A 112,642-nucleotide genomic window follows, 5' to 3' on the forward strand; every position below is an offset into this window, starting at 1 on the left:
GCTGTTCATCAGCTGATCAAAACTTGAAGACCATAGCTCAATAAAACCTCACACCTCCCCTACATTAATGAAAAAAAGGACTCAGCTAAATGAAGCTCCACCGTTCTTGGTGATCACTTCTTCATGGAGGATCATCCTCTGTCTGAACTGACGTCCATTTCTGTAAACGTCCCTCTCCATCCATCCCCAAATGTTGTCAGAGTGATTTAGATCAGAGGAACATCAGGATGGTCCAAAGAGTGAGCTGATTCCTCTGGAAGAAGTCCTTTGTCAGGCACCCATTGTGACCTGCAGCGTTGTCCTGTTGAAAAACCCAGTCATTCCCACACAGACCAGGGCCCTCAGTCATGAAGGAGGCCCCCTGCAACATCTCCACAGAGCCAGCCACCGTTTGACGCCCCTGACCAACCTGAAGCTCCATTGGTCCATTGAAGGAAAAAGCCCCAGATCATGATGGCGCCCCCTCCACTGTGCCGCCGTGAAAACATCTCCAGTGGGATCTCCTGGTCATGTCAGTAACGTTGAAGCCATCAGGACGTCAAGGTTCGTTTTTTCTGCTCAGAGAATCAAACTGTCTTCACCTTTCAGTGTCCCATGTTTGCTGCTCTCTGAAAAAGTCTAAACGGCTTAACGGAGTTAAATGAGACGAGGCCTTTGAAGATGTTTTTTGTTCTTAGAGCTCTTTTTCACAGATCTTGTCAGATAGCCAATCCGAGTTAGGGTAGTGTTGGTGGCATTTTTGCTGTCTCTTTAAGGCTCCCTGCTCCAGAACCCCCTGCCATCCGGTTGGAAACTCCCTCTGGAGGCCTGCCCGTCCAATGTGTCGTGAACCGGTTGGAAATCCTGATCTGATCATCACTTTTTAGCACAGAGCATTTTGATCAGTCAACAGACAAGTTCAATGATTTCTACAACAAATTAATCTGTAGAGGTTTAAAAATCTGAACACCTTCAGTCTGAAAATCCAGTATTTTTTACTCTATATCAATGCTTAAAATATAGAAAAGCAGAATACACACTTTTTAATCATTTACCTCAAACACAAATAAAAGATCCCCAGTCAACAAAGAAAACCCAAACATCAGGCCTAAGATCCACAATTTGTATGAAAGTCATCCAAGATTTAAAGGCAATTCTTTCAGCGGGTTTTGTGCAGCAGAACTTATGATGCTGAAAAATAAGAGTGTATAAAATAGTAAGAAGAAATGCTGTACAAAGAACAAACAGGAGTTCATGTCTGTGCTGCCTGCGGGCTAGTGTATGTGCAGAGGAACACGCTTGACAATTATTTTCAGGGGAAAGTGTCACAGTGTGAGAGAAGTCCTCTGAACATCAAAGTCCGTCTCTCTGAAGACATGTTAGATAACTTCAAAGTCCTTTGACGGCTTCGCCAAGAGGTGCTTCCCTTTGTTTGGTGCTTCCAGTTTGTTTTCTTCTCCACAGCCGACTAGATGATAAAGACTGTGAGTTCACGTTGCATCATGAACCTGTTCGCTGTAATTAAGAATCCAAGGACATGATGGACATTGAACACGATTTTGGGAACAGAAGGATTGTGACAGAGAGGTAACTAAGCAAGACAGACACTTTTCATCATCATGAGTCAGATTGAGATCATGAAAAGAAACATAAAAAACCATCCTGAAATGATTTATCCTTCCTATTAGTCCTAAAGTAATATTTTTATTCAGTGATTTCAGTCGCTGCTCCCCAACAAAAAAAAGAATCTCTTTCAGATCATGGTTTCTATCAGAGTCCTTGGCTGTCTCAGTGAAAACACACTGCTATTGATGGTTGCCTCTTGCATTTAGCAGCTCATCTCCTGTGGGTCAGAAGTGGTCATAGCAATCAACATATCTGACAACATCTGACCAAACAGTCTAAGGTTGTTCTTCCCCAGGACAAAGACTGGGACGGCGTTAATCAGGTGTGTGTGAATCAATTAAAAGGCATTCAGAATCTATTGATTTATTGAAAAGTGGGAACAGGGTGAAAGACCTTAAGAGGTCACAGGCCCCAGTCCAGCACAATGCTATGTGGCTATTGTTGTAGCACGACCATTTATAACTGTGTAAAATGATCCGCAAATGTAGCCTTTGCTACACTTCTGTCCATAAACAGAATATTGTATGGAAACTGTCTCTGTGACATCACACATCTGTTTGTACAACAGAGTTTCATAACCTGTTGTTGATGGAGACCATATTGAAAAACCTTAACTCAACATAACTTTGTTAATTGGGATGAGGTGTTCAGTCAAGTTAGCCATGACCTTATAGGCTAAAAGCTTGTAATTTTTATAACTTAAAAAGTATCAAGTTATTTAATAGTTAACTCCAATACAGTGTGTGATGACAGAGAAATTAGCTATTCAGACCAGGCTTTACAACCAAACTAATGGGGTTAAATCATAGGGACTTTGATCATTTATCACACAGTCTATGGCAAAAGCCAGTAGTTGGTTAGCGTAGCTTAGCATGGAGTACAAAAACAACAACAAAAAAGATAGAGAGAAAGAAAGAAATTTAGTCTATGAGATAGTATAATAATATCTCACACTAACTACTCCAAACTCCCAAATAATCTGTTTTACATTCTTCCTCGATGAATGGCTTATTTAAATTGGTGTGTATGTGGTTTCTGGAGTTTCTGCAGCCAGCCTCTAGTGGACACCCGAAGAATTGCATTTTTTAACACTTTGCCACCAGCTTTGTTTCTCAAGGCTGGAGGTCACTGCTTTGTCTGAGAGTCGAACACAAATGTGGGGGGAAAAAAATAGACAAAAGAAAACTTGTGCATGGTGATGGCTCAGGCAGCAAGTCAACGTCCCACTTTGCTCGCTCTGTACCTCAGCAGCCATGGGGATATTAATGTGGCAGCTTCATTTTCAGGTGGATTAAACTGTTAGCTCAGACGCTTTACTGGTGACACGTAACATACACATTTATTTTGTGATACATAGCTGAAGAGGTGTAACTTCTTCATAATTACAGAGAATTTTGTCGTGCAAGCAAAATAGAACGTCTGCACCTCTGAGTATGAGATTAAGCCATAAAAACTATCGCTTAAATAAGTCTTTTTTTAAGCATTTGTGGATCTCACACACTGTGGAACTGCATCAAAAGTCATGTGAAGACAAAAAACCAACTGAGAGGGTCACCTCAGCTGTAAGCAACGTCTGTGGATTTTATGACTTGTAGCAAGAACAATTTAATCTTTAAGGAATTAATAAGTGACTGTAGATTAAGGTACATTTTTCTGAGTTGTTTGTTGATTCATGTATGCACTTGTAATTCTTTTACATAATTTTCAGATATTTTCTCATTGTTGTTGGGAATGCATTCAAGCATTTTTGGATCAATTCATGCATATTTGTGGATGTGGGTGTACTCGACATTTTATTACATCTCCCAATGACAGTTTCACATCTGTCTTCACACGAAACCCGATGTACGACCAGCTGCTGCATTATCGTGTGAAATCATCTCTTGACTCTTATTTCCCACGGCATCACATCAGCAACAAGAGGCCGCCGCCTCCAACTCCTCTTAATTAGCACAGGAACAGCCAACAGCATACAACATATATCACATTATGAAGCTCATCTACCTGCAACACACACGCAGGGTCTCCTGTGACATCATTATATGAGTTATATTGTGGCATTAATTGGAATTACCGTCCCTGAAGATCAGTGTCTGTAGATGTTATATTATATCTCTTAGATGTTGAGCCTAAAGGCACTGAAGGAGTCGAGTAAAGTCACGGTATGTGGTGTACACTATGAGCCAGATCAATGGAGAGGAATGAGAGCATTAGTGAAAATGAAAGAGATTTCTCCACCCACAGAAATAATTGTGCTGTTTTTCTCTCTAATACTCCCCAACAAAGTCAACTGATAGCTCCCATTTTGCTTACATATTTAATACTATATATGTTAAATGGACTTGTACTTATATATAGGGCTGTTCTTTCAGCACATTTACTCTGCTATTCCCATTCACCCATCCTCACATCATTGAAACATTTGTGTGTGATTAAGAATAAATTACGCTCAGTCTCATGTGATGCATTTCCTCTGAAATAAAGCGCACACATTCATCTCAAATTTACATACTGGGACATATTGCATCACATTCCTTTAACTCCAGCCATTTGCATTTTTCTGCCTTTAATTCCACACTAAATATCCTCTGTAAACTACTCTAAATACTAAATCTTAAATGTGGGCTGGTTTTCTTCACAGCTTTATGTTCCACCTCCAGATTTCCCCAGAAATGCTCTTTACTTATAAGTTTTAATTGTATCTAAACAACATAACTCAAACTAATTAGTGTGAAAACTGCTGGCTGTTTTGTGATGTGTGTTAGCTGAGGTCTTGAAGAAGTCTGCAGACACTACCCAAGGTTTTAAAAAGTCCTCCTGCTCCTCTAAACTCAGGGATAACGAGTAACTATAGTGTTAATGTTATTTAAAGGTTGTCTTGAATAGAAGCTTAAACTGAACATTCAGAGATAAAACAGCAAGACAGCACCCTCAGTAATCCACACGGCAAAATGTTATTTAGAGTTTAAACACTCATTGTTGACTTCCCTGTTACTGCAGTTTCAAGTATTTGTGAGGTTAGTACAGAGGCTCCTTAACTACTCAGTAGTGGTCATTATCAACCCCTTGCCATGAGAACACACTAATAGGCCAGTCCAAAGACTGAAAAAATACAAAAAAAAAAAAAAAGGTTAAGATGCTTAATTGAGCTGTTCAGTATAAAATACGTCAATCTGTGGTCACATATTGCCGTGTTTCGTAAGTGACTCTACCTCCACTCATATCATCATTATCCTGGTTCATAATCTTCAACAAAGAAATATATATATATTAAAAAAAAAACAGATTAAACATTTTTTGTTTTAAAGTTTTCCTTTTTAAAAAAAAAAAAAAAAAAAAAAAACGTAATCCCAATTTTTGTTTACATATTTTTTCAATTTTGGAGAAATTTACCACCTCTCCAGGAGGTCAGACACTGGATTAAAAAAAAGGACTAGCCAAATACTTAAACTGTGATTTATGCGGTTAGCTTTTTATGCTAACCAGACTGCTAATTATGTCACACTTCAATACAACAAAAAAATACACAATACATGATTACTACATCCAACAAAAATTCTCATTCATTATTAAAGTGTTTTTTATTATTATTATTCAAATTTTAACTGCATGTTAGATTTACACTGAGTTGAAATGATGAACATATTTTGTTGTCCGATAACTACAAAGTAACAGCCAAGTGGCAACCCCTGGTCTAAAAAATATGAAACCCCCTCAAAAATGCCCCAAACCACATACACACTTATTCATAAAGCTTTTACTACAGAAGTAAACATAGTTACAGTCTGATGTGCTGGCTTGACTAAAAGATGGGCATCCTGTCTATAAGAAAGCTTAAGACCTACCTCTTTACCTCATCCAAACTAGTAAATAAATAAATGAAAATAATTACAATAATAATAATAATAATAATAATAATAATAATAATAATAGCAGCTAGTAAATAAATAAATAAATAAATAAATAAATAAATAAATAAACCTCTGTTTTAATTTGCTTAAAAAAAATCTTGTGTGTAAAATGTGAATAAATTCTGGTTTATCTTCCTAACTGTGTCTTCACTCTGCCAGACAACCTGCCGAGACTCTGGGAAGGAGCTGGTCCAAGTCTGTGTTCAGCAATAAGCTTTTCAGGCACTGGGAGGTGATTTTTTTCTTTCTTTATTTTTTCAATGCTTTGGAGGAATTCCTGTCAACTTTTTCCCAGTTTTCAGTTCTTGTGTTTTATTAAGCTAACAATCTACTGGCAGGAGCTTCATGAAAAGACAGAGTTTGTGAAAGCTGTATCTCAGCCAGCCCATGACAGAAGAAAGTGAAAAACTTGGAACTTTTCCTTTGGAATAATTATTGAATAATGATTCTTAGAAGTCAATGGCTCACAGATTTTCACTGTTGAAGGTTTCTTGTTTCTCTGACTCCATCTATCACCACTTATGTCTCCAGTCTTTTCCATCTGTGTAGAATTAAAGGATTAAAATTTAAGAATATTTCAGTAGCCGTTTCATTTGCCATGAAGGATTCTTATTCTGATTGCCTCAGACTGACCCAGTTAAAGCACTGAATTTTTTAAATGCACTGATATTGCTTCACAATACAGAGACTGCTCTGGTGCCAAGGGAAAAAGGCATTTGGCCAAAAACAGAATTTGAAAAATCTATGGCCTGCAGGCAAACATTATTTCTTCCCTAAAATGCTTAAATAATCTTCTGGGTAAAGGATCAGACTCTACACACAGGTCACGTAGGCCAAGAGATAGATGTGTAAAAACATCTCATGTTTATAGAGAGGAGCGATAGATGAACAAAATCAAAACAAAATCTCTGTGCGTGAAAATGAGATAAATAAATTACACTCTTCATGTAAATATTGTGCATTAACCAGGCTTGAACAGGGTGACTAAGATTGAGTAAAAATATCAAAGATTGTCCTAAAACTGATCCAGGATGATTTAACCCTTCATAAACATGCATGTCAAAAGTACTTAAATATTAATGTGCATGGATGTATCATATTTTATATGTGAATAGAATTAAGTCTCTTTACATTTTTTTTTTTTTTTTTACAAAAGCTCTAATTAAAATACTGTAGCAACATTTTAAGCAGTTTAAAAGCTGAAGTCTTAGCAGGTGTTTGTCTCATATTTTTAGCTGAAATAGTCTTATTTCAATCCAACATGAGCCACAATCACCTCTCAAGTCCATCTTAATGACTTATTTAAAGATAAATAAAAGAAACACAAAGATTCAAACAAAAAAGACACCTTAATCACTTTTAATGAAAAAATATAAATGGGGTTAAAGAAACAACTTGTTTGTTTCTTGTATTAAGACAATTTTCTTATTCTAAGACTCAGAGTACGTACATTTTTCCTACCCCATTGGCAGTTTTTCAAACATTTCAAGCATTAATTTTGTTTTTACATATATATATATATTTTAAAAATCTGCTTTTTTTCAAAGAAAGCTCATTTTCCCAGGATTAAAAGATAATTTCCTGGTGGTAAAAGTCAATTGGTAGGTGTTGTTAGCCAGATATTTATTTTTATTTTTATTTTATTTTTTTGCCACTGCCCAGGTGACACATACCCTGTTTTTATTTATTTATTTTTATTTCATTTTACTTCATTTTACTTCATTTTATTTTATTTTATTTTATTTTATTTTATTTTACTTTTAATTTAATTTAATTTAATTTAATTTAATTTAATTTAATTTAATTTAATTTAATTTAATTTAATCTTGTTTTATTTATTTTTTTACATTTTGTTTTTGTCCTTTTAAAGTACAAAAGTAGCTTCCATTCCTCTGGTTTGATTTTCAATGTGAGAAAATTATCTTGTTACAAGTGCTGTGTTTTTGAGATAACATTAATGATAAGTCATAACCTCAAAAAAGAAAGAAAGAAAGAAAGAAAGAAAGAAAGAAAGAAAGAAAGAAAGAAAGAAAGAAAGAAAGAAAATGAATGTCTTATCACGACAAAACTGAGAAAAAAAAAAGAAGCATTTAATCTTGACACTATGAAAGCCCTAATCAGGGCCCCAATCGAAATTTGCCCTTTTGAATTTCATTTTGTGAAGCTTTGTACAGACAGACCAAGCTGCTCAGATAAAGACCTATGGTTAAGACATGACTCAAGCTGCATCCACAGGTTGGATCCTCCACAGCTGATCTCTGGCTCCCATGTTGAAACGGTAATCTGAGAGCTGACTGTTCTGAGCGGAGAGTCAAGACTTGACAGCTGCAGCAGTCAAAGATCCTTCCGTTTCTGCACAACACCCGATGAAGCCCGGGTCTTGATGACAGTTAATTTACCGCAATGAGAGGCACTTGTCGCAGGATATCAGAGTGAAGAAACACCTGGGCTCCGTCTAATTACAGGAGGCACCTGTAACCTGCAGTGATGGCGCGTTTTGACGCGCTGTGGATGTGGACAATTATCCAGCTTTGTCATGCAGCGATCTACACCAACGACTGGGCGATCAGAATCAGAGCTGACAATGAGTCTGTCAACAGGATAGCAGAGAAATATGGATTCACTAATATGGGTCAGGTAAGTTCTGGAAAAACTCAAGGCTATCTTTAATTATCACCTGACACAGGCGCGTAGGCCGAAGGTGAAGCCTTCCTGAAGCACAACAGTCAAGTTTAAGAAAGTTTAGCAAAAAAGAGACCAAAAAATCAAGCTAGCAGTGCTTTTTTTATGGGAAAAATAAATCTTTAGTAGAACTCATGAAGATTTAAACAGACTTCCTCATGCGGTATCATAAAACAAATGTATCACCGCAAATATGCATCAAGGAAAGTAACAAAATGTAGATTATGGGAGATTTATTGCAATAAATGTCATTGCTTTTGCAATTCTCTGTCCTCTGGGTAGTGTGTGCTCTTTTAAGATCATGTCTGACAGCCACATAAAGCTTCAGCGGATGATGATCTCTCAAAATGAGGAAGAAGAAATAGGGCTAAGACGACCAAACAGCCACTCTGCTGCAGCAAAATGAGCCTGAATAATAGCTTCATCACACAGAATGATTACTTTTACTTTTGTGGAGTCCTGCTGAAGTTTTTATATCCAGAAATCAGTAGCTGCTCATCTACATTACAATCCTGTCTGGATGTGTGTGGGTGTTGTAAGGAGACACTGCTGCCAAAAAATCTAATTTTCTCCTCTCAGCTCTTACCTCCATTTCATTATTCTCTCCCATACCATATAATATTAATTATCCAAACAGTTAAACCCCCAAGAACCAGGATCCAGCACTTTATTGCCACTTTAATAAAGGCTGCAAATATTTCCCCAGTAATCATGTACAAGAGGGACATAAAAAATAAGTAAAATCAATCAGACTAGCATGTCAATACGCACAGAGAATGACCAGATAAAAGCAAAGATCAATAAAGAACAAAGCAAATAAATAAAATAAGGCGAGTTATTGAGCCCAAGGCTGTAAACTCCAACACAAGTGCTCCCTGAGGGCTGCCGTAATGAAAGTTTCAGGTCTTGAGTCCATGTTTCAGCACCAGTGCTTCTGCTGAGGTCAGAGGCCAGATTTCACAACAGAGCCATCAGGGATTAGATTAGGAGCATAATTTATTCTTGTCAGTAGCAGAATATGCTCCACTTGTGGGATGTTTGTATGAAACATACATCACATCGAGTTCCTCCTCCTACGTCATGGCATTATGGACTCAAACACACTCCCAGGCTTCAGTGCGGCTCCAGTCTGTTGGCTCAGGTTGCAGTCTCCTGAAAAACTATCACAGGTGTCAGGTATCTGTCCTAATGAAAGACACCAAAGCCTGTTTCATAATTTAACATCTGTTTAGTACAGAGACGGTGTGGGATCAGGAGCACACCTTTACCTGAAAACAAATTAATTTAGAGGATTTGATGTCTGTTTCACCAGATCGGAGAGCTGAAGGGTTATTACAGATTTCAGCACCACGAGACATCGACGCGCTCCACTGAGTCCAACAATGAGCTGACTGTTCGCATCATGAAGGAGACCAAGGTAAGGTGTAATGAGAGACTGTGCTGGATTATTAATCAGCATCATGTCATCTCCCTCCAGATACACACACACACACACACACACACAGAGTCACAGACGTTCATGTGTGTGTACAGACTCATCTCCTCACATAATGTCCTCACACGAAAGCTACAGGAAGTAAAAACAGAATGCTGGCTTATGAAATTAAAGGATCTTTTGGTTTAATTAAAGTTTTTTATTTAATTTATTATTTTTTTTACAAGAGCCAAATATTATTTTCTTACTTTTGATGCTCGGGGTAATTTTCTATAATTGTGTAAAAACAAGACAGAAAAAATAGACTGATTCATGAATAGAGACATTTAACAAAGTTTTTAACTCAAACTGATGTCATTCAGTCTTCACAAACTGACCCCCAGACCCAACAAACAGATGACCTTCAGATGATTTGAATGGCATAAAGATCTCTTTAGCTGGAAACATATTGTAAAATTAGTCAACTGAAAATGTTATGATGTCAGTTTGAGCCTCTTTTTTGGATTAACTTGTAGAGCATGTGTGAGCTTAGTCAACTTCAACAATGGATAAAAAACAGAATCCCATTTTATTAAAAAAAAAAATATTCTCCTTCTCTGTTTTATTTTATTTTTTGGAAAACCGGTCATTTGTTTATGTGCTGCTAGCTGCAAGAAAAAGCCACACTTTCAGGCTGGTTTATACTTGCATTGAGTCCATGTTGTAGTGGCTGATGCAGTTAGGAGCTTTACATACTTCTGCATCCATGTTTATGGTGGCCCTGAAGTGCAAATCACAACAACAAATAATTAAACACAAAATCAAATTTAAAAAAACAGCAACAGAAGCTGGGTTTTTTGATTTGCTGTTGTGGTTTGTACTTCAGGGCTACCGTAGATGTGTCCACATTATTTTGCAATACTCCTCCACAAAGCGCGAGGGCAGTGTGGTCTCTCTCCTCAGATCGCCTGTTTCTGGTCCTGCTACATTTTCTGCTTTTTCACAGTGGTTTTAAAAGTAATATGTTATCTTAAAACAGATACACGCTGTAAGGTTGCGAGTTGACCCAATCAGAGTCACAGAGACTAACTTCATAATTCATACAGTCTTTGGGCGCGACTTAACTAGGAACTGGAAATAGCTGATATTTTTCCTAAATAATCCTCAATTGTGCAAGGACAATACAGCTGTTGTACTGATCCTGGCTGCGTCAGAGCTTTCTCAATCTAGAATCATAAATATAAAACATGTGCCTTTCATGTTTTTATTACCGCCGCCAAGGAGGTTATGGTTTTGGGAGAGTCTGTCTGTCTGTGTGTTTGTCTATGAACAACATAACTCAAAAACTAACCAACAGATCTTGATGAAATTGTCAGGAAATGTTCAAAATGGGATAAGGAAGAAGTTATTTAATTTTTGAGGTGATCTGGATCACCGTCTGGATCCAGGACTTTTTTAAAGGATTCTTTATCATTGTGAGATATGGCTGTTTTCACCATATGCATATATAACACCACCATAAATGGTCAGATTGCTTTGGAATACAATACAAGACAAGGTTACCATAATTTCTGACAGATGTGAAAGTACGATCTAGATCCTGGCAATTTTCTGGATACGAGATCCAGAATATGAAATATGTCCTGGGTCATCATAATTTTCAACACTATCAGGAAACAAATTATCATACAAACCTGCAACTAACACCAAATTGTAGCAGACAGTCTGCTGAAACAGAGTATAACGTTAAAGTAGGACTTAAGTGTAAATCACAATATGCTTGGTGGAGGTCTGGGCTCTCTGAGTGCTTTTCTAGTTATCCTCTGAAATCACATTTGATCACAAAGCTTGTGTGAGGTCTCGTGTGTTGGAATGATCTTAAGGGATCGTTTAGTGTGTGTTCAGAGGGTGGTCATGTTAAAAAACAGTCAGAAATGTCTTCATGTGTGTGCTCTCCCAAGATTTTCAAACTGGATCTAAAGGTCATCAGGTGTGAGGCCGGCTTTACATATACACCATAAAAAACTCAACAAACCAAAGGTTCCTCGCAGGAGCTTTAGGTTTGATCTCATGTTTTAAAGATGCCAGCTCCATGTCCACACTAAAGTAAAACTCATCAGATTTGCTGCCATAGCTAGAATATTTAACATACTTGATGAACTGCATTCATAGTCACTTTTAATGACCTCACATCAGCATTTTGACCACAAATTCAAACGTATCATCTGCCTTCAGAGAGGCATTTTCATGTCCTACCTTTGATACATCTGTGTTCTGAAAAATCCATCATCTCAGTTTGTTTGTGAATAAACAACCAAGAGTAGACTTTATCCTTTGTGCTAGAAATAAGCAAAAATGCCTCTTTTGTTTTTGCTACAAGAAACTACAATGAATTTTCATGCATGAGCAGGAAAGTGTATCAAAGATTCGGAACTCACACAGTAAAGAAAGTCTACGATTGATGTGTATCAAACAACATTTACTCTGGACATTGTTTATGACAGAAAGACCATTACCATGACTGAGCTGTAAATCTACTGTATGTGATTACATATAGGAAAGTACCCTGTGTGCTCTTTTCTTCAGGTGGAGTGGCTTCAACAGCAGGTAGTCCTAAACAGGGTGAAGAGGAGCCCAGTAGATGGTCACGTCCTCTTCAGTGACATGAAGAGCAAACACACTCCTGACACTCGTCCTGAGTCCAGCCACGCACAGACCAACGGCTCAGTGTGGAGCAGTTTGTGGTACACTGTGAGTGCGATTTGTTTTTCTTTTATTAAGTTAGCATCAGTAACAGACTCACTAACCCGGGCAGACGAAGCCTAAAATAGCTCCTGATTTATTCCTTACTCCTAAGGGCTAAATGTGCTGTCCCACTGTTTGCTCCTCAGCACTGCAGCGATACATCCAAAGGCTGCCAGACTGCTATGAACATCGCGGGGGCCTGGAGGAGGGGGTACACCGGGAAGGGTGTGGTGGTGTCTGTCCTAGATGATGGCATTGAGAGAGAGCATCCGGATCTGAGGCCAAATTATGTAAGTGCCCTGGGATGGGACGCTGTTCTCAGGACGGGGACATTAATCATAAGCAATTTGGCAGAGCTCTTAGAGTAAGAGTGCAGGGCTGAGACAGATATTGCAGGCAGAGCTTTTGGGCCAAAAGGTTTTGAAAGGCCGGCCAAGAGTATTGGAATGGACATTAAACGTCTGATCCACTTAGCTGTCTTGTGGACTGGTGAATAATGCTCTTTGTGATTTGTCTGATGAAACGGAGACGGGTAGCTGCTGGCGTCTTATTCATCAGGCTCACATGGCGGCCGGTTTCCTCTGACATCACGCACAGGGTGGGAAGCTCAAATACCAATGATGTCATTACGCCTTTGGGTTTGAAGTTATTTGATCATCGAGTATTTGACATTATTTAACCAATTTCATATCATCAAACAACTGAAAACATAAAGATTAGAAACGTAAGAAAGGATGTTCGGCTGTAAACTGCTCACGGTAACAAAAATATCCAACAAAAATGTTTGATTGCTAACTACTCTAGCCTTTGTGCCATGGTAGCTAACAGTCTACACTGAAAATACGGTTAGCAAGCAAATGGTTAAATGATCTGGTTATCTTTTTAAACCAATAGACAAAATGTTTAAATAAGTGTGATTTCTCAGCAAAGACACTGCCGGTGTCACGTCCTTGTGGAGGGGAGCGATCCTCTCCTGCTCGCATTAATGCAAACGTGTAGACTTTTAGCTCTGAGGCTAATGCTAACAAGATCTAGTATCTTTCACTGAGTCTGTACAGATGTTTGAAAAAGAATTAGACATAACTGGCCCCATCACTGTACCCACTGACCTGTAGATATCACTTTTGAATTGTGAAAGTGATCTTGAAAAAGTCTCTCTTTGATTGTTGTCCATGATTTGAAGTTATCAGCACCAAAAAAGGGTTATTTCTAAATGCTTTTTCCATTATACATGGTTAAGTCATCCTGGACGGCACGTCACCGTCTCTATGACAACATCACTTTGGCTAACAAATCTGTGTTTTTCTTGAAGAAAATAATTTCTTAGATTCTTTTTGTAGTAATGTTGGACACTGGAGCTGGACAGTCAAAAGAAAAAAAAGACATCAGAGCAGAAGAAAACTAAACAGGAGAGTGATAGAGTAAGGGGCTAAAACACTGGTTAAACTGTTTGTGATAATGTTCGTTCCAACCCACAGTCAGCAGTTATTCTGCAGTGGTCTGTTCAAACTTGAGAGTCTATCAATAAAATGAAGAGTGTGTTAACATAACCAGGATCCACTAACTTTGCAGACACGTCTTAGAGCACCGGGCTGTGAGGGCTGCTTAACAGATAGTCTGCTCACCATTCTGAACACCAAACTACAAACTGAGTTTACAAAGTTTGATTGTTGTCACATTTCAAACGATAGCTCTACATAACTACAAATAAATACCTAAACTTGTTGCTTTGCATCCTAGGAAAAAAGAAAAGTTGTCTTGAACAAAGAAGGGTAGTGTTAAAAAGAAGATCAGCTCTCCATTCATTTGTTATAAAACAAACACGCTGTGGTAAGACTCACGTCCTCAAGGCAGTGGGTGATAGTGCTCATGGGAAACAGAGGAATACTAGCTTTTACAAGCTCTGAGAACATGTGATGAAGTTGAGCCTCTCAGCAACATGATGATGTTTGAATGTGAACATACAGTACAATGAGTGATGGGACACTGGACGCCAACAAGCTGACTGACAGTGCACATCAATTACTCCCGGAGCGTTTGGTCGAAAAAAGCTTGAGATACTCTTGTTATAAAGGGTAGGGTTGTTCGATACCACTTTTTGTGCAGACCGATACTAGTACGAGTACTCCTTCTTGAGTACCCACCGATACAGAGTACTAGCCGGTGAGGAGCAGCTTAGCATACTGCTAGCACTACTAGCAGTATACTACTAGCACTTTCGATACATAAGATTTCAATTAACAGTGACGGATCATTTTGATCAAAGACAGCATAGTCACTCTGCCATTAAGTCCAAATAAAACACAAACAACTCTTTCTGAGTTTAGATTTTTTTTTTTTTGATAAATATTAAAAAAAATATTAAACGTGCAAAATAAAACTAACAACTGCCAGAGTTTAAGTATTTTTTGAAGTAAACTAAAGTGCAAAATTAAAAAAAGTTTAACTGTCAACTCTTCCTGGTTCATTCATATTGCCTGATAAAGGACCTGGAGCACTTTTGCAGTGGTGTTAAACCGCAGCACTTAGCAGCATCTAGTGGCGAGGAGGACTTGCTCGACATAAGATTTTCTCGCCTAGAGTATCTGCTGCTTGTATGTGCAGCCTTCTCGAGTACCGATACTAGGGATCCACGATATTATCGGCACAATATTGGTATTGGCAGATAAAAGCTTAAAAACACATTTATTGGTATCGGCAGATATGAAAATTTCTGCCAATAGGAACAGCCGATAAGGTGCTATTCAGTTAAGATTATTATTATTTTCCATCTGAAAAATAAGCTCCTTAAATAAAATGTAGCACTTCATTTATTTGCACTGCAGAGCTCTGTGTCTGTCACCAGGTTGTTACAGTAGCTCTAAAATAATCAAATGCAACTTGGTTATGTTTAAAAATGCATTGTACATTTAAAGTTCATGTGATCTAAAGAAATTATTTTTCTGTATTTCAATACTGAATGTCTTGAGTTTGAAAAAATAATACATTTCTTATTTATGGTAAAACCAAATGTTTTTTTTGTCTTGTTTTATGTGTGTTTCTTAAACAAATAAGACCATCACAATAAGAGTAACATATAAATTCCAGTACAGGATCAACGTAGCTTTCTTTACAGTGAAAAAAAACAAACAAACTTGTGATTATCGGTATCGGTAACGGTATCGGCCAAAAGAGGTTTCGATATATCGGCATATCGGATATCGGCAAAAATCCAATATCGTGCATCCCTAACCGATACCATGAGATCCTTGAGATTGGTACTGGTATCGGGACATCCCTATTGTCCCTCATTTACAAAACCCAAGTATCACAGGGAAACATGTTGATGTTTTAAGATGGTACTAGAACTGGAACAAACAGGCAAGCAGGAGATGTACCATCAGCTGGCCTGGAGTCTGTTGATCATGCATTGTTGCATCCAAGCTAGCAGAACAGCTCTGTAAGTTATGAAAGACTGAACGAATAATCCCACAGGTAACTTTCACTACCCAGTTAAATCACCTGGTAAGAGAGGAAATCACATTTTCTATAGATATATTGAAGTAAACTCAACATAACGTCTATAACTCCAAATAGATGATCATGTTTGAGTGAACTGAGTACATTGAAATAATTGTGGTGTATAAGACTTCATACTTTCTACATGTGATGACAGTATGACTTAAAAAATCTTTGCCCTGTAAATATGGTAACATGGGTGCTGATGTTTTATTTCAATGTGCTTCAGGATCCTTTCGCCAGCTTTGATGTGAATGGACAGGATGAAGATCCCTCTCCGGATTATCCCTCCAGTGCTTCCAACCTGTGAGTCCAGCTTTATCTCAATGGCACCTGTTTTGTTCCTTTCCTCTTCACAATTCTAACTTTAGTTTATGCAAACTTGTTCTTTCTTTCCAGTAATGATATGCATATATGGATATGCAGATCCCCTGGTCTGAATTCTGTTTTTCACTGGTTTGATGTAGCGGAAATAGCCCGTTTTCTCCTCATGAATATGCATTTTACCTCGTGTTCTGATGTTCCCCTCCTCTCTCTGAAAGCCATGGGACTCGGTGTGCAGGGATGATTGCAGCAGCTGCAAATAGCTCTGGGTGCACGGTTGGAGTGTCTTTCCACGCACGCATAGGCGGTGAGTCCTGGTGACGACGTGAAGTCGAGTGAAAGACTTTTGGAGGACAGAATGTGTGTCTTTGGTTTAAACTTTTCACTCTTCTTTCTCCTGGCTCGTAGGCATCCGTATGCTGGATGGAGATGTGACCGACATCGTGGAGGCCCAGTCCCTGAGCTTCAGACCACAGTATATCGATATATACTTATCCAGCTGGGGGCCAGAAGATGATGGGGCCACTTTGGAAGGACCGGGGCCTCTGACTCGTCTTGCAATAGAGAACGGAGTCAGAAATGTGAGGGGAAGAAGAAGACAGGAAAAGACTGTTTGTTTCTCTGTGTCTTCCACCTGCGGCTGTTTATTTTCTTCCGGGGCTCATATTTCTCTCTTTATCACTGAGTAAATATGATGAATAAATTAATCAACTCTGTCTGCTTCCCCAATTAATCTCAGGGCCGCCACGGGAGAGGATCCGTCTTCGTCTGGGCGTCAGGAAACGGAGGACAAAGAGGTGACCACTGTTCCTGTGACGGCTACAGCAGCAGCATCTACACCGTCTCTATCAGCAGCAGCAGTCTGAGTGGAGGCTGGCCAGATCACCTGGAGCGCTGCTCCTCCACACTGGCGACGGTTTACAGCGGAGAGGAGAAGATGGTGAGTACAGACTGGAAGGAACAAAAGAGACTCAAGGAAATGACACAGATTTGATTGAATAATGTGGGGGTGTGATGGTGTCACAGATTGGTGTTGTGATACTCTTTAATTTCTGTTTCATTAGTTTATTTGACAGGGACCTTGCAAAACAAAGAAAATTGTCGAGCCAGAGTTAGCTATAGAGCTAATTTTCATCTGTGGTCCCTGGGCAGGAAGAAATATTGAGTTTCTCCAAATAACCAGTCACAGTTGACCTAAAGACATCATCTCATGAAGGGCAGTTGCAGTCAGGTTTTACACGCAAGGTTTTATCCTTTTGTGTCCTGAAGACAAACTTTCTGTAAAAACTCGGCAAGAATGTTTGAATATAGAATAGAATAGAATAGAATAGAATAGAATAGAATAAAAAGATTAGAAGAGAATACAATAAAAAAGGTTAGAATAGAATAAAAAAGGTTAGAATAGAATAGGATAGAATAGAATAGAATAGAATAGAATAGAATAGAATAGAATAGAATAGAATAGAATAGAAAATACTTTTTTTTCCCTGAGGAGAAATTCAGAAGGAGTCACAGCAGCAATCAAGAAAACAAAAGTAAAAAAAAGTGTATAGGAAGTGCAAAAAAGGTCCATAAGAAAATAGATGCTGACAGCTTGTCCATCATTGTCCAGTTCAGCCAGTCTCCACCTCCACAGGGTCCAGGACTGAGCTTCTTCAGTCATGTTCCATCTCTGTCTCCTGGATCCTGTCTGCTCACAGCAGGTGAAGCTCTTCCAATGTGGCGTTCATGTCTGCTCTTAGCTCTGTTGGCCATGTCTGTGAATACCATGATGCTACTCTGCCCTCTGGTATTCCCTCTCTTGCTGGGTAAGCACAGCTAGCTCATGCATCTTATTGGAGATAGATCTTACGTTCCCAATAATGATGGATGGAAGGACAGGTCCATGTCGTCACTTCTTAGCTCACACCTGAGAACCAGCACATCGTACTCACCTCCTTCGCCTCACCTTGTGGGAAGACATCAGGCCTTGCACCAGTTAGCATTGACATGCTAAAGGCTGCTAACACCTGAGTTCACATGTAAACAATGCAGCCATGGTTACATGTAGGATCTCCAGACAGACCAGGGAATGAATCATACAAAGTAATGATCCACTCCAAATGCAAAAATGATGAAAAAAAAAGAAAAAAAGTCACAAGAAACGAACAAGGAAGAGAGAGCTGCTGTAACAGGCCGCCACAACGGGGCGGCGCCTAGCAACAATTGCAAGGAGTATGAACCACCTTCACCTGACATGCCCAGGAAAATGTCTTTTACTTTTTCTTTTAACACCTTAAAATAAGATATTTTTCTTGACTCGACAGGTTAATGTGACTCATATGGAGTCTAATAAGAGAATTTCTAAAATGAGACATTAACACTTGCAAAGTTGTGATTTTGCAGGGCAGAGGTTTCATTTTGATTCATTTCTGTGGTGTGAGCCTGGGGAGAAGCTAATATTCTTTTGACTGACTAACAGGTTTTGTATTTTGATAAAATCACAGCAGCATGACCAAGGTTTGTAAAAAAGTATTAATTGCTTTTGGATGAACTGAGGTTGGATCGATAATTCATCAATTGTGGGTGGTTTTTTAATCGTGTGGAGCAGATTTGTTGCTTAAGATGAAATTTTTGATTGCTGTTTCTGCTCTGGAGAGGAACATGGGAGCTTTTTTAAAAAGTAGTTTTCATTAACTTTTAGTTGCTGCAGCAAATTTTCAATTCTGGATCAATTTTAGATCAAATCCAGTCAGATTTACTTGTACTGAGTATTGAAAACACAAAACAAGAAAAGTGGATAAACACATTTTATAGACAGACAGAAGAAAAAATACTTAATTCAATCATGCAAACTGCAAAATGAGCTCAGCTTGTGATTTGACGTGCTGTGTTAGTCCATCAGTTAATGTGTTCATGTATTTCAGACAGAAGCTACAGCCCTGCTTCATGTCTTTCCCAACTCTCTACATAGACCAGGGGTCTTAAAAACAAATTATCTAAAGGGGAATGAGCATCTTATCCTGTTAGGGCGGGGCTACTTCAGGTGTTCCACAAAAAAAGAAATAACTGTTCAACCGTTCACTGGAAAAAAATTAAATCTTATCAAGTGTTTTTGTCTGGTTTTCGGTAGAAAATGTCTTTTTAGGCTTACTATGAACCACATTCACCTGACCAGTCCAGAAAAATGTCTTATTTCAAGTTATTCAAAGACAAAAATGAGGTCTGAATTGCTTGTAACAAGTAAAAAAATTCTGCCAATGGAACAAGAGAAAAGTTACTTTTATTAAGTCTGAATCAGAATATTTTATTGATCCCGAGGGGAAATTTCATTTTAGTTGCATCCCTTTCAAGACATATAAGAAAACAAACACGGGGAAACACAGAAATGGGATGAACCTAGGAGCTGCCAGCTACCCAGCGCCCCTTTGCAATAGATATGAACAAAACAACAATGGGAGAAGAGACGGAAAAAAAGTCAATTCCAGACTATTCCCAGCAGGGGGTGTAGTTTGAGATCAAGAAAAAATCACCTCGGCATATAAGCAAATGGTAACAAAAAACAAAAACTCTGAGACTTGCACAAATCTCACTGCTGGGCGCTGGGCACGTGTGCATTAATCCTCTGCAGCTTAACTGTAACAGAGCCAAAGAAGGCGTTGAGTCCAAGGTTGTGTGTGTGCCAGGTGACTTCATGTGTGCATATGTGTAAGTCCATGGACTTCATCCCCACCCAGACTTTACAATGTCTCTGCTGTCTGATGATGACAACGAGACAACCTTGAAGAGTTCTGATCCAGAGACACTCACTGAAGAAAGGTGCGGGATGGGAGGGGGGGTAGAGCATCTGTATGCATACCATCCAGGAGAGTAGAGCGCTATCAGCCTACCAAGGCCGACACGGAGGAGCCGAAAGAGAGATGAGGATTGTTTGGGTCAGGCAGGCACACTGACTAACTATTCTAGTTTTAAGCACTTTTTTGAACAAATTTTTCTGATTCCATCAGCAGATTTTTTTACTTGCTACAAGCAATACAGACCTAATTTTTCTCTTTAAACAACTTGAAATAAGACATTTTCCTGGATTGCTCGGGTTAATGTGGCTCATATAAGTTAAAATAAGACAATTTCTACTTAAAATATGACAAAAACACCTGATAAGATTTCACTTTTTTGCAGTGTTGGAACAAGACTACTGGGCCTGTTTTCTCTGAGGGGTGGTAGTTTGAAACCCTCAGTGTTGCTTGAAAGTGGACATCACTAAGTCTGGACCTGTTCTCTGGTTTTCCTTCTTTCTTGCTCTCTGAAGTACGTCTTGCTTGACAGACAGCTCTTTCTCTCTCTGTGCAGCTCCTTGTGTCCGCCTGTCTTCCTGGTGCTTTGCAAACTGCTCCACATGTTAGGTTGAATAATGCTGCGTGAGGTTACACACCTTATGAACGCCAGCGTTCTCTTAAAACAGGAGACAGGTGTGATTCCAGTTAAACTCCACAGAAATAGTCATTCTCACACCCTCTGTTCCTGGCGTCAACCTTTCTTTTAGCCTTTCAAAGACACATCCTGCTTTAACAATGTTTTGGGGACGTTGCAGTGTGTCACATGTTTGGGTTTTTTTCCCACTGGGGTCCATGTGGTGATTATAATGTGTTTAGTATCAACTCAGAAATCAAATATGGCCTGCTTTAGTCTGACCGTGGACTGAACTGTGAATGCAGTGGGCTGGATTTCATTAAAAATGGATATCAAGTGGCCGCCTGTGTCTGGCCTGAGGGTTGTGAGTTTGAGACCCCTGTCTTAGAGAGTTCCCATCTCTTCAGTTCTCCTATCCAGTAGATTCAATAGCCCGAAATAATCTCAAACAAAAGAAACATTTGCATTGAAAAACCATTAGAGCAACTTTTCTAAAGCCTTTTGACAGGTGTATTTTTAGGCTGGAGAAAAATTTTACAGATTTGTAATTTCCTGAAAAGTTCCCCAGTAATGACCCTGTTTCCTACACGCTCTCAGCAGACATCTTTCTAACATGAGTCTGGTTCTGCTCAAGGTTTCTGTCTGTTAAAGAAGTTTTTTCTTTCCACAGTAACTTATCAAATGTTCTAAAGTGTTCTACTCAAAGTGAGATAAGATGAGACCAGACTCTTTATCCTGTCCTCATGTTGGGTCTCTTTTAACAATTAATATTTATAGCAGGTCTAACATCTTGAAGTATCACTTGGTTTTATTTAGGGCTACATAAATAAAGATTGAATGAAGGAAATTAACAGAGTTTAGCTTACCGTCCAACCAGTGCTTCCAGTGACTGCTACAGCACACTGAAGGATCTTACAGCTACTTTACAGAATACCATCTTAGCAAAAAGTTAATTTCATTTGCTCAGTAACACAGTTTATAAAAAAAACACATTTTTTAGGAAAAGAAAGAGTAAAATACCCAAATATGAAAATTCCATCAGTACAAAAAAACAAACAGCAGAGCAGATCAGATTATTGAATCATGGAGTTACATTTTTTATTAGTTTTGTTGACTTCAAGTCTCAGAACATATCAGCCTCCTCCCTGGAGCTCAGAGGCTAAAGCAGCATTTTATGAAACATTTGCAAAAATGTTTATTCTGTCTTTTGATAACAAAATTATTTAAACTCTAAACTAAAAAATCAATCTCACAACACTTTTTTATGATGACGTCTGCAACTCTGGTTGAACTTCAGGAATGTTTGAAGCATCTTTTCTCGCTTACGGTCTCAAAATATTTAGGGAGTGGAGGGGATGCTGTTGGGGACGTGTGAGCAGAAACTTGAGCTTTATGATCTGAGACGTCTCTCAGTCAAGTGGAGATGCCCGAGATTTTTTCCCTTTAGATGCCCCTCAGGTCATATCTGTAGGTTACAATCTCATCAACAAAGAACGAAATGTGGAGATTTGAGGAATCACAGTTCAAGTCTTTTAAGAAGCTTTGATTTCTCTGAAGCTGTAATACAGAGAATAATAACCTGTTTCCTCCTTTACTACAACAGCTGCAGATGAGCTTTAGAGCTTACACTAAGTTAGTGTAAATTAAATCAATTATAGGATCTACATGAACATGGTTAGCCTGCCTAATTACAAGTAGAAACCACTGTTTACATCCCAAAGCCGAAAACTCAGGGGGCCTGATCGTACGCCAAACCGTACATTCTCGCCAAATGACGAGCTCTTCAAAGTCAGCAGAGACATCCTCTTATGGAAAACCTCATCACTCACTTCTGCTGTGTTTCTGCTGGCTTGTGTTTCGTTCAGAAAACCTCCAGGGAAGGAAAACTCCAATTATACAGAATGTAGTTATGTTCACTGGAGATGCAAGGCTCTTCCTCTTCTTCCTTTTCTTACTCTGTGAATGAAAAAGTAGCACCTGTGTGTTGACAGATATATTTACAAAGACAGTCGTATCTGTAACTGCTGAAACTGAATCTGTGCTTAAATTAATTTGTGCTATAGGCTCGGAGGGCAGAACGGAACAGATAGTGTCGTGATTTTACCTTCATGTAATTTGCAGGAGTCACGGGTGAGCAGAGTGGGCGGCTCATTAGAGGAAACACAGGGAGCTGTGAGAGCTGCTCCTCTGGCCTCGGGCTCACTGAGGGGTTTTCTGCTCATCTCTTCTGCCATCACAATGTCTCCCGTTAGCTCAGCTGATGAAATGCCAGCAACACAATCAGGGATACCTGGAACAACGAAGGCTTTTTCAATCTTTATTCTGTCCCTCTGGTGCACCTGTAGTAGCTTTACATGATTCACAGCTCAAAAAATCTGCTTTTTTTCCACTCTGGTGTTTTGAAAAACCCTTATTTCAGCCTCTGTCTGAAACAATTAGTTTAAGCTGCAGTCTCTTTAAGGCTCCCTACTCCATTTACTCCCTTCCCATTGATTGGTCAGCCTCTGGAGGCCTCTTGGTGGCGGAGCGATGGTCTTAGTATTTGAGGCCCGCTCCTCCAGTGTGTCATAAACCAAATAGGAGATCCTTACGTGATGACTTCATTATTTCAGTTAATCTTGTGACGATCTCTTGAAAATCTTGCAAAAATCTTTTTAAGATCCTGTGCTATTTTTAAAATAGAATGTTTGATCATCAATTTCCCCCCCTGTTTTAAGATCTTTAAATTTGATTTCAATGATTGATTTGCTGTAGTTGTAATACCTGCTAAAGGCCCCACTTAAAAACCCCACTTCTGCAACTAGGGCTGAACAATTTAATTGAATCTAAACCGACATTGCAATGTAACAGAGTACAATTGTCAAATCAGAGAGTCTGCAATTTGAAAAAAAATAAAATTAAAAAAAGTTACACAGACCTGGATGGGACAAAGTAACCTGTGCTCCTTCTTTCTCAAAACCAGCAAAATTCTAAATGCTGTTTTTTCTGGCAAAAATATTACACGTCAACATGATTTCTTAATAGTTTTTAGTAAATAATGCAAAAGACACCCCCCCCCAAAAAAAATAAATAAATAAAATAAATAAATAAATGAATAAAAATAAATAAAAAAATAAAAATTGCATGCCAAATCATAGTTGCAATATTGGTCCAATTAATTAGCAATTAGATTATTTTCCAAAATCGTTCAGCCCTATCTGCAACCTAGGCATAATCCTGGACACCGACCTCACCTTCGAACAACATGTCACTCACATCACCAAAACCACCTTCTTTCATCTCATAAACAGCTTATACCCACCCACTGCTCACTACTTCATCTAGAATTGACTACTACAATAGCATCTTCTGTCCAGTACATTCAGAATTCAGCTGACCATCCACTCACCCTGCTCCTGCGATCTCATCACCCCTGTCCTTCAAAACCTCCACTGGCTCCCTGTTCCCCATCGAATCCAGTTCAAAGTCCTTCTGCTGACATTCAAGCCCTCCATAACCTGCCCCCTCTCTATCTTCTCGACCAGCTTCACCCCCACATCCTGCTCCGTAGTCTTCACTAACCTCCTGAACCTCCTTCCCCCATCACATAGGACTAAACCCTGAACCTGGGGCGACAGAGCGTCCACACATCCTCGGCTGCACCAACCTTTCAACTCTCGTATCTCAGCTCAAACCCATCTTTTCAGACCTGGTTTAAGGACAGAAAAGTATGGTGAAGCTTTTATATTTGCTTTTCTGTGTTGGTATTGCGCTTTAGATTGGATGCAGACATGAAAGGAAAGCAAAGCCAAGGTCCCTACATTGACTGAAAATGGAAGCACACCACACGTTGAAATGACTTATTCAGTAAACTGCTCCAGAATACACTCAGTCTTACTTCCTCTGATGATCACCTGTCATCAGTTTAGTTCTAAGAGCTCAAACGGTGGTTACCTGTGATCATCAGAGGGGTTGCACAGAGTGAGAGCATTTAGAAAGAAGAAAGAAAAATACTCATCAATCCTCTTTCTGGGCCATGGACTGGACACCAATCTTTGGCCAGTCACTCTGTCACAAAAACTTGACTTTCAGCTCAGTAGCTTAACAACTAGTGTAGTAACAGGACCATGTGGCGTTCCTATGTTTGAGTTTTCATGTGTTGAGGGATTATTTGTTAATCAACAGCTGGATGCGCACGCAACTCGGGTGCAGAAGCACTACCGCGTGTAATGGTTTGTCAACTGATGTGAAGGAGTTAACCACCAAAAAAAATCCTTTTTTAAACTAAACATCATCACTTATACTGATGGTTAACGGCTCCCAGGTTTGTGAAACAGTAGTGAGTGGACAGAAGACATCAGCAAGTGGACAGATATTAGGTTGATATAAGTTTTTAGTGGATTAATCCGCGTGTACCCAGAGGACAAATAAAACAGACAACTGTTACTTGATGCTCGTGACTGCATTATCTGTTGACACTTACCAGACTGTGACAGACCAGGACGTAAAACGTGTGTCAATAAATCAGAAACCCACCCAGACCAAAAAGAGCACACAGACTGCTGAGTCTGAGACCAGGTTCATAATAAAAGAACCAGAAAAGTACGTCCAGAGTTCATTATTTACCCGCAGACGTCGCTGGTGTTTCAGTGTAAAGTGTGACCCTGTTAACTGGTGACTCTCGGCCGTAAATCACTCATACTGTCGGCAGAGAGTCACCAGTTAGCATGGTCGCTATTAACTCCAAAACACCAGTTGCTCTTTAACCATCCAAACTTGATAAATGTTGCCACTGTTGTATAGTTTCATTTCTAAAAACTGACCACAGAACAACCGTACATTTTTATGCTGATAACAGGTTGAATTTAGTGTTTAAAAAATGCTAACTCCTCTGAATAAATGGAGCTAAACGCTGCATCTGCGGTCAAGATGCGTGCATCTTTATGATGACTGAAAATCCCTTTATATGTCACTGCGCTGAACTAAGTAAACCACCATAAACTATTATTTATTTGTACTGTGTCTAATTTGCCCTGTTTCTGGCAAATAGAACTCTGAAATTTTCCCCCAGACAAGAAAAATCTGGCATGATTTAGTGCTTAGATTTTCTTTTTCTCAGAAGCTTCACAATTCTATTTTCTATGAGAATAAAAAATTGAAAAACCTGAGTTTGCCCACAAGGGTTAATTGTTGATGCTGCTCTTTGGACAGTGTGTCAAAGCTTTTTAAGTTCCTAATAAAGAAAAAATATTAAGTTTTTTATTCTGTGCCCCATCTTTACTGCAACAAAAATGTACTTGGAAAACTTGGAAATTATTTTATTGATTTCACATAATTATCGAATACTTTCAAACACTTCTGATGTTCCTTTACCAGGTAACTCTAGGCCCACATCAGAGCTGCAGCCGGGCTGAACCAGGAACCTCCCTCTCCTCCTCCGTGGCTGCAGGAGTCATCGCTCTGGCTCTGGAGGCCAAGTAAGAACATCTCCCCCGCACAGAATCCATACATGCACAGGAGCCATTAATGGTTATGACCTGGGGATGAAAGTCTGATGTTTTTATCCTTTTGACCTTTTCACAGCCCTGCGCTAACCTGGAGGGCCGTGCAGCACATCATCGTCCGGACATCAAAAGCTCATCATGTCATTGCTCCTGACTGGCGTGTTAATGGAGCCGGATATGAAGGTATTCTCGCTGGATGGCTGCCAGTTCTCGCTTGTTTGGCAGCTTTTATTTGAAGCAGTTAAGGTAAAACGAGGGATAATGTGATAGATTTTGATTCAGCTCCAGAAACTTATGATAAAGAAGTGAGTTTAGCTTGATAAGCATATTTTGGTAAATGTTCTCTCAGCTCTTTTTAGGGAAACTATCAAACAGCAAGCCCACAAACTAATGAGACACTGGGAGCAGAAGAGTAATGAACGCCTCCAAAGTCCCAGGAGTGTGTGATGTCTTTTATAAGCTACACAGCCCTTTATGCCCCTGCTAACAGCTCTGTGTGTGTGTGTGTGTGTGTGTTTGTGTTTGTGTGTGTGTCAGTGAGCCACCTCTTTGGCTTTGGCCTGCTGGATGCTGGGAGCATGGTGAAGGAGGCAGAGCGTTGGAAACAAGTCCCTTCACAGCATGAGTGTGTGGAGGAGGATCCCGCCCGGCTGAGCAGGTATCAAACCGCCCGCACTGCCAGAGATCTCCGCTTTGAGTCAGGGCTTCCCTTGATTCCTCTTCCTTTCATCACACTTTATCTATTTCTGTCTCGCTTCTTACATGGATTCCTCTCATGCTGATTCTCACACACTTTCATGGGTGGTGTTTTCATAACTGTTCCTCTCCCTCTGCCTCTGCCTCTGTTTCTTATCTCTGACACTCACTCGTGCGTCTTTTATTCCCTTTCAGAACAATTCATCCCGGCTCTGCGCTGACATCTGTATACCAGACTACAGGCTGCTCCGGCACGCCCCAGCAGCACGTTGTTTATGTGGAGCATGTCGTCGCCCGTGTCACCATCTCTCACAGGCGTCGCGGCGACCTTTCCATTAAGCTCACCTCACCTTCGGGCACCGTGTCGCAGCTGCTGGCTCGCAGGTAACTAAGAGAAATGTTGAAGCCTGGGACAGAAGTGGAAACTAAATGTTGGAGGATCCACTCCACTTTCTGCATACAGTAATCACTTTTATCCGGGTCAGAGAGTTTTAGCCCACTGAGCTTAATTCTTTTGTGTTGTTTGGGGGAAAATGTAGATTTTGGCAAACAGAGCCAGAAAACCACCGGGGATCAGGAAACTGCTATCAGGACAAGTTTGTGGCTAGAAGGATTTCTGGATTTCTACAGGAAGTGGAACTTTCAGCAAGCTCTGCATTGAGTAAAATGCACCATGTTAGCAAAAAGAGTTAGCCAGAAGAGTTAGCAAGTGACTGTGAAGCAGACCTGTAGTTAATTATTCCCATTTGCTCAAGTAACAATCACATTTAGATCATTTACTCTATTTTGACATGGACAGATCATCTACAATTGTGTCCAGTTGTGAGATGTTTCTTCAGTTTTGTAGGGATGATAATAAAGATGAAAATAAATGTTCAACCTGCTAATTAAATGTCAGATATCCCCCAGGCTGCTAAACAGAGAGCATTATTAAGAAAAAAAATACTTTGATGTAATATTGATAAACTTATCATAACAGAGCCAGAGGAGGAAGAATTTAATACCTTCACTGCAGCCGGACACAATACATCATCTTCTCTCCTCTGTATCACTTTCTTTCTTTTTCTTTTTCTCTCTTTGTGTCTATGGCTTCTAAACTTTCTACTTCATTGGCTGAAAGTGACACACAAAGTGAACAAAGTTGGTCTGTGGGTTTCTAGCTCTGCTCTACCAATGCTGCAAACACCTATCTATCTATCTATCTATCTATCTATCTATCTATCTATCTATCTATCTATCTATCTATCTATCTATCTATCTATCTATCTATCTATCTATCTATCTATCTATCTATCTATCTATCTATCCATCTATCCATCTATCTATCTATCTATCCATCTATCTATCTATCTATCTATCTATCTATCTATCTATCTATCTATCTATCTATCTATCTATCTATCTATCTATCTATCATCTATCTATCTATCTATCTATCTATCTATCTATCTATCTATCTATCTATCTATCTATCTATCTATCTATCTATCTATCTATCTATCTATCTATCTATCTATCTATCTATCTATGGGTATGAGAAGTATGCCTAGTAGAAGTAGTATGTGTAAATGCCTTGTATAAGTTGAATGCCTAGTATGATTAGTAGTATACCTAGCATAAATAGTGTGCCGAGGATGAGAAGAATGAGTAGTATGCCTAGTATGAGTAACACACATTGTATGAGTAGCATTCCTTGTATAAGTAGCAGTTGCAGAACATCTGTTGTGAGTATGAGTAGCGTGCCTAGTACAAGGAGTATGAGTAGTATTTTTAGTATGTGGAGTATGCCTTGTATAGATAGTATGAGTAGTTTGCTTAGTTAGAGTAGTATGCCAAGTATTAGTATGTGTTGCATTAGTAGTATTGGTAGTATGAGTAGGGATGGGTACCGAATCAGCTACTTTTGTAGGTACCGACTGTAATCTGTCCAAGTACCAAGCACCGATTCATGTAAAACCAAAAGGTACCATGTTTAGGTACCTCAATCCATCCTTGTGACTGTGAGGGAGTGGAAGAGTGGGTGATTTTCCATGCTGGACATGAACACAGCATTGCAAGGTTATACAATGAAGAATGAATATGTTAGATTAGAAAAACAGTATATATATTATTAAACAAATTAATATTTTTTACCACATAAACACAAAAAAGTACCAAAAATTGGTACCGTTGAGTACCGGTACTGATTGCCAGGTACTGGGCATCTTTTCAAATGTGAAAGGTACCCATCCCTGTATGAGTAGTATGCCTAGCATTAGAGAGGAACCAGCGAGGATGGAAAGAAAAGAGAAGGGTGGAGTATTACTCTAATCACTGTCAAAAGTCTAAATTAATAATTCAAATATTCTACTCTGATGAATCAACACAAATGATCTGAGAACAATTTAACCCACTGGACCATGAGTCATCCTGGATTTATTGTACATTACCCAGAAGATCTAAACCTTATTTAGCCAAGTTGTTGACTCACAGTAACACGTCTTACTTGGGGTTTGATAACAATATCCTGTGGCTGGTCGGGGTCAAGGCGCTTCATTTCCAATTTCTTTTGTCGAGGTTTTAACGTTGTACTTCAGTGAATAATTCATCTTTAAAGTTAGCTATCGTTATAGTATCTACATCAAGACACTAACACTGACTGAAATTTCTGTGGAAAGTTTACATCAGTTTGATTAATTCCGTGACAAGAGGGTTGTAGCACAAAGCACCACCTCAGGAAATGTACTAAGACATAAGCTTAGTGCAACAACACAAGAAAATCAAGAAGGGCAACAGGAAAAAGAGATTAAAACAGGTAGTAGCACCATTTATTCAAAGGATAAGTAATTAACATTAAGATGACAATGACATGGTTTTGTTTAGGCCTCTTGACGACTCCAGTGAAGGATTTCAGGACTGGGAGTTCATGACAGTTCACTGCTGGGGGGAGCCGGCAGCAGGGGAGTGGACTCTGGAAATCCAGGATTCTCCCTCTCAGAAGAGACACAACGCTGAACCAGGTCTGCCTTTTTTTATCCGTGACATCTGTATGATATGAAATATGCATTTTAAGTTCATCTCTGGGCGCAGGCCTCAGGGGACAGATCTCTTATCCCGATCTCTCTCTTTCCTTGTTTCTGTTTCTGTTTTCGTGGTGTTTCACAGGGACACTGAAGAAGTGGGCTCTGGTGATTTATGGCACCGCAGAGCATCCATATCCTGTGCATCGGTCGCTCGCCAGATCGGTGGAGATGCCGATGGACAGTGTCCTCACTGAGGAATACAGTGGTGAGTCATGAGCTCAGCTGGTATTAAGCGGCCCCGTCTTCAGCTCAGACCTCTCACACAGAAGCTAAATGCACACTAATGTAGATTTACAGCAGATGTCATTTCAGGAGGAGTTATTTTGTGTGTGTGTGGAGGGCACGATATCATCAATCTGAAGAGCCTGTGTGTGATGGTGCAGTGACCATGTGAGTGTTTGCCCTTCCAGGACCCTGTGACCCAGAATGCAGTGACGACGGCTGTGAGGGGCCGAGCCCGCAGCAGTGTGTCACGTGTCGGCACTTTTTTCTAAAGTTCAAGAACAACACAAGGTCAGCGTGTTTACATAGCAGAGAGGACAGCTCAGGCATCCTCAACACAGGGAACAGAACATATGGCTTTGATATGTGTTAAAAATGATCAGATCTTCTCTTTGAAGGTCAGTATGTTTGTAAATTATATAAAATTCCTGAAGCCTGCAGAGGAAGAAATGGTAAAAGTGGACCCAGAGAGTCACGTCCTCTCCCTCTCATCCGGAGAGTAACACTTCTTGTCCTCTATGTGCTGTGGTCCGTGTCTGTGTAATAGGATGTGCGTACCCGAGTGTCCCAGGGGATTCTGGGGCGATCGCCGGCATTGTAAGAGGTGCTACTCCTCCTGTGAGAGCTGCACCGGGAGCCGCAGTGATCAGTGCACTTCCTGTCAGGCTGGGCACCACCTGACAGAGGGGACCAACACCTGCACGGCCATCTGTGGGGACGGCTACTACCTGGACCATGGTGGGTTTTTGAAGCCTTTCTTTAATTATAACACTTTATTTAGAAAGCACTTTTCAATAAAGGAAACAAAGTGCTTCACAGTGGGCAATAAAAATGGCTCGAAATGAAACTCAAACAATAAAGCTCAACAAAGAGGCAGCCAGGCAATAAAATTAATCTAAAAGCCCAACATGGACCCTAATCCGCCAAAAGTTCTGAAAAATAATTTGAACCTTTTGGATTTCTTTTTATTGTCTTATATTTAGTTTTTTAATGTTTGTTTGAGAGGTCTTTCAAAATGTGTATAGACTCAAAAATAAGAAGAGGAATTCAAGATTTACCAGCATGCACTAGACACACGTGCGCACACAGGGTGTGCATTAATGGGTGCATGTCAGAGGAAGCAGCAAGAAGTTTAGGCCCTTTCTCAAAGGCACCTCAGTGGTGCCAGGAAGTGACCTGCACCTTTTTTCCTGCCACAAACCAAACTACCAACCCCTCAGATCCCAGGCCAGGGTCCTGCAGACTGAGTTACTGAGTGGAACAGTTTGCTTGTTTGAGGTGGACCTGTAATTGGTACTGGTAACAGGGATGAGTTGTTATTTACAAACATTTTGAAAAAATATAAATGATAAAAATCTAACAGCTCATGTGAGTGTTATCAATGGAAGCCTGTTTTACCAGGTAAAATAGAGAATTGGGAGATTTGACCTCCAAAAGAAAAAGAATAATAGCAGAAGCCTATCACTGCCATGCTAGAAAAAAATCAGTGTCATATTAAACTGTTATAAGTCTATTTACTTCTTTGGGGTAAAGTTGTGGGGGGGTTTTGGCCTGGCAGAAACAGTCTTCCATGGTTATCTCATCTCTACAATGTATTTTTCCAATTGTTTTTACCAGTTCCTGGCTGTAATGTGATAAAATCGTGGAGGTTGTGGGACATCCAAAAGCTGTTTGGTTGTTGCCATTAAATAGCAGTCAACTTCCAAATCATCACAATAACGTTATGAGATTGAAAACTAAACTAAAACTGAGCTCTATTGCAAAAACTGCTCGGAAAAACTAGAAGATACAGATCATGTGTATATCATAGGCGTAGGTGCTTTGGGGCCAAAGCACCCACGGAGAGTGCCGACCACCGTGTGCCAAACATGCCAATGTAGCGGTCATTACTTTTCTAGCGTGTGTCACTGTAAACTTTGTTACTTACTGTGTCTCCTCAAAGCTCCATGATTAGCAGGACTGATTGATCAGAACTCATGTGAACCATTGCAGATGCTGATAACTGGCAGACTGGCCTGTCTTGATCTACAACATTAACTTTCAGGACCGCAGACAGCTCCATTCTTGATGGCTTTAAGGACAACGCATTGTTTAGCTATCTAGTCACTGGGAAGTCGGATTTTAGATTTCTTGTAGCCTAAACTGTATTCTCTCTGTCCACTGAAGCCTGTTGCATTAATTAAATAGCACAAGAAGAAGAAAAAAACAAACGTGTTGGTTTCATGCGTTAAGTTCCTGGGAGAACATGACTGTGCGTGTGTGCATTACTGCGGTTCCTGCTGTCTGTGCATGTCTGTATTAGTGCCCATTTGTGCATTTATGCCAGTTGCTGCTGTATTGCCTGCATGTCGGCTGTGTGCTTGCTACACTTTTAAATAACAATCACTAGCCACTTTATTAGGCACACCTTGCTGGTACCGTGTTGGACCCCCTTTTGCCTTCAGAACTGCTTTAATCCTTGGTGGCATAGATTCAACAAGGTCCTGGAAACATTCCTCAGAGAGTTTGGTCCATATTGACATGATAGCATCACACAGTTGCTGCAGATTTGTCGGCTGAACATCCATGATGAGAATCTCCCGTTCCACCACATCCCAAAGGAGCTCTATTGGATTGAGATCTGGGGACTGTGGAGGACATTTGAGTACAGGGAACTCATTGTCATGTTGAAGAAACCAGTGTGAGATGATTCCAGCTTTATGACATGGAGCGTTATCCTGCTGGAAGTATCCATCAGAAGATGGGTACACTGTGCTCATAAAGGGATGGACATGGTCAGCAACAATACTCAGGTAGACTGTGGACTTTAAAACATGATCAGTTGGTACTAAGGGACCCAAAGTGAGCCAAGAAAATATCCCCCACACCATTACACCAGCAGCAGCAGCCTGAACTGTTGATACAAGGCAGGATGGATCCATGCTTTCATGTTGTTGACGCCAAATTCTGACCCTACCATCTGAATGTGGAGCAGAAATCCAGACTCATCAGACCAGGCAACGTTTTTCCAATCTTCTATTGTCCAGTTTTGGTGTTGCTGTGTGAATTGTAGCCTCAGTTTCCTGTTCTTAGCTGACAGGAGGGTCACCCGGTGTGGTCTTCTGCTGCTGTAGCCCATCTGCCTCAAGGTTGGACGTGTTGTGTGTTCAGAGATGATCTTCTGCAGACCTCGGTTGTAACCAGTGGTTATTTGAGTTACTGTTGCCTTTCTATCAGCTCCAACCAGTCTGTCCATTCTCCTCTGACCTCTGTCATCAACAAGACACTTTGTCCCACAGAACTTCTGCTCACTGGATATTTTCTCTTTTTGGGACCATTCTCTGTAAACCCTAGAGATGGTTGTGGGTGAAAATCCCAGTAGATCAGCAGTTTCTGAAATACTCAGACCAACAACCATGCCACGTTCAAAGTCCCTTAAATCATCTTTCTTCCCCATTCTGATGCTCAGTTTTAACTGCAGCAAATCATCTTGACCATGTCTACTGAAAGTGTCTCCTCTTCTTGCTAAAAACCAGCCATGTTGGGTCACCAGTGTAGCCTAGCATTATGGGTTGTATGTCCAATGGGACGTCCCTCAAGCATTTGAATCCAGCCTGAGGCGCCTGTCCCATGAATCCCATCCTCTGTGATTTAAAGACGTAGAAGCTCAAACAGATGACTTAAAAAGAATAAAAATTGAAAGTTGAGTACATCTTTGTTTCAAGGTCATACTGTCAGCTCATTGGCCATCACCCTTTGACCCTCAGTTTGATTGATTTTCCTTATATTTTTACAGGTTAAAGATAAAGAAAGTGAAGAGGAAGCAGATAAAATCTGTGAACCAACCCATGTGATTGGCTGTTTCAACATGAACCTCATGGCTTCTGCCTACAGAGACTCTGCCCTGTAAATTAGCCTGTATGGATTGTTTTTGTCACCCGCTTTGTATTCAAATCCAACAAAGCGGGCGCCTGAGCCTTTGAGGATGTGTGGCTCTCTGTTTGGAAACAGCTGCGCATGAGCCCGCTAATGAATAGTCAGTTGATGTAACTGCAGTTGAGGGCTTGGTGAGCAAGACTGATGAATTGCTCTGATGTGTATTCAGTGTTTATTGTTTGATTTCCCCACAGATGCTAACATGTGCAGAAAGTGCAGCGAGAACTGCTTGAAGTGCACCTCGTACAGCTTCTGCAGCGAATGCAAACCAGACACGAGGTGAGAGGAACTCTGAGATGATGCATGAATTAACAGCGGGGTAAACACGGCTCCTGTTCTGGCTCTGAATACTGATACTCTCTGTGCTCCTGCTGCTGTAATTATTAGATCTTAACTCCGCGTTGAGAAGACAGTGTGTCTCCTTTTCTACAGGCAGCTTAAACAGAAACGTTTAGCATATTGTTGAGTTAGAAGTTCACTGACTCAGTTCAACAAGTACTTGTGGTGGTGTGTTGTGGGCTGGAAAACTGCTCTTTCTTGCTGTGACTCATTTGACAGTGTCACATGATTGTGTGCGTGTGTGTGTGTGTGTCACTGTGCCACATGCTCTCTCTGCCCCCTCTCCAGTCTGCAGGGGAACCGGTGCCAGCAGAGCTGCGCGGCTGGATTCTACCACGACAAGCAGGAAGGCGCGTGCAAGCCCTGTCACAAGGCGTGCGCCACCTGTGCTGGTAAGAGCAAAGGTCAAAGGTCGTGAACTTTATAAAGACCTAAAATGTCAAAAAGAGACGTGAATTCGATCTCTTTCTCATGTTTTTTTGCTCTAACGTGTTAATTTCAGGTGCAGGTGTGAAAGCGTGCGACCGCTGTGCACAGGGCTTCCTGATGGAGGAGTGGAGGTGTGTGTCCTCCTGCAGCGCTGGCTTCTACGCCACCGAGCCGAGCCCAGAGGTATCTGACGGGCACAGGACATGTAGGAGGTGAGCTCACTGGTGTGTGTTCAGGTGTGGGTGGTTTGTTTATCTGCTGACGGCAGGCGGCGTTCTGGTGTTTGCCTCCAGTACGTGACCGTGTTTATTCTGGTTTCACTGCTCGTGTTTCTCTCTGTCTCTGAGTTATTTGTGGTCAGTACGTGTTTGTGCGCTCAGCCTGCGTGCCCTCCTCCTCAGGTGTGACGCCAGCTGTCTCACCTGTGTGGGGCCGAGCCGGGGGAACTGCAGCAGCTGTTCCAGCGGTCACAGCCTGCAGGAGGGAGTGTGTGCTGTTAACACTGAGTGCACAGACGGTCAGTCAACCATCCTCTTCCTCACTGATGCCAGAAACATGTCATTCATTATTTACACGTTCACTTTGAGCTGCTTTAAGTATTTTCCTGAGATGACACAAACACGACACCTGCTCATGTTAAATAAGAGTGTGAGGCCAGTTTCATGTATATATTTAGTGTGTGATGTGTATTATTATCTTTGTTGTGAGTCATCTTTGGCACTCAGCACTTAGCCCACCTCTCGCCTCAGATAAGTGTTTGTTTCTCAGTCAGCTTCGTGTTCTTGCTGCGTGTCTAACAGGAGAGTACCACGATGCTAACGGGGAGTGCCACGCCTGCGATGCAACGTGTCTGAAGTGCACCGGGCCACAGGAAGACGACTGCATCAGCTGTGTTTCTTCACGGTGAGATGGTTCTAACCTTTTAGATACAGGGTCGGAGGAGACGTAAATACATCGTCTTAAAGAAAACAACTCTGAGGGAAAAGTGGCCTCACAGCAGGGTTTGAAGATACAGATGACGAGAGGTCGCAGCTTTGACCTCGGACACTGAGTGGTCTGATATTAATTTAAGAGTTGTCCTCCTCTGTATGTTTGAGTTTGATGGAATGTAGGAAGTCTCCATACACTGACGTCTAGGGCTGCAGGATACTGGGAAAAAATGATATCGCAATATTTTTGTTTCTTGAGATATATATTGTGGTGTTTTCTGAAGTTTGCTGCTTCCCTCTGTTCAGCTGAATTCTCGCTGAAATAGAAGTGGGTGACACTGTGAATTTTGGTATTGATCCGATACCAAGTGAAAACAGGGCCAGTATCATCGAAACTGATGCCAATAGTTTTTAATATATAAAGTCGATGTATCATAAATCTGCTGATCTTAGGTGTTTTTGTGTTTTTTTTTCCTTTGATTTTGTTCTTAAAACCTAGGACAGAATTTTGGGCAAAATTTAAAGGTGACTACAAATTACTTACTTAGTGTCATGGTAACATTTGTGTTCAGAGTCAATACAACAGTAACAAAACAAATTTTCCACAAAACATTTTGTGTGGAATTCTTTTCTTAAAAAAATAAAGTGCAAAACTTATCACTTTAAGGTAAAATAAAAACAAAATATTTCTTAAGGTACAGAGTTGAAGACAACATTACCAAAAAAAAAATAATGAAAAAAATATTGCACTCGTTTTCTTTAAATAGAAGAGTACATAAAATTATCGCACCAGAAAAAATGTTCTAAAAAAATTCAACTTCAATTCTAAAAATTTGACTTGGTGGATTTAGCCATTGTTATGATCAGTATTAAAAGCTTTAAGTGTGTCATGTTGTCCACTCTGTTTAAAATCCTGTCACCAATAAATTAGCTATCACAGAATTATTCAGTTGAGTTTAAGCCATAAAAAGTTGAAAAAACAAACTGTTTCAAGGTGGTGGAGAAAACTGCTAGAGGATGTGTGGGTTGTCATATTGGTCTGACACTCATGAATGTCCGAAGTATATATTTCAAACTACTGTCCCATTTGATATCTGCTCACTGTACTTTGGCACAAGGACTGGGACAATATGCTATTCTATGCTATTCGATTCTATTTGGATCTATGGGCTGATTCAATTTAAACTGCAATTCTTAGATATTAACAATTTTCACGATTTTTAGTTTGCTTTTTTAACACCAGACCATGCGATAAAGCTAAATGATAATGATAACATCTACAGACTATTTGAGGATTCATATTTTCCCATAAAATGCACATCATGTGAGTCAGAGAGAAACATTTCACCCTCTGCTGGAGAAAAGTGGGAATTTTTTTCCAATCCAGTTTATAAACAAAGACTGAAATTAAGAATTTGAATTTGGAAAAAAAAGATTTCTTGACAAAAAAATCCTGATTTTAATATCCCCACACAAAAAAATCCCAATGTCTTGATTTTTGATTATTTCTCCCACCCTTATTTGGCACCATGGCGTTGAATTCCCAACCATTAGCAGAAAATTATTGAATAAAGATATTATTGATAGGAGGGAGGAAAGCTATTGCAAGGAAGTACTTACAACCCAACGCACCAACACTGGAGGACTGGCAAGGAAATATTCATAAAATCTTTATTATGGAAAGACTGACTTTTACATTAAAACTACAATTTAAGAAGTTGTGATTCAAATGGATAAGAAATATCAAAGTAAGGAGGCCTGAATTGTTTTGAGTATTTCTATTAGGTGGCTTCAAGTACCTGAGTATTAGGTGTTGTGACAACTGAAAGTGCTGTGAATCAAATTTCATGGAAAATGTGGTGGTGTGACATCTGTTGTTTAGTTTTTCTTACTTTGTATATCTGCAAATGTAAGGGAGTGTAATAGAATAAGAGGATGTATTTTGATGTTTTTGTAGGTAGCTGTCCTGGAAGGACTCCTCCCTGGAAAAAAAAAGCTTGATCAGACCTTATTTTAGGCTTAGATATCAGCAGGGAAACAGAGACCTGAAGTAAAACGAAACAAAGTGTTTACTCTTAATTTCAGAAGTTTCAAGCTGCTCATAAGAAGTTCATACACTCAGTATATGAGTCTATAGGCAGTGTGGGAATTCTTTAGATGCACAGATTGCCTCCTCCTCCTCCTCCTCCTCCTCCTTCGTCTCCTCCCTGTGTCAACACGCTCAGCTTCATCTGTTTAACTCCGCCATATGTTCCACGCTGGGATGTAAATCAGCTCCTCTCATTAGCATACAGATCTTCATATCTGTTGATTCTGCTGCTGAAAAATGCTCTTTGTGATGTTTGTCGTCTGCTGCAGGGCTTTGGATGAAGGCCGCTGCCTGCCGGAGTGTGTGAAGGGCAAATACCTGTCAGGGGGCCGCTGTCACCTGTGTGACCACACCTGTGCTGCCTGTGTGGAGGCGGGGCCGTCTAACTGTACCAGCTGTGACACAGGTGAGGACGCCATGGTAGGATTCAGCTTGAACTTAAATTTAAATTTAGTACAAATTTAATAATTCCACTCCACTCTTTTAACACCTCTAGTTATGATCATTTAGTTGTTTTTTCAGGCTTTTTATTTCAAGAGGACAGGGCAGTGGATAGAGCAGGAAACAGGGTGAGAGTGGGAAGTGGGAACCTGTGCTGAAAGTCCATACTGACCTCCCATAAAGGGAGAATCTTTCTAGTTTTGTCTGGACTCGTGTCTCTGTGCTAGAAGTTCAATTTGCCGAGTTGATTGTTTGGTGTTTTTCTCTCCAAACACAGAGTCTTTAACTTTTACCCTGCGCTTTCTTTGAACTTGGATCATAAAGTATCTGAAGTGTTTAGCCGACTCCACTTTAAACAGGTGTAGAAAAACAAAATAATCTTTTGGTGGAAACAGTTTTAAGTAAAAGTTCAGCTAAAGTTCAGTCCCACTCATCTCACACCCTGATGTGCTGCTTTCTCCTCCAGATAAGTTTGGATTGGAGCGTTACTTGTATAAAGGTCAGTGTGTGGACGCTTGTCCTGAGGCCTTCTACCACACCGATGAAAGAAGCTGTGAGCCCTGCTCGGACCACTGCCGCCTCTGCACCAGCCCCACCCGCTGCCTCAGATGTTACTCCTCCTACTACGTCTCTGATGGAGCGTGTGCCAAGCTGGAGTGTGGAGAAGGTAAACAAGGTCACAGCGTTATTTATGAGCCTGTTTTCTTAAAGCTGAAAGCAGAGACGATGACCTTAAAGAAACGTCTTACACTGTTTTTCTTCTTCTGTTCTTCGTCTCTTTGCCTTTTCTTTCAGGTGAGGTGGAGGATCCAGATTACGAAGACTGCATGACCTGTGAGGAGGGCTGCAGGAAATGTATTTTGTGTAAGTCTCCAGGAATCCCAGAGTGAACCCTTCCCCCTGTAGACTGAGCTCTCATCCCACACACAGTCCCAATCTCTACTCATGGACTCATGAACTTGTCTCATTGTCACAATGTTCCTGCTCTTATGTGGGCTTAGAAAAACAAAACAACACTTACTGTCAATCCACATTGGAGTCACATTCGATTAAACCTGGATGAAAAAGTAACTTACCTAGCAAAGAAAGAATTGTAGTGACAAAAGTGAAAGCAAAAAAACTTTAACTGCAAATGACAACATACAGTTTATCACTCAAGGTGCTTTTCAGATACAGGAACCAGGGACCAAATTTGGGGTATTACTTTCTGGATGCGCCCCCCCAATAACTGTCTTCTCTGAGCCTGATACTGTGAATATGTCTTTGTTAACTCCTGGTGTTACCACTAATTCACACATAAAGCGTGAGCGCTGCACCGTGCACTAGACTATACTTAGAAACCGCTTTAGTCAATCATTGCATTCACACAGCACGTGCTGGGGTCTGCCTGCAGCGCCATGATCACCAACGACACTGCTGTTACACTATGAGTCTATTTTAGCCGGGGTACGCTAGAGAAATGTGTCAATCTCTGCAGGGCAGGTCTTGCCAAACAGGGAAAAAAGACACGGAAACAATCAGAGTATCTGGTCATTTCAAAACAAAGCACCATGTTCTGACTGCCGATTAAAATAAAATCTCAACTGTGTTTATCAAATCATCATTGGCACATGGAGAGAAGTCATCAGCACATCAGACCCAGAGGAAATCTGACATTTTGGACGAGGAAAAGTCAATCTTGGGCGTGGAAAACTTCATCAACTTCACCTAATCAAGTGTTTTTGTCCCATTTTCAGTAGAAAATGTCTTTTTGACTTAATACGAGCCACATTTACCTGACCAGTCCAGAAAAAATGTCCTATGTCAAGATATTTAAAGACAAAAATGAGTCTGCATTGCTTCTAACAAGTTAAAAAAATCCGCCAGTGGAACGAGAGAAAGGTCACTTGTATTAAGACATTACTCTAGTTTCAAGCAAATCTTCGAGCAAACTTCTCTAGTTCCATTGCCAGATTATTTTTTATTATTTCTTGCTCCAAGCAATTCAGAACTCATTTCAGTCTTTGAAGAACTTGAAACAAGTTAAATGTGGCTTATTCAAAATTTGTACTTAAAATATGACAAAAACACTTGATAAGATTTCAGTTTTTTGCAGTGTAAGGACACCAGCGGTAAAGAGAAAGCATGTACTGCTTAAGTTTTTGGAGGGCCATGTGAGTTTAACGTGCTAATAACTCACCATGCATCTACGTTGTCGTGGGTGTGATTCCTGCAGGAACATGTGCTTCTCCTGTGTTCGAGTGATCTTGCATATCCAGCTACTATGGGGTGCGCGGCGCTTCAAAGACACATCTAGTATGAACTGGGGCATGTCCAAAAACCTCATGCTTTACGTGTGAATTAGGTGTTACAGTTTAAAGAGTGACCCTGTAAACTGGAGACCTCCAGCTGAACATGTCAGGAGATATCCTACAACAGCTGTTAAAACACAGAAGAAGAAGAAGTCCTAGGGAATGCATCCTAGTTTAGTTTTTGATTCAAATGTCCGAATCGCTTATCAGATCCGTATTCAGTCTGCACTCTTGTGCTCCGAGTATCTTACTAGTAATCTTTCTGCCCTCTACTGGTCAGGTGTTGTGATGCAGATGCTTTTATTTTCTCTCCATACGTCACTGGTCTGGTTTGTATTGTCTTCACGGGACCTCAGGCCTTTGTGGAAAGCAGTCAGTGGGCTGCAGGAACCATTTAGTTCCTGAACTTCTGGTCTAACAGCCTCTTTACTGTGTGTAAAAAGAGCTACATTTAAAAAATGACTAGTTTTGCCCTCCACCAACATTAATACCACTCTGTCTTTTGTAGTTTGCTAAAATGTCCAAATGTTTTCGTATAAAAAACAGAAACATGTCGTGGAGGTGATTTTTTTTTCTTTTTTTTCAGCAGCACTTCTTGTTACCAGAGAGTATTTGTTATGTCATGATTGTGCGATTCATTTTTATACCATTTCAAACCCGTCAGACTCAAACACTTACCCACTACACGCCTGACACACTGCACTCCTGATGCCATTAAAGTCCAGGAGGGTTTAGAGCTCTCAGAGTGGAGCTTGGGATTGGGCTCCAGAGTGTTTGGGTCCATGTTGAGCAGTCTGAGAGCTTCTGTTTAAAAAGGAGAGCTGAGCTTTTTGTCTGCTTCCCACAGATAACCCCAGGCACTGCTTGTCCTGCACTGAGGGCTTTTACAAGTAAGGCTGTGTGCCGCGCTGTCGCCATGTGTGATCTCACCTCCTTTCCTTTCACTTTCAGTGCTATACCAGGAAGAAAAGGGCTCTCTCTTTTTTTGCTGTGAGAGTGGATTTTGTGTGTCAGAGAAAGAAAAGAGAGCTCAGGTACAGACTGCTGCCTATTTTATCAGCTTTCAGAATGGCTGCTACAAAAACTGCCCGGCCAAGACGTACAGTGTGGAAGAGGAGATGATCTGCGTTCCGTGTGATGAAAACTGTGTGAGCTGTGATGAACATGAGTGCTACTGGTGTGAGACGGACCTCTTCTTATCAGGTAAAAATGCCACACCTGGTCAAAACACGAGAGTTTCCTAAATGAATCTGCCTCTACTGATGCTGTTGTTATCCTGGTTTAGCCTCGGGGAGTCGCCGACAAAGAAATGTGGAAAGAAGATCAAACATATTATGTTGACATTCTTTTTTTGTAAAATTTAACCACAATTTTTGTTTAGATTAAAAAAAAATAAATGATTAAAAGTAGGGTCTGCAGGAATTTTTGTGACTTGTTAGTAAACACAAATTCAAACTTGGCTCCTCCTCCTTGGCTCAGTGCCAGCGGCAGCGCACACCTACAGCCGCTGACCGTGACTACGTGAACCATGAATGAGCTCACTAGTCCAGCAACCACCTGCAGCATCACATTTCTACGTGGGTTAGACTTGAGAGCCGTGCACCTGACTTGGCATGTTAGCTCAAGCTAATCACGGGTATTTGACACATACCTGGATAGCAGGAAGCCAACTCGCATCACTCTTCTTTTCGTGCTGCTTTCCAAATACCAGAAAGCAAGTGAAAGTCTAGCCAAGCTTCACCCTTGTTTAGGAAAAAAGTGTTATCAGTTTGGCGTTTCACTTTGGTTGTTTGTCTTGCTCTGTGCTAGGTTTACTAGCGTAGCCACTCGGAATAGCTTCTTCCATTTGCTAACCAACATCACCAAAATTGCACTGGACGCCCTGTGATTGGCTGATGTAATCATGCTTATTCTCCGCCCAAAAACGTCTCAAAACAACCAAAACATCAACACACAGGCAGAGGAGGGGGTTGAGGCAGACACAGACACTGACACACATGACTGAGCAGGATTACTCCTGTAAAAGTTGACTTTTTTAATGGAAAATCCTGTAGGCTCTAACTTTAATAGTTAAAATATGAAGTATTTTGATTTTTGAAAGCATTTGATGACCACCCTACTAGAGTTTCTCAACCCTACGCTTTAGAAACCAGTGATCTAGACCACATACTCAAAGTTTGTGGAAGCGATCCCATGGAAATGCGATCTCACAGAAGTTAATTTGATCACATCTGACTTCAGGCTTGATGCGTAGTGTTCTGTCAGCAGCAACAGCTACAAGTGAAAGAATATGGGTCAATGTTTGCTCTAGGCACACTTTCGTTTACATCCTCTGTTATCTTTGTGAACTCTGACATCCAGATGATGACCCCTCCTGTTGCAGGTATCCCTGCAGTCCAACCAGAAAATCATAAAGACAGAACATGTTTCATATTCATGATTCAATATCTGGGTTTCGACACAGTCAGCAGCAATAAAAAGTCACATTGACTCCACAAACTCGAGGATTCTTGGGACAAATACTGGTTACGATGAACTCTGAATCAGGTCAGAAAAAGATATCTTTAGGGTGAATTTGCTTCACTTTTCAAACACTCGTCTTCTGAAGATGTTAACCAGACTGTAAACAGTCATTAAAAGCAAGTCTTGGCCAGAGGCTGTTTTGACTGTTTATTCCAGAGGCGTCTCTTTGTCAGGCCCGTGGGTTTCAGGGTTGCCACACTGACTCTTGACTGCAGACACTTTGGTTCAGAGAGTCGTCTGTTCAGCTCGTACAGATGAACGTAGCCTGAAGCCGTTGGCCTTCAGCTGACACGAGGAACTGGTGACTCCATTTTTTCTGGTTCCCAGCTGGTTTGTTAAACTTTGGACAGCTCTCTCTGAAGCCATTAAAATGTGCTCTCTAACCCTTTTCACTCATGCTGCTGGACTCTGACAGACCTTTATGAGGATTTGAATGTGTGAAGTTGTTGGATTTCCTGTTCAAAGGAAGAAAAGAGCTGCTGAGTGAGTTACATACAGCACTGATGTCTTCCCTCTCTCCAGAGGGGAGTTGTGTGTCCGTGTGCCCTGAAGGTTTCTATGGGGATGAAGACACCAACGACTGTGAGGAGTGTCACTCAGACTGTGTGACATGTAGCGGCCCCGAGGACGTCGACTGTCTGTCCTGTGAGGAGGGGGAGACTCTGGAAAACGGGGAGTGCGTGTCCGACCACGAGGTCTGTCCCAGTAAGACCTTTCGGAGCGGTGAGGCTAATTCTTAAATATTCCACTAATCCATCTGTCGGTCCATAATGAATCAGGGATTTGGGCACTTTCACAGGGGCAGAGAAGAAACCGTGCAGGGTAATTGGTCTGTGTGCCTCCGTCCCTGAACCCTGTCCCAACTAAAGCACTCCAAACAGACAGAAGAACTGAACGTCGGCCAGACACAGGCTTTGAAATAACTGATTGTATATACCGAACATTCAGTCCCCGCCAAGAATTAGTTTGACAGACCTTTAAGACAACACGGTAATTAGTGTGAGCAGAGACATCTTAATTATAGGAGCAGAAATAACTCAGAGAAAAGTACATAGGTTAACACAAAGGTTAGGAAGGAACACAGAAGTTAAGTGAGTCTTAAACTTTGAGTCTTAGAGTAAAGATTCACAACTTTAAACAATTTTTTTTCTAGTTTATTTTGCGTACTTTGGGGCAGACATGTCCAAAGTCAGACCTGAGATCCAGTTTCATACGCCCCCCATCTTCACTTTACCATGAATCAATTATGGCACTGAAATGAACAATTTTCTAAATGTGAACATTTACATCTTCTGCCAAGATCACAAACCAAACCAAAGTTTATCTTGTAACATCTCACAAAACTACATTTAACCCTCTATGGTACCTTGTTTCCTCTTGGCAAAATACCCATTTTTGGCCTTTTACACTTACACAATACATCCCAGTTGTCATTAAATTCTTTAGAAAAGAGGAAAGACCTTAAGGAAACAATGACAGTGTTTAATTTTGCCATATGACCCTCTGGAGGTTGTACAGAATCCCTTTTTTTAGACTTTCTTGCAAGGACCAACTTGGCCAAATCTTCCTCAAACTGTCCAATAACTCTTTTACTGGACCTCTCTCAGTCTAGAAAAAATGTGTTTATATTAATAGACAAGTAAAGCTTAATCTCTAATTGTTTAATTTACTTTATTTGTTAATTAATTCAAGGTAGTGTTGCCCTGAGGCAACACTGTACTAATACAGATTCACGATAACATTTTAGTGTACTGTCTTTGGGTATACAAACTTTTCAAAAACAAGCTGGTCTGCTGCTTTGTACCTCTAGTTTTCACCTGGGTAAATCTTATATTAGTTTTAGTAAAGTTCAGATTTACACTGATCTACTAGAGTGAACTTTGTGAGCTTTCTTTACTGAGCACAGGCTCATCTCCGCCACAAAATTTTCCCACAATGAAAATCTGTCTCCTGAAAGCCACATAAGTGAAGTCTTTCTTGAACAGTTCATTTAAGTCCAATATAATATGTTTAGACTCTTTGACCCATTCATTTCAATGGGCTGTTCCTCAATGGTACAGTGTTGCCTGCAGACAACGTTCAGACATGAAATCTTCTGTAAAGAGTGATTTTTTAAAGTTTTTACAATTTTTTTATGGCATTCATTGTAAACTGTGCTATACTAGAAATTCCAAGGTTGGGCCTAGTCCTCAGTGAAAAAGTACAACAGAAGCTTCTCAGTTGAGCCTAGCCCAAATCTTTGACCAAAGGGAGAAAAATAGGAGACAGCAAAACAGTGCTTGGTTCAGTCCTCAGACTTTCTCAACTTTATTCAGGTGTAAAGGGTATATATACAGTGAGACAAACAAGATTGTATAAGCGTGACCTTAAAGATAGCCTCTGAAAACATCAGCTGTATGTAGTGAAGAGTATAGGATGGTGTGGAGTTACATATTGATAAGTCATGTAAAAGGTGAACCTTAAGACTAGAGATCCCCCTCCTCAGATTGGGTCTGTTCTGAGCACATCAACGTTATTTTATTATACCAAACTGTTGAGGCCATCAAGTATTATCCATGTGTTTTTTTTAGAATGTGTTGAAATATAAATAAATAGCTCTTTTTCATTACTGATATATCTATAAAAGATATTTTTTGAAAATGTCATGACATTATGTTTTCTTTAATCTACTTTATTTTATATTAGAATAGAATAGAATAGAACTTTATTGTCATTGTAACAAGTACAACGAAATTGAAGTCACAGCAGCAATCAAGAAAACAAAAGTAAGAAAGTGTATAGAAAGTGCAAAAAGGTCCACAAGAAAATAGATGATGACAGCTTGTTCATCATTGTCCAGTTCAGCCAGCCTCCACCTCCACAGGGTCCAGGACTGATATTCCCTCTGTTGCTGGGTTAGCACACCTAGCTCGTCCATCTCATTGGCGATAGATCTTATGTTCCCAATAACAATGGATGGAAGAATAGGTCCATGTTGTCACTTCTTAGCTCACACCTGAGAACCAGCAAGTTGTCTTCACCTCCTTCTCCTCATCTTGTGGGAAGACATCAGGCCTTGCACCAGTTAGCATTGACATGCTACAGGCTGCTAACAGCTGATTTTAAACAATGTAGCCATGGTTACATGTAGGACTTCCAGACAAACACAGGAGAAAAAGTAGTAAAAATATCACTGAAGCCACAATAAGTTTGGTGTCCATGACCAACAAATGAGCCATACAAAGTAATGACCCACTCCAAAAACAAAGATGACGAAAAAAATGAGAAGAAACGGACAAAGAAGAGAGAGCTGCTGCAAAAGGCAGCCATAGCCAACAGGGGGTTGCCTAGCAACATCATTATTAATCATCATCATCATCAGTAATTATTGCCTTTTAGTTTGATTTAATTTTTGACAAGGCATCAAACAAGTTCTGTTTTTTTTTTCCACTTCCTGCCCTGAAATATTATCTTTTTTTTTTTTCTTCTCTCTCTTGTATTTTGTTAAATCATGCTGCAATAAAATACAGTGCAGTACAAGGTCATGCATGCACATTAAGCCTGTTCTGATCGTTTAACTGTCTCAACTGCAGATGACGGGGAGTGTGAAGACTGCCACCCATCCTGTGAGTCCTGCTCTGGAGAGGAGAAGAACCAGTGCACAAAATGTCCAAAGGGTCAGTCAGACTTTCTGGACTGGATGTTTATCTTCTGTCAGACCTTCACCATCACTTTGATATTTCCTCAGTTAAACCGCAGCACATCCAGCTCCTCAGCACTGTTGATGTTTACTCCGTCTTCCTCCTCCAGGGCGGTTTTTGACCACACAGCAAACATGTGTATCAAAGTGTCCGGGAGGACACTTCGCCGGTCGGCTGAGCGGCGTGTGTGAGGCGTGCCCTGCGGGCTGTTTGCAGTGTGTGGACGCTCAGCGATGCACCCGCTGTCAGAGCACGAGGAAGACTCAGCTGTTCCTGCAGGATGGACAGTGTGTTCAGGAGTGTGAAGGGTCAGGCTTCTCCATCTTTAACTTACCTCATATATCATTTTTTTTTTTCAACCTACTTGTCCAAAAGTCTGCCCCAGCTCCTTCTAATACTGGATTTTTCTCAGTTTGGGAGCAGGTGTAAATATTCCCTGCTGGTAAAAACATGTTGTAATCACATCTTTTGATCATGCTGCCTGATTTTTTTTTGGCATGACCTTCAACTAGCCAAAAAAAAAAAAACACTGTTGAGATGTATTTACTGGCCATGATCGTGACATTTTCCACTCAATGTTTATGTGCCATTAAATCGTGGCATCATTGAAAGTGACAAAATAACTTGCCCTTGTAGAAGAGATCCTTGAAGCTTCATTAGAGATGTGATGACCATTGTAACGGTTTGGCCATGAGGGCATTATTTTCAGCTACAGAGAGGCTCTTTGATTCTGAAGAACGGCGTGATTGTCTGGATAATTTATTGGGTGAAGCAGAGAGCAGAGCAAAATGCCAGACCTCTTGTTTACCCCTGCAGCGATGCACAAAGTCATGAGAGCAAACTGGAGTTCTTTTTCAGAGTAAAGAAAGAATTGGTCAAAGTTAAAGCACATTACTGGAAAAACTTATTGTTTAGTGTAAAGACTTCAAATTAAGTCAAATCAGGTCTAAATCTTGAGGTAAGGATGCATGAGTGTGCTTACATCCTCCTCGTCCTGTCTTGTTAGAGCCTAGAATAGGGGTGGCCAACCTGTGGCTCGCGAGCCTCATGTGGTTCTTTGCCTTCCGGTGTGCGGCTCCTTGATCCATTCTTAAATTAAAATTAAATAAATAAGATATTGTTATGAGTAGAGGTGTGTTGATCAATCTAAAATATTGAAATATTGATGCCAACGTTGGGTTGAGCATTGATCAATACCTGGGTGATGAGATTGATACTTAAGTTTCAGTTTCTCTTCTCTACATGTTGTCCCCTCAATCGCTCATATGCTTAAATCAGTCTATCAAGATAGATAGATAGGTAGATAAATAGATGGAGCTTTGTCTCTTCTGCAGCAAAAAGAGAAATTTGTCTTTGACACGTCTCCAAGTATGAATTTAAACACGCTCACGCTCTCATTAAATCTTGCTTTGAAAATTGAAAACAAATTGATTTTTTCATTTTATGTCATTTTGTTTACATGTGACAGGAAGTGCGTTTGTAAGACCACGTGTGTGATGTGGCTCTTTGTAGTACCACAATTATTTTTGTGGCTCTTGGTCTCTGACTGGTTGGCCACCCCTGGCCTAGAACATAACAACGACACAAAATGTAATAAAAAAAAACTTGTAACAAAGCCTGAAATGTAGATCATTTAGAATCAATTCTTTAATTTCGGGTTGTTTTTTACTTCTGGGCTCTAACGTGACCTCTGTCTGTCTCTCAGGGGTTTTCCTGCGGGCCAGGTGTGTCGGAGCTGTGCTGCCGGCTGTGCGTCCTGTGAGAAGAACGCCACCCACTGCCTCAGCTGTGAAGAACCCCTGCTCCTCCACAAGCACCAGTGTGTGGACGAGTGTCCTGCAGGGCACGCCGTGCGGGATGGAGGGTGTCATCACTGCCCCTCAGCCTGTGAGGAGTGCAACCCACTCGGGCAGTGCACAGGTACTGAAAAAAACACGCCCATAGAGAATGACACGGGAGTGGATTTTCACTCCTGTCCCACCCCACTCCTGTTCTGCTCTCATTTTTTCCCTTCTTTTAGTTTTTAGGCAGTATGTTGAATTTGATTTGATTTTCTCCCCATTCTTTTTTGGATTACTGTTGCCTCCTGGGAAATGTAGTTCTTATCACTTGTGTTACAGTGTGGGCTTATTGGAAAAAAACTACAGAACGGCAGCGCATGTCACATATTACATTTTCTCTTCCTGATTGGTTCGCGGTCCCATCTGCTCCTGTTAACTTTTTATCCTGTATCGCCCCAATCACAATATTGATAGTAAAGTTGACTCTCATCCTGTGGGAATCCTCTAATGCAAAATACATCCTCTAAATAATAATAAAGTCAGTCTCTAATACACGGTCAAAGTCTGATAGCAGGAACCTGCCTGGTCCTGTAGGTAATGTAGTATCACTGTCTGGTCTTCCTCTTTTTAACTGGTGGATATGTGTCAGTGTTAGCCACGATACAGAAACAGTTTTAAGAGGATTGTGTTCACCACTTGAACGGATTGGCAAATGTTGTTTTTATACTCAAGTTTCTCTGAACACAGATTTGTTGTTTGTTTTTTTTGTTTGAATATTTGAAGCTGGTCTCACTCAGAGATGACATTAAAAACAGAACAGATGTCTTCAAAAGTAAGAATTTCAGTGAGAGATTTACCCATTTCTTAAGAATGCAATAAAATACCAGAAAAAGATTTATTTTATTTTAAGATGGAACACTGATTACAAGTAGATTTGCATCTTCACAGAAATGTTGATATGCACTGTGGGTAAGCAAAAGATTTTATTCGTATGAAGACATTATTCTTGATTCAAGAAATTAAAAAATCCTTTTTTTTTTCATCTTTTAATATCTGAAATCAGACATTTCCAGACTCGTCAGGGGAATGTGGCTCATATTCACTCTAACTTTTAAAGAAACAATTGCTCAGATTTCAGTTTTTGCAGTGCTCACCTAACATGCACTGTTTGTTTAGGTCTTGTTAGCTTGTTTTAGCACACAGGAAACTTGACACATGCTGCACAGCAGTGCAGTGGTTCATGCTGGTGCCTCACAGCAAGAAGGTCACCAGTTCAATTCCCAGTTTGGGGTGGTGGGTCTTTCTGTGTGGATTTTTCATGTTCTCCCTGTGAATGCGTGGTTCTTACAGGCTTCCTCCCACAGTCTAAAACATGCTCATCGGGTTAATTAGTGATTCTTAACTTCTTAAGTAAGACGACTTCTGTCTCTGTGTGTCAGCTATGTGATTGGCTGACAGCCAGTCCATGGAGTACCCCACCTTTTGTCTGAATATAGCCGAAAGTGAACTTAAATGAATGAATGGAACCTGATACACAGCACAATAAAACTTATAACTTTGGTTTGATCTGGGAGAAACAAAATGTGATCAATTCCTCGATAAAGTAGTTAAATTGTTTGTTTAACTATTTAACACAAAGTGGTGGTCAGCACTGTTTAAACACTCGGCATATTTAAGAGGTTTCAGTTGCTTTTGTTGAATTGAACTTTAAATTACCCATAAAACCAATGAAATATCTTCAAAGTCCTTGTAATGCCTTTAGAGAAGTAAAGAGCCATCTTTTGGTTGTTTTCCTCTCAAAAATGAAGATTAAAAGTGATGGACTGACCTCCTCAAGTTCGGACCAAAACCACACCTAGTAAATTTGGGCAAGTTGTAAAAAAGAATAACTGGGCAGATGTATTGAACATTCAGAGAGCGCTTGTCTTGAGTTGCAGAAGGTATGGGAAAACATCAGTAGGGATGTCCCCATCCTGATCCCTAGTATCGGACCGGCACAATTTTGGCATTTTTTAAAGTATCGGTGATCGGGAATTCAAAGGCGAAAACAAACAAACACTCTAAAGTCTGTTAGCTTAGCACCAACAACTCTGTGGCTTCAGTGTCAGCAGTGTGGAAATACATCAAACTAGAAAGTGAAGACAGACCAACAACCACATCTATGCTGTGCGATCTTTTCAAGGGGCATTCAGTTCGACCAAAACAACCTGAAACAACACGGTGCTCTGCTGTCGTTGATTTTTTACTAAATACAGCGAGCAAACTGGTCGTTTGCAAATGTTCTGAGAAGACATGAAATTCTAAGCGGCGTTGATGAAATTCTCCAGTCTTCTGCGTTATGTTAAGACATGTTTCCAGCTTTGTATGTAATACATTCATGTATTTTTAACACACAAAACAAAAAGACTGTGCTGCTTCACTTTCTCACTTCTTCAGCAAAGATTATCTCCAAACCCCAAAATCGGATCGGGACTCGGTATCAGCCAATGCTGAATATTAAATAATCCCTAAACATCAGTGTTGAAGTTCTCTGAACATATATTGACACTATGCCAGAGATGTGTGCTGCTGTAACTGCTGCAGAAGGAGAACAAACCAAATGTTAAAGTTAAAAGTCGATGAACACAGAAGGACTCACCTCTAGTCATTTCATCAGGTTCATCATTTCATCATTTCATTCATCAGGTCGTTGCTAGGCGCTGCCCAAGTAGCTGCCTGTTGCAGCAGCTCTCTCTTCTTCGTCCGTTTCTTGTAATTTTTTTCGTCTCTTTTTCGTAATCTTTGTATTAGGAGTGGATCATTACTTTGTATGATTCATTTGTTGGTCATGGACACCAAACTTTTTGTGGCTTCAGCGATATTTTTACTACTTTTACTCCTGTGTTTGTCAGGAGATCTTACATGTAACCATGGCTGCATTGTTTACATGTGAACTCAGCTGTTAGCAGCCTGTAGCATGTCAATGCTAACTAGTGTAGGGCTTGATGATTTCCCTCGAGCTGAGGAGGAGGAGGTGAGGACGACGTGCTGGTTCTCGGGTGTGAGCTGGGAGGTGACGACGTGGACCTGTCCTTCCATCCATCGCTATTGGGAACGTGGGATCTATCTCCGGTGGGATGGACGAGCTAGCCGTGCTGGCCCAGCTGCAGAGGGGCTGACGGAGCTGATATCGGACGCCAGCGCCACATAGGAGGAGCTTCGCCTGCTGTGAGCAGACAGGATCCAGGAGACAGAGCTTGAACAGACTGCTGGGGAGATTTGGTCCTGGACCCTGTGGAGGTGGAGACTGGCTGGGCTAGAGAGTGGTGGACGAGTGGTGGACGGGATGTCATCATCTATTTTCTTATGGACCTTTTTGCACTTTCTATACTCTTTCTTACTTTTGTTTTCTTAAATGCTGCTGTGACTCCTGAATTTCCCCTCGGGGATAAATAAAGTATTTTCTATTCTATTCTATTCTAAGATATTTGTTGTGCGCAGAGAATCCATCTGACTGTTTGATGATCATGATTTTAGAGCCAGAAAAAGGTCAATACTTTCAGATCTGTCAGCTGTTTTCATGATTTTGGCCACCACTGTACCCAAGACTCACTCTTGCTTTCTCCAACATGTGTAATCAATCATGGCACAAATTCTGTTGTCATCCCACCAGCTGTGTCCAAGTACTCAGTTAAGTCATCAGGCTTTCATCAGGTTGTTCAGCTCTCAAGACACAACAACCTTTGGATGTCCAAAATTTCAGAAAACTGAAAAAAAAATCTGAGGAATTTTTTTGCCATTAAATCTGTTTTTTTGGTTAAAAAAGGTTAGTTTTTAAACAGACTGCACCGATTTCAACATTTTGCCTCTCCACCTAAAAAAAAAAAAAATCTTCCCCCTTCAACTCAACCCCTCTGAACTCCTACAGCTCACACTCACAAAGCGAGTAAATCAATACAGACAGCAGGTCTTTGACCGAGGAAGTGCTTTCTGAAATGTGTTAATTAAATTCTTGGTCACTCAAAGTCAAGAATACAAGTCCACACATGATAAAACGTCCCAGGTTTTCCTCTGGATCAGTGTGTCAGATTTGACAGGTAACAGGTCAAACACGACTGTGTCTCAGCCTGACATGGTGTGAAGTGGATTTTGAGTCCTAACTGAAGGTAAACCAGATCTATTTTCACCCAAACATCCTGTTATCAAGATCACAAAGTCCATTAAAAACTACAAAACATCCCAGCTACATTTGGTACAGAGACAATTTCTTGGGGTGCATCCCATTTTTAAGCTGAGGTGATGTCTGCAGGCGATGTAGCAGCCTGAATTCCAATTCTTTCACTTTTTTACCTACAGATATGTTATTAGCTTGTTTTCAGATACATCCTGTAGCCTCATTTCCATCCTGAGATCCTGAGCCCACATTGACAAGATGACACAATTTCCTTGTAAACTTGTAAAAGGCTTTGTCCCATAACAAACCTACTGCTGTGTTTTGCTTTTGATCTTCACTTGGCGACATCCTAAATTTAATTTAGATCCAGTTTCTGGATAAAGTCCCTCACTAGCAGGAAGGTGTAAAACTGTCCGAGGCAGTTTGTAGTTTTCTGTGAATTGTTGGGTTATCTGAGGTGTTTTGCTTTAATCTCCAGGACTCGTATTTCTTTATTTCATTCTCTCCTCAGTTTGTGAGGAGTATCACTTCCTCCACGAGGGCCTGTGCGTGCTCGACTGTCCGGAGAGGTTCTTTGAGGACAAAGAGCTGGGGGAGTGTTTGCGCTGCCACCCTGACTGCGCTTTGTGTGACGGCCCCAACGACGACGACTGTGATGAGTGTACGGACCCAGAGTCCACTCTGCACAGCGGAGCGTGTCTGCCCACCTGCCCTGAACACACCTACAGAGAGGCTTTAACAGGAGCATGTAACGGTAAAACATCTTTAATCCTTTATCTGCCCAAAACATCCAAGTTTTCTTTATGATTTGATTTATTTTTTATTTCATCTGCAGAACTGATGCTTCTGACAAAGTTAAAGCTGCTCCTGAAACTTTGTTTTCTCCTGCCTCGTGCAACACTTTGTCCTGCAGAATGCCCTTGATGCATTTCCTCAGTTATACTCCTCTCCTTTGCCTGAGCGTGTCTCCTGACTTTGGCTCCGACTAAAATAGAAACGCTTTTCAGACGCTTTAACAGGCAGCTGTCAAACCTTGAAAAACAGAGCAGCGATGCCAAAGATGGTTCCCTGGAGAAAAACACTCCGCTCCAGTTTTTGCTTTTCAAAAAAACACAAAGGATGCCGTGTTTCTCCGAGGAGGATGTTGTAGGCGATGCCCACTTTTGTTGCTACATACAGTAGCTGCCAGCAGTCAGACGGTTATAAAGGAGCTACAGTGCTGTTCTGCAAAATGGACAGGGGGGATTTCTGTTTGTGTTTTTCCTCGTCTGAGCTGAACTCAGGCTGCAGGAATGTTTTCACATCACTTCAGGAGAACAAACCGTTGAAACTATCTGCTAAACTGTTGGTCCACGGAGAAAACAATGAATTATTTACACATCTGCATGCACAAACACACAGAAGTCTACACCAGCCTTTACACAGGTGATTCCAACCATCAGCCCTTTACCTCATCTTCTCTCTACACCAGGGGTGTCAAACATACGGCCCTCAGGCCAAAACCAGCCCATCAAGGGATCTAACCTGGACTGAAAGCAGAGATGATGAAAATTCAGTGTCACTATGAGACTCAGTGTGGTGAAAAATACAGTAGCCTGCAAGGACAACTGAGAAAAGAGAAGATGCATCTGAGGAAACAGGAGTATGTTTTTATTCAGAGTCCATAGGTCAGTGATGCAGCTGAAAGCTAGCTAACTACACTGCAGAAAAACTGAAATCTTATAAAATGTTTTTGTCTTTTTTAAGTAAAAATTATCTTGTTACACTTGATATAGGCCACATTCACCTGACCAGTCCAGAAAAATGTCTTGTTTTAAGTCATTTAAAGACAAAAAAGTGGTTTTAATTACTTCTAACAAGTAAAAAACAAATGGAACAAGAAAAATTTGTTCGTAAATTTGGTTGAAACTAGAATAATCTCTTAATTCAAGTAACTTCTCTCTTATATCATTGGCAGAATTTTTTTAACTTGTTAGAAGCAACTCAGATCTCATTTCTGTCTCTAAATAACTTGAAAAAAGACATTTTTTCTGGACTGGTCAGGTGAATGTGGCTCATATTAAGTCTGAAAAGACATTTTCAACTGAAAATAAGACAAAAACACTTGAAAAGATTTCAGTTTTTTGCACTGTAATTGCCAACGTTAGCATCAAACCGTACTATGAGGGGGAGTTTATTGAAACATTTATGCTAAAAGCTGCAGAAGTCAAAACTAAAGGTTCCCAATAGAAACCTCTACCATCAGTGTGTGGATGCGGTGTGGTTGGGTGAAAGAGGCTGGCAGTGTAAAGCGTTTTGAGTGGTTGGTAAGAATAGAAAAGCGCTAGATAAGTACGGGTCCATTTACCATAACAAAAAATCAGTTTCATTTCTAACTGCAATACTATATGTTTCAGTTCTTGATACATGTGATTCAATGGTTTCTGCTTTTTTACAATTTCTCTGATCAGTTACAAACCACATATGTAATGAATACTGAAGGATAATTCATTAAGTATAAAGATGCTTAAACTGTACTTGTATATATTTGCTCTAAAACAATGGGGAAAAACCTGGAGTTGTTGTTTTTTGTAGGATATTATGGTGTGATTTTACTGATCCAGCAGACTTGAGATCAAATCGGTGAAATAAAGATTAAATAACAATAAAATAAAATTAGGCATGTGGCCCTCGAACTAAAATGAGTTTGACATCCTGTCCCTCTGCAGCTTTCACTGTCAAATGAAAAAGCAGAGAAGAATGTCTTTCAAAGGAAAGATTAAAATGACAAAGTTGCAGAGTACAATAAGCGAACCAAGCTGAGGGAGGAAGGTGAGTTTTTGGCTCATATTTAAAGGGGCTGTGTGGAGTTTCTAAGTGATCTTAAATAAGTCTGTCTTCTAGATATATGCCTGATCGTAATCCACACTTAAAAATGAGATTATCACCACCAATATAGGTTATTTCAAAATGCTACTTCTTACGCCATGTCTAAGCCTCTAACAACGTTTTGTAGTGATAGTGGACACTGGAGCCAAACTGTCAGACAGAAAACGGACAGAAGAGCAGAAGAAAGATAAACAGGAGACAGATACAGCCTGAGCTAAAGGCTAATTAGCCTTGAGAGTCTATCAATAAAATGAAGAGTGAGGTTACGTTAGCTCTGCTTGGTAGATGACTGGCAGGACAAAACCAGGATTTACTAACGTTACACATTACTCACATGTGTCAGAGCACCAGGCTGTCAGCTGCGCTAAATATAGCCGGATACTAAACTACGGTAAAAACTTAAAACAATTGTATCGCTACGGAACTGTTGGTAAACACCTTACCCCAATGCGTTATATCTGGTAAAAAGTTGTCTTGAACAAAGAAAATTTATTTTCCATTAAATTCCAAAACTAACTCGTGTTGTTAAAAGTCACGTCTTCACGATATTGTGTGAAAGACTCCAGGCCAGAAGGTGGTGAGGCAGTCTAATGAAAACGTATCCTCCTTGTAGCATCTTTATAAGCAACCTGACCTCCCAGACATCTAATTTTTAGGAAATGTGTTCCAATGAATAATCAGACATATAAAAAGCTAGGATGAAAAAAGAAATTTGAGTTAGACTCTCATCCTTTGTGCTATTTTTTTACCTCCAGACTGTGACGCCTCCTGCCTCACCTGCTCCGGCCCCTACTCCAGCTCCTGCACCAGCTGCACAGAGGACCACAGGCTGGAAGGTCACGGCCACTGTGTTCCCTTAGCCAGTGAGTGCTCAATTCACCAGTACGCCGACCAGGAGGGGGACTGCCATCCGTGTCACAAATACTGCCACAGGTGCTCAGGTCCCGGCAAAGCCCACTGCCTGAGCTGCAACCACAGACATCTCCTGCTCAGTGAGTCCACTCCTCCGGCCTCGTGATATCTCCAAAGTCTCTGAACATCTGTGCCCTGTTTGTTTGTGTGGCTGCGTGATCAGCATGTGTGTGTGTTTGCTCCTGCAGATGGCACCTGTGTGGACCTGTGCCCCACCGGCTACTACGAGGACGAGTCGGGCCAGAAATGCGAGCCTTGTCACGCTTCCTGTCAGAGCTGCGTGGGGGATAAGAGCCACGAGTGCCTCATCTGTAAAAGCCACCGATTCAGGGAGGGCAAAGAGTGTGTGGAGAGCTGCCAGCACAGGTAGTGTGACCTGCTCAGCGTCCAGCTGTGCTGCTAATCCATCACATTAAAGGTGGTCACACAGTGTTTCCATTAATAAAAGCCCCGCTCAGTCCAGTAATGACAGCGTGGACACTAAACCAGTGCTTTCCTTAACGTATCTGGACAGGGTGCAATTTGGAGATCAAGCTCATTTAGCCTGAGATTTAAATAGCAATGCATGTGGCCTGTAAAATGCTCATTAGCCTGATTTTATGATAGTGAGCAGTGATTGGAGAGTTAAATTAATGTGCTGTTAAATTGTGTGCAGTAAATATTCAAAGCAGGGGCACAGGAGCTCTTTGTTGTTAGATCTTAAACCTTTCATATTTCAGACACGTGTGAGCAGAGTGAAGTGTGTCCTCAGCACAGCTCGGAGATGTTACAAATGTTTTCTCTCTGTCATTGTAGTTTCTGTTGTTTATCTCCGCTCTAGAGGCTGCAGGGAGGAATCTCCTTTGAGGACAAACAAAACCCTCATCTGCTCTAATTGAATCTAATCCATCATAACTTTCCCACAGTCACTATGGAAACACAGGCTCAGGGACGTGTGAGAAGTGTGACCCGAGCTGCGGTGAGTGTATCGGGGGCGGGGAGGACAGCTGCCTGAGCTGCGCTCCGGGTCTCGTCTACTTGAGGAAAGAAGGCCGCTGCCTCCCCTCCTGCCCTGAGGGACACTTCCACGACGCCGCGCACAGGACCTGCGAGCACTGCCACGCCAGCTGCAGAGCGTGCTCAGGTAGAAGCGTCCACTCAGCACTAATTTAATATTGTGGAGATGAACACACACACAAACACACACAAAGACACACACTGCGATGTAGGTGATGAGATATTGATGCTCTGTTTTCTCTGTGGACTGCAGATGTGAAAACGCTGAAGTGCCTGGATGGGGCTGCATTAATCCTGTACATAGAAGACGTAAATGCATCATGTCGTAGATTCTATGTAAAGATATTTATTTAAACAAGTCCAAAATGAGTCCAAAATCCTACAATACTACACAGTTCACCTGAGGCTGCAGAAACTAAAAAACAACCCTGTGATTTTCCGTATCAAAAAAAAGTACCATCCTTGGACTTGTACATAAATTTGTGTGACAGGGAGTGTGGCTCATGTGACTGATGGTTTGTAGCTGTCTGCTCGGAGGCTCAAGGATCACCTCAACATCAGGTTTTTCTATGATTATCTCGGCATCAAAAGTTACAGTAGGTCTGATCCTCATTTCCATGGTTGTTGATTTTAAGACCATTTATAATCAAGGATCAGAATCAGAATACTTTATTGATCCTAGAGGGGAAATTTCATTTCAGTTACATCCCTTTCAAGACATATAAGAAAACAAACATGGGGAAACACAGAAATGGGATGAACCCAGGAGCTGCTAGCTACCCAGCGCCCCTTAACAGTAGATATGAAAAAACAACATTGGGAGAGGAGAGGGGAAAAATAAAAGGTCAATTCCAGACGATTCCCAACAGGGGGAGTAGTTTGAGATTGAGAAAAAATATCTCAGCATATAAGCACATGAAAACAACAGACATGCATAATGTTATCAAAACACACACAGTTCTTGATACATACGGCACCAGAGCAGAGTTTATGTCCATATATCCATAATCCTTACCAGTTTTTATTTTTGGGGTCCTGGGTGGTCTGGATCCTTTTTTTTAGGCAAGAGGTGGGATAAACCCTGGGTAACGTGGAGACAGACAGCTATTGTTGTTTCAGCTCACACGAAAACAGTGAACTAGCTCAAAGTTCAGTTCAAACCAGTTTAAATGAACCAGTTCATGTTTATATAAAATTTTGAACTTAGTTCATTGCCCAAAATGATGAACTATTTCACGTCTGTTTTTTATGCTACAAGTTTTCTTTTTCAGTAGAGCCATCCATGCTTTAATCCATATCCCTCGAGCTAATTCCCCAAATATATGAATCCCTGTATGCTGTTACAGCACCACTGTCTGCATGAGCCATGCTGAATGCATCGAGAGTGACGTAGTAGATCTGACTTCTGGTACTGTAAATCACAGTGACCATCACAGTGGCATCTCTCGGCACACCCTGTCATCTCCCAGCAACTCCCCCTATCTCCTGGCATCTTTCGCTGCTCCTCGGGTTGTGAGCGGCCATTCACTGCCCCAGGACTGAACTTTGCTCATGTTCCTGTTCATGAATAATAAACAGAGGGGTTCAGTTTACTGTTCATGAAAATATGAGCACGTTCAATGAAAGCACTTGTTTAATTCAGTCGCGCACAACACTCCAGACAACCACACACACACACACACACACACACACACACACACACACACACACACACACACACACACACACACACACACACACACACACACACACACACACACACACACTCATGTTTGCTTGTAAAGAGTTAAAAAAAAAAATCTGCCAATTGAGCAGGGTTGTAAAAGTCTGAGAATTTTGCAAGTCTGAAACTCTCTGGGAAATTTCAGGAATTTATTTTCACTGCATTTACATGGTCAAAGACATGTACGAATATGTAACGGTTTGGTTTGTTTTAAGCAGACATGCATTCAAACATGTCTAATGCAATATTTCCAATCAAGTTAATAACTGGTTAAAAATAAATGAATAAATAAATAAATAAATAAATAAATAAATAAACAACAACAAAAAAATTCCAAAATTTCCTGGATTTCAGGGAATCTACTGGAAATTTTCCACTGCTTTACAATTGAGTGAAAAAAGTACTTGTGTAGTTTCATGTAAAACAATACTTTCAAATTAAATCAAACAAGTTACTTTTTTCTCCTATCATTGCCTTGTTTTTTGTTGTTGTTATTTTTGCCACATTCACCTGACGAATCCAGAAGAATGTCTAATTTCAAGAAATTCATACATCACTTTTGTCCTGACATCCCTGAAATGGTACATTCCCCTGGATATGTCAGGTGAATGTGATTCATATCAAGTCTGAGACAGTTTCTACCTAAAATAAGACACCAACACTTGCTCAGAGTCAGTTTTTGAAGAGTACGTGTAATTTAGGTGTGATATGTTCCTGTAAAGTGCACCAGACATGCACCATGCAAAGTGAGAACATGCTCCACTCAGAAAGGCTCCTGTCCAGATGGAGAATTGAACCAGGAACCTTCTCGCTGCAAGGCTACAGATCTAACCACTGCACTGTAACCTCAGGGTACATGTAGCTGACCCAGATCAATCCATGTGCCAATACTCCATCAAGCATAGAACATGTGAAGCAAAATAGATATTCTGCTTTAGCTGCACAGATATCACTTTTACAGGAGCCAGTATTGGATTTCTGGAGACCAGTATCGACTCCAGAAAATTACCAGAAGATTTGCACGGGCTCTGATGTTGTTTAAAATCCCTCCAAACATTAAATTCTTTATGTTCCTAGCTGCCCTTTAAGGTATTTTCTGTGTATTTTTTGGTCTCTGATCTTCAAAGTTTTCTTTCCTCTGCAGGAAAAGACTCTCACTCCTGCATCTTGTGCTTTCCTGGATTCCTGCTTTCTGACGGCATGTGTGAGTCCATGTGCGACATCGGCCAGTATCCTGTAATAAAGGTAACCGAGTAATTTCTTAATTAAGTTTTAAGTTCACATATTTGAACTTTTCATTAAAGGGAAGAGAAAACCCTCCCTCCCACAGCTTCACCAAATAATTATGAACTAATGTTTTGGCCCCGGGTGTCATCTAATGCAATTCAGGCCGACTTATTACTGCACCCAGAGAAAATTCAAACAGCAGAGTGAAATTTCTCCCTGTGTCATGATTTCAAAATAAATCTCTGGGCTCGTGCTGTGAGCGACGGACTGAGAGTGTCTGGCAGGTACAGGAGATGCATATTAATTTGTTGAGCTGAGAGGCAGAGCGTTGGTCTCTTCAGTCCTTTAAGAGAAGAAACTTCCCTTTGAAGATGCGGTGGAGACTTCATGCTTTAGCTGTTGTCGTCCCTCAGCAGAGTTCAGGCCACGACTGCGAGGAGTGTGACGCCTCCTGTTTGGAGTGTCGGGGACCCGGGTCTGCAAACTGCACCATGTGTCCTCCTCAGGCCATTCTTGAAGCTGGGGGGCGCTGTCTGCTGTGCTGCCGTCATGAAGGGGAGGAGGACGCTTCAGTGCGGACGCAGGACTGCTGTAACTGCACAGAGACTCGAGGTAAGCTGAGTGTGGACACATACAGGAAGTCAGAGGGATGACTCTGTCCTTTAAACATTTAATGTTTTAATCTTCAAAAACAATGGAGCTCTGACTTATGAATGCTGTCACTGTTTTTAAATGAACTTTCAGACTCTGTAGATTTATTGCACAGGGTGTTAAATATCAGAACATTCATTATTCACAAGCACCCGAGGCTTTTTATAATTACACGTTCAAACAAACAAAACTCAAATACTTTTTTTTATCCTTGGTGGCAGCTTCCGTAAGACACATCATAGTGTTAGATTTTTAAGTCTTATAAAGGAGATATTCTGATTCAACTCTTATCTTAGTCAGAGTATTTGTAAAACTTGCCAAGTTTGATTGAACAGTTTTCAAAATAAATGCATTTGAAGAACGATCGACTCCATTTGAGCTCACTGCGAGCCATTCAGGGCTTTTTGTTTGGGTTACAAATTTATTATACATGATTTATTCCTGGACCTGTGTCGTGACTGCGACTTAATAAACGGTAATGAGATAATTTGACTAGAAGTAGGAATAAAATTTGAGAGCTTGTTTTTTTTAATAATAATAACAAACAGAAACAAACAAAGAGAATTTGAGAAAAAGCTTCTCCAAATTTTTAGTCTGAAAAAAAAAAGGCCTCAAGTTTTTAACTTTTGATTATTACCTCTGCTGAGGAGGTTATGTTTTTGGGAGAGTTTGTCTGTGTGTTTATCTGTGAAATACTTAACTCAAAAAGTTACTAACAGAGCTTGATGAAATTTTCAGTTAATATTCCAAATGGGATAAAGAAGAAGTGATTAAAATTTGGAGGTGATCTGGATCACTGTCTGGATCCAGGATTTTTTTTAAAGGATTCTTTTTCATTGAGAGATAGGGCTGTTTTCACCATATCTGTATATAACTCCACCATAAATGGTTGGATTGCTTTGCAAAACAATACAAGACAAGGTCACCATAATTTCTGACAGATGTAAAAGTACGATCCAGATCCTGGCAATATTCTGGATGATAAGATCTGGAATATGAAATATGTACTGGGTCATCATCATTTTCAACACTGTGAGGTAACAAATTATTGTACAAACCTGCAACTAACACCAATTTTAGCAGACAGTCTGCTGAAAGGGAGTATAACATTAAAGTAGGACTTAAGTGTTGGTGACAATCACAATATGTTTGGAGGAGGTCTGCTCTCTGTGAGTGCTTTTCTAGTTCAGTCTTAATTTTCAAAAATTCTTACAGGCTTCTGACATTTCTTTTTTTAGATTTCTGAGTCAAAATCTTTGGATCAAAGCATCAAAATTGGAAAAAAAAAAAAAAAAAAAAAAAAAACCTTTCCCTTAGTAAAATGTTCATTTAGACAGTGGTTTAGTATGGCTCTTATGCTCTTCCATAGTTTTCTCTTCTTACCTCCCGTCAGTTTGAAATCAGAGGAGAAGACAGTGAGTATAGTCTAGGCCTTCCTGTCTCATTGTACCCGAGAAGCAAAACCCAGGAGGTAAAAAACCACAAAGGCTGAAAATGACTCGCTGTGGTTAAGCTCATTACTGTGAGAGCATTGTGGTGACTGAAGGTGACTCTGTTGAGCTTATTTATGTTTATAATCGGCTCCTTTCTTCTCTGATTGGGGTTTTAGGAAACAATGTTTACACAGGCTGGAGAGGAAAACTGAAACAAAGACCGTGAAAGTTGTTTGTTGGGACAAGTTTAGGATTTTGAGAAGTGGAGGGGTCATGTAACTAAGGATTTGAGAAGGGTTCTTGTTATACCACAGCATATTCGTACATCAGGAAACAAATTTAAAGAGGGGGTGTTGGGGTTCTTGAAAAGGTCTATGCTGTCCCTGTGGTGCTCCTGTAGTGGTTTTACAGCTAATAAAAGAAAAAAATATACATTTTCTCTCACTGATGTTTTAGAAAACCCTTATTTCAGCCTCTGTCTGAAACACTTTGTTTTACCTGCTGTCTCTTTAAGACTTCCTGCTCCATAAACCCCCTTCCCTCTGATTGGCCAGCCCTCTGGAGGCCTGTCAAAGCCAGACCTCGGTGTTTGAGGCCCTCCAGTGTGTCATAAACCAGTTCGGAGATCTTTATGTGATGACCTCATCATTTCAACAAATTTCCTGAAAATCTCCTAAAGATCTTGTGCTTTTTCTTTAAGAACTGAGTGTTTTGATCAGTTTACAGACAGGTTCAAGGATTTCTACAATATATGATCATGTAGAGGTTTGAAAAACTGCATACATTAAGTCTCACAATCCAGGATTGTTCCTTATCATCTGTGTTTAAAAAGTGGGAAAGCAGAATACCCCTCTTTAAGCTCACATTCCAATGAAAAGAGAAGCAATGAAATGATACATCAAAACAAGTTAAACTCTGTGATAAAAACAGAAAAACATCAAAAATCTTTTTCAGATAGTTTTAAATGCTTCCGTCCAGGCAACATTAAAGAAGTTTGAGATGTACATTTGAATAATTGATAGATGACTGTGTGGTTTCAAATCTTGAAAATGATTAAATTTCTTTTATCCTTCGACCTCGTGTCCGTGTGGGATTTCTAGGCGAGTGCGTCCTCAGCACCAACCTGGCATTCAGAAACGAGGAGGAAGAGGAGGTGAGAGGGAATCTGGCCATCTTCATCATCGCCTGCATCCTGTTGGTGTTTGGACTGGTGGCTGTTGTCTTCCTCATCCGACACTCCCGCTCCAAGAGTGCGCCCCCGGATATCACTCCTCGAGGCTACGAGAAGCTGGGCTCTGGTGGCGGGTACAGAGGTGGCGGCGGCGGCAGACACGGCTACAGCTCCTCTTCTTCTACATCTTACAGCAACCGCGGGGCCAGCTCCTCTGGCGACCGCTTTAAGGAGTCTCAGCTGGTTGACATCAGTGAACGCCGCACGGGGGTGAAGGCGGATGATGATGACGATGATGATGATGATGAGGACATTGTTTACATGGGTCAGGATGGCACCGTGTACAGGAAGTTCCGGTACGGACAGCTGGGAGAGGACAACGAGGATGAGCTGGAGTATGATGATGAGAGCTACGCATTCCGGTGAACAGACACATTTCTACTTCCTGTTTCTCTTTTCTGTGCTGTAAATCTCTCTCTACCTGAAGGGCCAGACCCACTTAACCTCCTCTGAATATTCATCGAATCAAATAAGACGCTAGAAGAAATTTTTGACCAACTATCACTGATATAATGAAATGTGCAGCAGAAATAAGATCTGTTAACAATCTAAAGGAGGTTTTTACTCATTTTGCTTCAGAAAAAGTCTTATTTTGAAGTATGTCGTCTTCTTGGAGACTTACTGCAAAACCTGAAATCTTATCAAGTGTTTTGTCTTATTTTAAGTAAATATTGTCTTGTTTTACTTGATACGAGCCACATTCAAGTGGTCTGTCTTGTTTTAAGTTATTTAAGGACAAAAATGAGGGCTGAACAAGCGGCAACCTCTGGTCTAAGAAAATGAGACAATGCTGAAGTGCTAAAATCTGCTGTTTCACAAGTGTCCACTTGCAGCTGGCTCCAGAAGTACAGGACGTTCCATACATGCCAAGCCAAAAAAAGCCATTTTCAAAGCAGAAATTAACCTTTTTACAGCCTGGTTCAAAAGACATCTCCTGTCTGAGTCGCTATTTTTACTTTCAGCACACACTGTACAGGGGGTGAATTTTTTTTCTAACTCTGTAGTTTAGAGGATATTAAGATTACGAGCTTAACAAATCAGAGGCACAGCTCAGGTCACGTGACTGACGGGCGCCCTATAGCTGTGCTTGAAGCCCTTGCCACTTCCAAATTGGCTGTGATAGCTGATCTGCTTCAAAGTCTGTTTCAGAAACAGACAGGTGACGTTGGGGAGACTAAGTCCATTAATTTTACAGCCTATGGGTCTGAATTGCTTGTAACAAGTACAATGCAAAAAACTGAAATCTTATCAAGTAATTTTGCCCTATTTTCAGTAGAAAATGTCTTTTAAGGCTTAATATGCGCCACATTCACCTGACCAGTCCAGAAAAATGTCTTGTTTAAAGTTGTTTAAAGACTAAAATGAATCTGCCAAAGTAACAAGAGAAAAGTTTATTTTATTTAGACATTATTCTTGCAAATTTTCAAGCAGATTTTTCTTGTTCCATTGGCAGATTATTTTTACGTGTTACAAGCAATTTAGACCTTATTTTTGGTTTGGTTTTAAACACCTTTAAATAAGACATTTTCCTGTAATTATAACTTGAATGTGGCTCATATCAAGTGTAATAAAACAATTTTTACTTAATAAAAGACAAAAACACTTGAAAAAGTTCAGTTCTTTGGGGTGAAAAAAAAATCTGCCTATTGAACAAGAAAATTTTTAAAATTTGCTTAAAACTATAATAATGTCTTAATACAACTAACTTTTCTCTTGTTCCATTAGCAGATTTTTTTTTTTTTTTTTTTTTTTTTTTTTTTTACTTACAAGCATTTCAGACCTCATTTTGTCTTCAAATAACGTGAAACAAGACATATTTCTGGACTGGTCAGGTGAATGTGGCTCATATCAAGTCTAAAGACATTTTCTACAGAAAATAAGACAAAAAAACTTGATAAGATTTCAGTTTTTTACAGTGTCCAGAGGAATCAACTCTGTTATTTATTAGTTTTGATGGTTTCGTGGATCCTCATGTTCCTCTTTTTACTTGTGTTGTCAGATTTGCTTTTTAAAGTTGATAAAACATGCTATTCTCCCCTGCTTTCATCCCCACGTGTTTCCTGATAATAAAGAGTTAAAAGAAAAACCTTCAGAGTTCTTTTCAGTATGATTAAAATGACTGAAAACAACACTCGTACTTCAGTCAATGTTTATTGAATTACTGAACAGTGATCGATAAGTAACTGCTCTGAACATCCTCGGTACACCACAAAGACTCATGTGTAAGAGGAGTGTTAGTTATCTATGAGAGAACATGCATCGATGCACAAACACACACACACACACACACACACACACACACACACATGCGTGTGGACACACAGACGATATTGTGCTTCACAGGAACCTCTCTTTACGTTCTTCTGAGGTTTCCCCTTGACGCTTAAGAGACGTTTGTGTATCCCACAGACTGAAAAACACACATCTGTGGAGCTGAAAGACGCGCTCCCACATTGCACTTAGAACTTTATATCTAACAGATCCCCTCTTGATTTCATAGACTATAAAGTTTAGATATATTTTTGAGTTAAAGAACAACTTTGAAGTAAGACAGAGGTATGATTGCTTAATGCAATACTTGGTCTTCTATGGCACAAGGTTTTTCTTCTTCTGTTTGGCAAAAAAAACCTTGTGCTTTTATTGTAAGTAGCTGACACACAGGTTGCTTGTTTATCTGAAATACTGAGAGCATGTGACCGGTAAAGGATGGTATTATTGCTTCACTGCTTCTAACGCACACGTCTACAAACACTATCGACTCTAGAAAATGGATTTTGCGCAGTGCACTGTCTGCTGTGTAATTTCGTTTCCAACGCTACCGTGAAGTGTGAGCTGCTCCGGAGCTGCTGCCGAGCATCACGCCTGACATGGAGCCTGTGGGTTGTAAGTTTAAGGTACAGAAGATGCTACAGCAGCCACAGAGAATGAAAATCTGAGAGTGAGATTGTACGTTTTCATATTAAACTCCAGTGACTTATTGGCAACCACTGAGACACACACACACGCACGCACGCACACACACGACAGCTGAACAAGCCTCCAGCTTCACCCGTAAAATACAACAGTGACTTCTGAACATTGAGGTGACCCATCCATTTTGGATGTTTGGGTTTAAGAGCTGCTGGCACCGGCTGCGTCTTGCCTGCTGTGAAGACGAAAAAAAGGAGAAAACAGAGACATTAAAGACGGTTTGTTTATGTACGAGTGACAGACTGCTGACACCAGGTCGTTACTCTTCTGTGTGTGAATTTAAACGTCTGCGAGGACTCACTCTGTTCTGCCTGCTGCTGCTGCTGCTGCCGCCGCCACCGCTGCTCCTGCTGGCTCTGCTCCCAGCAGGAAACTATTGACTCTACAATTAAAAAAAGTGAAGCACAGTTAGAGCAGAATTTATAGCTGTAATGCACAGGTATGTTATAATACAAGGACAAATAACTTGTGATTTAAGGCACAACTGAACTTGTTAACAGACATTTTTACTCTGTATGAAGAGCTCCATCAAAACTCAGATAAATTCAACAGTGACAAGGGACACAAATAAAAAGTTAAAGCAAAACAATACATAATTTGACTCTTTCTCAGTTTTAAGTTAAATGCTATTGCTACAATGGGTTGCTGTCTATCATACATTTACATGGTTTACATCTGATGATGCTTATCAACAATCCTGGGGATGCACTGAGATTTTGCCGCATGACTTAGCTCTTTGACTGGATTGAACCAACTGTATCACTGGCATGATAAAGGCTAGCTGTGTTTAGAAAGAGTTAGCTTATTGTCATAATGTAGGGCGGGGATCTTCTCGTCAGAGAAACACTCCTTTCCTCCTGTATGTTATTATGGAAACTGGTGGACTTTTACAATGTTAGTTTAAAAAAACTGAGATAAAGACAGAGTTGGCATCCCAAAATTTCCTCCAATACTGAAGAGCTGCTGTATGTCCTTCCTCACCATACATAAAATTAAAATTCTTAATTTTCAGTTTTATTTACTGAAAAAAGGCACAACAGCACAGAGCAGAGTAGGATAATTCAGTGGCTGAAAGAACTCTGGCTGGAGGATGAGGTTTGGTTGTCTGTGGGATCCAAAATCCAAACATTTGTATAACTGTAGTCAACACATCAGTAACTTTAATTTCAGAATTCCTTTTTCCAAAATGTGTTTGAAGTGTCTTAAAATCTAAAGTTGAGTTACACCCAAAAATTTCTCAGTGTTAGAGGGGTATCAGTTCAATTAGTTAAAATTTGTTTCAAACCAGAGTAATTTGTGTCAGTCTTAAATTCAGCATCCTGACGGTGTTGCTGAATCTTGAAACACGTTTTACTTTGAAGAAACTTTTGGTGAAAGAACAAACTGAACTTGTTTTATTTTCTCACTAAATTTTAAGATCCCCTGGCTAACTGAGACAAAAAAGACATATCAAGGCTCAATCTAAGATTACACTGTAAACTTAAAGGTGAAAAACAAGCAAAACGAAAGAAGACGAAAGAAAAATATATGTACCAATGTATTTTTTTAAATGTATTGTAATATATTGTAATATATTATTTTTCCAATATATTATATATTTGATATACATGGAATAATATATTGAGGGCACAAATACAATATAGTATATATCCATGAAATATATTGCAATATATTGCAAAATATACAAATGATTGCCGCTTTCCATATATTGCAATATATTGGAAAATATAAACACTAAATCTCATATATGGGAATATATTACCTAATATATGACATGATATTTTCCAATATGCTGCAATATATTTTTCTTTCGTAAGGGAAGATATCTAAGATGTTAAAATGTGAGAATTTAGATCTTGACTGGTGCCGAATAATTTTCAGTGCAGGTGATTTAACCAGGTAGTACACATTATCTGAAGGATCAGTCGTCCAGTCTGTTCTAACCTGTAGAGACCAATCTGATCTAATTCTGTTGATTTTATTCATGACTCAGTTAAGGATGTGTTAGCTTGTTAGCCTTAGCATGGAACTGCAGGCAGGAAAAAAGGATTTTTTTAGGGATGTTCAATACCACTTTTTATGCAGACCGATACCAGTATGAGTACTCCTTGAGTACTCACCGATACAGAGTACTAATACTACTAGCACTTTTGATACATAAAAATTTCAACCAACAGTGACAGATCATTTTGATCAAAGACAGCACAGTCACTCTGCCATTAAGACAAAATAAAACACAAACAACTCTCTCTGAGTTAAGAATTTTTGATAAATATCAACAACAACAAAAAATAGTAAAAGTGCACAATAAAACTAACAACTGTCAGAGTTTAAGTATTTTTTAAAGTAAACTAAAGTGCAAAATAAAAAAGTTTAACAGATAAATCTTCCTGGTTCAATCATATTGTCCGAAAAGGACCTGGTACACATTTGCAGTGGTGTTAAACTGTAGAAATTAGCAGCATCTAGTGGCGAGGAGGACTTGCTCGACGAAAGATTTTTTTTGCCAAGAGAATCTGCTGCTAGTATCTGCAGCCTTCACAAGAACTGATACCTTGAAAAAAGGCTGGTATCGGTATCGGGACATCTCTATTTTTTTCCCCCCAAATATGACGCAATACTAATTTTATCCATTTGCACGGAGAAGACATTTCTGTGAATCCACAAAAAACAAGATATTAACATTTTTATTATGAAAAGTAAACAAAAAAAGTATTAGATTGTTGTCCGTAAATTATAAAAAACTGGAATAATCCCAAAGTTAACATTAACTACCTGGTTCAATCACCTGGTAAGATATAAGACTACGTTTTCTATCAGTGTAATGAATTAAAGTCAACATAATGTCATCATGTCACTAATGATTATTGACAATGATAAACTTTGGATGGCAGAGACTGACACAAATAATCTTTCATCTTTCAGATAAGGTGAATTTTATGATTTAGTGACTCAAATACTGTCTACATGTTTAAATTTTGGATCCCAAACTTATTCTGCCTTCAGCCAAAGTATTCTCCTTCTCCTTTTTTTTATTAAATAAAACTTTGAATTCAGATTGTTACTGATATATATTACAGAGGCAGCTTCACAACAAACCATGAGATGTTTTTGGGGACTTTTATTTAAGTGTTTACAGCTTTTATACTCCTGCGTTTTCATTCATAATAGAGTGGCAGCATTTACAGAGATACACAAAGGAAAAAGGCACTGAGACTCTGTGTATCTCTACATGAGAGATTAGCATGAATGAAGTGTTAATTATCAGTGTTATGGATCACCCTGCAATAAAGATGCTCTTTTTTAACAATGGTAATAAGTGAGATAAGCTGATGCTTAAGCATCTATAGCAACAATTTTTTATCAGTCTCTTTCCTGTAATTGTAACTTTAGCCAAATCCAATTGGTCGTGATCCAACAGAAGAGTCCCTGTGATCTCAAAGTGAGCCATCTGATAAATGAGAGCTTCAGGATGAAACGGAGGCAGAGCCACAGGCTCCACAGAGAGTTATAAAGAGAGACAGGAGAGCTGTTGCTTACTTTGAGTTCTCTGCAGCTTCCTTCAGTTCCTTGTCAAGTCTGTGGGTGAGAGGTCAAACAGCAGGATGAATAAGAAGTCACTTAAAGAGACAGTGCATGCTGGGTGGAGGTTGGCAGTGGGTGCATCATTCAGTGACTTGGAGGGACTCACCTAATGATGCACTCTGGGATCTGGATGCTTTCCATGGGGATGAGTTCCTGCAGCTCATCCAGACTGCTCACATACTTTATCTTACTGCTGAACTTGGCGCTGAGACAAGAGCAATGTGGACACATGCGTATAAAAACAAGTGCGGTGCAAAGACAAGCTCATAAAATAAGATGGCTGAGTTAAGTGGTTTGGCATCAGAGAAACAAAATTATTGCATTTTCTTTTTTATACTTTGAAATGAAGCTGCAGGATTTTAAATCTTCTGCAGAGGGCCCAAACACAAAAACTGGAAAAACAGCCAAGCTAGCAAGCAGGTTAGTGGGGCTGCACTTGATTACAGGATGCTTTTAGCTCAATGCTAACATTGGTGTGCAAAATAACCATAAAACAAAGTAAATACGCTGATGGGCTATTATGTATTTCTACATTTATTATCTTAAGATATCCCGTTAGCATGCAAGCATTTGGTATCTTGTGGATGACCCAGATTAAACTGCTCAGATGTCAGAGGTGTTTTAGATTAACAAAAGAGAAATAAGTTTGAGTTTGGATGACAAAAGTTGTGATATTTGTCTCAGCAGGACATGAATACAGAGTCTTTACATCCACCCTCTGTGAATCAAGAGTGCCTGTCATGGCAGATAGAGGGCAGTAACTCTCACCTGATAAAGGGCTTGGTAATGGCTAGAACAGTCCTGATAAACCACGAGGGATGAAGAATAATGAAGGACTTCAAATTCTTCCTGAGCCTAAAGAAATCACAACATATCAAAGGTTAGGTGTTGGTGTCTGAGTGTATTTCCACTCTAGTTTCAATTTGGCTAAAAAAAAACTTTATGAGAAAAAACAGTAGAAGAACCTTCTGTCAATCATTTGATAGCATTTCTTCAACCAGCCCAGGCCGGGCATTCTTCTGTGTGGTGTCGCTCCATTCAGATACACAATCATGTAGTCCTCTGCCACCATCAGCTCCAACGTGCTGATCACATAGCTGAAAAAAATACACACAACATGTTAATAAAGTCAGACTGGGAATCTGAGTGAAGGAATGATCTTATATTTGTGTGTCAGAGTTTTAGTGTGTTGGTATTCAGAAGATCTAGAATTTAAATTTTATAATATGATATAAATGTGCACAAAATACCGCACATTACAATTGGTGAAAAACAATATTTAACGCTACTACATGAATAGGGATGGGTATTGATAAGACTTTATTGATACCATTGCCGTTACCAATTCCACTTATTGATACAGCACACTCTGTATCCTAGACAGAGTTGGGAGAAATAACGCCACAACCACCACAATAAACAGAATACTTTCTTAAGCACTCCCAGGGCATGCCACCAGAATTGTCATTGAGACGTGACCGTCAGAGCAAATCTTCTTTCCAACTCTTCTTTTCATTGTTCAAGACAACCTTTCCCAGGAATAGTGTCCGTAACTTGTCCATAAAGGGTAATATTAGTGAATCCTGGTTATGTCCTACCAGTGTTCATCTACCAACTCAAACCTCAACTAGCAGAGCTAGCGTAACCTCACTCTTCATGTTATTGATAGACTCTCAAGTTTGACCCAAGCTGCAGCCTCCGGTCTAAGAATATGAGACAATGCAGAAGTGCTAAAATCTGCTGTTTCTCGAGTGTCCACTTGAGGCTGGTTTCAGACGTACCAGAAGTCACATACACACAAAGCCAAAAAAAGCTGTTTTCAAAGCAGAAATTAACCTATTTACAGCCTGGTTCAAAAAATGTCTCCTGCATGAATCGCTAATGTCACTATCAGCCCACAGTGTACGGGGGGTGATTTTTTTTCTAGCTGGGCAGTTTAGAGGATATTAAGATAGTGAACTTGCCCAATCAGAGGCACAGCTCAACTCATGTGACGTACGCCCTATAGCTGTACTTGAAGCCCTCACCACTTCCAACATGGCTGGGATAGCCAATCTGCTTCAAAGTGTGTTTCGGAAACAGACATGTAACATTGGGTAGACTATGTCCATTAATTATACAGTCTATAGTTTGAATAGATCACTGCAGAATAACTGCTGACTGTGGGTTGGAATGAACATTATCACATACAGATTGAACCGTGTTTCAGCCCATGCTCTATCACTCTCCTCTTTAGCTTTCTTCTACTCTGATCTGCTTTGCGTTTTGACAGTCCAGACAGCTCAGTATCCACTACTACTAAATTAATTTTAGTTTTCCTGGGAAAATCTTACCCAACCACAGATACTGAGAAATAACATTTAGAAATGACCAACTTTGGTGTTAATCTCATTTTAAATTGTGGATTAAAGAGGAAAATTTATAAAAGTGAGACTATCTTCAGATCACTGAGGGGGTCCTCACAGGGCCTTCAAACTTAATGCCACCTGTGCTTTGTGCCACCCTAAGCTAGCACAATCTGATCATCTCAGTTGGACAGTAAAAGGTCTTCTGTGTCCACTTAAATGATCAGAGGCTGAGTGTAAATAAAGTCACTCTCTTCGAAGTTGTGAAATATAAGGGTTAGAATTTCAGATCCATGTTTCTTTGATCCAACCGCCAACAAAGGCAGAAAATTATAGCAATGGGCTCTTTTTTATTTTCAAAAACTTTATTCTATGATGTAAGAAACAGGTTGAATGCTGCTTCATGGAAAAGTTGTTTTCGCTTTGAATTTCTTATTTTTTCCGTCCCTGCATCAGCACCTCAGCAGCTCAATCAAATTCCAATTTTCTGAAATACAAAACCCTGATTCAGAGGAAAAGAAACGTTATCTCTTTCTCATTTCGCTTCACAATCCCTCCAAATTTTCTGTCCTCTCACTCAGCGGGGAACTTTGTTGCCTGCTTTGAAAATAAAGTTGAATATCCTCGGCTAACACATTCCTTGTAGTTTCCTTAATAACTCCTCCGACTATAGTGACTTTGAGCTCAGTTTGACTCCTTTTCTACCCGTTCAATGCCGTTCTCGGGCTTCAACATTAACTCTGAGGATCCACTCTGTTTCGTGACTGAGGATCATCTCCCACTGACATCAAGCATGCATGCTGTTTGACCAACCAGCTATAGTTAGCTCCTCCTCACAAGGATTCAGACCTAAAGCCATTTGGCATCAGAGAGTGCAGACACTACAGCTTACCTCCTTTCATTTCTATCCAAAACTCTCAGATATGCCAGCTTACTCAATATCTTTCACAGAACAGCCTGTGGGATGTCCAAGCATGAAATGCGACTGTGCCAGCACAACAGTGAAGATATGGGAGGCATGGGAGGTCTTGCAAACAGGCCAGACTATCTTTTTATCTCTTTATTCAGAGACACTCTTTGCTTTCCAAAGGGCCAAAGATTGTTTGAAGCTCTCAGGAGAAACTTGGGCGTTTGATAGTCTTGAATTCCATCAGGATGAGCTACACGCTAGCACGCTAACAAGCATGTACAAGTGATTAAATGATTTGCAACAGAAAGAAATGATTCAGCATTTTGAATCCCGAAGTGTTAAATAACTGAGTGAGTGTTGTGGTGGTGTAAAACTCACAGAAAGAGATTCTCCATTATCTCATGGTAGTCCTCTCTGTCACTGTCAGGCAGGAAGCAGGCGGCAAACACGATAATGGCGTTCACTCCAGTGCCATAATAGCCTTGATAGAAACACAACAGAAAGTTCTTTGACCCTGTCTCTTTGTTGCACTTCATGGGCTTCATTAGCAGAGTTTTCATATTTTGATTGCTCTTATTTTCCTCTTTTAGCTCATTTTATCAACCAATCAGAGCCTCTTTGTCCAATCTGTCTGTCTCTGCCCTGTCTCCTTTCACTGTGTGTCAGAATAATGTAATTTACCTCTATTCACTGACCCATTCATTACCAGATTTGGTGTCTCTCCAACAGAGAGGTCTGTTATCTAAATGGCACAGTTTGTGATATTGGCTCTTGTGTGACAGACGTCTCTGTTTCCACAGGACGGTTATGTTTCACTTAAGCCCAGAACCAGTGGGATGAAAAATACGACCTACAGTGTCAAGGAGTCCAATTTCCCCCTGTAATGGGAAAATGGGCGGAGCTTATCTGAGGGACAAGTTTACTCTGGTGCAGCTTATACATTCTGACTTTTTGGGTTTTAAGCAGGAGGTGTCAGAAAAGTTACCACTTTTTTGGGAGGGTCCCATAGAGAGGGTAAAGGAAGAGATGAGGCCCCTTCATGTGAAATTAGTAAGGATTGAGTCATAGACTAATCTGGTTTCTGTTGGTGTGTTTCTACGGGAACAGCCCACGACCCCCAAAATACTGTTGGAAACCCACAACCTAACATGACAGTCCATAAACAGAAAAAAAAAAAAAAAACTAAGGCCTAAGATATCTCATTAAGTTGTGCTGTTAAAAATAAGAACACATTTTGCTTCTTTCCTTGATCAATCTGCCCCCACTGTTACCACTGCTGTCATGGTTTAGCCACCTCATCAAAGAAATGTGGAAAACAAATCAAACACTTTCTGTTTCCAAAATTTTATCTAAAATAAAAATATTTTTACAGTAATGGAGGAAAAATTCAGAGAGAAATATTTCTGGATTTTGGTAAGCATTTTGAGACCCACTTTGGCAACCACTGCCCTAAAGACTGACTATTTATTTATTAACCTTTTAATTATATTTAAACATTAGTCTGTTCATACAACCTATAAAATACAGTACTTTAATTTTACTTTATGCAGTTTTAAATATGTTACAGTTTCTAAAGTTTACTATTTTTTATGTAAACTTTTTCATGTGCTTTTTCATTTCAAGCAATTATCTTTCAGTGTTTGATCTTTTTATTTGTTACCTCATTTTTGTTCCTTTTAGCATGCTTTATTTTTTTTTACATTTTATTCTAACCCCATTTTTTAGTTATGAAGAACTCAAAATATATACATTTTTTAAACTCAGCTCTGTTTTTTATGGAGTTTTTTTTTTTTTTTTTTTTTTTAAGAAAATCTTATGTATTTTCATTGTGGGATGGGGGTGAAAGAGAATAGGGTCTTATGGAGTGTTATTTGCCTTATTTTTTATCATATTTTATTAAGATTCATTTTTGTTTATTTTCAGCCCTTTGTGCTTCACTGCAGTGTATCAAAGTCCTTTACAAAAAAAAGTCATTGACTGACAGGTATAACAGAGACCTACTGTATATGTTACTGTTTTGAAGAAGCCAGGCCTCCAACTGTTCTCATTGTCTTCTGGGCTTGGTTCTAACATAACAAATTAATAGTTTGAATAACATATTTTCAGTTACAAAAGGAAGCTAGATTAATCCCTAAATATTTCAGCCAAAAATGACAAATACTGAGCGCAGTGTTTGTTTAGTCAGGTGACAAAGTCAAGCTTGACCAACAGCAATCAGCTGCATATCAAGCAGCACAAACTTCTTCATCCTGCCTACTCTTTATAATCCAGCTCTTCCTTTGTGCTGTGTCTGATTTTATCAGGGTCATAAGTATTGCCACTGATACCTGGTCTGCATTGTACCCCAGGGTCTTTGCTGCTGCTCTTCCTGTTATAGGCTTTACATGTACGCACATGGAGGAGAGGGGTGGTGTGCTCTTCCTACCTCGGCTTTGGAATTTCATGTAACCCCAGAGTCATATCACCAAGTATTACCTATTGCAAGCAAAAAATAATGATTTGAAGAAGAGTGGTCTCAGGTGAAATATCGTCTCTTGTTTGATCGCTGTGTTCTTTTTTTGTTTTTGTCTTTAGTGTGATATCTTTAACACTTTTTTCTTTTTTAAAAACTTTGATATTTTATCTATCTCTCAAAAGTAAACTGTGATATAATCTGCCACTGATTCTGACTTTGGAACCAGTGAGGTTTGATTTGAGAGGTAAGTACAGGTAAGTACAGGTAACAAACACTCACCTCCATGGGAGATGACTTTCATGTATGGCTCAATGATCTTCATGTTAATGCGATGCTCCTGTTCTCCGATGACGACCGCCCTCCATAGTTTGCCATCCTGACGTTCCTCCTCAGCGCTGTATGTAGGAATTGGATCGTAAGGCTCGTTTACTCCTCCCCTGCTGGCGGCACCAGGGTCTGAAACCAGAAACCAGAACAAACTCTGTCCTAAAATAAATACTTTGACTTTTAGAAGCTAAGTGGAATTTGTCCAACTTTCACACAGTGTTTTTGTGACATGTCCAACAGTCCCTCAGCATGATGATGATTCAGGACACACAGAATGACCCACCTTCCCAGTCCATTTCATGGTCTGTGTAGTCCAAGTAATCCCCTTCATCTGGCGTGTCAAGGTCATCTACGTTAATGTCCAGATCATCGGGTGTCTCCCCAAGGTCGTCCTCACTCTGGTCCAATGACAAACTGATGCGAGGAGCAGATAGCTTTTTTCTCTGGGTGGCCCCTCCTTGTAGAGGTAGAGAGGTTGGAGGGACTACAAAAACAAAGTGAGCACCATTAAAAAAAACATTTTTTAGACAACAGTTTGTTTTGAATCATGGCATTGTTTGTCATCATTACACACCTGGTCTGCCTTCGCCCCCCTCAGAGTTCATTTTGCTCTCTGATGCCAGGTCCATCCCCTGGAGGACCTGAGAGAGGATAATTACAGTCATTAAACTCTTGTGGTGGATATACTGATTATTGTGTAGTGCTCTGTCTGTGAGCACTCTGATTTGTAAACATGAAAATTGATCTGTGGAAGAACAGTTGTATTGTAAAATAAACCTTGTTAAACTGAGGGGCTCAGGTTTGGGCTTGTGGCTAACATCCTGCACAGGAGCAACTCAGGGAGGAAAACTGGACTAATACTCAGGGGTCCAAAGTCCTCTAATCACAAGAAAGTCATTTTAATTATTCATTATTTCATTTGGGAATCAAAGACCCATAGTCTGGAGGAAGAGAGGAGAGGCTCAGGATCCAAGCTGCTTTAAGTCCAGAGTGAAGTTTCCACAGTCAGTGATGGTTTGGGGGTCATGTCATCTGCTGTTGGTCCACTGGGTTTTCTGAAGTCCAGAATCAACAGCAGGAATCAGCAGGACTTGGCTCCTGCCCACAGCGCCAAAAGAACCAAAAGCTGGTCAAATAATCAAGATGTCATAGAGAATCCATGAACCTCCTGAAGAGAAACCACCAGGTATCATCAAGAGGAAGATGAGAGACATCAGATGAGTTGAAGCTGCTGTCCAAGCTACCTGAGCTTCAGTAACACCTTATTAGAGCTACAGGCTAACCTTCAGTGTTGTGCGTGAACTAGTAAATTGAACGCATTCGTATTTTCATGAGCAGTGAGCTGAACTGCTACGTTTATAATTCTTGATGGGGAACTTGAGTACAGTTCGCTCCTGGTAACAGCCACTCACAATACAACGTGGGCCGAAAAGTGCTGAGAGATGACATGAAGTGCAGAGAGATGTCGAGCTCTGGGTTGTACGGCAACAAATGTCAGATCTACGGTGGCACTTTCTGTGCATTCAGCACGGCTAATCCTGCAGACAGTTCACACATTATGGTTAGGCAATACTACAATAATAAGCATACTTTTCAGAAGGCTGTATTATTTCTGTATTAAAATCTTTTTTTAATTGTTCTTATGTGATACTCTAATTCTATGAGACACTAAATGTTTCCATTGACCGTAGAAAATTATCATCACAATTTTAGAAAAATATGCTGTAGAACTCGCTTTGTCGAGTGACCAGAAAAATGTGCTAGGTTTTGTGACGCTCCTAGCAAGAAGAGTGATTCTGCTGAACTGGAAACAAAAAATCCTGCAGCTTATCGAGCTTTAATGAATGATGTAATGAAACCCTTACAGTTAAAAAAAAATCAAGTTCACCCTGAGTGGAAAGATTAAGATGTTTCCCTCAATTCTGCAATCATTTATAGAATGTTACAACGAGAAAACGTGAAAAATTAAGTCCAACCAAATAAAAAAAAAACAAGTCGCATCCTCCTTGTCATATTATTAATATTTAAATTGTATTTTTTGCTTATTCTTGTTTAATTCTTTTATTGCATCATATTTTTATTTATTATTATTTTCATTTTTTCTTTATGTGTGTATGTAAAATTGTGCTGTGTGTGTATTGGTGTATCCATGCATGTAAATACATGTATACTCTATGTGTGCAGATTTATATTTGTATGTGAATATACCTATATACCATACCATGAATTTGTAAGCAGATGCATATATTTAGAGTTTTAAATTATTTTGTATTTGTATGCAACAAAGGAAAAAAACCCAATAAAGAGAAGTTAAAAAAAAAAAGTTGCATGCTGAAATATTTCAGTGTACTGAATGCATAGATGAGTTTTCCTTTTTGAATTAAAATACTGAAACAAATTAATTTTTCCACCATATTCTAATCTGTTTAGATCCACCTGTATATTCTAACTCTGCCATCTTTCACTGAATCTACAGCCGAAAAAATGTTCATTTATTTAAAAATTACTTTTCTAGTTTTTAAAACTAACCTTTTACTTCTGCAGTGATGAGGTAATTTGTACATTTGATGGAGAAAGTTTCTGGATGTTGCAAAACTATTTAAACGGCTTCCTTTACAGCATGTATTTCCTCTTTTTAAGTTGGCCAGCCCACAATGTTTGATGAGTGAACTCTTCAGAAAATGTGCGTATAAGGACACCTTAGATATCAGGAAAGCTTAGTGTCGTAAGCATCTTTCTACCAGAGCACTAACAGGTTACTGGCCTAAATAATGAACAATTCATTGTAACTGTTGCTCAAAGAGGTGTTTTTTATATTAAACAATCCTACCAGCTGACATGTCTCTTTAAATATCCAAACATCATTACCTGTAGGCACCTCTAAAATCCAATACCACTACAAGAGAACAAAGCCCCCAAACAGCAGGAGGTGTTAACCACTGTACATTGATTTCACTGAATCAATACATCCATTGTTTCTATTTTTAGAAAGATTCCTGTGTAATCGAAGAACACAGGAAGAAAAAGACAAAAGGGATGAGGAGGTGAGGGAAGAAGAGAGGAGGGAGAAAGATTTGGAGGTTAAGGGTCATCTTCCTCTGTGAGTAATCCTCCCATTCAAAGCAGAGGAGGGAGCCGGGATGCTGAGGGGGGGCAGAGAGGGAAAGGGAGGAAAGAGGAGGGGGGGGCAGAGCTTGTTACATCATGACAGCATCCCCCCTCCCCCCCTCTCTGCTGCTTCTTCTTGTGCTGATTCAAAGCGAATGAGTGCACGCTCGCCTGAGCAGATTGGGCAGGGATGCAAATTCACAGTGAGTCACGTGCGCTCACTCGGAAAGAAATATTCTCTTTCCTCGTCTGCACACTCAGCCAGGAACGAGGAAGATGTAGCAGGAAAGAAATGAAAAAACGCTGATCCCTGCACAGTGGAGATGACTATCACGATGACCGCTCACAGAAATATGTACAGTATGTCCACAGGAATACACAGTGATTATAAAACACAATGAAAGAAAGTGAGCATCAGCTGTTTAGAGCATCCTTCATCCACATCCACATCCACAGGAGCACGGTGCTGATGACAGCAGCCCCTCCTTCTCCCTGGCTTCCTGTCTGCTGGCTGTGGGGAAAAAAAACAAACACAAACCCTCTCTGTCTCCGTTTAATCTCCACACAACAGGAAAGCATCAGTCTACTCACCGCACTGCTGGGGCTCGGGATTCTCTGTCCTGGTTTTGTCTCAGATCATGGATGTACTTCCAGGATCTCTGCCTATTTCCTGCTTCCAGCCCTCTCGGTGGAGATGCTCAGCTTACAAACAGCTCACAGCTTCCACCATTTTATGGTCACATGATCCAGGCTGTGACCAAATAAGGGCGATCACCTGCTACAGCAGCTCGGCGCACAGCAGCTTCCTCAGGCAGCTGAATGGGGCTATAGGAGGGTGTGCTCATGTGTCATTGTTTCCTTGCCTGGAGGGAAAACACGCTTTGTGTGTGTGTGCATGTGTGGGTGACTTTATGTTATTTCTACCACTGAGGAATGTGGGGTTACTATTAAAGCCTGACAGTAGATTTTTGAGCCTGGCTGTGCAGCGACAACACATTCAGCCCTCTGGAGATAAAACAGCAATAGACAAAAACACTTCCAGCTTCATGCACTGATAATATTCACACGCTTTACCCCACGCTTGCAGGAAAATGATTGATCTAGAGCAAATATCTGAAGCTTTCCACACCACTAATGCAACTTCAAATGTGTGCTTCATATTCTGCACTCCAGCTGAACTTTTCAACCCTTACACAAGCAAACTACAGCCACAAAGCAGATAAAATCAATACTAGCAAGGCTGTCTCACCATCTGTGTGGAAACAGGCATTGTTCTCCCTACAGGTCTAACCTTGCTGATTGCTTCAGTTCACTTACCCCTGTTCGGTCCACACTATGAGACAGGAAGACAGAGACCAGCCTGGAGGACCTTTGTACATTGTTTAAGCTTTTTTTGGTACAAAGGTTTCCAATCAGAGACCACGCCTGAAAACGACTCCTGGTTAATCAGTGCCATGCAGCTGCTGCCATAAATCATAGGTTGAATCATACGGTAACCTCTTTTTTTTCCCCTAACATAATTATTTTCACATTTAAAACCTCCCGCTGATAATAAGTAAGCTCAGGATACACTTTTTTAAAAAGGTGTGATTTAGTTTTAATATCTATTTTCAAAGTATATAAAGAATAAAGAACATTTTGTAGTCTGTATGTTTAGCACAATTATAAAGTAAGGCACTGTGGTTCCCTGAAGGTTTTCAGTTCACTTCCTCCTCCCAGAGCTGTAAGGTGAGATGTGTTGATTTCTTCACAAATGAGACTTTGTCAAACCAGTTTGAACACTGAAACTGAGCTTTGTGATTGTCCATGGCAAAATAATGATTTCCTATTTGTGACAGAGAGTTCCAGAAACTGCCTGTACTTTGTCCACAGTTTGTTATGCTACAGCCTCATTCCAAAATGGAATAAATACTTCAAAATTTTACACACCCCATAACGACAAGTTGGATTTTTTTTTTAAGCCACTCCAGTGGTATCTTGGCTGTGGTCTTAGGGTTATTGTCCTGCTGGAAGGTGAACCGCCGTCCCGGTCTGAGGTCTAAAGTGCTCTGGAGCAGGTTTTCATCCAGGGTGTCTCTGTACATTGCTGCATTTATCTTCCCCTCAATCCTGACTGGTCTCCTAGTTCCTGCTGCTGAAAAACATCCCCACAGCATGAAGCTGACACCACCATGCTTTACTGTAGGGATGGTACGGTCCAGGTGACGAGTGGGGCCTGGTTTCCTCCAAACATGACGCCTGGTGTTCACACCAAAGAGTTCAATCTTTGTCCAATCGGAGCAGAGAGTTTTCTTCCTCATGGTCTGAGTCCTTCAGGGGCCTTTTGGCAAACTCCAGGTGGGCTGCTACGCTCCTTTTACAAAGAAGTAGCTTTTATTTGACCATTTTACCATATAGGCCTGATTAGTGGATTGATGCAGAGATGGTTTTCCTTCTGGAAGGTTCTCCTCTCTCTACAGAGGACCACAGGAGCTCTGGCCTAGTGACAATCGGGTTCTTGGTTACCTCCTCGACTCCCCTGGTTGCTCAGTTCATACGCACAGTCAGCTCTAGGAAGAGTCCTGGTGGTTTAGAACTTCTTCCAGGTTTGTTCCGGGAGACAATCCTTGAATAGACCGGTGTGCCTTTCCAAATCAGGTCCAATGAACAGAATTTACCACAGGTGGACTCCACTGAAGCCGTAAGAACATCTTAAGGATGAGCAGTGGAAACAGGATGAACCTGAGCTCAGTCTTGAGCTCATGGAAAAGGCTGTGGATACTAATGAACATGTGATGCCTTAGTTTATATTTAAAATAATTAAATTAAAAAAAATCAAAACCTTTTCCATGCTGTCATTATGGGGTATTTTGTGCTGAATTTTCAGGAAACAAATTAATTTATTACATCTTGGAATGAGGCTGAATCATAACAACATGTGGAAAAAGTAAAGTCAGGTGAGGTAAACCTACCTCACCTGACTTTTAAATGAGCTACAATCGATAGCAGTTCAAACTTCCATATGAGTGTCAAACAAGTGACAGCTCTCTGAAACAATCTTTTTGTCCTGTACCCCGTTCACTGGAGGTTGAACTTTTCAAGGTTCTCTTGAAACAGCGTACTTTTGACGGCTTTGAAGACGACCTTGATGTTCTCTGTGTCCGTGGCACAGGTGAAGTGTGTGTAGAGGGCTTTATGGCGCCCAATGTGCTGCTCAACGTACATTTCCAAGAAGAAGTCTTGTGCAGACTTTGCGTCTCCCTTTGGCCCTGCAGGAGGTGTAAGTGGTCAGAATTAGAGGGAATCCACTTGATTTAAGGATAATAAATAAAAAAATATAGAAATGTAACATTTCAATGGAAACTTTTTACCTTTATACGCTGGGAAGTAGTTTGCCACATGAGAATGTTTGACTTTCTCTTCCAGCAGGTCGGTTTTGTTAAGGAAGAGGATGGTGGAAGAGTCTTGAAACCAAGGATAGGAGAGGATGGTCGTGAACAAGGCGAGGCTCTCTTTAAGTCGATTCTGGAGAGGGTTGAAAATGTTTGATTGAAATTGAAAAACAAACAAAAGAGCAAAAGAAAGTAAACCTTTCAAATTCCTTTCCCTTGTCAATTTCTAATTTACAAGTAATGATCCAGTCAGCTTTTTTTCACATGTATGCAATCATTTCATATGCATTAATCAATTCTTTAAGGGAGGGTCCAAGTTGATGGAACATTTAATGTAATACTACAGAGTTTATAAACACACAGACACATCTCAATGAATTAGAATATCACTGAAAAGTTCATGTATTTCAGTAGTTTAATTAGGAAAGTGAAACTCATTTTGTTAATTCAGTGCATGCAGATAGAAATATTTCACCATTTATGTGTTTTGATCGTAATGGTCATGGCTTACGGGTAATAAAAACACATCAGTATATTATAAAATTACTATTCTACATAAGACCGAAGTGAAGATTTGGAAAACTCTGGTTTCATGGTTTCATGTGGAGGGGGGTTTGGAAAATACCTGGCTACATGTAAACATGGCCTTACATTCTCTACAGGTTTCAGGTCTAAGCACAGTAATATCTTGGTCACTGAACCAGCTTTTGGTTCTTTTGGCGCTGTGGGCAGGAGCCAAGTCCTGCTGGAAAATGAAATCATTGTCTCCTGAAGCTGAAGGAAGCATAAAGTGCTTTAAAGATTCCTGGCAGCTTTGAAGTTCGCCAATGATGCTACAGTGATGGGATATATCACTGGCGGTGGCGAAGCGGCCTACAGGACGGAGGTGGCCAGCCTGGTGTCATGATGTGATTACATCGACCTCACTCTCAGCATGGACAAGATCAAGGACATAACAGTGGATGTGAGGAAGGAGAGGAGACCTCATCGACCACTGTTCATCATGAAGTTTGAGGTGGAGGAGGTGAGCAGCTTCAAATACCTGGGCGTACACATCAGCAAGGACTTCAGACACCTGCAGAGAGTGGTAAAGACTGCCGAGAGGATCACTAAATCTCTGTTTCCACCAATCACTCCAGTTTGGATCAGGACAGTTTGGTACGGGTTGGATCAGTATCGCCTAATCCTGTTTGCACCGAATGCTACAAAATAGCATAACAACATAGCAGCACAACACAGAGTACCCGGCTTATATATCCAATGAAGAAGAAAAATGGGACACGATAAACAAAGAGCAATGATAGAAGACACCCAGCAATTTGTCTTCTTTGTGATTGGCATGAGGCTCTTTGTTACAAAGAACAATCAAGCTTTGTTTCATAGAAGGCTGTGTGCCGCCAGGTTAAATGCAGCAACTGCTGTCACATGTTAAGTAACATTTCTTTCTACCAATCAACAGACTGCAGTGTGTCTAGCTCCACCTCCTGGGGTTGGATTGGTATGTAGGGCACCCAGACAGAAGGCTCCCAAAAAGAGGAACGGTTCATCTCCGTCATATGGGGATCTGTCCCAGGATTAGCCACTGGAAACGCCACAGAATATGTGCCGTACTGAGGCGGAACGGGCCTTAAGACTCCACTGTCCTCTCTGCAGAGCGTCTACCACTGTAGAGTCTACAGGAGAGCTGCCTCCATCTTCAGCCCCACCCACCCAGGACAAGGACCGTTCAAACTCAGGCTGGAGGTAAAGAAGTGAGAAATGTAGGAACCTCCAGACTCAAAAACTATTCTTTTCCCACTGCCTTCTGACTCCTGAACAAATGACAGGAAGGTAACAACCAGAGACTAATTTATGCTGGTCCCCTCATATTACATTCTTTTTTTTTGCACAGTTGAAAAAAATCACACTTCCACTTTCCACTGCCTTCATTTGCCTTATTTTTTTGGTGGTTTTGTATAAATTAGTATTTTTATTAGTATTATAATGAGTTGTGTTTTTTCCTTTAGCTATTTTTAATATATCATTGTTGGCATTCATTGCATTTGTCCACCAAACAATGGTCCGTTTCTTTTCCTCCATAGTCCAGGTAAGACCCCTCTGTCCTTGTCTCTGGTTCATGAGTGGTTTGACATTGAATCTAGACAAATTATGAGTTTTACTTTTTGAACTGAACCACTGAAATAAACTTTTTCACCATATTCAAAGTCATTTAGATGTACCTCTACATTCACACACATTATAACTGAAAGACCCGTGTATTCCAACAAAATGGTTTAAAAGGCTAGAAATGAAAAACTCTGAAAGAAAACATTGCTCTTACATCTTTAGCACTCTCGATAAGGACTTGATCGTACTCGCTCAGCGCGGCCAAGTAAATGACGGAGGTGACGTTCTGAAAGCAGTGGATCCACTTCCTCCTCTCTGAACGCTGACCACCAACGTCCACCATCCTGAAGACACACAATCCATCAACTAAAACAACTGGCTCTGGCTTATTTCAAAGAGAACAATCTCCAATCATCAGCATCACTAATGAATAAGTCAGTTCTTGGTTTTTGAACTTGAACACAAACCAGAATTTAAAGATGAGAGGATTTGGTGTCACATGACAAATTCCTGGCACCATAAGTCTGGTTGTGTGAGCCCAAAGAGGAAACAATCTGAAAAAAACAACACCCTACCTGAAAATCACATTTGAAAGCTCAAAGGGGTACTCGATGATCCCAGTGGTGGGGACCCTGACTCTCAGTACGTCCTGCACGGTGGGGATGAATGATGGACTCATGATTCTGTCCAAGTCACTCAGGTAGCTGAAAGGTTGACAACAAGCATCCAGGTTAAAGTGCTGACTGAAGTTTGTCTGACGTAAATGGAACATCATGTAAGAACAGTTCATTTATTACATTTCTGAAGGCTGACCACACCCGAGATTATTTTAAGCTGCATTTAGGGCTCCGTTGTCTTCCCCTGCGATCGGGAAGCTTGACCTGATTCAGCGCTGCTTCTGATGTTTGTCTAAATAATCTTAAGGTATGCGGAGTCAAGTTGATTTGGCAAGTTTTTTAACTTTTTCAAAACCTCATGTGTAGCTGTTGCTCACACAATGCATTTTCTTTCCAAATACAGCTACATTTAAAAGACAACAGGAAAGGATTTATTGTCAAGAAGCTTTGCTCCAACAAATAAAATAAACTAACAAAGACAAATATCTTTACTTTTTGATCCACGTTTAAAGTTGTTAAGTGTGTGATTGAGGATTAGATAGTAAACGTGTTCTCTTCTACAATTTTAAATTCTTGATATCTAGGAGTGGTCCCATGTGGCCAGTCTTTGACATATAAAAATAAATTCCTAAATTTAAAGTTCTTCACCCAAATACATCATGGTTTTCTGAAAAAAACAATCCTTTGTCTCTTTCTTTAAGATATAAAATACTAACCGCAGACTTACTATTTGGCAGAGTCCGATAACTGGAATTCCCTCCTGCGGTCGTAGCACCTTTGAACACCGTGGTCATTCCACACTCTCTTAATGGCGTCTGCCTGCCAAGCCTCCAAAGTGGACACCCGGTCAGCTTCTACTTGGCTCAGCTTCTCTGCGTAGCTCTGACACACACACACACAAACACACACACAAAAAGCCACAGAGATTCATTTAAAGGCAAACCTTCAATCTTTTCCTGGCCTATTAATAGACCATCAGGTAGATGAGAGCTCTGCTGACAGAAATCCATCCAGAGGGTTTCTGGACATCAACAAAACTCTCAGAAAAAAAAGTGAGAGGTATGGGCTGTTGTCTTCTGAGGCTATGATCAGGGTGACGGTCAAATGCTGCTTTAATTATATATTCTAGGATTAGGGAGGTGCAGTTTAATGAAAATCTCCATTCACAACATTGCTTAAAGAGGGGGTACTGTGCTATCTTTCTCTTTTTTAAAGAAAGGTGCATATATATGAAGGCTCTTACTTCAGTCTCTGTCTGAAACACTTTGTTTTAGCTGCTGTCTCTTTAAAGCTCCCTGCTTCGCTAACCTCCTTCCCTCTGATTGGTCAGCCCTCTGAAGGCTTGTCAGGGGGAGAGCTATGGGAAGGCCTTGGTGTTTGAGGCCCCCCACTCCAACATGTTATGAACTAGTTATGAGGTTCTCATGTGATGACCTCATCATTTCAGGGTTAGGGGGCTGAAGCTATTTTTCAAACAAACAATGATAAGTTCAGACAGATTCAGAAATTTCTACAATATGTAGAGGTTTGAAAAGTCCAGCTTTGATATTTTGTATCCATGTTGAAAATATGGGAGCAGGATACCCTCTCTTTAAGGCTGCAGCTTGTCAAATAAGTTGCACTGAAATGTGTACTGGTTGATCTGCTGTTGCCACACACAGGCATTTATGTTAGTCTTCCCATTTCCTCCTGTTGAGGAAGTTTGAAATACCAAATCAAAGCAGCATCACCAAAGATTCAGGACTAACCAGTTTGACCATAGACTCTCTTTGCAGTGACACAGTGAGGTTACTAATGAGCCTCACGTCCTGGTGTTTTAAAGGACATTAGGTAGATTAGTATTAGTCCTTTCAAAGGGTATGACTTGTCTTACAATATTCTTATCATCCACGTAGTCCATCCTCAGAGACTTCATGGCGCTGATCAGCGCCTGGATGGCTGTGACGATGTTCTGAAATATCAGACGAGTGAATCCTTTCCTGTCAGCTTCATTGTACCCGCTGCCATGAATGATCCTCATCTGTTTAATGAAAGTGCTCTTCCCACTTTCACCAGTGCCTGGGCAAATGAAACAAATGAGACAAAAGGAGGAGATGGAATCAGATCAAAGAGAAAAAAGAAATGGGGCATGGGTGAAAAAAAATCAATCAGCAGAGGGTAAACAGGATGAAAAATGCTGAGCTATTATGAATGCAAAAAAATATTCACATGTGAAAACTGTGTTTAAGTATTGTATTTCGCAGAGTTACAGCTTGAACTTGGCGTTGTTATTAGAAGACTGAAGGTTTGCCAATCAGTGTATCTAACAATAGCTGTTTGCCCTTGAATGGAGCGGTGAACTGTTTCCTGCCCCCTTGGTTGTAAATTACTTGATAAGAGCAGCTGCTAAGTGCCAAAATGCTTTAAAATATTAACCAGGAGCTGACCTTTACAGGAGGATATTCCTCTCTCTGTCAAGGCTTAATATTTTAAAGTTCATGTCCAATGTGTTGTTTACAACCTCAGCTTTTATTTTTTTTTAGTGGACAAACAGACAATGGAGCCAATTGTGGCAGAGCTTTCACCTTATAATGTAATGAAATGAATCATGCTCTAAATTATGTGTACATTTATATTTTTTGGTCCAGTGCACAAACAAAACCAACGTATTACGTCCCACTAAACTACATTTGGACTGTGCAAAGGCTACTTGTTTATAGCTAAAACTCTGTGCATTCTGCAGAAACTCAACAGAAAGTTATAAAATGGTGCAGAAATGGAAAATACTGGTGCATAAAATTGTTCATTAGGAAGGCTAAGAAATGTTTGGGGCTAAAAGTCCAGATCCTGATCCTGCCATAAAAAATCCTGACCTATTTTCCCTGAAATCGTCCCCTAATGGAGAACGTTTTCTTTGGTCATAAGCAGAGTTTGCTGATGTTTACACAGGATGTAACACAGCAGAAAACTGACCACTGATCATCTGGTATGAAGAGACACCTGAGGGACAGGTGAGGTTTGATTACATAAGTCTGTCATGATGGTACAAGGATGTTTGAGCACATGTAAAGACTGATACCGGAAACACTTAAAACATTTGCAATTCATGTTAGTTTCTTGGTAAGTATCAGTGAAAGCTGTTAGCCATGGGTCATTTTCACACACAAAAAAATAAACGTGGCCCTCTGAAAAAAAAAAGGCAACTTGTGCCCAAAACTGATGACTTTTTTTTTCCTTATCTGAAAAATAGGTTAAAACTATGTTTCATACAGCCTTAGTTTGATTATCTCTGGCTTTAATTCCTGCACTTACCTCGGAGTGACACGCTACGGTGAAAAAGAATGTTTCAACAAAGATTGTTTACAAGATTTTTAATTTTGCACAAAAATGAGGTCAATACTTCTGGTTAGTAGACCGTGTTCAATTGCATTGTGATTATATTGAAACACTTTGAGTTTAAATGAGAAGTCACCAAAACTAGTTGGGACATGTTTAGAAATCATGTGTCCAAGCTGTGACAATTTATCTGACATCTACAGGCAGTCAACTCTGTTGGTTTAGAGAGCCATATCTATGTGATAACCTTAGGTTACCTTTACAGAAATAATGGCAGCAAGCCTGAACTGTGACCCTGACATTAACAGAAAAATATACAGCATGAGACACTTTTTAAACTAAATTACAACATCCAGATATTGTCTTTTAAAATTGTATTTAATGTAAATTTAGAAGTCTCATGTTATGTGAGTCACATTAAGAGAAGATGAGGAAGTGAATCAGCGAACTGTCCTCTATCACTCACCTAACAGCAGCAGCTTCAGCTCCCGGTAAGACTCTCTCTTATCCCGTCGAAGTTGCCTCTCTATTTCTCTGTGTATCCTCAGTCTCTCCGTTTCCTCAGCAGTCAGGCAGCACTCTGCCATCTTCCCACCACTTCACGACCTGCTTTTTGATGAACTACGCCACAGCTGACGGGGATTAGTGAAAAGAGAGGCTAATGATTTTCCTCGGACTTGCCAAGAAGGTTTCCTCCGTCCCGGAACAGGTGGCGACTCTCTGCACTCATTCTTCCTCGTGCGGGTCCAGCTCAGGTGCATTTCACATTCCTGCTGTGCACGAGGAGGCGGGTGGAGGGCCGGAGTGTGAGGGACTGAAGGCGAGGGGAGTTTCTGAGTATCTGCTTACAGGTCCACACTCCCAGGGGCCGCTGAATGTCAGACACTTTCCCCACAGTGAGGCAAAGGAAAGGGGCGGATAGTCTGGAGCAGAATCATATCTGTAAATATACCTAGAGATTTTGCAGGTAAGTCTTCAATTTTACATAATTTTATCATACAGTCTGTGATTTTAACTGAAACTTAAGAATGTCTAGGTATGGAAGCCCAAACAGGTCATTAAAAATAAGTGGTGGGACACAATAACTTAATAAAATGAACCATGGCTTTGTACTTTCTTTTCAACATAAAGTACAGTTTAAGGAACATTACTGTATTTCAAGCAGATAAAATCTGCAAGGCTGAACTAATCCAAGTTTTTACAGACTTAAAAACTTGAGTCAAACTTAATTATTTATTTTTTCACTTATTTATTTATTTATTTACTCATTTATTTTTGCAAACTTGAGTGTGAGTTTGTAAACCTGAGTGCGAGTTTGCAACAGTGCATGCATACTCGGATATAAATAAATATATATTTTTTTTTCATGGCCTAGAGTCCCTGAAGAAATAAGCCAAGAAGATTGAAATGTTGCGGTTCTGTTGTGTCACTGTTTAAGTAAAAACATCAAATACACTGGGATAAATGTATTTTGGATTCTTCACTGTTCTGTTGGTGTTTGGGGTGTTAATAAAGCAGATAGAAGGCATATAATATGTTAGTCATCACTATAGATTGTATGGAATGTGGATGTCCTCTCTATGACGTCACCTATTTGTTTCTAATACAGAACTTTGTTGGCAGTTGCTGTATTGAAAAAGCTGTTTGCTAACTTCATTCGATCAATCGAGATGAGGTGAAGAGGTGGACCTTTAGGCCATGTCCACACGTAGCTGGGTATTTTCAAAAACATATATCCCCCCTCGTTCGTTTTTAAAAATACTTCCGTCCACACGCAGCGGGTAAATCCGCCATTGAGTGCGGCTCCAAGTGCGCCAAACCCATAATGGGCAGTATTTACCTGATGTAAAACCCGTGTCAGCCAACCAGAATGAGCCCCCGTCAATCAGCTGTGACGTTTAAGAGCTGAAAACTCTGTTTACCGGCGCCTACACAAAACCATGAAACCGGAGATTTCCAAAATCTTCACTTTGGCCAGTTTTTAGAAAACACCATTTTCGGTGACAAAAAACTGCTGTTTCATGTGGACGACAGGCGTAAACGTATAAAAAAATATATGTGTTTTCCTTATTACCCGGCTACGTGTGGACATAGCCTTAGCCTCTTTTAGGACAGCTACAGGTTGCCTGCCTGTCAGTTAAATTAGCTATGCCCATATATGGGCATAGCTTTTCAACAGTAGCAAGCTTTGAGGAACTGCATCCCTATTCAATATGTGCTGATAGTGAAATCAGGCACTATATTTAAAAAACATATTAATTGCACAAAAATTCACACGATATAGGAGTTCAACATTAGTAGGACTACATTTTACAGGTGATTATGAAGTATGGTTAAACAGTCTGACCACGGCTGGAAGACAGACTTTGATGTTTATCTGAGCAAGAAACCTGTAAGTATGTTAATGTACTTTTTGGGCATTGGTCTGGCTGACATCCTAAAGACAAATTTTGTCTCACTTCAGTAATTACAAAGTTTTAGTCGTCTTTTCAGCTCTGAAAGTTTTTTCTTTTTTTTGCCTCAGTACAACATACACTTGGCCATATTTACCTCACTTACCAACATTCATGAAACCAAATTATTTAGCATGTTTTGACTTGAGTTGAACTTGTGCATGTTTTTGGAAAAATAAATGTCTCATCATATCAGAACAATATTTGGGTCTGCATTGATTAAAGGATCTAGCACACTGCAGGCCCCTCACCCTTACATTCTTCCCTAGATGCACCACCACCAAATTACCGTCACTTTCTGTCTCCCTCCAGAAATAACATTTCTTTGTCACACTTTATATCCCTGTGTGCAACACTAAATATAAATGGACCTCGAACTGAATGCTGCTGCAGGCTGCAGCCAGATGGATGCATCACAGAGGAGGATTTCAGGTCTAACACGGCTCCAGATGAGCCAGTGAAGCAGCCAAGAAGACCAAATGCTAAACCAACAGTGAGCAGAGGCTGACTTCCAAACACAAGTAAAGAATAAATAGCACATAGCCAGCACAACATCTGTTTATTTTCTGTTATTTATTTCCTTTAACAGCTGGTTAATGAAGAACAAGAATGCATCAGTTTGTACCTCAGAGTTTATCAAACCTTACAGTTTTTTCTTCTAGCAGTTAGTCAATCAACGCTAAACTTTGATGCAAGTGAAGCGAGAACATAACTGCACTATATTTATTGAAATTTACGTGCACCCAGTTAAATAACCATACAAGATCAAACGCAAGGAAAGAAAATTATTTTGAGGGGAGAAAAAATGCACTTAATACAAAAAGTAAAATCATGAATGCTGAGCCCATATAAGAACAGGTAATGCAATTATCACACCACCGTATTATCCAGGTTGGCAGTCAGTTCTCAGTTACCGTTACATGTATAACATTACAATTGATTATCTTTTCCCATCTGATAAACCCCATGAAGGAACCCCAATACTTGATGAATTTGGGCCTAGTATTGGGCATTCTGTATTGTATGTAAGATGTAAACAGGAAATCATGTCATTTATAGCATGAAAGGCTGATTTTCACTGTCTTAAAACAACTCTTTGCAAGTACCAAACCAAACATTTACAGTCAGTACTGGGTTGGAACCTCTTTTGCCTTCAGAACTGCCTTAATCCTTGGTGACATAGATTCAACAAGGTCCTGGAAACATTCCTCAGAGAGTTTGGTCCATATTAACATGATAGCATCACACAGTTGCTGCAGATGTGTCGGCTGAACATCCATGATGAGAATCTCGCGTTCCACCACATCCCAAAGGTGCTCTATTGGATTGAGATCTGGGGACTGTGGAGGACATTTGAGTACAGGGAACTCACTGTCATGTTGAAGAAACCAGTCTGAGATGATTCCAGCTTTATGAAATGGAGCGTTATCCTGTTGGAAGTAGCCATCAGAAGATGGGTACACTGTGCTCATAAAGGGATGGACATGGTCAATAACAATCAGATCAGACTGGTTTCACAGACCAGATAATCCTTCCACCTGGCTCTGGGTTTGCCCCAGGGTCTCCTCCTTGTTAGACATGCCCAAACTCCTCCAGTTAAAGGCATTCAGGAGGCATCTTTATTAAAAGCCTGAAACACTCCGGCTTTGTCTGGATGCTGGAAGCTTCTCTTGCTAAGGCTAAGCTCGGCACCCTTTAAAGAAAACTTGTCTCTGCCTCATTCTTTCAGTCAGAACCCAAAGCTCATGACCATAGGTGAGGGATGGAATATGGACCAACTGGTAAATAGCAAGCTTTGACTCTGGGTCAGCTCCCTCTTCACCACAATGGCCCAGAACAACACCCAGATCACTGCTGATGCAACACCGAACCAATTTTTCAACCTCATGATCCATTTTGCCCTCACATGTGAGCAAGACCCCAAGATACTTGAACTCCTCACTTGAGGCAAAGACTTACTTCCCACCCAGAGAGAGCATCCACTGTTTCCCAGCAGAGGACCATGGCCACAGACTTAAAGGTGCTGACCTACTAGCAGCCACTTCACACTTGGCCGAAAACTGCCTCAGTGCCTCCTGGAGGTCCCAGCCTGTGGGGAGCCCAACAGAAAGACATTGTCTGCAAAAAGCAGAGGTGGAACTCTGAGGCTCCCAAACTGGAGAACCTCCTTTCCCTGGTTGCACCTTGAGATCCTGTCCTTGAAGATCACAAACAGGATCTTTATAGGTCAAGGGTAGATTGAGTTATTGTTGCTATTATTGTACTATATATTTATTGCAGAATTAGTCTGTTAAATTAATGAAACAAGGTATAGACCTGATTTGTCAGAGCGGTAACTCTAAATTACTTAGGCTGTGATCTGGCACTATATTGGACAATAAAATCAACTCAACCTCCAGGGGGGAGCGGGTCCTCTGCACCATATTATGGTAGGAGAAACACTGATATAACATTTAAAGAAGGATCATACATTTGTCACCAAATCCATTTGTTTGGGGCAGACATTTTATTTTTATTTAATAAATGTTGGTGTTTTAGGAGGAGAATTTTTCGGACAGGAAGTCTGGTTGATCAGAGTGGATCAAAGTACAGATGTAAATAACAATGGTCAAATCTTTTGTATATTTGTTGTTTCCCTGAAGAAGAGACCCGCTACATTTAAAGTTCACGAAAGCACTGAAACACTTTCCTCTCAATCCATCAGTCTGCATTTATACTGTTACAGCTCCAAAATGTCCTCAAAGAGCTCCATAAATCTCAGCGCCCTCACTAGAATAGACTCCTCACTAAGGCAGCACTTTAATTGTCAGGACACACTTCATTATAGCCGGAGACATCCATTTCCAGAGAAGCTAACAGGAACATTTGAAATACACCAGCGCTAAAGTCATTTGGTGACGGGCTCTGCAGCTTCTCAATTTCCTGTTGAGGATTTCAGTGTTCAGCAGCAGTGTGAGGCAGACTGAATCACTGCAGGGCTCTCCTGGCTGCCAGCTCTACACACTCCATTGAATTACAGCAGCAACAAACGCCGCCTCAAACCAGGTTGAAGACTTCCAGGTTGCCCTGCAAGATGTGGTCCTTGACGGCACGGAAGACAAATCGAATGTTGTCTGTGTCTGTGGCGCAGGTGAAGTGGGAGTAGATGATTTTCATCTCATTGGGATTGAGACTCACAAACATATCTAAGATGAAATCTTTCACTTCTTTCACATCCCGCCGGGGGCCTGGGAGAGTGAGACAGAGGGCAGAAACAGAACATTAAAGTCACCGTAGTGTTTCACCGGGTATATGAAAGCTTTAGAATAAATAAAGGAGACGGGCGGACACACACCCACCCACCGTTTACATTTTCCTATTTAATTATGCTCCAAAATTTCTCTCTGGCCTTTATAAAACTTCACTGGTCACCCGTTAGTTAAAGGATGTGTCTATGGCGCCACATCAAACTCTGATTTCTTGCCATTAATCAGGAAGTCGAAGCTTTTTGCTTAGGCAGATCTTGCTGCATATGTGGCAGTCGCCCGGAGGCTAGGGCCTGCTTATCGATGCTTGTACCTTTTTTTTAGCTTTTTACTTAAAGGGAAAAAAAAAATTAAAGCTCCTGTGAAGAACTTTTTGTGCTGATTTTATGGGGGTTACAGAGGGACAGTAAAAGACTTTTAAAAAAGGAAAAACTCCCTCTTTAGGAGTAACTTTTGATAAAAGTAAAATCTTTGTCTTACTGATGGTCTTGTTTGCTTTTTCAAGTCTGCAAGACATGTTTACATTTATTTTAGTCAGTTTCAAAACCAGTTAAAACTCCATACAGGAGCTTTAAGTTGTAGAAAATTGAATGAATGAAATGCTGTTTGAGAAAATTCAATTGGCTGTAATCTCATCAAGATCAAGTGAACAATCCTTGCTGAGAAGCGCACTCTGCTGCTGAGGAGAGTGACTTAAGAGCTCCCCCTGCAGGTGAGCTGTGTGAACTGCTATAAAGTAGGGTCAGAACAGAAAAAGGGAGAGAATGGGAGGCATCAGATTACCAGGACTGTATAGAAAAGTAGTTTCTTTTGCATCTCAACAGCTGCAATAATGTTTGTTTTTTGAGTCCTTCCATTTGAAGTATTCAAACAAGAGAAGATCAGTGAGTTGAATTCTGCAAGTAGACATCCTTCGCTCACCTCATTCGCGAGGACCTGAGCATACTCTCTCAGACCCACCAGCAACATGACAGACGTGACATTTTCAAAGCAGTGAATCTACTTCCTCCTCTGAACACTGGCCGCCCACATCCGCCATCCTACAGAGACCAGCTTCGGACATTTTTAAAGAGCCAAACAAACAGAAAATCTCAACATACCATAAGAATTTCACTCTTTGCACTCCAGAGTAGGTAGCATAAAAGAGACCAGAGGGTTCAGTCATTAACTGAAATCTGCATTGTGTCAAAGCTTTAATGCGTTTTCTACATTTACATGACAAACAGAAGCTGTCAGCGCTTCTCTTCATGTCATCAAGGTTGAATTCAAGGAGCAGAAACTTAAATTCCTTTTATACAATTATGTTGTTTCAAAAAGTGACATGTTAATGTTTTGAGACCCCTTTTAAGAAACCTTTTTATTCAGTTATTTTCTTAAACCTGTACAACAACAGGTCTGCTTTACTGTCGGAAAGGTGCTTTTACCATCGTCTTAACCTTTGCTGGCACCAGAGAGATGTTGTATGAAAAAATCAGTACTTTAGATACTCTGACGTCTCCATCACTCTACATTCAACCAACTCTTTCAATGAGCAATAAAAGACAGTGGCTCTTTAATATCAAACTCTAAGTGAGATAATAGTGCTTCAAATGACTACCAGTTGATATTAGCTTCAAATTTGTGTTTCTTATTCCTTTAAAGGTCCCATATTATGCAAAAATCACTTTATTAAGCCTTTCAGGGAAATTTGTGGGTCTTTGGCTTTCCTCCCAGCCCACAAAATGTGACATTTAATGAACAAACCTGTACTTAGTAGAGCTTGTGAATGCAAAATCCTGACCTAAAACAAGCTGTTTGGATTTTGGGGATTTGCCGACGTCTGCGATTCCCTTTTTTGACCACTCAGGAGCAAGTCTGACCTGATTGGTCCACCGGAGCAGATACCCCCGAACCCCCTCCCCACCCACTCCCCTCCCTGGGAAGAGAATGCCAAAGTTGAAGAGCCATCACTGCTCTGTTTTTGGCTGTAAACAGCCACATAGTTCCATGCACAAGCTTCCCATCTTGGAAGAAGACAAGACTAAGTGGCTAGAGTTCATTTATCAAGGAAATGTTCCAGCTACACTCAGTAAAACTGCACATGTGTGTGTTAGTCACTTCACGGCCGACTACTTTTCCAACTTTGGACAGTACAACAGAGGGCTAGCGAACAGACTGGTCCTGAATCCAGGCGCATTAGCAACCTTCCACCAACAAACCTCGAACCCTGGAAATGTGAGTATTTTAAATGCTGTGTGCTGTGGAGCAGATGTAAGAGCTTGGCCTCAGTGTCCCCCCTGTCTCTGTGTTAGCTACAGGATGCTAACTTTAGCTGCGGTTAGCCTGTTGTTTTAGCCTGTAATGTTACGGTAAACGAGCTTCGCTGTTTTCGAAACATTGTGCACTCGGAGCTCGTGGCGCTCTCAGTGAAGAGCGGGGCGGTATCAGCGGTGGCTCATTTACATATGAAGGTCACGCCCACTAAATCAGACCGTTCTGAACAGAGGGGCTATGAGAGTCGGGAAACAATGCTGCTGTGCTTGATTTATTGGCTTTTTGGACCAAAACATGTTACTACCATTTCATGAAGACATCAATGATCCATATTAAACTGCAGAAAAGGAGCAGAATATGGGACCTTTAATATTGTTGTAAAGAGGCATCTGACAAGGAAATACAAAAGAAAAAAAAACTCAAAGCTTTGCTAGGTTTTACTTTTGCACTGAGCCCCCAGCTTGACTGACGTATTTGTTGGTCATTTTGGAAAATGTTAGGGGTATAAAGCTACACGCCATGCTGTTGCGTAACTGAAGTCTCAAAATGTTCAAATGTGGCAACTGAACAGTAGGTGGCGATAATGCCCTGTCGTGCAAAGTGACACCATTTATCTCACAGTTCAGTCAGGCAACTCACATTTGAATTGTTTATTTAGCAGCAAATATATTTTATGTTTGGTGCCAGGCTCCGGCCTCATCACCCCTCACAATAAATTTACATGGTGACATTGAGGAGTGATGAGCAAAACATACTGAACATAATCCCCCCCGGAGCCTGCAGGTGGTTGCTGGGGTGGTGGTGGGTGCAAAGAAACATGCAGCATTACAATCGCAGGGCAGCTAAGGCATTGACAGGCAGAGAGGGATGAGAGACTCCCCGTTTAAATAGACCGCCCAATTGAGAGAGTGTGATTGCAAGATGGTTATGACGTGTGAGACACGTGGTATGTGTATAGCAGTGCTGCTCGAGTTGACTGCCTGAACTAGCTCGCGGGCTCGCCTCATTACTGAAAAAGACCATTAAAGTCAGTTTTTTCATTACAGGAAATAAGCATGGCAATGTTTTGTGCAGCGAGGTGTAAGTGAAAGCATGAAGCCGTCAGAAACTGAAGCAGCATTTGGAAACAAAAGACTCTCCTCTTTAAGGACGGCTACCAAATTAGGTACTTTTACAGGTACCAACAGAATTCTGTCTGTAGTGCCGAATATCAATTCATGTTAAATCAAACAGTACCATGTTTCAGTACCTAAACACATCCTTGTGACTGTGAGGGAGCGGCAGAGTAGGCAATTTTCTAAACTAGACTTACAAAAAAGAATTGCAAGTTTATACATTGAGAAATGAACATGTTAAATCGAAAAACTTTGAAATTTCATTTTTTAACAAATTAATTTTTATTGCAACATCAACACACGCAAAAGTACTAAAAATTTGTACCATTGAGTACCGATTGCCAGGTACCGGGTACCAGTACTGTATTGTTTCAAATGTGAAAGGTTCCCGTCCCTGAACCTGTTGAGTGTTTTTTAAGACGACTTTAAGACCTGAGGACATCACAAACGTCTCCGACTTCTTCATGCTCGAGGCAAGAACAGGGTGGCACATCGTGTTGCTCAGTTTAAGAAGCCTCACAGCATTTCAGAGAACCTCATCTTACTGCAGCCATGAGCTGTGGACATGGCGGGTCAAAGAGGTGTAGAGTCAATTTGAAGTTTACTGTTGAACTTATTTTTTGTATGTTGGCAGACTCTGACTTTCTGTATCTTAGATTCAAACTGCACCATCACTCTATCAAACAAATTTAATACGTTGAACATTTTTCCTTGATTTGGATCACAGCTCGTCATCGAGGGGTGATGGTGGGTCCTGAAGCCAAACCAGTTGAGGACCACTGATTTAGAGCATCTTCCATCCACATCCACAGGACAGTAGCACGGTGCTGATGACAGAGACCCTTCTCTCCTGGCTTCCTGTCTACTGGCTGTGAAAAAAACAAACAAACACAAACCCTCTCTGTCTCTGTTTAATCTCCACACAACAGGAAAGCATCATCTACTCACTGCACTGCTGGGGCTCGGGATTCTCTGTCCTGGTTTTGTCTCAGATCATGGATGTACTTCCAGGATCTCGGCCTATTTCCTGCTTCCAGCCCTCTTGGTGGAGATGCTCAGCTTACAAACAGCTCACAGCTTCCACCATTTTGTGGTCACATGATCCAGGCTGTGACCAAATAAGGGCGATCACCTGCTACAGCAGCTCGGCGCACAGCAGCTGAATGGGGCTATAGGAGGGTGTGCTCATTATTTCATGCCTGTGTGTGCATGTGTGGGTGACTTTATGTTATTCCTACCACTGAGGAATGTGGGGTTACTATTAAAGCCTGACAGTAGATTTGTGAGCCTGGCTGTGCAGCGACAACACATTCAGCCCTCTGGAGATAAAACAGCATAGACTAAAACACTTCCAGCTTCATGCACTGATAATATTCACACGCTTTACCCCACGCTTGCAGAAAAATGATTGATCCAGAGCAAATATCTGAAGCTTTCCACACCACTAATGCAACTTCAAATGTGTGCTTCATATTCTGCACTCCAGCTGAACTTTTCAACCCTTACACAAGCAAACTACAGCCACAAAGCAGATAAAATCAATACTAGCAAGGCTGTCTCACCATCTGTGTGGAAACAGGCATTGTTCTCCCTACAGGTCTAACCTCGCTGATTGCTTCAGTGCAGGGGCGCAGTGGACACAGGGTGAATATATTATGTGTGTAGTTTGTAATACAACAGTTAAGCTCACTTTAATGTGTCAGATCTTGTTTTTTTGTTGATTCGTTTTTTTTTTTTTTGGGGGGGGGTGCGCTTTTAAGCTTTTTTTTGGCAGTACTTAAGGCTTATTCTTTTTCTCCTGTTATTTCAGGAACTAAAAGAAGACTAAAAGAGTCACCTGAGGACTATTTACTTCTTGGCCACCAATGAAAGGTGCCAAAACACATTTTGGTGTTTCACTTTGACAGGATGAGTGGTCAGAAAGCTCCAATCATTTCCAGCAGTTGTGGCGTCCTGCAGAAATCTACTGGGGACAGAATAGTGTCCTTACATACACTGCAAACTTTCAATAAAGTTTCAATGTTCTGGCAGTTTTTAGGAATTTTGAAGATGTAGATTTAGTTCAGTTGACATTTTTAAAATCTTTATGTGACCCACATCTTGGTATGGATGAACTTTTCTTACTTACTGCACTACCCTGTCATTTCTGTGTTGTGTCATTTCTTTTGACTAAAACTGGGACAGGTCTGCAAATAACCAACCCATGTGTCCAACTTTTTGGTACCCTTCTGTTGGGGTGCCAACACCACACCACAATTTCATATAATTTCATTCATATGTACAGAGCACCCTTTTTCTTCTGGTTAACAGTAGCAGCTAATAAAGATAAATAAGGAAGTCCCTTTTACAAGGGGAAAAAAAATTATGTTGAGCAGATTTAAGTTCATGTTATTGTTGGTGTGGCCCTCTAGCATGACTCAGGTTTCTTATGCAGTTCCTCATGAAAAGCTTATTGCCCACCCCTGTCTTATGGTACGGCCACACCGGACACAAATTTGCGTCGAGATTACATACAAAGTCAATGCAACGACGCATTTGGATGCAGATTTCGCCCCCAGATGGCGTGTTGGACGTATTTGGCCCAGTGCATTTGGGGCATTGGATGTGTTTGGAGGGTCGGTGCGTGTGGGGCGTCAGACACCTCTACGCCCGTGTGAAAATATCGAACTTCAGCTATCAATCAATTCAATCAGCGATGACATTCCCCCACAATGTCATTGATTTGATGACTTTGGGAGGGACTGCCGCCACCTGCTCTAACTCCAACCCCGCCGGAAGATTTAAGAGAAAATAATCTGTGCGGTGTCATCATCCAGAGTTATACGATACAACGTGTGTATTCTACAGAGACCGGAAAAAAAGCAGCAGGCTTGGGTGAAAGTCGCTAAGGAGACAGGTTTTGAAAGTAAGTTCTGTAAATATTCATTTCTAGCTGGATTTGCCTGCATGGGTCATCACTGAGTCCGACTGTGTTTTTCTCAGTGGAGTCCTGTTGTAAAAGTTGTAAGAGCCTGATAGAGAGGAGGAAGGAGTGGGGCAGAGCCAGGGAAAAGATGGAAGTTCTCTGCAGTCCTCTCTTTCCTCGACCCCTTCATTATCCCCAGAGAGACCTCCAGGAACTCGAGTCAGGGGGTCAAAGATGAGGTTGCAGGGAACAGCCTGGTAGGGCCAGTGGAGGTGGATTACCAGGGAGAGGCTGCGTGCCTTGATTGTGATCTCCAAGGCTTTCACACACTCTACTCTCGTGCTTCTGAAACCACAGTCTTTAAATGAGTGGGCTCTTAACTCCGCCTGCACAGTGACACGCGTCGGCCCCTCAGCTCGTCAAAAAAATCCAGCGTCCAGACTTGGGCGTCCGGGCAGTGCCTCACAGGCGTGACGCTGGTTTAAATTTTCAAATTTGCGTCCGGTTTGGCCGTGGTATTATACAGTTAGAAAGTCTGTTAATTTTCCTTTAAATAGAGTCACCTTTGTAACGAACATGCATTTGTGTTATGAGCAGCAGAGCTGAGTATGTGGGTTGCACCCATGAAAAATATGTCAAATCTTCTCTGCCAGTGCCAAACAGGTTGACTCTTGTTTGGAGCTTCTGTTACCCACGTACCTGATTTGCACCTGGTTGTCAGCACCTGTGACCATGGGCCCTACTACAGTGGTCAGTATGTGTCTGCTTCAAGAGCCAGCATGTTTAAGCAAAGAGCTGATGCTAAAGTAAACTTTTCAGTTACAAGTATCACACAGCTACCTGTGCGTGTCTGTGTAACCTGCAGTCAGAGAGGATCTCCTGCAGCGTCTTTGGATCAAACCAACTCAAGGTAGAGGGGTGGATGCTTTTTGAGGTTTGAATGTAAGGCACAAGTAGCCTACTTGTTTTGACTTGAAAAAATAGAGATGACAGGAACAGACTTAAAAACAAGACTTTACATTTACGTCATTTTCAGGGTGGTAGTAAACAGACACTACTTTAACATCATAGATGTAAAAGGCGAGAACCGACATGTCCCCGAGGAATACCTGCTCAAAAACTGAATTCTTTTGCAAAGTTAAAAGTTTTCAAAAAAAAAATAACCCAAGAATTACTTTCCCAGGGAACTAATTACATTCATGAAGGAGCAATTCCGTCACTAATTCAGTTACTTTTTGGGGAAAGTAATGAGTAACTAATGACTTTTTAAAGAAATTTGCCCAACACTGCTAATAACTCACCAAAAAGAGAACTCTGAGCTGCGAAGTGAACATGGGGAGGAGGAGTATTCCCAAACTACAACCAGACCCTAGGCTCAGAGAAAGAAAACACTAGCAGAGTCCTTTTAGCATGGCCAACAGTATCCAAGTGGTTGATTTATAGAAGTGAAAGTAAGATTAAGTCATCTCCAACTTTAGTTCATATTTTCAAAGTGTCATTGGTCTTCATGGTTGTAATTTTAGAAAACTGATGTTGGTTTTAGGTCACACCCTGCTGTCCTGTAAGGATGTCAACAATTTCTTCAAAAAGTGTGTCTTTGACGGCTTTGAAGACGACCTTGATGTTCTCTGTGTCCGTGGCACAGGTGAAGTGTGGGTAGAGGGCTTTATGGCGCCCTTTGTGCTGCTGCACGAACATGTTTGAGATGAACTTTTTTGCAGGCTCTGGCTCTCCCTTTGGCCCTGTGGGGGTGTAAGTGGTCAGATTTAGGAGAATACTCATGATATTAAATAAAAAAAATATAGCAATGTAACATTTCAACAGACACTTTTTACCCTTATATGCTGGGAAGTAGTTCCCCAAATGAGACTCTTTGACCTTCTCTTCCAGCAAGTCTGTTTTGTTGAGGAAGAGGATGGTGGAAGAGTCTTGAAACCAAGGGTAAGAGAGGATGGTCTTGAACAAGGCGAGGCTCTCTTTAAGTCGATTCTGGAAAGGGTTGAGAAAATTTATCTTTGAAATCAAAGTCATTTAGCAAAAACAAGTGAACAGCAAACTAGTTTTACAAATTGAGTAAAAAACTGTTTCACCGCTGATGTAACTTTAATTGCCTAGTTGCTAGGCGCCACCCCGTTGTGGCTGCCTGTTGCGGCAGCTCTCTCTTCTTTGTCATTTTTTTGTCTCTTTTTCATAACTTTTGCATTTGGAGTAGATCATTACTTTGTACTTTGTATCTGTTGGACATGGACACCAAACTTTTTGTGTCTTCAGTGAAATTTTTACTATTGTTGCTCCTGTGTTTGTCTGGAGATCCTTTAATGTAACCATGGCAATTGTTATTTGCATGAGAAATCGACTTTTAGCAGCCTGTAGCACGTCAATGCTAACTGGTGCAAGGACTGATGTTTCCCCACAAGTGAGGAGAAGGAGGGGAGGACGACGTGCTGGTTCTCAGGTGTGAGCTAAGAAGTGACGACATGGACCTGTCCTTCCATCCATCGTTATTGGGAACGTAAGATCTATCTCCAATAAGATGGATGAGCTAGCCATGCTAACCCAGCAACAGAGGGGATACCAGAAGGCAGAGTACGATCATGCTATGCACAGACATGGCTAATGGAGCTAACACTGGACACAATGACGTGACAGCTGGTTTGCAGGATGAGTGTGTGGCAAGTCACTTGTAATGCTAGTCCACACTTGTGTGTGTGCTGGTGATTTGGGTGGGGATGGGGCACAAACAAATATCGGAGCCTAACATCAAGATGTTGTGCTACTGCTTTTGACTTTAAATGTATACGCACACACGACTGATCTTCACAAATGTTTTTGTACATGTACATTAGTAAACACACACATATACACAGATAAAAGACTGAAATTCTGTTTCCATCTTACATCCTTTGGGCTCTCGATAAGGACTTGATCGTACTCGCTCAGTGCAGTCAAGTAAATGATGGAGGTGACGTTCTCAAAGCAGTGGAGCCATTTCCTCCTCTCTGAACGCTGACCACCAACATCCACCATCCTGAAGACACAAAAATTATTCAACTTTAACATCAAGAAGCTTCATCTATTGATTTTTTCAGTCATTATCTTTTTTATCATTTAATCCCTGAAACTATTTTTCTGGTCCTGTGAGTCTCAAGTAGAAAAATGTTGAAAATTAGCCAAAGGGTTGTTACTAACTCAGCATAAAAGCTGGCTCAGCTGTTTGTATGTTTTCATACATAATGCTAAGCTACAGCTAGTAAGCAGCTACTTGTTGCTAAATCTGATATAGACATAAGAGTGGTATCAACCTTCAGAGCTTAGCTGCTGGGGGTGGGAGAAAAATTTGTTTTATCATAGTATCAAGATTCTTTCTTGAATGATTTTAAATCGAGATTTAAAAAAAAAAAATTCAAGATTTAAATCCTTCATTTTAGTCAGTAGAGATCATCATCATCATTTACCATTTTCATTTGGTCTGTTGTTAAAAAAGTGAACTGAAAATTGCAAAAATCAGGAATACTGAAGAAGCACATTTTAAATTGAATCAGTACCCCAAAATCGTAAAGGAAACAAATCAGGAGAAAAGCATATCGTCCAAGCCCTATTAGCTAACACCCAGGTGGGCGTCGGGTTAGAGGAGGCACAATGTCCACAAAGATCACCAAAATAAACACCAACTAAAAGTTCCTTAGAGGAGCTTTAAAAAAATCTGAACTTTTTTTTTTTTTTTTTTGCTTTGAGTTTTCTTCTTCCCTTGAATTTTGCAGCAGAGTAAAACAAAAACACCCTACCTGAAAATCACATTTTTAATCTCAAAGGGGTACTCGATGATCCCAGTGGTGGGGACCCTGACCCTCAGGACGTCCTGCAGGGTGGGGATGAATGATGGACTCATGATTCTGTCCAAGTCACTCAGGTAGCTGAAAGGTTGACAACAAGCATCTTGGTTAGAATGACGAATCATGGGAACGTCAGGTGAGAATTTTGTTTTTTACATCTCTGAAGGCTGACCACACACCACATGGTTGTGACTATTTTACAGCCCCAGACTCCATTAGTGCCTCCTCCATCGATATCAAAAATATCAGACATGTTTAATATTTATGACTCGTGGGCTGACTGCCTCTGACTGAATACCTTAAAGAACCAATGATAAGAGCCGACTGATCGTCTTCATCAACTGGAGGTTACAGCTCATGGGTATAGGAGAGAATCCAAACTAAACTGAGGACTGGGATCATCCTCCATTTTTGTTTTTCCTCTGAAACCACGCTTGTGTAGTGGAGTAAGTTTCCACTTGCCATCTCGTTTTATGGATTGTTTTGTTTCATTTAATGCTTAAAGGTAAAATTGGTAGTTTGATTTAGATACACTTTTTGTTATACTGGTTAAAATGATCTATATGTCCCGATGGCAAGAAATACATGATGTGTTCTTAAATGAGAGCGAACAATTTCCGCTCTACGGCAAGAGAAAACCCAGGAAAACATCAGCCAATCACATCGTTTAGGGTTCCAATCTGTTAAACTAATCAAATCTCGTCCTGCCGTTTTGCCCTCCTCCTGCGCGTACATTTCACCAGCGCCCACTGCCCCTGACTTAATGCGTGTTCCTGAGTTTAGCAGTGCACTCAGCAGAAGAATGGCAGAGAAACTACCCATACCCCAATTACTGGTAACCGCTCCTCTGGCTAAACAGAGCAAGAAAAGAAAAGATGGAGGCTTTCTTTTCTTGCTCTGTTCCCCTGCCTCTAACTACTGCCCCTCTTGCTCGACCTCGGGCCTGTCCCCTCTGACCCGATGAGGTACTTGGCTCTGGGCTGTAGTCTGGATCAGAGTCTAATAAACTCTCACCACAGGGGCTCTGACATGCAAAGGGAGCACTAACAAAAGTCACGTCTGTTTGTTTGTTTTTTAGCTTTACGTTTTAACATTTTCGTGTTTCCTTACCTCTAAATGAGACATGACTCAACGCAGTGCAAAACATAATATGATGTGCTGAGTCTGTCTTTCAGTCATTCACAATCATAGTCCCAAATCAAAGGCGCTAGTGCCTGAGAGCGGGGGCGTTGCTTTGGAGGAGCTTTGAGGGGAGTAGGAGGAGGGGCTAGGCGGAGTCCTGACGAGATGCTACATTCAAATTCATGCTATTTCCTCAGGACTGCCAACCCTGCTGCTTAGTTTTGTTTACACAAGTATGTTAATTTGGGGGGGGCAGACTTAGGTAGTGCAGCCTGTGTTTCCCTGCCAGTCTGTATGTAGCCGTCCTTGTGGTAAGTCACTGAGTTATTAGTTCTGTTAAATGTCTTTTATACATTTGTTTTCTTCAGCACATGTCATGTTTCTGTGTTTTAAGTGTTTAAAAAGGGACTCTGGTTTTGTTTTGGTGGTTTTCGGTGGTTGTAATGCTTTGTTTACAATCGTCAGGCTCACCATGTGCTGTATTTACCGGATTGAATATGGACAAACTTTGTGGTGTAGCAATTAATCAGATTAAACAGCAAGTTTTTATGAGAGATTTCAAGTGTTAGCCTGATTCATTACACAACGCTACGAGTACAAAGCCGCTACACTTGGTCACATGAGTTTCATGTCTGTGGAATTGCTCTGTGTTGAGGTTTTACAGAATCATCTATGTGTGTGGTCACCTTCAATTTCAGACTCTTTTAAGATCTAAAAGTCATTTGATGTGTGGCTGGCTTTACACAATTCTTTGAGATGTAAAAATAAAGTCTTCTGGTTCTCTGAAAACAATCCTTTGTCTCTTTCTTTAAGATATCAAATACTAACCACAGACTTACTATTTGGCAGAGTCAGATAACTGGAATTCCCTCCTGCGGTCGTAGCACCTTTGAACACCGTGGTCGTTCCACACTCGCTTAATGGCGTCTGCCTGCCAATCCTCCAAAGTGGACACCCGGTTGGCTTCTATTTGGCTCAGCTTCTCTGCGTGGCTCTGACACACACACACAAACAGCCACAGAGATTTATTTGAAGGCAAACCTTCAATCTTAGCCTGACCTATTAATAGACCATCAGGTAGATAAGAGCTCTGCTGACAGAAATCCATCCAGAGGGTTTCTGGACACCAACAAAACTCTCAGAGAGAAAAGCTGGTTCATAGAGGACTCATTATATTTAGGTATCAGCTATTTCTAGGATATGAAGATCAAATGTTGCGATTATTTGATTCACACCTGATTAAAATTTGCCCAAAACAACTGGTGACTTTCTTTCACCACCTAGCAGCCCTTGAAAACAACATTTGAACTGGCTGTTCATCAGCTGATCAAAAGTTTCAGACCACAGCCTTTAAAAGCCAAAATGTGAATTCAATGCCATTTTCCATCAGGTATTCACTCTGTCATGACCTCCTGAAAATCTTTCTCTCTTTGAATGTGGTCGGATTGTTGAGCTGCACAAGCAAGGCCTCTCACAACACGCCATCTCTGCTGAGGTTGGACACAGTTATACAGTTGTTTTGAATTTCTTAGAAAATCTTGAGGGTTATGGAACAAAAAAGTCTAGCCAAAATATTTTACCAGTGCTGAGGTGATTGGCTGTCTATCTAGACACGGGGCAATCCTGGACCTAAACTAATGCCATAACTGGAGCTGACTGCAGCCCAATGAACACCAAATCAAAGCAGCATCACCAAAGATTCAGCACTAACCAGTTTGGCTGTAGACTCTCTTTGCAGTGACACAGTGAGGTTACTAATGAGCCTCACGTCCTGATGTTTTAAAGGACATTAGGTAGATTATTATTAGTCCTTTCAAAGAGTTTGACTTGTCTTACAATATTCTTATCATCCACGTAGTCCATCCTCAGAGACTTCATGGCGCTGATCAGCGCCTGGATGGCTGTGACGATGTTCTGAAATATCAGACGAGTGAATCCTTTCCTGTCAGCTTCATTGTACCCGCTGCCATGAATGATCCTCATCTGTTTAATGAAAGTGCTCTTCCCACTTTCACCAGTGCCTGGGCAAATGAAACAAATGAGACAAAAGGAGGAGATGGAATCAGATCAAAGAGAAAACAGAAATGGGGCATGGGTGAAAAAAAATCAATCAGCTGAGGGTAAACAGGATGAAAAAAAAAGGTAATTTTGAATTTGACGGCAGCAACAGATCTCAAAAAATCTTTTGATAGGGCCGTGTTTACCATTGTGGAGCATCCCCTCTTCTTTTTACAACAGTCTGTGAACATCTGGGAACTGAGACCAGTTCCTGGAGCTTTTGGAGGGAAAAGTTGTCCCAGTCTTGTCTGATGTAAGATTCTAGCTGCTTAACAGCCCTGGGTCTGTTTTGCAAGGTTTTTTTTTTTTATTTTTTTTTTTATAATGCTCCAAACCAGTAGCGGCTGGTGGAGTTTTCTCCAGGGAGGGCTATAACTCCAAAATAGACATATATATTAAAAAGTAAGAAACCAACATAAGACCACCACCAACATAAGAGAACATTTCCGACTCCCGCGTCTTGGCCTATCAATCAGCCACACTTTGTTACTGGTAGCTGGGGCAGCTGTGACGTCGGCTGGAGAGTGGTGGTATGTAAATCCAGCTACATTCCGCTCTGATGCCTCAAATACACGTCTGCAGTGCGACTCTGTTGCGTTGCGTCTTGATTGCATTTGTCATGCACAAGCTGCATGACTGACAGGCAGCTGGAGTCACAAGACAGAGGAGTTCCTGTTCTTCCCACTCCATTGATAAGTCTCTCTTCAATCATGTTGGGCTGTAAAAACCTTAAACTTGTTGACCCCTGTTCTGGCTCCGCTCATTAAGTTTGTTTATTATCGTGGTTAAGCTAAATACAAACTGGTTTTGACATGGTTTGTTCTATTTTTAAAGTCACTTGGTGTTTTTAGGTAGTTTCCAGTCACAACTTCCTGTCCTGCTTGATCTTTCCTGCGCTGATTTTACACGTCACACCTTGGCGTCTGTCAAAAATAAGATGGCTGTGTATTACCTGCAAAACTACAGACCAGCAAAGCAGACGTACTGCAACAAAACAGAGCCTCTGTAAGTTTACACATTGATTTGAATGAAACTTATTTGATCTGTTTGCTGTTACGGAACGGAGACGCACTGCAGACGGATCCAGCGTATTTTAGCCACAAGTGCAGGTAAAGTGTGCCTTGAGCTGGACCTATCTCTTGCACATGTACAACTTTTATTGTGAGTCTATGGCCAAAGATCTTTGCACCCACAGCTGGAAACACGTCACCAACCAGACAACACAGATAAACAAAGCAACTTTATTTATTGTTGGTTATGTTATTTAGCTTGCTCATTTAAAAATACACATACAGCCCAGAGTATTATCTTATTCTTTTCTTTTTTTTTTCTTACTCAAGGTAATGTTGAGGGTGGTAGAGTAGAGCCCAAGTGCCCTCTATTGCCCAATCACCACTGCTCCAAACATTTTCAGCTGGTGGAGGGTCTGGACTGCAGGCTGGGCAGTTCAGCACCCAGGCTTCTCTATTACAAAGCCATGCTGCTGTGATGGATGCAATATGTAGTTTAGCTTTGTCTTGTTGAAACATGTAAGGCCTTCCCCAAGAAGACGTCATCTGGATGCGAGCATATATTGTTGTTGTTGTTCCAGATGTGTAAGCTTCCCATGACATTAGCACTAACACACCCCATACAATCAATGATGCTGGCTCTTGTCCAGAGGACACAGCATCCATGATTTCCAAAAAGAATTGATTCATCTGACCCCAGAACAGTCTTCTACTTTGCTTCAGTCTATTTTAGATGAGTTGTGGTCCAGAGAGAACAACAGTGTTTCTGGATTGTGTTCACAAATCATGAGGGATGGGTATCGATAAATTCTTTATCATTTCAATTCTTTATCGATTCTCTTATCAGTTTCTCCTGTAAATTTTCTCTGTACCAAACGTAGCTTTGCAGGTTTTCTGTATCAACAAAATTTAATTGAGTTTATAAGTAAAGAAATATAAAACTAATGGATCTGGATATATCCCGATGTAAATGAATTAGAAATGTGTAAAAATTGAACATCATGTGACATTAATGTAAAAGGCCATCTAGTGTCTCAAAGTGGTCATTGCAGTTGTTTGAGTTGTTCAGAACATTAAGCTTGCTGTAGTTGTGCTGAAGTCAGACATGAGCCTGCACATAACTTTTCTTCTATCTTCCTGTTTGGTCAGGTTTGTCTGTTCATATTTTTGACATTTAGAGTTTTCAGTAATGTTTACAAAGACTAACTGTGATATGTTTCTGTGATGAAAGTTGAAATTCTGTTGTTAAACTGAAGCTATACCAATGTATGCTAACCACCAGTATATCAATGCAGTTTCCCATATATGTTAGCATCAGGCTAGTGCTACTTTTTCTACATCGTTTTTGGTCCATTAGGAGATTTATACCTTGTTGAATGCATTGATTAGGAATCTCTTGTAAGAAAGTGATGTAGATTCCTTTGTGTGTTCAGTTCGTCAGTTAAACTTCAAGCAGAAAATCTCCAATTAGAGTTTTCTTGGGAAACTGTTATCATCTGCCAAGCTGAGATACCTGGGGCGAACAGTCAACGTATGGTCCAGCAGTTTTAAATGTAAAGAATCAACAAGAAAATCATAAAGCATAGACGCTATTGATGACGATTGATTGAACCATTTCTTATCTATTCTTAACAGGACCCAGATTTTCAACACCCATCCCTACAAATGACAAAGTCTTTCTATGATCCAGCTTTAACTTGTATTTGATGATGGCACAATGAACTGTGTTTACAGATAATGGTTTGTGGAAGTGTTCCTAAACCCATGCAGTGATCTCCACTGCAGAGTCATGTCTGTTTTCAATGCAATATTTCCTGAGGGTCAGAAGATCATGAGCATACAGATTTCTCCAGAATCGTTTGGTCATAATAAGAATTGTAGATCTCAGGATATCTCTCATCTTCTACTGAGGAACTTTTTTTTTCATCATTGTTCCACATTTTTCTGAGCAGTGTTTCACCGACTGGTGAACCTCTGCCCTTCTTTACTTCTGAGAGACTCAGCCTCTCTTAGATGCTCTTTTATACTCTGGTAAATTGGCAACAGGTCAAGATGACAAATTAGTTGCAAAGTGCTCTTCTAGCTGTTTTTCAGCCTTTTGTTGCCCCTGTCCAAACATTTTTGAGAAGTATTGCAGTAATTAAATTCAAAATGAGCAGATTTTTGGATGAAATAGTAAAATGTCCCACTTTAAACATCTGATAACTTCTCTTTGATCTACTGTGAATAAAATATGGATTTATGAGATTTGCAAATCATTGTATTCTGTTTACATATTTCACAAGCTTCCAGCTTTTTAAGAATATGAGTTTCGTTGCATGGTAAGCTTTAAAATGAGGCCATTTTCAGGGTGCGAGCTGTAAGGTATGTCAGTCATGTGTTTACATGTCAGTGTGATTTTCAGAGTGCAGCTCTGCCTTGTATGACTCATTTAATCACTCGATTCCTGCACCGCACTACAAGTCAAACAAGTCAGTCAAAAATGTTTTACCGTCAGTTCACAATGAAGAGTTTTCAACATATCAGAGAGTGTCAATACACCTGCAGCCTTATGAAAAACTGAAGTGATTTATTGAGGTTAGCCGCACTTCAAAACTGGTGTATCAACTTCAACAACTACTTCAGGAATGGTGCAGTGACTGGTTACTGCTTTGAGGAAATAAAACCATGCACCAGGGCACAACAGGTTAGATCCCCTACAATGATACTCTGTTACATTTCTCAGCTGATACACATTAACCAAAGTGTGATGACGCTGGGCGGCAAAAACACAAAACGTCAGGTGCAAATTCCTCTTTTTTTTTTTTTTCTTTTAATAAGAGAAAATGTTTTGAAGGGGATATGCGTTAACATTCATGCCTCCAAGACGATGCATCCTCTGTCAAGGTTACACACAGAACCAAAACTACATTTGGACTGTGCTTAGATGACTTGTATAAAGCCAAAGCTCTGTACATTCTGTAGAAAGTCAACAACACTTACAGCTGATGTCTTAAAATTAGTGTATTTATCATGATGGAAAATGTGAGAGTTTAAAAAACATGTTAGAGGACACAAGACTAGATTAAAGTGATGCAGAAAAAGAAAAAAAAAACAAAACAAAACAATGTATTACAATTGTACAATGCAGGATAAGAAATGTATGAGGCTCAAAATGTTGTTTTCAAGTCAAAGTAGTCTTAAAAACACCTGATCAGATCCTTACATATGAAGAGTGGACCTTCAGCAATAACAGCAGTAAGCCTGAGCTGTTTCCCTGACATTAACAGAAAAATATACAACATGACTTAACTTTTCCACTCACATTAAGAGAACATGTGGAAGTGAGTTAGTGAACTATAATCCTTATCACTTACCTAACAGCAGAAGTTTGATTTGCCGGCGAGAGTCTTTTTTATCCCGTCGGAGTTGCTTCTCTATTTCTCTGTGTATCCTCAGACTTTCCCTTTCCTCAGCAGTCAGGCAGCACTCTGCCATTTTCCCACCACTTCACGACCTGCCTTTTGATGAATTACACCACAGCTGACTGAGGTTAGTAAAATGAGAGGCTGATGATTTTTCTCGGACTTGCCAAGGAGGCTTCCTCCGTCCCGGAACAGGTGGAGCATCTCTGCACTCATTGGCTGTTTTCCAAACCACCTGCAACCTGCCACATGTGAATGTCGTGGATAGGTACTGCAGACTGCCTACAGGCTTTTGAAAGTAGTGTGAAGTTTGACTGCTCTGTTAGGTATGTTTTGAAGGTATGCTATGCTGGCTAACACCTCCACATTCCAGTCATTGATCATGCATAGAGATTTCCAAATGGAGCATTCAACATAACTCAAAAACGGTTGAACAATACTGAAACAGATACAGTTAGATTAAAGGTAAATGCAATATGAATAGAATTAATCA

At 40.6% G+C, this 112,642-nt stretch overlaps 4 protein-coding genes across 5 annotated transcripts; 1 reads left to right on the top strand and 3 right to left on the bottom strand.

The window, feature by feature from the left end:
• Positions 1 to 7,660: 7,660 nt before the first annotated feature.
• pcsk5a (proprotein convertase subtilisin/kexin type 5a) lies at positions 7,661 to 64,008 on the top strand. Its single transcript, XM_074691048.1, has 37 exons — positions 7,661 to 8,153; positions 9,511 to 9,615; positions 12,199 to 12,363; positions 12,504 to 12,647; positions 16,085 to 16,161; positions 16,398 to 16,486; positions 16,588 to 16,760; positions 16,919 to 17,119; positions 25,924 to 26,024; positions 26,131 to 26,234; positions 26,589 to 26,709; positions 26,943 to 27,131; positions 29,610 to 29,746; positions 29,892 to 30,014; positions 30,220 to 30,322; positions 30,579 to 30,769; positions 34,141 to 34,225; positions 34,574 to 34,677; positions 34,788 to 34,926; positions 35,116 to 35,231; positions 35,515 to 35,617; positions 38,002 to 38,138; positions 38,640 to 38,840; positions 38,969 to 39,037; positions 41,312 to 41,354; positions 41,525 to 41,667; positions 43,510 to 43,710; positions 46,560 to 46,643; positions 46,777 to 46,975; positions 48,373 to 48,587; positions 53,113 to 53,355; positions 56,225 to 56,461; positions 56,570 to 56,747; positions 57,287 to 57,504; positions 60,245 to 60,345; positions 60,741 to 60,939; positions 63,512 to 64,008. The coding sequence occupies exons 1-37, from the start codon at positions 8,004 to 8,006 to the stop codon at positions 64,006 to 64,008; spliced, it is 5,685 nt and encodes a 1,894-aa protein (XP_074547149.1). The 5' UTR covers positions 7,661 to 8,003.
• Positions 64,009 to 65,803: 1,795 nt separating this feature from the next.
• On the bottom strand, positions 65,804 to 80,100 carry prune2 (prune homolog 2 with BCH domain). Of its 2 annotated transcripts, none has more exons than XM_074691007.1 (11): positions 79,934 to 80,100; positions 76,809 to 76,875; positions 76,518 to 76,718; positions 76,187 to 76,363; positions 73,831 to 73,933; positions 71,163 to 71,294; positions 70,966 to 71,052; positions 70,304 to 70,402; positions 70,153 to 70,191; positions 66,914 to 66,994; positions 65,804 to 66,784 (listed from the first exon to the last, which is right to left on the bottom strand). In XM_074691007.1, exons 2-11 carry the CDS (start codon positions 76,861 to 76,863, stop codon positions 66,754 to 66,756), a joined length of 1,005 nt encoding a protein of 334 aa, XP_074547108.1. In that variant the 5' UTR covers positions 76,864 to 76,875; positions 79,934 to 80,100; the 3' UTR covers positions 65,804 to 66,753. The 2 variants fall into 2 exon arrangements, with proteins under 2 accessions (XP_074547108.1, XP_074547107.1); XM_074691006.1 differs by having other exon boundaries at positions 65,807 to 66,787; positions 79,934 to 80,099.
• Positions 80,101 to 82,179: 2,079 nt separating this feature from the next.
• Positions 82,180 to 89,704, bottom strand: LOC141805811 (guanine nucleotide-binding protein subunit alpha-14-like). Its single transcript, XM_074691004.1, has 7 exons — positions 89,218 to 89,704; positions 87,310 to 87,494; positions 86,164 to 86,318; positions 85,395 to 85,523; positions 85,034 to 85,163; positions 82,693 to 82,846; positions 82,180 to 82,590 (listed from the first exon to the last, which is right to left on the bottom strand). Exons 1-7 carry the CDS (start codon positions 89,336 to 89,338, stop codon positions 82,400 to 82,402), a joined length of 1,065 nt encoding a protein of 354 aa, XP_074547105.1. The 5' UTR covers positions 89,339 to 89,704; the 3' UTR covers positions 82,180 to 82,399.
• Positions 89,705 to 91,824: 2,120 nt separating this feature from the next.
• On the bottom strand, positions 91,825 to 112,222 carry LOC141805812 (guanine nucleotide-binding protein subunit alpha-14-like). The gene is made up of 7 exons (XM_074691005.1): positions 112,102 to 112,222; positions 107,514 to 107,698; positions 106,517 to 106,671; positions 104,508 to 104,636; positions 103,621 to 103,750; positions 102,558 to 102,711; positions 91,825 to 94,431 (listed from the first exon to the last, which is right to left on the bottom strand). The coding sequence occupies exons 1-7, from the start codon at positions 112,220 to 112,222 to the stop codon at positions 94,241 to 94,243; spliced, it is 1,065 nt and encodes a 354-aa protein (XP_074547106.1). The 3' UTR covers positions 91,825 to 94,240.
• Positions 112,223 to 112,642: the final 420 nt, after the last annotated feature.

The sequence above is a fragment of the Halichoeres trimaculatus genome, unplaced genomic scaffold (genome assembly GCF_033239565.1).
Source record: "Halichoeres trimaculatus isolate MK-OKI-2021-1 unplaced genomic scaffold, fHalTri1.1 fHalTri1_scaffold_16, whole genome shotgun sequence".
Lineage (NCBI taxonomy): Eukaryota > Metazoa > Chordata > Actinopteri > Labriformes > Labridae > Halichoeres > Halichoeres trimaculatus.

Bases quoted from the DNA above. Each gene is read 5' to 3' on its own strand.
- pcsk5a (XM_074691048.1), top strand. From the start codon at position 8,004: ATGGCGCGTTTTGACGCGCTGTGGATGTGGACAATTATCCAGCTTTGT. The intron at 26,025-26,130 runs GTAAGAACATCT...ACCTTTTCACAG, and splicing joins GCTCTGGCTCTGGAGGCCAA to CCCTGCGCTAACCTGGAGGG. The intron at 30,770-34,140 runs GTGGGTTTTTGA...ATTTCCCCACAG, and splicing joins CGGCTACTACCTGGACCATG to ATGCTAACATGTGCAGAAAG.
- prune2 (XM_074691006.1), bottom strand. From the start codon at position 76,863: ATGGACCTGGCATCAGAGAGCAAAATGAACTCTGAGGGGGGCGAAGGC. The intron at 73,934-76,186 runs GTGAGTGTTTGT...GTTTCTATCAAG, and splicing joins GAAAGTCATCTCCCATGGAG to GCTATTATGGCACTGGAGTG. The intron at 66,788-66,913 runs GTGAGTCCTCGC...TCGTCTTCACAG, and splicing joins GCAGCAGCAGGCAGAACAGA to CAGGCAAGACGCAGCCGGTG.
- LOC141805811 (XM_074691004.1), bottom strand. From the start codon at position 89,338: ATGGCAGAGTGCTGCCTGACTGCTGAGGAAACGGAGAGACTGAGGATA. The intron at 85,164-85,394 runs GTAGGGTGTTGT...GTGTGTCTTCAG, and splicing joins CTTTCAAATGTGATTTTCAG to GATGGTGGACGTTGGTGGTC. The intron at 82,591-82,692 runs GTAAAAAGTTTC...CACCTCCTGCAG, and splicing joins CTACTTCCCAGCGTATAAAG to GGCCAAAGGGAGACGCAAAG.
- LOC141805812 (XM_074691005.1), bottom strand. From the start codon at position 112,222: ATGGCAGAGTGCTGCCTGACTGCTGAGGAAAGGGAAAGTCTGAGGATA. The intron at 104,637-106,516 runs GTAAGTCTGTGG...TCAACCTTTCAG, and splicing joins TTATCTGACTCTGCCAAATA to CTACCTGAGTGACTTGGACA. The intron at 102,712-103,620 runs GTAAGATGGAAA...AACCCTTTCCAG, and splicing joins TTATCGAGAGCCCAAAGGAT to AATCGACTTAAAGAGAGCCT.